Source organism: Scomber japonicus, chromosome 10 (genome assembly GCF_027409825.1).
Source record: "Scomber japonicus isolate fScoJap1 chromosome 10, fScoJap1.pri, whole genome shotgun sequence".
Taxonomy (NCBI): domain Eukaryota; kingdom Metazoa; phylum Chordata; class Actinopteri; order Scombriformes; family Scombridae; genus Scomber; species Scomber japonicus.
This window is the reverse complement of record NC_070587.1, coordinates 21,083,998-21,213,473: the sequence shown is the minus strand read 5'-3', so window position 1 is coordinate 21,213,473 and position 129,476 is coordinate 21,083,998. Positions and strand designations below refer to the sequence as shown.

The following is a 129,476-nucleotide window of genomic DNA, read 5'->3' as shown; positions in this document are numbered from 1 at the left end:
GTTGGCAGTGGCTGGGCATCAGGAATGCTGGGAGAGCTTAGGAAGCACCATCAGCCCACCCAATGAAACCAGTCTGTTGGTGTAAGGGAAGGGGAAAGAGGGGATCACAACACTGGAACGCTTCACCTGATGATAATGTGAAAGAGAAAATTAAGGTTTTTATGATCAACAGCAAGAAATTGGCGAGGACTAAACTTCCCCACAGGTGATTTGTCAATAAAAACAGGGGGTTTAGTTTCTGATGTGTTTTACTGGAACATTTTTATTGAAAATCAGTTGAGACCTGGTAGCTTTTATTGATCACGCTCAGTTCTCTTCTGCGCGTTCCGGTTGAAGTGTTGCCAACGGTGCTGAAAATGTAAAATCCTTCACTTCCTGTACACAAGGGAGGACTACCAGACAACTAGTGTTTAGAACAGCAAATGTATATTAAAGGCTTAACGAACCAGGTACAAGCCCCATTTTGCGAAATACAGCACCACCTTTAAACAGGAAAATCAAAAGAAAAATCTCCCCCTCCCCCCCACAGGAGATCAGCCACCACAGGCCTCTGTATGATCATTTCCCCCACACTGCACTGCATTGTAATGTCACCTGCCACCTCTAATATGAAGCTTGCACCCTCAGCTTTCCAGCTACTAAAAGTATTATTTTCGGTCATGATGTTAATGTTTTAGGAGTTACTTCCGTTCTACAGCCTGCACTTATGTTTGATATCAAAGGGCAGCAGTTGTGTAGTTTCAGTGTTAAACAAGCAGATTACATGTGATGCAGGAATTTGTTTTTGCAAAGGCCTGAAGCCATAAAAACTGCACAGTCACTGCCAGAAGAACAGTTCATTTCAACTGAGAATTAGCATTTCTTTCAACATTCATCTGTTAATTTGAGGAGTCTGAGCACAAACAGGCTGTATCCATAACTACCACACTTGGAATATTTTAGCCATAGCTCAGCTGAGTAGTTTAAATATCACTCACTGTTGAATGATTTGATTCCTGTATGAAACAAATGCTTCTAAAATGTAGAAGAAAGGATCCTTTTACATTCTGACTATAGATTAGAGAAGTCGGATTAGGCCTGCTGATTAAAATGACAGGGAAGGATAAAATTGTTGATATTTCCTTTTTTTTTTAGCAAGAAATACTGAAAACTGAAGAGGAGGAGGTGATGGAGAGAAATGGAAAAAGAGAGCAGAGTGAGAGGAAAGAGACAAAGGATGACAAACTCACAAAGGGGTGATATCAGGAAATAGGGGAAAGAAAACTGTCATATTTTATGTCATATAAATTTAAGTAGATAACAAATTCCATTGCAAAAACCTGCCGCCCCACATTTCCTAGTGCACCCATTCCATTTGAAATTGAAAGTTGCTGCACAGCCACAGCAGTGATAAGGATTAATTTGCATATTGAGTAATGATGAAAGCTGGCTCAGTGGCCAACAGTCAAGGCCGTGATCTGAAACACTGACAAAAGATCACTATCAAGCTGACCTGCTGGCTCTGATGAAGGCTCTAATGAAAGAGAACATAAAACATGCCCTCTCTGCTCCCCTGTCTACCACCTTGTCATACCAACTCTCAAAAGAATTGAAAAAAATTAACAGAATGATTGCTGATTATGAAATAAATATGCTAATTAGTTAGGCTACGTGCAGTTTTCATTTGATTTAATTTGCATTATTCCTCCCAATCAACTTTTCATGACCCTGTTGAACCAGATGTTTCATAGCTGTAACCTCCTGCTGTGGTATCTTAATAACAGACACTGATCTGACTCTCTCTCTCTCTCTCTCTCTCTCTCTCTCTCTCTCTCTCTCTCTCTCTCTCTCTCTCTCTCTCTCTCTCTCTCTCTCTCTCTCTCTCTCTCTCTCTCTCTCACACACACACACACACACACACACACACACACACACACACATATAGTGGAACTTAATGCAGTCTTCATCATACACAGCCGTCTTTTTTTTTTCCTCCTTCTCGTCTGTGTCTGTGTCTCTTGTTTATCCCTGTGGGGCTTTTCTGGTCAGGAAGAGGAAGAGGCAGCAGACAAAGACAAATACAATTACTGAGAATCGAATCACCCACAAACACATGGTTTTCTCTCTTACCTCCATTTACCCTGCTACACACTGACAGCAACACCTGGTCACACTTCCTGGGCTGTAGCTGATGGTAAAGGACTCAAAAAAGGTGGTCATTAAATGTAATTACAGCCAGACTCTATGGAGAAACCATACCTTCTGACTGCATTGGCTCCCGCCTGCATAAACTATAGAGAGGAGAGTTCATGTGGAGGTTTCAGAAATATTGCTGATATGAAGGGTTAGCTGGTCTTTAGGCTGGGAGCTGCTGAGGGGTGTTAAAATCAAACTCTATCACTTCTTTGATGTTGCTGTTGTCAGAAAGGAAGCTCCGTCATCACTGGACAACATGATTGGCTGTTGTCCAATATTGAATTACTGTAAAAATCAGTTTGCCTTGATATTTGAACTGCATCCTGGGATTAGGAGTTTTTCAGGATTATTCATGGGATAAAAAGCTTAAAAGAAAAATAATGTAATAATGTAAAACCAAAAGGTAGCTAATAATATGTATAATTACATTAATCTGAAGTGAAAGGCTAGTGTTGCAGCCACACATCCTCTAGTACCTGTGCCTAAAAAAACAGGATTAGGGTAAATATAGATTGGACTTCCTGGCCATTGATTGGCACTTGTCAAAAAGCTGTTGACCAATGGGGATGTAACCCTGTAACACCTGCTCACATAAGAGCCTCGTGTCAGAACTGAAACTAGAAACTGGAGCAACAGAAGTAACAGAAAAGGCCCAATCAGTGAAATGGAAGTGGAAAATACTGTGATTTATTTGGAGTTTGAAATCAATCTTTTTGTTTAAATAATTTTCTTTCACTCTCAATTTCTTTTTTCTTGAAAGATTTTTATTGAAACAAATGTAATCTTGTACTTCAGCTGGTTGATATCGGTGTCATAAAGTTGACAAATGAGAGTATGAACAGCTGGAAAAAAGGAATAAAAATGTAATACTTTACTCAGTGGTGAGTGGAAAAACTCCAGTTGTTGAGGAATATGAATATGAGACCATGATGACTCAGACTGCAGGCTGAGAATAGAGCCAATGGGTGAAAAGCCCCATAGGTCAAAGGTCAAGGCTACATAAGCGCTTGAGGGGAAACAGCTCCTCACGTGTATGAAGGTGTACTCACCTGCCATGAGCTCTAGGGTATTTTGACATTTCAGTCTCTTAAATGACCAGTATCAAGGATCAATAAACTCTATCTACAATGATTTCTGTATGATTTATTTGTGTAGTGGGTTCACTGACTCAGAGACCAACCTTTCCCATAGTTAACTATTCCACAATTCCCTGAGGTTTTCAAAAAAGAACTGGCACCCTCCCTGTTTGTTCGCTGGCAGAGGAAAATGTGAACAAGAACCACATTTCCTCCCTTTAGGTACTTTTATTAAGCCATAACTGTTGTTGTTTGGACCCGGAACAAAACACAGACAAAAAAGGCATCGGGCCTGCTGAGCACCTACAGTACCAGTGGAGGAAATGGGTGGATGTTTTGGAAGAGTTCCTGAGGGACGCTGAACTTCCAAATCTGCTGCCACACATACATGACTGCCCTCAGTCCTTTGCTTTCTCTCACTCTCTTCTGAGTCCATACATGACCTTCCCCCAGTCCCCCAAATCAATGGGCCCTTTCACTGATCACTCTTCATAATGACCCACTGTTTGAGTGCATAGATATTTGGGGAGGTGGAAAAAGAGCAAGCTTTAAGCTGCTGCCTTTCTGTCTTGCATTATTAGAGAAAGCTGAGTTGACATGTGTATGCTGCAAGAAGGAGCTTGATCATAATAGGCCAAGTTGAGTTTAGGAAACCCTCAACATATCCTGAGGAAGGTACTGCTGAGCCTTTGTGCTAACAGACTACATACTGGAAGAATGTGTGTGATGGTGTTTCCCCAGTTTTTTTATGGGAACTGGTGACTACATGTGTTGGTTGGTCCTCATAATCAGATTTTTATTTTACTTATCTATTTCATAATTTTCTCATTTCTATACATTAAAAAAGTAGAGGAATTGAAAACTGAAAAAATCACATTGCAAATTTCAGCACGGTATGTTTCAAATTTGACAATTATAAATTCACTTCATGCCAGAAATCAATATGTATATCCTCAGTGTTGGGCTGCCTCTTTTTATTGGTCAAAATCGTTTTTACCAAAAAGGTGAATTATCTTTATGAGTTTTCTCTTATTGGTGCAATATTAGTCTGCAATATTGTTTAAACTCCAATTGCCACATAGGTAGTTAGCTACCTTGGGGCTAATGTTTTTAGCTGTTGTTAAATCACATCTGTGATTTTAGCACTTTCTACATTTCTCTATGACTCAGTTTGTTACTTTCTCTGTATTGGGGTTTGAATTACTGGGTAACATAGTGACATAATGAGGTTACAAGACTACTGGACCCAATAAAGAAATGCTAGCTACAAACCCCAACCACACTTTGTAATACAATATGTACCAACACAGCACTGAGCTGTGCAGGAGCTGCTGATGACTCATAAAATTAAGGAAAAGTAACATTAAGTGGGTGTGAGTGCTAATGCAGGCAAGCTAGGTTTCCACTTTTCGAGTGGAAAATTAGTTAGCGTAGCTTGATAGCATCCATTTTATGAGCAGAATACAAACTTGACTGATCCAAAATATTGAATGCTGTGAAGGGAAAAGGCCAAATGCAAACAAAACATCAAACCTTTGCTACTCAGATATGTCCAGAAACTGTTTTATCCTCCACAGGAAAATAGGGAAATATAAAGTCTCATTTTAGCTTATATCCAGCAGGAGCATTAACATTTCTTATGACTTTAAGATACAGTAAAAAAACAAGTAACTGCACAACACAGTTAAAGCTAAACAATAGGTCTACCTTTTCTGGCACAGAGAATGGGTCTATGTGTGTGTTTGTGTGCGTTTCTTGGTTGCATGAACCTGTGGGTGTGTTTTGGCCGCTTTTAATAATGACTGTACCCACAAAAGAAGGTGTGCCACTGCACTGAGTGTGACTGCAGAGTGAAATATCAGCGCACTAGGCAGGTCAAGGTTTGCCAAACAAAAGTGAACGAGCCATTGAACATCACAGAGGATAGATTGGGCCAAAGAGACAGCAGAGCTTCTCCAGTCAAACTAAATGGCATTTGGCAGAATGAGCCAAAGAGGCGTCATCATTGCACTTCAACAAAACCCCCTTTCTTCTCCAGGAAAGAGGACAGAGATTAGTGTGTTAACCTAGTCACACAGTGTGTTTATGTAACCTTTTTGACCTCGCAGAATATGTGAGTCCCTCTGTCTTTCAACCTGCAAACACAGACTCTTTTCTGCTTTCCTCACTTCATTCTTATTGTATGCTACCACTCCAAACATGAGGGCATTTGTTTGCATACTTATGCTATGTGTGTGTGGTGCCTCACACGTGAAATTCATGTTATTACATGTCCCAAATTTTATCAAATGAAATGTTAAAAACCATATACATGAATCAATTGTATGTCAAATATTCAAAAACTACATGTGACATTGTCTTTCTTAAATGTTAAATTATGTATATATCTGAGGGGTTGTTTTTCAGTGTATATTGCATATGTGGGTAAACTATGGTTCTGCTTTGCTTATATCTGCTCTCCATGTGCAACATCTGAGCTCAACAAATACCTTGATCCATCTCCGCCTCCTCCCTCTCACATGTCTCCATTTCTGGCAGCACGTTGTGAAATGAAAACACCTCCTCTGTCCAAATCCTCACTATAAACAGGAGGTCTGTCAGAGATAAATGTCACATCTCTCCTTGTTTGTTTCAGCGTGTCTAAACAGTTTCATCTCAGTCCACTGATCCGTCCTCCTCGGCTCAATAGCAGGCATAAATTGTTGGTTCCATTTTCCGCTGTGCTGCCAAATGAGGCTCGCTGATGGTGCATCTACTGTATAATCTGCAAAATATATGTTTGGTGTAGAATGTTGAAGTTATTGCGAGTGAAGGAACTGATTTCATGTCCGCCAACATCTTGTGCAAACTTTTGTTAAAAACATGTCTTTGTTTGTGTGTGCACACATTATTATTATCATGATAAGAGACAGAGCTAGTCCGTGTGATGTTTGTTTTGCTTCCTCTTTTTCAAGCACACATTTATCAGCTGTGTTAAATGTTTTGACTAAAGTTGGATGGATGAGGAAAAGGTCTTTAACCAGAAATTAAATTAGAGCGGCTACAAACATGAGTCTTCACCTTGGTACTTAGAGGAGCATTCGGAAATGGTGGAGCATTGCCATGTATGTACAGTAGCAGTATAAGAAGATCTCTGTACTGCATGTTACAGAGAGGTTAATACAAGAGCACTGAGTTTGACACTTATTTTTAGTTTAGTTCCTTTTCAAAAACAGCTCTTCTCCCGAACGGCATTTCCTTCATGTGTTTTTGGCTCTCGAACCAACCATTACCCTGCTGGAGCACAAATTACAAGATCATCAATCATGGCTGGAAACCTCAAATGTCCAAATACTATCCTTAGTCATTAAAAAATCTAACAGGCACTCTGTTTCTTACCTGCAAGATAGGAGTTTTTTTCCTCCTGAAGAGGGGATTAACAGCATCTGTAGTGGATGTTTCAGGTGCCGGCAGGCGTGTGATGTGGAATGATATTTTTTCATGTTTTTATTGCAGGAAGGGATTATGGGCAGCCATGTGTAAACATAAGGCCACACACAGCGAGACTCATGGATGATGATAATGGTGTACATGCTGATCTGTTTCCAAAGACAGGCTCAGTCTAGCGTGCTAATCTGCATATCAAAGTGCTGCTTATTACATTTGTCAAGGAGGTTTTATTTTCATTCTAATTAGCTTGTAGCTTTGGCAGCCTGTTATGACTGGGCTCTGTGGCCCGGCAAAACAGGAGATACACCATGTAGTTTTAACAGAAGATATATGTATTGACACAGGTTAACCAAATTAAAAGGCTAACTGAATATTTCAAATATGGAGTGTGGAGTCAGTGGTGTGTGATGTGCATGAGTGGATGGTGTGTGTGCAAGTGTTGTAGGCTGCAGAGGTGGATACAGTTGTAAATAAATTATCCGGGTGACAACATACTGCACACGCTCTATGAGCCCAATGTGTCCATTGAGCATGCTCACTGGAGACTTCCACAGGCCAAGATGGCTAACTTCCAACTCAGCCCTCCAGCTAACTTGAATGTGGAGTGGATAAAACGATTCAATCATGTGTATCTCCTAGATTTTATAGAAGTGATCAGATCAAATGGATAAAATCACTTCTGATAGTGAAATTAGTCATTTCATGGGGATTGTTACACTAAATGTATCCACTGATTCACATCTTTTTCACAATGCAAGTCTATGGGGAGAAGTCTTTTTGTACTCTGTAGCATCATGTGACGGACTCGGACACTGTAATTAGACAATTTGGCTTCTATGTCAAATTGGCCTCAAAGCACTGTACTGTTCCTGCGGGCTTGATCAACACCTCGCTCGACCACTAACCAGTCAGATCACTAGAAAAAAACAATACTCATTCCTTCCTACAGGATTGCAACATGGACAAAAGTCCAAAGATTACATTAAAATGACAAGTAGAAAGGAGCAATATGTATTTCTATAAGTCAGTAGAAAATATTGTTCCCATTCTGGTCTTAAAACACAGCTTTTAACAAATGGAAAGCATGTTTACGATGCTAAACACATCAAGATGATTTTAGCTGCATTTTAATTGTGCAAAGTTCATTTTATCCATGGAGTGACAGCTGGATGACTTACACTGTGTCTCAATCACTGCCAGAATAATATGAGATAACTGTGATGATAACTGAAAAAAAAAACTTGAAAAAGCAAAAGATTGTATTTTAGTAGAAAAATAACACAAAGTTAATTGGCTCTCATCGTGATAAATGCAACATCTCAAATGTTCTCAGACAAGCCTCACCAATCATTAACTACTTTTCCACTCTGTGCTTCAGTAGCAGAAATAGTCTGGCATTACATTTAAGTTTTTTAATGTGACTAATTCAGAATGTTTGAAAATTACTAGTGTTTCTACATCTTCTTCTGTTGTATAATTACAGGCTGTCATTTACATTTCACATTGTTGAAAGTTTTCATCTCCTATCATATGAATTACATCATTCATGGTTTTGATGATGCCACTTGTAATTAACAACCCCACCTCTTTCACACAAACGCTTTCACTGCTGCATAGAAAAATCCAGAGTTGACTGAGCTGCTTGATAGACAACTTCATAGTACTGGTTATCTGGATGGCCAATGTTAGGCTCAGCTAAGCCAGCTAAGAAGAAGATATTCTGTATATCCTACTTAAAATATTGGTAAAGTAATAAGGAAGAAAAACAAAGATCAACACATAACCATCATCCTGCCCTTTTGCTGCCACTTACCCGAACCTATCCGAAGCAACCGTGGTACCCGAGAAGCAAATCAGAGAGCAGGTGAAGGAAGAGCGAACCTGAACAGGATGAAATGGCAGACTAGATCAAAGCCCAAACAAAGTAAAAAACAAAATGAAAACAAAACAATACCTCAATAAATCCACAGGGGCCAACTACTCGACCCCAGCTGGAACAGAGAGTTTGACCAACACCTGGTGGACCTGAGGCTTTAACAGCTGGGGACAGGCACAGATCCAAGCCAGCAGCATTACTTCAAGAACCTCAAGATCTCTAAACAAAGAATCAATCACAAGTACAGCAAACATATTTTTCACAGCAGTCTGTGTAACTTCCAAATCTTTTCATGCCACTTCACGCTCCATGATCAAATACCCAAACAGTTGGTTCCCCAGCGACCTGGCATGTATGGCATGTTCTGACAAATGTGGATACATCACACTTTAATTGAGGCCAAAAGAAACAGTGCAAGATGCAGTGGTAAGTGTTCTTTATCCCCAACTAACCACAACCACCATGCACCATTTGCAACACCACATCACGTAAGTTCTTCAGCACAACAATCTGAGAAGTTGCTTTACCGCCAAAGTCACCAACACATGGTGCACACTCCGTCACCAGTGTTGACAAAATAACCAAGAGCAACGTCTCTTATTTCTCCAACCAGCAAAGCTTCATCCCACAAACCAGACAGACATGAATAAGCCTTCTGACTCATCAGCCAAACCAGACAGAAAGACCAGGTAGTGAAACCACATGTTCACCATACCTTTACTACACCCTGAAACAGGCAGGTCTGGATCAGACTCATCACAGCTTTTTGTGCAGATCAAAGTGCAAGCTAATCACTCGGACCACGTTCACCCAGCTCTCCAGATGTTAGTGGGGAAATAACTACAGGAGACTGCAGTACATTGGCCCACACAGCACTACCAGCCAAGTTGTTGCCAAATCAACAAGTGGCAACGAAGGGCGTATCCCAATAGGAACAATGCCCTGTCCCAGCTCATAGTCCAGCACAGTATAAAAGTGTGGCACAGCCCAGCTCCATACCTTTCATCACTACAAAATCCCCCATTTCTGTCTCAGGTAAAAAGGGCAGCACCAACTAAACCACACATTAGTGTTTAGCACAGTGAATGACATGAAGGCAAAGGTATATGACGTGGAAGTGATGTTGGCTTACCTCTCGAATTCAACAGCGGACACTTGTCCTTCTATTAACCATCCTCATTGCAGTAATTACACACTCTGGCACCCTCAGGTCATCCCATACATGTGGGTTTACTTAAAATGTTGCACTTCCAGTGGAGTTACCACAACTGTCATCTTCACTTTGTCCAAACATCCCAGGAAGAGTCTGAAAAACTACCCATACTTACTTGGGCTAGCTTTCACTATTAGTTACCATTAAACATTTAATTTACTGAAATATTGGAATTCAGTGTGAGTCATGGGGCAGGCAAGAAAATAATTTCCAAAATGACCAAGGGGGCCCAAATTCAGCGATTGAGACCAGAATGTGTTGTTCAAAAACTTAGTATTTCTAAAGAAGTGACAGGAATGCTGTGTTTGGCATGTCTTTGCGGATACCTCTTCTTTCAAGAGACATTCACCTCCACTGTATGGTTTCAAATTTATATGCATGCATAAACTTGACAGTTTGTTTTTCAGTTCCTGAAAAGCTCAGTTTCTTGAGGTTGAGTTTTATGAGGGTGGAAATCCTCTGACTGGCCCTCACAAGTCCATCTTTGCAAGACTGTGTGTGTCTGTTCATTTGCACATGAGATTCAAAGGAGCACGTATGACTTCAGTCAGCCTTTCATCAGGTACAGTCTCTTCTCTGAAAGCTGGCATGCTAACCATTTAGCTAAATATTTACAATTAAAAAAGGTTATAAACTGTATGTGGTTCTAAGCAAGACCTTCAACTAACTGTCCCATTACTGCTTATATATATATGTACTTTTATTTACTATATGTGTGTGAGAGGGAAGTAGTGCAGTACAGACTCCTATGTGGTCTGTTGGAGCAGAGCTAAAAGACCATTCAGTTGTCAAAATAAAGCCTGTGGAAGTGAGCTGTGGGTCACTGCAGCCCTCTGAGTTGGTTTATTAGTGTGGTCTGTGCAGAGGAGTAGGCAGTCTTTAATGTGTACTGCTATACAGCAGAGAGGGCACTGAGGCCCTCTGAGATAGAGTTTCAACAGGGAAAGATTTTCATCCTCTCTCTCTCTGAAATGTGTGGTTAAAAAAAAAAAAATCAGGGAGGTCATGGTAACCTAGTGTCTTCAAGACAATACATCATTAAACTGAATCCAGAATACCTCACCAGTAACCTTTTCAGTGAGTCAGAGCAGATGGGTGCTCAAGGATGAAAGTTAACCTCAAAGTCTGTCCCAAAAAACTTGGTGTATTCCTTTCAGAGCCGCACCCATTTGCTGGTTTACTGCTGTGAAGGTGGGCATGGTCTCATCCACTACACCCAAACACAAGTAATGAAATTCCTGAAACCTAGCTCTAACCAATAAGCATCCTCCATCTACCACACCAGAGCGCAAAGGGAGCACTTCCTGTGAGGGTGTGACGCCCAGCACAAAAGCCCCTCTATCCAATACTGCGTAGCCCCGACCCCAACCAGAAATATCATTCACTGCTTTTCTATTAGGAAGCCACAGGGCCGGGAGCATAGACAACTCTCTCTCTCTTTCAGTTGTTTCACTCGCCTACTGTGACCTTTGATCTTGAACTTAACTGAAAACAGGAACATATACCGAGCCCTTTTGTCTGCATCTGTGAGCATTGTGATAACAGCAGCCAGGCTCTGATTCTGAGGGGAGGGCAACAAGTTACAGAGTACACATTTATAATAATAATACATGTTTTCTGCTAGTTAGATCATAAGTACATGAACAACAAAATCCTGCATTTGTATATGGTATCATTTGTGTTTGGTATTCAGGTTCCTAAACCAACAAAAAGTACAAAACTAGACTTCACACTGATCTAGGAAAACATATTTAGTCACAATTATTATAGCATATGCCAATCTCATACACAACATTGAATGCAGTTAGCTCTAAGCTTTTAAAAGTTCTCACCCTCTTTCATTCAATGCTGGTGGCCTGCTAAGCATCAACCACCATGGCGGACTGTTAAACCAAATGTCTGGAGCTGCACTTCCTCCACTGACAAATAGATGCCGGCTCCAAGAAATGTCACGTGCGGTGGCCGCCGCTCCGCCAAAGCGCACTGCCTAAATAATTTAGATATTGTGACTCCAGCCATTCAACAAAGCTAGTAGTGAGTGGTAAACCCAATTTGTGCTTCAAGGAGTCTCTTCAGAAAACTATGGGTAATGTCATACACACGCAATGTTTTTCCACAATCTGTGTGGCCCTCTGTATAACTTAATATGGTACATAAGTATGACGATGCAAAAGTCTTAAGTCTCAAGTCCCATGCGTGTGTCTACAGCCCATGCTGTTTGTTTTCAATGACCGATGGGTCAGTCTCCTGAAATATATCCATGTTTATAGCCTGAAGGAGGAATCAGTGTCTGGCCACACCCAGAGAGACGGAGGGAGACACAATATGTCCTTTTATGCTGATCCATTGTGCTTAGAAACTATGAGGTTCATGTGCAAGGTACACACAGATCTGTGTGTGATCACCATCCACCATGGATCCATCATGATCCTTAACATGCTGGTCAGGTGTGCGTGGCCACCCAAGTCTTCTGTCTGTCTGTCTCTCTCTCTCTTTCTAAAACACACTCACAGTTTCATGAACAGGTGGAATTTTCTAACCAGTTTGTTGATATCAGTGTAACCGGTGTGAAGCCTGCTGTAGATCAAAGTGACTGACAGAAGTGATTACGTAAAGATCAGTGTCCAAATGACATCCTGTACGTCTCATTCTCTCGAGCCAGATGTGTATCATCACCCTCCCCCTCCTGTCTTTCTCTCCCTCATTACACACATATTTTCCACGTCGTTTCTTGGCTCATTGAGATTTCGGCTCGTCACCGAGGCATTCCTCCTCTGTCAGCTTGACCTTCATAACGCAAAGACAACACACAAAAATGACCTGAGCAAATTTTTGTGTTTTGTCTCACACCTTAATGAAGCTGCAGTGTGACCAAGTGCTTAGACATGGTACTTCAGCCAATGGACTGCTGCATATAAGTGAACCTCAACTTTGATGTGCCTGTTGAGGTGAGCATCAAAAACAAAGACATTCACAAAATACTTTTGTATTTTATATAAGTGATATTTTACACGCATGGGCTTTTTACTCAAGATATCTTCTTCCAACACTGACTAACGAGAATCTGCATAACAGTTTCTTCAATAAACTACAAGACATGTTGATGATATATTAATTAATCCCACTCAAATGTTCTTATTCATCCCTATCAAAACTGTTAAAATTGACAATGTGGGAAAATGAAGTCAGTCTTTGGTTAAATTGCATGTGTTTAATATGCAACCTGTGAGGAGGGGGTAGTAGGAGGAGATGGCTTTATTTAAAAGGGCCAAAAGCTAAATGGTTTGGAGCCACCGCCCTTTACTGTATATTGACTATTTTTATGTCTATTGTAAAGGCTCATTACATTTAATGTCCGGCAATCCAGTCTGGATTTTGGGTAGGTTTCTACTCTGCTCTGAACCCCTCCTGCTTGCACTTCATTGCACTTGTAGAATAAAGGTACTGCAGATGTTGAGGCACAGAGTGGAAACGCCTTAGAAACTATTGTAGAGACCAGTGGAACTAATTCCTTCACAGTCCGCTGAGAGTCTCATTGACGGAGGCGCACTTGATGTGTTTTTTTTTCTGCTCCTGGTTGACTGGTCTGCAGCAGGGTGTAGCTATACACCAGCACACCTCCCGACTGGGCTGCTGCTGAATAGACCACTGACTTTACCCAATTCAGCCTTTAGTTAGATCGCTCGGTCTGGTCCCACCCATATATGAACAGCTTTTGTCACAAGTGAAAAAAAAGTCCTTTTCAGATTTTTTTTTCCTTCCCTCCCTCCTCCTCAGCATCAAGTGCAGCCTGAGCGGAGCGTCCCGGCTGAGACTTTCTCCCCAGCCTCTTTGAAGAAGCAATGAGGAGAAGGGAGCCGTCTCCCTGCTGATACTAGGACGTCTGGGATGCACTAACAAACGTTTGTTTTCTAGTGGGATCATATTTGTATATTTCTAGGAAAAACAAACAATACACTGCGGATTTGGCATATCCATCAATCGGATGCAAGCAGGTAGGAAGCCTCTCTCATTTTTGCGCAGTTATTAGGATCTTTTGATGGAGGCACCGGAGAAATATGCTTCATTTTGTATTATTTATTCATTATTATTGATTTTATCAGTTTCTTGTCATTTGGATCGTTGTGTTGAGGATTTAATCAGATTTTATTGCCTAAAAGGTGATTCATATTCCCTATACTTTTCATGCATTATGTGTATTATTATTATTGTTATTATTATATGACGCTATTTTATGAATGCAAAAAGCCTGTTTGCACAGTTTGCTTTAGAATGAATTGATATTTTGTCCCTATTCTTTCATGCAGCTGTTAAACTGAAGCAGATGTGAAATTACTGATGTTGCGTTTTTTTCTCATTTCATTGGCTATCTCATTTTATGGGGTATTTATTTGCTTTACAGTGCCAATAGTTGTATTTGTTAGTTTTTACAATGAAAAAAGAAACCACTTTTACTAAGATAGTTTAAATTTAATCAAAATCTGATTTTCTTGTCGTAAAACACTGACAGTGTCTGTCTCATGAGTCCCTACATGGAAACCCTGTGCCTGTGGAGCAGAAGTTTATTTAAACTTATGAAAATAGGTCAAAGCAGATGAAATCACCCTTTATAATAAAGTGGTGATGAACGAGACAATAGACAGCGATCCCTGAGGTGGAGAGGAGACAATTGCGCCATAGCGCCACCCTTTGGTTAATAGGTCTCCAGGTTGACTCTATCAGCCCTTCTGAAACTAGTGAGGGATGGAGAGGGCACTGTGCTGTTCAGCTGACTTCAGTGGAAAATAGTAAAGTTCAATGAGCGCCTTCTGTGACCAACACTCATCATAGCAGCATATCATTTTCCACTCTATGCTGAATAATTGCAGGTTTTCTTCTGGATATGTTATGTCTGAGTTTGGCGGTTGGAGTGTGAAGTTGAACAGAAACTAAGTACTCCTGTTTATTGAGGCTGTTTTATAGCTCTACCGTCTGTTTTGGGCTGGTTAGATGTTGGTCACTGGGTATGTTTTATTGGACACTGTGTGGTACACTCAAGCCAAGTAGTCTCCGTTTGATGGACACCTCTGTCCCTGGCTCAGTGACAAAGACAAAGCAGGAATTAAAAAGGCATGTTCTTTAGTTTCAACTAAGTGAGGATATGGAGAGTAATTGAGTTCATAATATCTCTGCAGTGGAAGATGAGGCACTGATATGGTTCACAGGTGATGCTGTGCTTGCAGTGAAGGAATCCTCCCTCTCAGCTGAGTCCCTTGGGAGTTTTGCCAAGCCTGGCTGCGTCTCATTTTCACGCTGCACTAACATATAATTGAAAAGGAATGTGTCTGTGGACCCCCTGGCCAATTTAGGCTGTCCCTGAAAGGTTTTTCCTCCAGCTGGATACCCCAGATGTCAGGCTGTCTGTCACACACTATTTGAACCCCCGAAACAGCCAGGATGAATGCAATCTCTGTAGTGTGTCGTTGTGGACTTCTGTTTGAAATTAAATGTTGGTTCACACTCCAGCTGCAGTGATATCTAAATGATTTTCTTTCCTTGTGTTTGGAATCGACTGTGTGACTTCATCACTACAGCCGAATTGAAGCTCTACTCTGTAGTTAAGTGATGGTCTGCTGAATCTATTAAAACATACCCAAATTGTAATTTTCTTTATGGGGTTATCAGGATTATTGGCAACATCACACTCACAGAAGCATGAAGCAGCACAGTGTCTGCAGCCTGCATAGTCTCTATGTTTGATGTCATTTGTGCGCATGGACGAGGAGCAGAGTGGAGCTCAGGAAACCAGATATGGTCATTACTGAAAGAGAAGGTTAACCATTGTGGCAAACCTCCAAGCCACTGTCTCAGCCCATTCTGAGGATCAGGGTTCATCCTCGCCTCCTTGCTGCCCGCAGCCTCCAGCAAGACTCAAGGGATATAAATCTTCTCTTAACCACACAGCTAATGTATATAATACATAACACTAGAGACATGTTTTGAGATCTCAGAAGCATCTTAAACAGAGTGCTTTTCCATATGAATAATAGCAGCAATCATTTTCTGCAGACTTGAGCATTTTCAAAACTTGTGTTTATAAAAAACCCAAAACTGTTCTCTCCTGATTGCGTTGTGCCGTCACAGACCACTGAGCTGCCCTCATGATGGTCAGGAGAGCAAGACCTTATGGATGTCTAATATTCTGGGCTACACTGCCTCCCAGTGGCTGTAAATGGAGCAGTGTTTATTTTTTCTTAATCAGGAGGCCTCAACTTTGGATAAAGGACCCTCTTAGTTCAGGGAGATTTGGTTTTTCCAACTTGGAGTGCCTAAAAGGGATTTAAGGCTGTTTGTTGTGCAGTCTGGTTTCAAACAAGATTATGTCATCTCCTTCAGTGAGTAGAGATGTTTAACTAATAAACAAGATTATCTTTGACACTGCATCCTTAATCTGAGCCGAGTTCTGAATTATCAGTGTCAGTTTGAGTCTTTGGCTTATGTTATTTCCTGATTTAGAGCTCACTGAATCCCTATGGAAACCACAGTAATAATCAAGAAGCAATAACTCTGTTGCTGATTGGAGGTTGCTGATCTAATAACCTTGCACTTATACAAGTCTTGCACATGTCAAACATGCTTCTGTTTGACAGATGTAATCTTAGTTTAGCATGTTAGCATGCATACATGTCATTAGTTTTGCAAGTATTTGGTAATTTACCCAAGCTGCAAGATGCATAATATCCATCCTCTGGATATCTGTTTCAAATTGTTAGCAAGCCGTCCAATATTTGTCAAGACATCTCACTCAAAAGTATGAATGTCAAAATCATGGTGGTGCTAGTAGAAAAAAATGGGATCACCAAAGTCAGTAGAATTGCTCATCAAAAATTTTACAGTAATCTATCCAATAGTTGTTGAGTGATTTCAGTCTGAACCAAAGTGGTGGACCACCACCCAACTGACGGACTGACAATGTCATCTCTGCAGCCATATGTGGTTAAAAAAGTTATTCTTAGAAAGATCCTATTCTTTAGTGTTTCTAAAAAGACCAAAAATGATTTAAATCAATTAACTGAATTATGATTTCAACCTCTAAATCTTCCTTTCTATTCTTAACATTTCAGAGCCAGGCCCAACTTAACAATGGGCCCTATACCCCTGTGTGTCCTGTTCCCGGTGACGGTGCTGGCTGTGGTGGTGGTTGTAGCTGCTGAGGTGAACACAGTTGACGATGAGTATACCTGGCCGCAGTGGAAGGTTCCTCTGGTAAGGAAAAGACGCACTTTGCCTCTCAGCAGCCCCAACTTCTCAGCCCAACCTCAATCAGAGCTGAGTGGGACTTGTGGGATTGAGTGTCAGCGTCGCCTCCCTTCACCCTCTCTGGATGACCTAGAGGAGTTCCTGTCCTATGAGACGGTTTACGAGAATGGTACGCGTACATATACCTCAGTGTCTGTGCAGGGCCTCAACGAGGTGACAGCCTGGTCCAGAAATATCTCGTCAAGCTCTCGACACAAGCGAGAGGTGTACGGCACAGACACCCGCTTCACCATCTCTGATAAGCAGTTCTCCACCAAGTATCCCTTCTCCACTACTGTGAAGATCTCCACAGGATGTTCTGGGGTTCTGGTGTCACCTAAACATGTGTTGACCGCTGCCCACTGCATCCATGATGGAAAGGATTATCTAGATGGTGCTCAGAAGCTACGTGTTGGTATACTGAAGGAGAAATCCAGACGAGGGAAAGGAGGCAAAGGGAGAGGAGGGCGAGGAAAAGGCAAAAGGAGAAAGGGAGAGAAAGCAAAAGAGGAAGACGAAGAAAAGGACGAAGAGGAGGGGAAAGGGGACCGTAAAGGAAAAGGGAGAGGTAGAAAGAGTCGGAATCGCCGCAGTGCAGAATCGGAGAAACCTTCATTTCGGTGGACCAGGGTCAAGAAGACCCAGGTGCCTAAGGGCTGGTTCAAAGGTGTGGGTGATGGACTGGCTGCAGATTATGATTACGCTGTTCTGGAGTTGAAGAAAGCCCCAAAAGTCAAGCACATGGATTTGGGTGTTATCCCTTCAGTCAAGAAGCTCCCTGCTGGGAGGATCCACTTCTCAGGCTTTGATGATGACAGGCCTGGAAACCTGGTGTACCGGTTCTGCTCTGTCTCGGAGGAGTCCAAGGATCTGCTGTACCAATACTGCGATGCCAAACCTGGATCCAGCGGCTCTGGGGTCTACATTCGCCTCAAAGAGCCCGGCAAGAAGAAGTGGAAGAGGAAGATCATTGGGGTATTCTCTGGTCACCAGTGGGTGGATGTAAATGGGAATGGAATGCAGGAGGATTACAACGTTGCGGTGAGGATAACACCCCTCAAATATGCCCAAATTTGCTACTGGGTCCATGGAGACTCAAGTGAATGCCAGGTAGCCTAAGATAACACAGGATCCCAATCAACCCCGACCAACCCTGTCCTTCAGATCCACCTCCAGAATCTACTCTAACCTTCACCTGCCACCACCAACCAGGGGCCTATCGCATCCCTCTCCTTTTCCTGCCTGTATCTCCCGTGTTTCCCAGTGACTCCTGCTACACTGATCATACACAAACCACACACAGCCATACAGACTCAGTGTTGTAAAACAACAGGAACTCGGCAACACATAAAGAGAACTGTGGCTCTTCAGCTTTTCTAATTTATTTGCTAAAAAAAACAACTGAGAAAAAAACTATGTATGTGTTTACAGATCAGTCAGATCTGCAGTTTTGCTTTCTATTTTGACTCTTTTTAAAAAAGATTTCACCTTTTTGGATACAATGATAAATAAATAAGCAAAGCCCTGGTGCATTCGCCTTACATTTTAACCAGGCTTTGAATGGAGAGACTTGCATTCTCAAGTGTTCTCCACCACTGTAAAAGAGCAATGTGTGCATTGGCTTTGACAAAAGACCCAGGAAAAAAATAAATGTAACTTTTGTTTTACAAATGAACTATATAAAGATACTAAGATAACTGTTTTTATAAACATTTTAATTGAATGAGCTGGTGTTTTGCATTGTGTATATGTAGAAGTTTGTTTTTTTACAATTACCTTTTGAAATAAGATTATTTTTCTGTCTTAATAGAGAAAGAGTCCTAATGGACCTTGAATAGAAGATTTTTCTGATTTGTGAGTCTTACCATCTTTTCTCTGTTCTTGCAACACAGTGAAATGTGGTTTCATTGTTGTGCACATAATTATAGCGGTGCTTACCCAGATGATGTGGTGCTAATTTATGGAATTGTAAACATTTTTCGGGGGAGGGGAGACTGCTCAGAATATATTTTGATAGCCTAGTACTGTAACTATGTATTTAATGTGAGGCTACATATTTTGGTTATGTTAAGATGGGACTGAACCATTCAACAATTTACTTGAGCTGTTTAGACTTCTGTAATTCTAAGGGTTAAATGAGATTACAAAAGCCACAATAATGTTTCATAATAACAAATTTAAATCTGGAATGTGATATTTTTTACTTTTTGTGTTGCTTATGTTCCAAAGATTCATACAAGTGTCTTTTTTGAATACCAAATACCTGAAATTTAATGATGCAGATTGAAGACTACCAACCATTAAACCAAGATTACTACTTGTGTCTGTGTTCATAATTGCGCAATCACCTCATTGTTTTGATTTTATGGCCCCCAACTTTAATTCATCAAAGGCATTTGGGAATATTTCCACTTGGAAATCTGTCCTTGGTGAACAGCCATGAAGATACTGTTGATGTAGTGTGACATAAAATATTCCACGTCTGACTGACCTCTATAATGTTGGTGATGTGGAAGACAAGAAAAACCTTCGTGATCACTTCAATCCGTCATTGAATTTATTGCATCTCAAAGGGCTTACATGCACTGGGGAGAGCCATCGTAAGTAAAATAAATTTACAACTAAACAAAAATACAATTTTAATAATTCCGTCATGAAAAATGTGAATAACCTCCCATTATTTTCTCGGAATCACATCTGAATTTCACAACCAATCGCTTGGTCTTGCAAACAGACCACTGGGATGACAACACAGAATGAGCTTTGAAACTGTCTGTAGTTTACAGCACCGGACTGAGGCCACTGGCTTTACACAGCAGTCCAAAAGCCCTATGAACATATTGATTCTATTATAAGACAGCAGGAATAGAGGTGCTTTGTGTAAAAATGTGTTTTAGGGATCAATAGTGACCTCCCGTGGGTTTCAGCATTGTACGCATCGCTCCCATGTGGCCACATACAGTATTACAGTTCCATTGACAGCAGGTCAAAGGTCAGCAACAACTCCAACAAACAATATGTTCAAACAGCAAACAAATCTTAATAGTTTGTCATATCTCATAGTTGTTTCTGGCATTTTCAGTTGACCAAGCAGATCAGTGTGTTCAACATTTATAATTTGCTTTAATAACATTGTCAAAGCAGGTTGAAACACTGTCCATTTTTTTTACAACAGCACTGCATGCAACAGGCTGGTAACATGGAAGTTAAAGGTACCCCTTGGAGTTTTTTGACAACTAGTAGTAGTAGTGCAGTGTTTTGAACGGGTCCCCGTTTTGGTCATATTGCGTGCATGGCAAATGGGTGCACTTGTGCACTCCAGCAGAAGGCAGAGAAGACTGCAAGCTAGCAAACATTTATGTAAACAATGCAGGTTTTAATTCGGTCCAAAAAATTGGTGTTTGCAAATGTTTAGAGGAAGGAAATGCATTCAACACATTTGTTAGGCCTCAAAGATACAAACAGACTGTAAACATATCTGTCATTGTTTACAAAAAACCCTCACAGGGTACCTTTAATCTGTTCCTGACTGTCTTTTTGTAATGAGATTTTGTAATGCGCACAATGAAGTGACAAAGCCACAAAACTCCTTCTTGCAGGAACACCATGTTGTTTATTATCTGCTCTTATTGTTGGAAAATGTAACAGCAAATCTATGAAAAAAAACCCTATTGGATAAAATGAAACACTTACTTCAAAACTGAAAGACTATGTTGTATTGAAGTGTTTTGATCTCCATTCAAACCACATTTAAACGTGATCTGTCTGAACATAAAGTTTGGTATGGCAAATAAATATCTTCTTAGATATAAAAGAACATACTGACCTGGTTGTAGTTATAATGAAAGCACAGGCAACAATGAAAATCAGAGAAACGCTGATCCACACAGGAAGTGGATCAAACAACTATACAGTTATATTGAGGAACAGTTAGAATCAACCTCTGTGACCAATAACTAAAGCATTTTCTCTGAAGTTAAGTTGCAAGATATGTTTTTTTAATAGCAATACCAGCAAATATTGACAACCGTCTGTCCGGTGGGATATTCTTAAAGAAACAGAACATATAAAACAACATAGGACAAAAAGACAAACATAGAAAAATAAGCCACAAGTTAAAAAAATAAACAAACAAAAAGGATCACTTGTTGTTCTGGTAAGATTCAGAAGCCCATAGAAGTTGTTTTGCAATATACAGTATATTAATCATATATCAGTATTCATATTTGATTCCAAATACTTTCAAATGATGACGGGAAATAGAAGGATATTCACACGACTTCTTACGATTTCATGTCAGATTCACATTTATATTTCTCTTCAACAGACACACAGAATAGAGACGTAATCCTTGAATTCGCCAGAGAAATCTATGTACATCAAAAGAGGACCTTTCTGTAAACAACACATGACATGGTTCTCCAAAATCTACTGGGGCTTCGTTAACCACTCTCATCCAATCAGAGTGGGACAAAGAAGAGCTCATTCTCCTTTACGAGGAGGCGGGGACAGATATGGGGTTGTGGGTGGAGTTTAGGACACCAATGCACATCCATCATTCAACTCAACACAATAATAAATCTAAACACATACGCCTTCGCTTTCTCTCACTTACTTTTGTGGACTTTTTTTTCAGGGTTTTGTGTGGTTTTGTTTAGACAAAAGATTAGTACATCTACATGAGCACACGCTTGTATTTTTTTCTCATATATATATTTATATATATATATATATATATAATCCGCTATGGTTCACTTTCACAGTTTGTGCTACGACATCACACGGGAGAGAGGGGTGGGAAGTGGATGGGCAGGGTGGAGAAAAGAGGCTCTTCTAAGGTTGAGTAGCTGAACAGAGGGAGAGGGGGACAACGCTGGCATCCTGAGATGTTGACAGACACCAGGCAAATGGTGAGAGGGCCCTGCTCCAGAGAGGAAAACGGCTGGAAGACAAGAAAGAGAGGATATTTCACCATCCAAGTCATAGTATGATGTGATTCTTGTAAGATTTTAATGAAGTGCGAGAACTATGTTAAAAGCTGAATAATGGTGCTGTGGTCATATGGCAGGATGGCAATTGCCAATGGTGGTTTTGATCCATTCAGTTCAAGCACTCCATGTGCGTTCCAGATAGTCCCATGAATAGCACTACTGAGTACATAACAAGGTGCACTTTGCAAAAATCACAAAGATGAATATGTGTGTGATGAAAAGAGAAGCCAGCTGAAGTCCAACTCAAGTCTCATTTAGTCATTTAGCAGTTCAGCTAGCTGGAGGGGGTTTCGGTGTCTGATCATGAATGAGAGGGGAACGACAGACAAATTAAATGTCATGGGAAAACAGCATTTTGCTAGCAGTGGTACTATAGAGTGAGGCCTGAACCAAAAATCTACTGAGAGCAGAAAACATTTGAAACATAGGTCATCAACTCCACCTTCAGCTGAGAGGGAGTGACAAAGTGTGAGCATCCTCTGCCAACACTAAACGCTTTGCAAAGAAATTAGATAGTAAGATTAGATCTTAATGAAAATTTGGCCAATTTATCCTTCTGTCCATTAAGTATGATTGAAAGACCATTCATTCATGTACCACCACAGTATGAATGCAGAATTAAAGAAAGTAGTTTTAACATACTGCATGTGTTCTTAGCTCCCACCTGGGGCGTTATAAGAAGTCCTTGAGGTCGAGTTCTGCCAGAGGATCCTTGGGCTTTTTGGGACTCTGGTTTGTAGGTCCTGGAGAAAGCTATGAAAAAACCCAGAAGGAACATAGCTTCACAAGATGGCATTACATGTAGTGACAGGTAGAAATATCAACACAAACATTTTACTGCATCATTTTAGATTGACATCTTTTTACATGAATTATATATTGATATATAAGAGTTTAATTGGCTTACAGCAATGTACAGTATAGGTTAATGTGCAGATGAATGGAATTATTGATAACTAAAGGTTTGTTACCGGTGCTCCTGGTGCAGCGGCCCCAGTGAAGGGAGGTCTCATCATTGGCTGCCCCATTAGAGGCTGCCCCATCATGGGCTGCATCATGGGAGCTCCAGGGCCTCCTGCAGCAGCCTGATGAGTCAGGTAGAACACAGTAGAGGGGGTTTCACAACACTGATTAATCATCTTCTGCCTTCAAGATCATTTGCATGTATATGAAATATTCATTTGTATACAAGAGACAGTATGAATGAAAAGCACTGAAAAGCTCACCATGCCGAAGCCAGGCTGTGCACTCATTGGTGGCACCATGCCTCCAACGGATGGAGCTGCTCCTGGTGCCCCAGGAGCTCCAGGGGCAGCACCAGCCTATAGAGACAGAAAGCAGAGGTTAGACCATCACAAGCTGCTGCATGTTCTTACAACTTTTGTCACAAAATACAAATTCAGTTTATGTCTTGTTAGGAAAAATGTAAATGTTTGCTTTAAACTACAATTTATGAGTTTGAGGCAGAATGTACAGCTCTAAACTTTGCAAAAATAAAACAGTTTTTTTGGGTGAGGTTTGATCTCATGGTGGAGGGTTGTGGAGTCAATGCAGTTCTTACCATGGGGGCTCCTGTTGTACCCCAACTTGTGGGGGCTACATGGGGTGTCCAGTTGGCTCCTCCTGTCAGTTTTTTCTCACTCATAGGGTCCCTAAAAATTAAACACAGAACATTGAGACTGATGCAAGACTCCACTGTGCCAATATTTGTCATTATCCTGCTCATGGATAGATTAGTGACTGTAAAGAACTAACAAAGACTGACAAAGATGATGCAACATACAGTATAGTGGTGTAAAGGTTAAGAGCTCCGACACTTATCATTTATCATTTAAATTCTATTTTCCAAAATAAGACTACAATTTCGCTCCTAAGAAATCTTAATGAAAGCAAACAGCTGCTGTGTCAACATTCATAACAGAGTATTTATAAAACGTGTTGATCCTAGTATGGGAAAACATCCAAATGGATGAGGAAAACCTATAATTTGGTGGCTATGATTTAATAACACCAAGCCAAAAAAAACAAACTAAAGTAAACAGTGATGATTTAATGATGATTTAATGTGGTGCAAGACTTTCTCAATTAATGATCAAAATTGAAGGCATGATGTTTAAACCCATTGACCCTCATCAGCTTTGAGTCCTCTTGGCCACGTTACATCATATAATTAAAGACTTTCCTCATTCATTCTTTCATAGATCCACAAACACTCCACTTTTATAAACCATGCAGATATGTTGGAGCCTACACAACCATGACACACATGCATTCACTGAATCCACATCTGCATACACACACTTACTTTTTCTTTACTCCAAGGTCTGAACACAGGAGAGAAAGAAGAACAAGTTAACTTTCTATTTTAAACTTTCTTACAAACTCTTTGAAAGCCAGGCAAAAGAAGCTACAGTCTACCTCCGATCAAGTTGGCCAGTGATGAATCCAGATCTCCTCCGATGGTTTTGGTAGCAGGTGGGGTAGCGGGTGGAGCAGCTGCAATGCCTCCTCCAATGCTTCCTGCTGTGCTCCCAGTAGTGCTTCCCCCGGTGCTCTGAGGCGTTATGGCAGGCATCAGCAAGTCACCTAATCCACCAAACACTTGAGGAGAGGGTGGTAGTGGCAGGACATCAGAGAAACAACATGGATTACAAACCTGTGAATTCCTAATCTGGCTATAACACAGGAAGAGGACAGACGGTACAGTGAGGGAAACAATCCAGCTGGTACAGCATCAGCTGTCAGGTGTGCATCGCATGCACAAAGTAGGACTTTAAATATTTTTGTGCATTCAAAGGGATATAACTGCACTAACTAGTTTACATAGTAACACTTCATGAACTCAAACATTGTCTCACGTTGGAATAAAGCACTTGTTTTAAACCACGTGTCACAAGGCCTGAGAGTCTGCAGCTTTTCATTCCAACCAACCAGTACAGCAGTCTAGTTTTGGTTGAAGGCGTATTAAACTTTGCTGACGCTGTATTAACTGTACATTATTCCATCCTGTTACACAGTTACATTCTAACTGTTCATTTTTTGACACAAATTAAGCTAGAGTTAAGTGAGAAGCCTCAAAAACAATAAGGATAAACCCAAACTATGCTAGCAGCTCTGTAAGTCTTCAAGCTAAATGCTAATGTCAGAATGCTAATGTGCTCACAATGACAATGCTATTACACTTATTTTAAGCAGGTGCAGTGTTTACCATGGAAGTTTAGCATGTTAGCTTGTAACATTTGCTAATTAACTCTAAAAGTACAGCTGTAGCAGATGGAAATGTCTCTACACTAAAAAGTTAGCAACGTTGTATTGTGGCCATTCTAAGTTTATGCTCTATGAAAATATTTATATAAAATCTTCATCTTTCAGCAACCAAAGAGGTCTAATTAATTATCAACAACATTATATTTTTTGACTGCAGTCTGAGACATTAAATGCATGACATGACATAGTCTCTTCTGTTCTGTTTTGTGACCCAATATTAATATTCATTCAGCACTCAGCAGTACATTTAAGTGGATCATTGAAATGTGTGTTATTGCAGTGTTGAAATGAAAACCTGTCCACTGCAGACTTTAGCCTTAGTGGCACGTGAATAAAACTATCACAAGTGTAAAAGACTGAGGTCGAATTACATAAAAAATAAACAACAGTAAGTTTTGCCTCATGCAGGAGACAACCAGGGGTTAAGTTGTGACATGCAAAGTAGGAACATCCTTAAAAGACGCAGAAGGGGAGATTTGTCCAAACTGCACATGCTGCAATGCAAAGCGGGTTGAACTCACCCATTACATATTAGAAGAAGCAAGCAATGAGCCAGCAGAGTGGAAGGGGTGAGGATGTGAGAGGGAGGTTCAAATGGAGCGAAAAGGAAGAGGTGTGTAGCAGAAAAAAAGGGGAAAAGGAAAAAGAAAGATGTGTCAATTGTGTGTGTGTGTGTGTGTGTGTGTGTGTGTGTGTGTGTGTGTGTGTGTGTGTGTGTGTGTGTGTGTGTGTGTGTGTGTGCATGTGCGTGTTGGGGGGTGGGTTTTAGGGGTGAGCAGAAGGTGGAGAAAGCACAGCATTTATGAATGTGCAAGAGTCCAGCAAAAGAAGTAGAATAGAAGTGAGTGCTAGAAAAAAGTCATTGCAAGAGAGAAGTCAGCAGGAACAACAGTTTTATGTAATAAGGAGGACAGCGACGGTAGTAGCTCTATGGTTAGGAAAGCTCAGTTTTTAATGAACCAGACCAAATTAATACACATCAAGCAGAAGACTTATGCGAATTAAAACGGGGAAAAAAAGGCAAATTCTCATTTCTCATTTCACATTTCCCAAAGCATGAAAATGAAAGTGAATTGAAATGAAACAATAAGAACAAATGTGAAAGGAAATCTTTTACAACATACTTTATTCTACACTTACTTGAAGCATCAAAGCCACCAGAGGGCGCTGGTGTGGTGGTTGCAGGTTCTGCTGCTGCTGGTACTATTGGTACTATTGGTACTATTGACACTGCGGCAGGTACTGGAGGTGTTGGAGAGGGAAGCGAGCCCAGAGCATCAAAGCCTGACTCCAGGAGATCATTCTGCACCAGAGATGGAGCCAAGGCTGGAGCCAGAGCAGGGGCAGAGGTGGGAGCCAGGGTGGGCGACATCAAACCTGATGGATATAACAGAATGAACTGCAACTGTAATATCATGTGTGTTTCTTGACAGAATAATAATAATTTCATGAGAAACACACATTAAATATTTATTACTGGCACAACAGATGGTACACGAAACATCTTTGAACCAAAATTCAAATTTGGGTTATTTTTGTGTGGTAAAGTTGATCACTACAGCATCCAATAGCAGCAGAACACAACAATATAACACAGCAAATTTCTCAACCAGAGACAACAATAGATCTTACTGAAAATTATTTGAAACATATAATATGAATTACACTATCCAAACAAGGCATATAACAATAAGACACAAGTCTGATGATGTAAACCTTTATGTCCAGTTAACAATTTATACATGGCATAACTTATGGATAATATGTCAACATTTTCACAGTGATCTACAGTCTCAAGGTGATAATGAAGCGACATACTGTGTAAGTACTGCACAAATGACCCATCATGACTGACAGATTGAATGAAAATGATTCAAATGTTGTATAGTATATTCAAAATTAGTTACCATGTGAGAAAGATGTCTGTAGTATGCATGAGCACATTGTATATGTTGAAAATATTACATTATTTAATTGTTTCATGCTGTACAAAGATAAATACATTTGTGCACTTTTTTGTGAAGTCATGGGCGAGACCATAAAATGACTGGGAGGTTGTGATGAACAGATTTTTTACATTTCCAAATGAGTACAAAGCCACTTTGGAGCTGCTGAGTAATGAAATTCAGCCCGCTTTGCCAAGTCTGCGCCATTATTAATTTTATAAATGTATCTCCATCATTACTTACGGCATAATTTCTTAATCAGCACAGAACCATTTCCATCAAACATTTGCTGGCATCAAATTTTTTCACAGTCTTGCAGTATTGCGTTTTATCCAAATTTAATATTCCTTTCAGCTTTTCCAATATCATTCACTATCATTTCATTTAAATATTAACCAAATAGTTACAGACAGAGGAGTCTCACCTCCCAGCAGATCGTCTCCAGGCCCTCCAGGTGCAGAGGTCTGTGTCTCCTCCACAGGACCACTGAAGGAGTCTGCAGGGCCGTCCAGTTATCCACAACGCAGCATGGGGGGCAGAAAGGGGTGAGAGGTCAGCCCCGGACCACACACTGAGACATGGTGGGGGGGGGGGGGGGGGAGTAGGAGACAGTGAGACGGATCAAATCGACTGTCACGGTCACAGTATTTTGCTATAGTTTCTGTCTGTGCTTATTTGTTAGCCTAAATGAACTGAAACCAATGCTGAGCTCAATGCACAGATGGTGACACAGGAAGAGGATCAGAGGGGGGGGATCCCAACTACACAAAAAATGGGGCATCAGTGGGGAACGGCAAAACTACTGTATAACTGAAATTAGAATAAAAAGAAAGAGGCGGCTTTGAGTATAATATTCACCTCAACAGGTCCTCAGTTTTTTTGTGGTAACATAGTATAATGGCAGCAAAAATACATGCTGCTTCATTTATTTTACATGTCTTGGAGTAAGATTTGGTGCAAAATGTGCAGGCACACACAGCAACAAGACTAAGAGTCTGCAACCCTGCTTGCAGCTCAGTGAGCCTGTATGACAGCACAGTGATGCTTCCAGTAAAAAGCTAACATCAGCATGCTAACATGCTCACAATGACAATGCAAATATGCTGATCAGTATGCTAATATTTGTTCATCAGCATTGTAGAAATGTGTCTTTGTGTGTGTGAGTCAAGGATCACCCTTTGAATAAACTGCAGGATTTATTACAAGTTGAAAATATAACTGAGTGAACAGCACCTGCATGGCTGAACTAGTCAGAGTATGGTATACTGTATGTTGATTGCTTGGTTGTAAACGCAAACTACAAGTACGGTGGATCATACAGGACAAACAGAACCATTCAACCAAATGATCTACAAGCCCTACACAAAGGACAGCTGAATTACTTTACATTTTACTCACTTAGTTATTACTCATTCTGAAGGTGACATGAACATCTGTGCCAAAATGCAGAGCAATCCATCCATCACAAGTAAATTATATTTCAGTCTGGGCCAAAGTGATGGATCAACTGACTGACGGACAGACCTACGCTGCCATACATAACGCCTCAAGAGGCTTCATGTTATGAATTATATAAAAAATCACACCTACACAGAAACACACACAGTCTAATCATTATTTTAGGAATGTAACTGTAGGCTACTGCCAACTATTGTCTACGTCTCTAATGTGTCTGCAGTCTAACAGCTGAAAATAGTTTTTGCACTAACACCTACAGTGTATCAGCACATCTAGACACTATCAGCTGGTTCAAACATTCACCTGAGAAGTTGAACAACTGAGAAGTGATTAAAAAAAACATCCATCAGAAAGACAAAAGAAAGTAAAATTATATGATGCACTTTTATACAGAATATGTTGTGTCAAAGAGGTGTGTTTGTGTGTGTATTAGTGCAGTGTGAGGTACTGTACCCAGCAGGTCAATAACTGGTGTGGGTTCTGCCTTGGGAGGAGAGGAGGCCTCTGGGACTGGAGCTGCAGCAGGAGCAATAGCAGGAGCAGCAGCAGCAGGAGCAGCAGGAGCTGGAGCTGGAGCTGGAGATGCAAACGAGTCTAAACAGGAAAACAAGCATAGACAGAAGCAAGGAAAGATTAAATTACTCCAAGATCTAAATGACCAGATTTATTGGTGACAGCTCCCCCAAGTGGAGAAAGCTCTGCTCATGCACTGTTATTATGCCTGGACTAAAAGGCTAGCAGGCATGCAGACAAGAAGGAAGAGAGGGAAGAAAGCTTCCCTGCATCTTAACTGTGTATCCACATACTTGAAGTGTTCACCATCTGGAAGTACACGACTGGTGTGCATGTGCATGCAGACACCAGCACAATGCAAAAACCTCATGATAAGTGGAGGCTGGCTGCACCCTTCATGAGAAGAGGCAGGGAAACTAAAGGTTAAGCAGCTGAACTCACCGGTCACAATGTCTCCAACCGGAGTCGGCTCGGGCAAAGGAGAGGGCCCGCGTGAAACAGCAGGAAGGTCTAATTTACCAACGCAAGCAAGAGGCAAAATACGAGAAAGAAGAAAACCGTGGAGGTCGGGGAGCAAAGAAAAGCATTAGCGTGGCAGGTAGAAAAAAACAGCGTAGATAGAAAGCAGCCACAAAGACAATCCATCACTACACAAGTGGGTTGCATGCACAGATCTCATACCACTATGGGGGACAAACCAAGACGTATAGGGTAAATAAAACAGTTGACAGAGGAGTGGACGTATGGAAACCAGAAGAGATGAACAGGTTCCACACACAGAGAAATGGATATCAACTCCTGTACCTGCACCAAAAAGGTCTACGCTAGGAGTGGTAGCAGCTTTGGATTCAGTGGTAGGGCTTTGCTCAGGCATAGAATCAAACATATCTAAGAACAAGGACACACAATCATATGTACATTCAGATTTCAAGTCCAGTGCAAACATAAGGATGAGTTAAGAAGAGAGATGAGGGAAAGCAGAGAGAGCAGATATTTTTGATTAATAAACGGGTAAGCTGCTGTGTATCTGTTCAGTGAAATGCAAAATGAAACAGTGAACAAGTTGAAAGGGAATATTGCCCAACTTCAGCATGAATACAAAACTTTCATACTTGTGTTAATGAACTTTGATTATATTGCCAGAAGTAATTGTAGAGTTTGTCCGGTTTCAGAGGGAGCGCTTCTTTTTGAAATTTCTATGGTATGGTATGGTGTGGTCCATACAAGTTGACACAACACAATACAATACATAAGAAGAATAAGTTAAGAGCCTGTAACAAAATATTCTACATCAATTAAGAGCTGTTAAGGTTAAGAGCTGTCTGGAACACAGCCTAACATATTTAACATACTTATGTTTAATGCAATCATGTTTGTAGTTCAACATATTAGAATGCTAACATGTGCTAACTAAGTTTGTACAGCATATCCCAGTTCACACTTAGGACTGTTACAGACTGCCCCCCTTGCATTATTATGATATTATATTATCATTGTATCAGTGGTTCAAAATGACAATAATATCGTTTATCGCGGTTATTTCTGAGACAGTACATCGTCCAACAAAAGTAGCTACAGTATAATGACAGGCCTTCACACTGTGGCACCAGTCTATCACAGGGTTTATAGACAGACAATGATTCACAGTCACATATAAAGGAAATTTGGAGTTGCCCATTTGCCTAAAATATTAAGTTTGGACTATGGAAGATAACCAGAGCATCTGGTGGAAACCCATACGTGAATTTTGAAGTTGAGAAATATTCCCCTTCAACTAAAGGTGCATCAGCTACAATAAAGCATTCACAGCTGTCATCTATCTAACATATCTGTCACAAGCAGTAGAAGAAAACATTTTTCTTCCCTCGAACATTTGGCAGTCTCCTTGTTAGTATTAGGTTAATAATCAAAGCAAGTTGAACCACCTCTGTTAATAAAAAAGTTACTAACGTCCAATATCGGATTTTTTAATCGCCAAATATAAATAATTGATGGATTCATTTTTAAAGTAGCAGACACAATGAGTTAGTTCAGCTTTGCAGAGGAGGTCAAGATGCTTGATTCATTTAATGGTCAAATAGATCAATGATCTGGATCTGGGTCAGGAGGGGCATCATGGAAAATAAAAAAAATAAATCTAAGATGTAGGGACTGGGCTTGCCACTATCATCATCATCATCAGTAGCAAGAGCAACACAATGATCATCATCATCGTCATCATCAAAACCTTCATCATCATTGTCATAATGCAGGGCAATGCAGTGAGAGGCATAATGAGAGCAAGAGGACTTTACCACCAAAGATATCTAGAGTCGGTGCGGCTGTAGACTCTGTGGTGGTGGTGTCGGTGGTGGTTGTGGTGGTAGTGGTGGTGGTGGAAGAAGGGGTGGGGGCAGCGATGGGGGCAGCGATGGTCGGCGCCTCACTAGAGGTGGAAGGGATGACGACGGCGGGCTCCGTGTCAGCAGGCCTCATAGCAAACAGGTCCAGCTCTGGAGCAATGTCAGCACTCCCCTCCGTCGTAGCGAAGGGGTCTTCGGGAAGAGCGGCGGGAGGGAGGTGGTGTTGAGGAGGAGGTTAGGGGGGTTATGATGAGAGAAGAAGGGGAAAGGGGGTGGTGGGGTAGAGGGGAAGGGGGATTAAGGGTTTGTTAAATCAACAAACACTGTAAAAAGCGTATTTGTGAGGCCTCCAAAGCTCCAAATGAGGATTAGTCACAGAGAAAGTAAACCAGTCAAACACTTGGTCACTCATTAACTTCAGTACTGCATCCACAAGCAACGGCAGACATTGGGGAGCTATTCTTCTGACTGTACAGTAGGTGATGTAGAACAAATTTTGGTTGACTGGCCAATCAGCAGCTGATGAGAGCAAACACCAAAATCATCTATGCATCCCTGGTATATCATGAGAAACGTGACCTACATGTTAGTGTACAACAGGCTGCGATAATGGGCCAATATAGTTACAGTGACGCTTCATTGTACCTGCATAGGACCAATAAATTATTGCATTATATAACTGCTATGGCATGCTGTGAAGAGCAAAGACCATATAAAAGTAATTTTAAACAGTCTTCTTCCATTTACATTTGGCTCAACTTTATATAGACTGAGATCTAGAATGATTTATTATTCTCTCTGAGCGTTAGTCCAGAAACTGGAGCAATTAAGACACTGCTTCAATATTACAGCTGCTTAACTCATGCTATTTTCCAGTATTTCCTCAAATTCAAAATTGTTAGCCATATATTATACTCACCAGATGGTATAAGACAGGTGTTAAAATTCACTCTAACCAAGTAATAACTGTTTGATCAGGTGGTAGACACTGTGTAACTTGGTCAGTAGTCACATTAATTTAATGGTTTAGGCACGCTTCAAAGGAAGAAATAAAAGTCAAAATTCAATAAAAAAATTCAATAAAACTGTTTCTCAGTAATTTCTCCTCTCCTCCCCTACTGTTTGTATCAGCTCATAGTAGAGTTAATATTTGAACTGTTCGATCAAAAACATGAATAATATTTTTTAAAAAGCATGTTTATGTCTTGTTACTTTGTGGTGTACAAGTGGTCGAACATGACAAACTCTGGTGATGTACGAGTGATACATGGACCATCTGTTTTCTCATCATTAAACAAAACAAGCTGACCAATCAGCAGGTTTTCTAAAAAGCTGGTGTGTCCCTTTTTCATGGATTAATATAAGACCTCAAATGTGGGGGCATAATAAAGTTAATACCACAGCATGTTAGATAAACTTAAAACTGCAAACAGCTCTGTTACTGCTGTGGTTAGTAACGTATGCTCAAACCATAGCTCCAATAGTGTAGAGAAAAGAATCATTTTGAATAATAAAGAAAGCAAATCTGAACCAATACATTTCATGGACATTGCACTGATTGCTCCAGTCCTCATCCCGCTTTACATAATAGACCAAAGAGAGAAACTGCATGCAATTAAATAAAAGAAAAAGAAAAAAAAGGCTCCAAGATGATTAATGTAATCATCAGAATTAGTTAGCATCAGTGTTAGTGGGATCAAAGGGTATTGATTACTGGACTACATTGTAGTCAATAGCTGCAATGTGCTTTTTACTGCAGTATTCACTGGGTGAATATTACGTGAAGAAGAGTAGTTGAGATGAGGGAGGAGGGTCCATGACTGGGGCATTAGAGCAGGATTTGGGGTGAGACAGTAGGCCCTGAGGGCAAATGGCTGATCTACTGTCTCCTAGAGAAGCAGAAGCAGCTTTAATACAGTAAAAGCAACAGCTTTCACATTCAAACACACACCCATACACCCATACACACACACTTTCACAAAAAGCTGTTTTGTCACCCACCAGATTGACCAAATGCATCAGCAGCAGGGCCCAGGGCCACGGCAGCAGGACCGTCTCCTGGGGAAGGTGCAAACGCATCTAGGGTATTGCAGACGAAAACAGCCGGAACGCAAACGCAAAACATAACACCCGGGCCAACACACCGACAGACACACGGATGTGTAGAACAAAGGATGAGTAAACAGATGAAATGGACAGGGAACAAAAATGAGAGGTCAGCATCAGGAAAAAGCAGAGAATACAAGAAATATGCAGCCCAGTTACTGCAGCAATTTATCTGACTGCACCATAAGTCACATGAGACGTTTTGGAGGGCTGCATAATGCTGCATTCAATGAGTGCACAACTTGTGCAGGCTTGTGAAATGAGGCAATTTGTCACAAGTTACTTGTACTCTGTGACAAGAGGGAAAATGTCAAGTTCAGGGATGGACAAGGCAAAGTCTCTCTTTGACACAAATACTCAATTTGCTGTTTGTTAGTAGTGAAAAAGTCACTCTTACTCATGAAAAAGTTAGTGTTAATATTAATATAAAAAAACAAAAACAAAATATCATTAAATAGAAGTCAGCTACTCATCATTTTGACATATGTATGAAACTGTTAGTAAACCATTAGGAGTAAAATCATTACGAATGATAAACAGAAAAAATACAAAGCAACATATCCCAAAAGTAAGAGTCATGATAGCAGATTAATTACACTGCAGTTGGTTAACTTGAGGTGTGACACAGCGGTTATGAAACACTGCACGCTCAAAGCACGTTGATGTCAAAACACATTAATGTTTTGTGACAGTTGTGTGGCCTTCAATAATCCCACTGACGAGCAAATAATCCACTAAACTGGCTCATAGTTTTGGGATGTGCCACAAAAGATAAAAGGTTTTAGTCTCTGTGAAAAACAGGGTGTGTGGAAGCCTGACATCATGTCAGCACATTATTGTGCACAGTGGCAACAAATCCGGGGATGTAAAAAGATTAGATAAAAGGTGAGGATATTGTTACAGTACCAGAGGATTTCCTAGTGTTTCCTGTGTTCCCAGTGCTACCCTGGCTATCTCTCTATGTTTATGTTTTGTTTGTGTGTGTTTGCGTGGGTGTGTAACCCTTCCCCTTCCTCCTGGCTCCTGCTCTGCTCATCCTGCACACCTGTCTGCAATCTACTCATCACCTCTCCCCTTCTGCTCACCTGCCTCTCAACAGTTCATTAGCTTGCAGTTTATCTACTCTGGTTCTCCACCCACTCTTCACCAGAATGTTTAAACCACAGTGAAACTACAATTCAAGGCCAACTTATATTATATTCCAGGTGATTCAGTTTCTGTGTGTCTCAAATATTAACTTATTCCTCTTGTGTCCCAGAATCACTAATTAACTGCCTGTTGTCCTGCTTGTCCGTCAACAACTATCAAGCCTCCAAGATATTCCCAACTACAATGCTGCCTCCTATTCCCTCCTGCTCAAGCTGCCACACTCCTTCATTACTTTCATTTAACCCTGTTGTTGCTGGATCCTCATTCCCTGCAATCAGCCTCACACCCAGATCCTCTCCTACTATAAAAACTATTTTCTTACTGTAACACACATCCCTCTCTATGTCCTCTTTTTAGATCCCTCCTGTGTGTTCATAACAGCCATAAAATGATCTGCCTAATTTCAACCGTACTGGTTGCTTAATAAACTGTCAGACTGTATCAGGTTTTGCCTTGTTTTCATGTTGCATTAATTCTCACATTGAGATCATAAATTTGGATTTTTTGGAAAAAGCTTTTACAATTTAAATGATTTACAGGAGCACTCCTCATGAAAATTGTTGTAATGTAAAGGGAGTGACACTCAGATCCCAATCCTTTCCAATACTACCAAGAAATTACTAAATTATGATGGAGTTTGTTGCAGGCAAGCTGCCATGCTGTGTATCTTGATCTACATCCTGCCCTATGACCTCTATGACCTCACTGACCTCCGAAAAGGTCGATGTCTGTGGCTGAGGTGGTGGTGAGGGCTGCGATGGGCAGCGAGGCGGGGGCTGGTGTGGCCGCAGCGGCAGTAGTAGCAGTAGCAGGAGCGACTGTGGGAGCAGCAGCAGCTGCAGGGGCAGCAGCAGTTTCATCTGCATCAGCCGCATCAGATTCTCCTTCTGGCAGGAGAGCCTCAGAAGCGCTGTCAGCGGCAGCCGGAGTTGCTACATAGATAAACCCGACAATCCATACGCCACAACCCAGTCACATCCCCCAGAAGAGAGGAAACAGAGGCGAAAAAAAGGAGAAAAGAGGAAGACGGCAGCGTCAAAGAGACTGAATTTTTTTTTTCTTTAAGGTCAGGCTTAGTGTTAAGTGAGAGATCAGCAGGAAAGAATATAACTAGCTAAAGATGACAATGTGTTTGCAATATCAGCTTAACAAAAAGACAATAGAGAACTGTAGGTAGAAAGCCTAGTTGGAGAGTGAAAAATCAAACGCCTGCACGCATTTTCATAATCAGCCTGTAGCAGAGTCACATCAGAATACTCACCGTCAGCCAATAGATCTGCACAACAGAAGAAAGACAGACAGAGAGACACAGGTGAAAGGGAATGAATGACAGTGCAGTGTGCAAGGAAAGAAGTTGCTCTGAAACAATTTAGACATCTTTAGAATTCTCGCCTTGGGGTTGTATGCCTCCATCAAGCAGTCAAGTTGCAGTTTACATCCATGTCTGTCTAGACTCATATTTATAGTGAGGAAATTGAGGGACTTTAATAAAACATATGTAACAAATGTATTCCCTTGTATGTGTTCACATGTTTGGCCAACAACTGATTGTGATAGAACACAAAGTTGTATTTATGACATTAGACGATGCTTCAGATATGGATGTTGCTGCAAAGATGCTACAAATTCTAAAACATGGATGCTTCACACACATCTTCAACCCAGCAGCACAGAAGATCTTTAAAATCACCACAGTTTCAACGTGGGCACCAAGATTAGTGTCACCAATTCAGTGTCTGACCAAATTTGAAATATGGTAAAAAATCTCCCCTTCTGTTCCTGAGTTATGGCTCATTCATTGAATTATGGCAGGAAAGTGATGTCGCAGCGGTTGATCTTCGACATTTTAGATATAAAATGTCATCACTTCATCATTTTATCCTTTTAGTCATCTTAGGGAAACTTTGTCATAAATAGTGCATGGCTTCTTGAGTTATGGCCAAAAATGTGTTATGTGAGGTCACAGCGACCTTTATCAACCAAAATCTAGTCACTTCATCCTTGAGTCCAAGATGTTTTGTGACAAATGTTAAGGCTTTCCTAAGATATCACATTCACGAGAATGGGACAGACAAATAACTGGAAAACATAATGCCTCTGGCCACGACTGTCACTGGCACGGAGGCATAAAAATCATGTACCAATGGTAAAGCCCAATAGAGCTAAAAGGTCCTTAATGTAATTTAGGCTTTAAAAGGCAACATTTGGAATCTGGCCATTTTGAGTGTATCAGCAGAGATGTAGGGATAAACAGACAGCATGCCAAAGAGAAACAGGAGCTTTCTGATGGAAACACTCCGTAATTTAAACTACTACAGGTTTCACATAGCGCAAAAACATCAAGAGGGTATCTCTCTAATATATATATATATATATAAATAGGTTTGTTTGTTTTAGCTCATTAACTACAAATCAAACACATTTGGTATTACTTCCAACCATTTCCTGAAACACGTTTTTAAATTAATTGTCTCCTTCCTGCCTCTTCTAGACAGGGATTGGATTTCATTCATTTTACAGCAGTATTAAAATCTATTTGCAGTGACCTTAACTGATGATGCTTTTGAAAATGGTTGGCAGTAATGGAATAGTGTTTTCAGTTAATGGGATGACACATGCAAAACACTTGCTGGTGAATTTCATTGAATTTAAGTGTGCTCCATCATTTACTGACATGTTTATTCAGTAAGTGAATACAACTTTAGCTCAGTCCATAACTGTTTTCGTCATTAGCGCAAAACGGCCGTTAGCTAAAAGCATCCCTTCAACAATCCTTGTCCACTCATAGCTTAGCAACCGTAATTAGGCTCTGGAAACCTGTCAAGCTTTGGATTTCTCCGTGCCGTAAAGTGGCATGTACATTGTAGGGCTGTAGTATGATATTCAAAAACACAAGAGCATGTGCTGTATGGATTAAGCTATGCTGCTGTAATGTAAACTGCAGCAGTTAGCATACGTAGGAAGCTAGCTTACTACTTGCAGTAGTAATAAAGTGTCATATATATATATATATATATATATACAAGACGGTAGGGCTGACAGTACTGGATGCTAATAGCCTACCCTTTTCTCTTGTAATGTTTGAGGTGATAACCTACAGTAGCCTACATACTGTTTGAAAATATGGACATGCAAGTTAAGCAGCCAAATAGGGTTAAGTTAAAAATAACAGTTGGATCTTTTCATTATCATACTAATAATACAACTCTACACTGTAATAGAAGAAAAATGCTCATTTTCATATGTTCTATCTACATGAATCATGGGGAGGACAATGAAATTTTGCAGATGACATACTGCTTTACCCTCAGTCTAGTGCAATATCATGTAGGCTATGAAACCATCAAGTGCATATTCAAGACCCTTTTACAGGGAAATATCAAAAAGTCAGCTGGAGACAGTATTTTCAATCAATTAAAGTTAATGTTATCTTTATTAGCTAGCTAGCATTACAGCTCGAGTCAATTCAGCCAAGAGATGAAAGGCCTGCTGTTGTCTGCCTTTTTGTTAAAAAAATCTTCCGCTGTAAACTTAATTTATGACGTTTGAGAACAGAAAGCTTGATAGGCAAGTGCATCAATAACTAAGGGGGACAAGACATAGCAAATAGAAGAAAACTCTCACCTCCCCATCCAGTTATGGAGGAAGCCGCTGCGGCGCCTCCTGCTGATGAGGAGGACATGGGATCTAGATCCAACAGGAACCCATCATCAAGGGCACTACACCATGAGAACAAGAGAAAAAAGGGTGTGTTGACAGAAAGATTTAATTTCTAATGTAATATTGATGTTCGGCTATTGATTCAGCCAGGTTCAAGCACTTTGTAATATTGCTGAGTGACTCTTACTTGTTGGTAGAGATGGCGGGGGCTACTGCTGTGGGGGTGACAGAGGGCGGCCCGGGGCGAGCAGGGGGCCCGGGGCGTGCAGGGGGGCCGCCAGATGCAGCAGGAGGCGCGGGCTTAGCTGGTGGTGCAGCAGCAGCAGCAGCAGCAGCTGGCGAGCTGTTGTTGGCTGTCGCATCCTGCTGAAGAGAAAGACCCCCGTTAACATGGTGACCAACACAGTTATGTAAGATGATGTGATTCAACTATTTTTTAACACATGAATTCACAATGAATCCTGTATGTAGTACAAACTGTTAAGGGAGGCATTTTTGACTTCATATACTGCTCTGTAGATATTTAACTTGATATTGAAAGTAGATACATAAATAAAGACTATCATTATTATTACTACATAATGATTATCATGAAACACAGCTTACCTTGGTGGGTGACCTGCAAAAATAATGACAGCATATGAGTTAAAAAGCATAACGATGTACATGCTGAAACATAATGGCTGTTATGCTTAAGTATCACTTTGGTGTTATCAAGCAGGCAGCATTTCATAGCAATTCCATTTATCATCTGCAATTAATGGATCCACTCTACATTGCTGAGTAATAGTGTCTTAGCCCTGACTCTACTTCATATAGCTTTACTTTCCAGCATTACAAGCACAAAAGAAAGAGGTGAATGGTTTGAATGACATGCTTCTTAAGCTTGTTGGTTGTAAAAGTAGAGGGCTGATTGTAAAGGACACCTATATTAGTAATGACACCTACTACAAGACAATGACAATAATGATGCTAATGATTTTAGGTCATAAAATATAGAAGTGCATCTTGAACAAGTGTTTAATACACAACAGTATTGATGTCAGTGGCTTGTTCAGATGTCATTTCTATAGAATCACTGCAAACTAAACTGAAAAAACAAAACAATTATACAAAAAAGTTGTCACTAAAATGATGAATTAGTATTTACTCCTGTAGACAGAGAATACTTACTTATCCTCTCTGAGTTAGTTAAAGATAAGAGGAAACAACATATTAGAGAAGTGACCGGCGATAATGGAGACGTATAGTAGTTACTGATGATCACAGATCAAACTGGCCATATAGAAAGAACTAAAGCACCAAACATACACAGGTACATGTTGATCTGCCAAACTATGTTATAACTATAAGTATTAAAGACGCTCTGTTACTGCTGGTAAGTGATGAAGAAGTAACACCTGTTAGGGATGAACTACTTACGGCTTCTTCCCCTCCAGAGTGTTGAGGTGGGTCTCCAGGGACTCCAGAAGACTTTCTGGGGCCTGCAGAGTGATAAAGAGAGGCTACTACAACAAGGGCTACCAGCACAGGTCAAACACACACAGCATGTTGGGTATGACTGATTACACTCCAGAGAACCACACTGGGAGACTGTGGACAACACAATCAAATAAAAACCATGGTCGTGGATTCAGTAGTTTATGTCCTGCAGTGACACAGTACCATGAGACACCTGTTAACCGGATGTTACAAGGCAATACAATTTAATGTGTTAGTGAGCAGATGGAGTCACTAGCAAATAACAGTAGCACAAACAAAGAGTTCTTGTAAATCTATTGTAAAAGAATAAGTTAACAGCTTAAAGGAATTATTTACTCCAAAGTGAAAAAACTAATTAATTGCATATTTTATTTCACATTTTGAGGTGAACTAGGCCTTGTAAAAAAAACCTCAAACACTGGTTTCAGAAAACACACTTCCACACAGATAGCACATGGATCAATATGCTGTAACATTTACACATTTGTAGGTCAATTCTACCAATTACTCAGCATAATTGAATCAACATTGACTCAACAGCATTGACTCTTAGTACTGGTTCTTCTTTATTCATCTCTGAATGCACTGCTCCAAAGTTTTATGTTAGACTCACTGCTATTGTTTATTTCTTTATTTGCTTTATATATGTATATATACAAATATCCTTATTATTTTACTAACTGCCAAACTGATTATGTACTCCAATTATAGAGCAATACCAATCACTGGCAAACTGCAAAAAATGATTCATTACACTAAAAAAAGATGTGCTGTCCAAAATACTGGCAAAATATAAACATATGTTTGTCCAAAAGTTGAAAATCTTGGCATGACTCATCCAACTGGATCTGACCCATTCAACAATCACACCACAAATACAGAATTTTTCTGTCCTCACTGTATTGTAAATGTGTATCCTTTTATTATGTTACCTGTCCTAGAATTCATGTTTTTTAAGTTTTAAGTGTTCTACAGCCCTAGATATGTTTTCTCATTGCAAATTCTTATATAAATGATATGATAACTACATAAATACACCAGATATACCTTGGCATACCCAATTAACATCTGTCAACTACTTTAATCAGGTATTATATTCTCAAATTTGTATATACTTCGATCGTTGCACAATTCCAAATCTTAATAAAAGCAGGATATAAAAACAACAAATAATACAAATTAGTAACAGGAGAAAAAAAAGTTTAATCTTCATGCTAACAGAGAGAACTGTTTCACTCAGCCACGATGCAAAGCTGCATGCTTAACCAGGCTAATGGAACATTACCACCCCCCGACATGCAGTAAAAAGGCCAATATCCACAAGCTTATTAAGATAGGTCATCGCTAATACAGGCAAGGAAATAAGTCACTAATTCACTTTCCTGAATTCCCTGCTCTATGTCCTTGATCTATCAATTGTATCAAAAGGCTGTCTGGTCTATTACCTCTAAAAACTCTGAGGGACCAACAAGGCAGAGACACTGATAAATCTTTTGTCTTGGCACTCAGAAGGACGACTAAACGATTCATCATCCAGAGAATTTCACGGCCATCACCACCAAGTACAAACCATGCTATTCTGCTTCATCTAAAGGACACACAACAACATAACTACTCTATTACTGCAATGTTTAGACATATACAGTAGTCATTTCCATAAAAGGAGGCCGTTGTAAAAGCTGCAGAACTGTCTCCCTGTGGAGGTGATGGCAAGAGGCCTCCAGGCGTATGTTTATCTGCATATATTATCTGATATGACTGACACTGCAGATTATTTTCTGCATCTACTCACAAAAACAACACCATGCAAAATGTACCTGAGTGATGACATAACAACACAGCTACACAGACAGGGTGCTAAAGTAGAGAAGAGGTGTCTTATTTGTGCTGATGTAATGCTCCCTGGAAGGAATCAGAGCAGAAATTGGAGTCTGAGTCTGAGATTAATCAGCTGGCATCAGGAACGGTGGAGGTTATAATTTGCCCTCCTAGACACATTATTAGCATTTTATCTTCTATCAGTAAAGACAGGAGGTTCTAAACTCTGTAGGGGGGACTGTGAAGATTAATTATCTTATTCTAATTTATGGCAAAGTGTCATTGATGTGCATTGGCTAATAAGAAAAGTGGTACCTTTTTTTGCCAAATAGGATCACAAATTATTCATTTATTATGTATGACTTATTTTATCAGCACACAGAGTTCAAAAGTCTTTCCTTAAAGCAACCAGAAATAGCTGTCATAGACATCAAATACAGAGTTCAGCTTCATGCTAAAATCCAATCAGCATGTTAACAGTGTCAGAAACAGCTACAGGACTGTGATAAAATGTCAGAGATAACAAATTGTCTCCATAGGTAGTACACCCGAATGTAATGTTGCAAGGCTTATTATATTTTGAGACGCTTCATCAGGAAAAAGATCTTGCTTCTCTCCTGCAATCACTCTGTTCACCTAAGTAACAGGTTAATACAATAAGTATAAACACAACTTGTGGAGGTGGTTTGTTGTTGTTAAGATTCCTAGAACATTCATGTAAAATGGATTGAAGGAAAGTAAAACACACTCAAATAACTAATTGAAGCAATTTGGGAAATCAAATTGCAGAGAGAGTTAGATAAGTAATTAAATGGCATTTGCTTTTGTTGTTCATCAGTTATCAGTCATTGCATGTTGAGCCTATCCTTCTGAGCTCAGTGCTCGATTAATCTCAATCTCACCACTTGGAGGGGAGAAGGGTATGATTTTTGGAATAAAACTTTTCTTCAGGGGAGATGATCCAAGAAGTAGCTCAAATTATCACAAGATGCCCAAAATATGTATTAAAAAGTTCTGGCAACACTACCTGCTAACAAGCAGCGTAACTAATGGCCTGCTGGCCGTATAGATTTATATTTAGCATACAGATACGAGAGTGGTATCGATCATGTAATCTGACTCTCTTAGAACTCTGTTAGTAAATCAGAGTATTTCAATATCTCTTTCTATTCTTTTAAGGAGACTAAGCATGTTTAATTCCATTTACTCTTCTGTTGTCCAAAATTTGACCCGTTTTCAAATGTTTTTTTAAATAAAAAATATGGGTTTCTTTCATCTGTTTGACATAAAATAACAAGGATTGTTCCATACCACACCTTTCATAACTAAATTGTGGGTGTTTTATTCAAATTTATAGCATGTATTGTCTTAGAAGGTAAAATATGGCCTGGCCACCACTTGATGGTGAGATGGGGCAATTGTGCTTTCCAGCAGATATTTTGAAAATAACTGTTGACTGTTCTTTGTAAATAAAATAGTTTTGCTCATTTACTCAGAATATCTTGGCTAATATTAAACATATACCAGTGTATGATAGACCAAATTAATTTATAATTTCTGCTTGTTTTACTCAAAAAATAAGGTAGAACTTCATTTCAATGAAAAATGGTCTATTGAACATACATTCAAAAAAAGTAGTGTAAATAGTAATACTTTATCAATCGTCAAACTAGACCAGGTCAATTGTGACATGGAGTGACAAAAATTGCGAGGTCTACGCAAAGACACTTTTTACTAATATACAATACTAATAACAGTTAGCCTTGACTCAAGCTGCAACTGTCCTACAGTAGCAGGTTTGCAAGCCTACAAAGCCAACAAATCCTTTGACGTCTCAACAATTAGAGTGTCATACATTACACTATGTTGGAGTTGGTATGGTGTAGATAAGTATAAATAAGATCTTATATTGGTAATGCTCCAGTAACTTATCAAGCTAATCAGACAGCATAACAACATGCTCTTCATGCAGGTCATCCATACTGCCATGTCTGAAAGGATAACCTTGGCTGTAGAGTTTCCACAACATGACTAAGAACTGGACAGGAGGAATCTGAACAGGAGAAATCTGTTTTCTCATCCTGGGAATCATTAATATTGTTCTGTTCAAAACTCAGCAATCCGAAAACTCTAAAATAATCTTTACAATGACTTTATTGCTGTCATGGAAACTGCTGTACAGTTCAAGGATAACAATCCGCTTTTATACATTTGTTGAACTAAAACTATGTTTAGCTCAGAGTCTTAGCAGCGGAAGACTGCATTGCTCGGCATTTCACAGCTTATCCGATCGTCTAGTCCAGTCACATCATCCCATATCATCAGAGCACCTGATGTCTGTCTGCTGGGTATGCACTCGCTGTACAATGTGCTTCAATTCAGTGCACTCAAAGAAAGTTCAAATGTTGACCGTCCCTATGCTGTTTGCTTCCAAATGCTAGCTCTGTGCACTACTCACTACTCACACTCTCAGCCTGAATGATCAATCTGCATCTCTGGAAGTAAAAAGACAAGGGGTCATTGGCTGCATGGAAAATGGAGGTGGTAAGTTACAGCGGGATATGCCTCTTGTTTACAGCGAAGGAGCTGTTTACTGTAGCTGTTGTTGATGGTAATCAAAGGGGAGCAATCATAGTTAACACAGCAGAAGAAAAATAGAAGGTGGCTTTATACATTCACACTACATGCAACAAGGTTAGAAAAAAAAATCACTGACATGCTCTGGTAGTATATAGCTTTAAAATACTTCACAAATCAAACTTAAACAATAAATAAAGGTAAGGCAAAACCTTGTCAAGCACTCTTACCTGAGTGAGTTCAGGTATGTCGTTTTTGTCTATTCCCACTTGCTGTAAAAAAAAGAAAAGAAAAAAAAAGACAGTGACATTTCTATCCAGCAGTTAACGAGCAAGAGTCAGGCCAGCTGTTAAGTAGCTACACAGGATGTACACAGCAGGTTACCTCAGCAATTTTGAAGAATTCGGAAACCCGAGTCATCCGTGTCAGGAATCTCTTGTATATCTCCAGCCCATCTTTACACTGGCTTCTCTTCATCTGGAAAAACTTCTCTGAAACATAGGTAATGAAATGTATGTCAGTCTTTAACCACACATGTTAAAGGACTTAAAAACTATCAGTGAACTGATCGTACTAACAAGTAGGCTACTGATAAAGCTATAATCATCTGTGCCATAGAGCTCAATTGCTGTCCAAACATCAAAAACATTATACAGGGTGACATGTTCCTTCATTACAATAAGCATTAGAGCTGTGGTTAATTTTAGCTGATCCCACATACACCACTCTGCAGCTGTAACTACTCACTAGCACATCACATCTGTAGCTGAAAATAGTCCCCAAGGAATGCACTTTTGTTCCTGCTTGAGTAGCTTTTGCTAAGAACTATAGCGCTCAGCTTTTTCAAAGAATAACAGAGGCTTTAAAAAAAAAAAGGAAGAACTATTTTTTCCAAGATGATGCTTTTAGTGGATATATGACAGTGTAGAGACAGACGGGAAACAAGGGGAAAGAGAGAGGGGCGTGACTGGAATCGAACAGGCACACTGTGACTAAATGGAGACATTTGTGACCCATTTTTAAAGGTTTCTGCTTTCAGTTGGAACAAATGGGATTGAGATGAGTGCCAAAGACATGGTAGGGAGGCTGGAAAGTATTAAGAGACGGACTAACACATGGTTGGTTTTGAGATTTACTAACAATAAGAAAAAATAATAGAATGATGCCAACTTATCTTTTAGGAATTCTTAACTTGTATATATTTATTGTATCACTGATGCTATGATAAAGTGTTTTTTTTTTTTGTACCTAGCAGGTTGATGATGCCATCATTGTAGCAGGCATATAACTTAATCAGATCTTTGAAGAGTAGGAGAAAGCAGGCATTTATCACTCCATTGTTCAGGTCCTGTGCATGTACCTGTTGACACAAATACAATAGACGGGTCAAAGTCTGGTTTGGTTTTTGAAGAACAGAAATTGACATAAAGTGTAAAATTGCCCCAAGAAAAAGATGTGACTGGTGGATTCTGATAAGTAAGAATATATTCAGACAATTATATCCCTGGCAGGATATACATACAGTATACTACACAGTAAGAATTTTGAAATCAACACTATTGGTATCCATGTTTTGTTTCTCTTATATAAGACCACACATCAGTAAATTCAACCCTCTAATAACTGTTCTTCATGTGACGATGGCTGTGATTGACATTTCTTTGAATATGTTCCCACAACACTAAGCTTTGTTACACCCAGATGGCAGCTTTTTGTTCTCGACTGTGTTTATCCCTCAGCAAATTCAGTAACCTTGCAAAGTCACATTGCTCCCTATTACTGAGTGTCACTCACTTCAAAATCCAGCAGTGCGTCAATCTGGCTCTGCAGGGTGGGCATTCCTTTCAGCAGCTTCTCTACTGACATAGTCCTCATCGCTCCTTCAGCTCTGAGACGGAGAGGGGAAAAAAAGAAAGAGACATAGGAATGGGAGAATTAAGCAGCAGCATTCTGAAGCCAGGCATACTGTAAAACCCTTTTCAATAATTGGGGATAGCCATGGTCTAGCAACCAATGTTATTGATCCAGCAGCTTGGACTAGAAGAGTCCCATATTCTATCTGTCTGTCTTTCTACAAGAATACCAGTATGCACCTGTCACAAACATAGTATCCACCAACATGTCTGATCTCTATTCTGTAGTCTGAGTTTATTTTTCAGTGCCAGCCAATATAGCCAGGAGACCTTATGTGTGCCAGCAAAACAGAGCTGTCCACTTTCTGTGCATGAGTAATACCCTGCTCTATATTCATCTCTGCTCTCAGGCCACCTGTAACTATATGCACTTGGCCCACTGCCAGGCTGGAGGTAGCTGAGTTCATCCCACGCACCACCGGGGCCCCTGAGCGATGTGTCTTATTCCGAGGGCAAGTGCTGTAAGACGGGAACATTTCTGATCCCGACTAAGCTAACAAAGCATTGTTAATTTAGCAGTGTCATGTGAAATGAGAAATTGTACCCTTTCTTGACTCGGCCGAAGTCGAAAGACATTTGTCTGTAGGCGAAGGCCTTCTCATTGAGATAGCGACTGTAGCGTCTGATAAATGTGGACATGTCGTAGCCTGAGGAAGACACACAAACATGTTAATTAAACACACATTCTCCAATGTGAACTCAGTGTCTTATGAGATTTACAAACAAACACACATACAAACACACACCAAAAAAGTTACACCTGTGATATTATGTTAATACAATATTAGTTTTACATTTTGGGAAATTAAGTTAATAACTGTCTTGTCAAACATGAGTTGAGGAGATCATACCAGTCGTGTATCTGTACACTAAGTAGAAAGCTGCTAGAGCCAGGAGGCGATTAGCTTACAGTAGTTTAGCATGAAGACTAGAGCCGAGGGAAACAACTAGCCTGGCTTTGTACAAAATAATCTGCCTACAAGCACCTCTAAAACACACTATTTAATATGTTTTATTGTTTTATTGTTTGTTGAAGCCAAAATGTTTAAACAACTTAAGTGGGGATTTTACAGAGCCAAGCTAAACTAAACTAACACCTGGGTGTTGCTTCATATTTAATTGATAGAAATGTGAATGGCATCAATATTCATTTAACTACCTTGTCTGAATGATAAATATGAAGCTATACTGCCACAGCACAAACTAGCTTAGCTTAGTTTAATGAGAAACAGCTAGCATGGCTATGACCAAAGTCAAAATATCTGAAAATCTGAAATTATAGAGCTGCTGATAGTAAGATATAGTGAATTAGCACATTTCCCAAAATGCCAAACTATTCCTTTAATAATATGGAGGATCTTAACATGGGGTTGTGGTTCCTTCATTGTGGAATGACAAGTTTCAGAGCACTGTGAGCACATGCTTAGAGTACTACCGATATGTTTGATGTAATCCTGATTGTAATCTAGTGTGGATTTGAAAATGTCTTAAAAATGTAGAATTTGGCTCTCTCAACTCAGTTCTAATTGCCCTAGTGGGCAAAATGCCCCTGACAACAAGCTATGAACCTAGTCTTTATCACCATGAGAGACCACATTAATATCCATGGAGATGGGTTTAATTGAGGGGAGCAGGGATTAGTGAAGATGCAACTGAAGGGTGAAAAAGAGGAATGGTCAGGTCTGGTTGTAACATTCACGCTTTTTGCTGTTACTGTACAAACTGTAACTGCTTAATAAACCTGTTAATTTACTGAACAGAATTAAATTAAATGGACTAAATTAAAAATAAATAAGCACATAAATGAAGGGGTACACAATTAAGGAAATTACAGATGAGAAGATAGAAAGAAACTCATGTCAGGAACCAGGGTTGAAAGTAATGCAGTGCTCATTTGGCCAAAAGCAGATAGAAAAGAAACACCACCCACCGTGAGAGCCTGTTTTGTCCAGGAAGTTGCTGAGGTTGAACAAGGTGTTTCTTGAGGCCAAGAACTGCAGGAATCTCTGCAAGACAGGATAAACACGGAGTCATTTATCTCATTCGACCAGGCACTCTGAAAAATGTGGATACATTTATATGTAATTATATCCTTTGTTGTGATATTTGAGTTGGCATTCGTAATTAAAACGTTGGCTGGCAAAAAGCTTTAGAGCAGAGAAGAGGTTGTAAATGAAGGCAAGCTATGGAAAAAAAATATTCACATTTAAAACATGATGGTGCATGTTAGTGGACTATCAAACATCTTTAGTGTACTGATATTGAGCAGATAGCACACAGTTTAGCAAAACTGTGAAAATATTAGTTGCTATTAACTGAGAAATTACCAAACATTACAAATAGAAAGCTTCTCAATAAACGCAATTTATCTCTTTTTATCTATGACAGCATATTATGTTTTCATGATATTTGTTTCTGCTGACAGTAACACAGCAAAGACACTGTGACTGTTCACCCATGACTGCACATCCAAAGACAAACAAAATCATTTTTAAATTTGCAGATGACACTAAAGTCCTTGGTCAGATTGACAACAGCGACAAAACTTTACTTGGAAGTTGGTTGGTCATTTGATTAACTATGGAGATCCCCCAGCATTGAGTTTCTATACATCAAAAGTATGGGCCATCCTCCACACTCCCTTCACCTGCCAGGACAGTAAATACAACATGACATATCACAGATTAGGAAGTCTCAACACACCAGCATGTTCAGCAGAGGCTTTTTCCTGTCTGCAATAGCGCTATTTACCATAGACATTCAGGATGAAGTAAGATACTCCAAGCACCCAACCCATCTGAACTCATAATACTTCCCCCGACCCCTTATACAAACTGCACACTGAAGAATGACCCACAAGCTAAGGTAAAAATACCTTCTTTTTATTTCTATTTTTGTATTTTCTATTTATTTTAACACTGCTTTACTCAAGTGTGACCTAGATGTGGGTCTCTTTTTTCTTTTTACCTATTAGTTTCAGGGGGAAAAACAGATATATAAGGAAAGGAAAGCTTGTTTGATGTTCACAGCCATCTCTAAGGAGCCGTTCAACGCTTCCAGTAGTCTACAAGAAATCTGTAAAACTGCCTGCAGCAGAGAACCAAATTAATATAAAAGGTGTGATGATTTCCTGCTCTGTTTTTTCAGTGATTAGAAAAACCAGCATTAAAGGAGCAATACTTCAGCCTCCATGAGTGGGAGGGTGTGAATACAAATTAGACACATGGAGAATACCAGGAAATGGAGCACAATAGATAAATAGGCTCCTTCAAATAGGACTTGAGAGATAAAGCTGACTCCAGTGACACATGTATATGTGTATGTACATACTCTCCTTCCTTTCTTCTCTCTCTGTGCTAAACCAAGATTGTACTCTCTATCATCATCAGGGACACTACAACAGCAAAGCTCTGGCTCGAACATACATTGATGTCGCTGTTCCCTCAAGCGTTTGTGCTCATATTATATTGATAATAGAACAAACATGGAAAAGATATTACCCACACACAAACTGAGCTTATCAGTGAAATATGTACATGTGTGAAGGGTTACAGTTTTAGGTTGTGGCCCATGGCAACACTATTATTATTAGTTTAGTACAGTATTCTCATTCTCCATCTATCAAGTACTTCTGCACACTTTTCCTTGTCTTTCTTGCTTTTCTGCCTCCGTTCTTTTGTGTCATCTGTATTTCTATGGCAAGCCTGGTCAACTTGAATGTCAGCATCTGTTTATCTCCCTAAGTTATCCCTTGTTCCCTATTCAGAGCTTTGGCCTTTCTTCAGCTGTCAGGACATAAATTGGGTCAGGAGGTCAGGTGACAGACTGCAAGTACAATAGCTAACTCCATAACTGGTGCTGAGCTCAAGCTAAAGGGGAATTTTAAAGTTCGCCGTTCAGTGCATGACATCCATAGCCAATAAGTCCAAATCCAGTTTTCCCTTTTATCTTCCCTTAAAGTAGTTTTATATCTGCATTAGTTGGTTTTATGGCCACTTAAGGCCTGTGCAGCAAAAAGCATTACTTTTTAAAGTCGGTCAGATGAATCATAGACGGTATATAAAGACGGATGTTATGTCTCCACTTCCTGCTGCTATGCATTTGTAAAGCCAAAATATCTTGATTGTAGGAGCTGCCATCTTACTTGTGTGTCACTTTCAACCAGAGTGTGTGCAGTCTGCCAAGGTGTGATTTTATGGGGATTTTCTCCCTTCTGGACCATATATCCCTGCCTCTGCTGAGTCATTCTTATCCCTGGTAGAGACAAAATGTATCTCCCCTAACAGTAACATAATAATAAGTAAATAAGTAAATGGAGAGAAAGTACTGAACTTACATTAATCAGCTGCTTTCATGTCTGCTGGATGTATACAGAATATTGGCAACTACGTGCTAACATATCTTCCACACAGGCAATGTTCACACTGCAAGCTTTTGTACTGATAAGTGCAGTTTTAATGTTTAATGTTATTTTTTCATAGATTGAGGTATTCAACCCAAAGATGTGTTTTGTGCACGCAACATTCGATCAAATAGCAATACTCTATATGTCTTGTGCATCATTTCATACACTTTTACCAAAAAATCAACCTGATATAAATATAATATAAAGATCTGTGGGTTTCAACAATGTTTGGCTTGAGTTTGTAACAATGAAACTGACCCATTGATGGGTGGGCTTGAAGAGGTTCACATATGAATTCACAGGATTCAAGTCATCAGGAAATACTTTTGTACATTTTGTATGACAGAAGCATGTTCAAAATGTAACTGCAGTGTGATTATGCTGATTTAGTTATTTCCACCCTTTTAGATGAAAGACATGGTTGAATGAACAGAGATCCAAACAGCAGTGTGTGCTCATATCCATGACAGGTAATCTGTGCACCCAATATGGTGTGTTTTTGAGTAGATATTTGTGTGTCTACCTTTTGTCTTGTGCTTTTAAAAGTTGACCAAGCACTAATGCCCTTGTCCAGCACTGACCTACTTTAAATGTGACAACTTTCCAGGACAACCAGCTGTCTTTACTGGGGGCCACAACTGCAGTATAGTAGTCAGTAGAGGAACTTGGATAGAGGTGGAAAAAATGATGTGTACAATAGTTATAACCTCACCTCGTTGCCATGCACCATGAGGTGGTGTGTGGTGATCAGGGCTTTGAAGACCACCACCCAGCTGGCATTGCCAGCCCTCTCCATCAGTGTGTCAGCCATCTGTGGAATGTTCACATTGGAATCCTGGGTGGCCTGGATCAGGTCTGGGAAGCAAGAGAAGAAGAGGCACAGGAGGTCAAATGACATGGCAGGGGAGACATTAAGAGTAGGTACAGCTTGTGCTGAAAACTTTTTGTCCAAGTAATGATGGCATGAACAACTGCAGGGATTGTGAGAGAGAACAGATGGGTTAGAAAACAACCACGAGGGTGCTAGAATAAATACGATGCAGTGGCACTGAGTCCAGATTTTGCTGCATTTCACAGCCACACTCTCTTGCATTCTAATGTTCACTTTAATTCACCATATTCTTCCCCTCAGCAGTGTTTTCTCAACATAACCAAAGCATCTGCAGATGGAATGAGATATTTTCACCGCTTTCCCAGCAAAATATTCCCTCTCATTTCATTATTTTGTTACCTGGATAAAGAAAGGCACCAGCTACGGTTACGGAACCAGTGCAGCAATTTAGCGACCATTGACACTGAATGGGTTTCTGTGCCAGTGACAGGCTGTTAGTCTGGACTGGTTGATGTGCTGATAGTAGTTTGTTCTATTGGTACAGAATGGGTTCCTGGAGTTTATTGGCACACCTCTTGTAGACCACTAACCCAACATTTTTGGCATACCATTCTAGACTACTAACACAGCATTTTTGGCGGACCTTTGTAGACCACTAACCAGATATTATTTACCATCATGTCGGGCACTTTTACTGTTTTAACCCAAACCGTGATCTTTCCCTAATACAGTAATTGAGGGATTGGCATATGACATGCAGGCAAAAACATTTTGAAACTATTTGAATTTGATCATGTGATCTTGTGCAATCAATGACAGTGCGCATTCTTAATAATTCTGTACCAACAATTGTCATTATATTGACACAGAGGAATCCATACCACAAGCTACTTCCATTAAGAAAATGATGTCAGGATCAAACCATATTATAATTACCACTTCACTGAAAGGTTATGTTTTAGTCCAGTTTCAGGTTCCAGTATCTGTCTAAAAGTGTTCAAGTGTACTTTGTCAAACAAATGCCAATTTATGAAGTAGCAGACTTATCTGTGTAAGCATGAGATGGTTGTACAGTTTTATCAACTGAATTGCTTCAGGAAGCTGCCATTTTACATCTTCATGAAATGTATTTAGATAAGTGCTTCACATTATGCCACCACTGCCGAGTGTGAGTCACACTGGCTGCTGCTTTGTTCGATTTTGCAACCAGCGATTAATACCAGCAGAGGCAGAAACAGAGTGGAATATTCCACAGCAGAGACAGAAAGAGAGAAACTGACAAAGAAGACGGGATTGTAATGAGAATCAGACATTCAGTCGTATAGATGAGTGGTGATCAAATACACCAGAGACCATTGTGTTGGTCAATTTACCCATTCAGCAATGAGAGCCCAGGTAATACCAAAATAATCTGTTTTCCATTTGTACATTAGCGATTCCAGTAATCCACTTTGATGATTAAACCTTTTCAACGGTGATGAACATGATGGATCACATTCCTTTCAAAATATCACTTATGAAAGAATCTGCACAGCTAAAGCCATGTTTTCTGTGTTGTAATACTATGCATGTATTGTTGTGTAATGAATGTATAATGTTGAATAATGAATACAGCATTGTGGAGCAGTGGTTAGCGCTGTCGCCTCACAGCAAGAGAGTTATGGGTTTGAACCCACCGGCTGGCTGGGGCCTTTCTGTGTTTCTGAATTTGCATGGGTACTCTGGCTTCCTCCCACAGATGCAGGTAACTGACGATTCTGGATTGCCCATAGGTGTGAATGTTAGTGTGAATGGTTGTCTGTCTCTGTATACTGTATATTAGCCATGTGATTGATTGGTGACCTGTCTAGGATGTTCCCTGCCTCTTGCCCAACGTCAGCAGATGTTGGCTCAAACTCCCCCATGCACTTATAATTCACTCCATGGAAAAAAGTTTCCAAATATCAGTAACAGTACTTTAGTAATTTAAAGCTGCACTAATCAATATACTTTTATTAACAATGGATCAAATGATTATGTGCAATGTAATGGTTGCTCATAGTGATGAAACCACAAAGAGTTATCACACAACTCTGACAAAGCTAGAGGCCAGCTGGTGAACAACTTCAAGGAGAGTGAATATCGGACTTATTAATTAGTCAAGCACAAAAGGATTTATCAAGCACAGAAAGACAACTCTAAATAAGTGCTTATATTTCTGAAAATATAAATAAGCAATAGTATGCTAACATATTGGCCAAAACAACTTTATAGTTGGTCAAATGTCAATGATTCATGTTGCAAGGTATTAAAGCTGGCAATGCTGCTTTAATTTTAAAATGAACATACACATACAACATACAAGCTATATTGTGAAAACCACTAAGACACCAAAACAACCTTGAAACTTGAATAATGGTAAGTACTACAATTTATAGTTTATGCTTAAATGTTACCAATCTTAGTGTGTCGATGCAATGTGTATTTATTTAAAGCACTTGATGACCAAGAGAACAATCTACCAAAACCTTAAGACATCTTACAAACACTCAGAAAATTAAAGCAATCTCAAACTATGCTTCCTCCCTCCTGTTTTCCAGCATCTATCAGATAACAGTAACAGGAAATCCATTCACTGGATTCAGCTGTCTTTTATGGCAAACCTCCGGGCACATATTCAGAGACAATGTGAGGAATGAGATAAGTGGGTGTGCGCACACGGTGATGGACAGAGAGGAAGAGAAAACATGACCGCCGTCATTTTTAAAAGGTTTGATTCAGCAGAACAGGGCGTGTGCAGAGCAACTACTGCTGAGACCTGTGATTCATTAATATTGTCATATCGTGTTCATTCACTGCCAGTAGACAGGGAGGCAGCTGAGCGATGTCTATTGAATTTTCCTTCATGGTGTGCAATATAGACTAAATGCCACCTCCAAATCTCAACTCCTCCAGGCCACATGTTGAAGTGTCCAAATTGCTCCTGATGGCTGTGCCGCTGGTGCATGAGTACGTGTGTAAGAGAGCATCTGAGACGTTGTACTGTAAATGTACGGTGTTGGATTTGGATTTTTAAAAAGAGCTGCATTGTTCCTGAGTAGGTGGGCAGCTTGCATGGCAGCCTTTGCGATGTGTGCGTGAATGGGTGAATGTTGGCATGTGCTTTAGAGCGCTTTAAGTGGCTTTCAGACTAGAAAAGCTATATAGAAGTGCAGTCCATTTACCATATTCTATTGCTATGAATAAATCAAGTCAAATATACCATAGTAGGAGTGGCTGGAAAAGCAAAGGGATGAATAATGATAGTAAAATGCATTCAAGGTCACTTTGCTTTTGAGAGTCGTGCTACAAGTCAGTTAGCTCTTCTGCTTCTGCTATCACGCTTTCATCATGCAGCAATGATTGCTGTACACGTCCTCTAGAGTAGTAAAGCAGAAAATGCACACACACACATGCACACACACACAGAAGGATAATCCCTACAGGGCTGATGAGTCAGCAGCCTACATCATCCTTTGCTTTTCATCGTTCTGTCTCTATCTCAATCTGCTGGATGGTCTGTTTCACTCACTGTCTGTCTTTCTTTCATTGAGATTAGTGCTCCCACCAAACTGGGAGGCAAAATGCACATACTATCATCTAATATCTATATTAACAGGTGCTGCAAACCTACAGTGAATACAGTACTTGTCAATCAAACAGTGGTTCCATACTAAAACGTCTCTTTTCTTTGTTTGTTCAGCTATAGTGGGAATCGCAGCTCACACAAAATACATATAAACTTTATTTATAATAAATGTCTTGCATAATGTCTTGGGAATTTTTTTTTCCGCATGCAGTTGAATAATATCCTAATCCTGTAGAAACAGAGAGATAGAGACATGAGCAGTACAGCCTCCATTCTGATTGAGATGCTGTACAACAATTCAGCAGGAGCTCCTGACTCACTGTGTCCCCCCCCCCACCATCCTTTTCAATTATTCATGTGTGTGTGTGTGTGTGTGTGTGTGTGTGTGTGTGTGTGTGTGTGTGTGTATGTGTGTGTGCGTGTGTTGTGTGTGTGTGTGTGTGTGTGTGTAAAGAAAAGATACAGAGAGAGAGAGGATAAGGCAGCTCGATATGTGGCCTTAGTGGAGTGCTAGCACACACAGATACAGCAGTCACGACTGACTAACAATTGCTTGCATGCCTGGATTCAAATTCCATGTAATGCTTGATGCAATATACAGCTTATTAAATTGTTAATAATTTAATGCATCTGCTTGACTAAAACACACAAAGACATGCACACATTTCAAACTGAAAGCACACTACTACTAATAATATCAATTTTAAAACTAATCCAGAAATATAGCATTGCACTTTCATACGTTATGAGACAGATTTAAAAAATAAGGCACAAGCTGAGATATCCTGACTATCATGACATCATCATCCATAATGCATCTCAAAGTTTTCATGTTATACCCTCTCTGCCTTATGTTATTCAAATGTAATTCTTATATCTCCAAACACTGCTGCTACAGTAGTAATGAATGACAAAGATAGTTCATTTACTTATTCCTTCACTAATTAATGTTTTTTGTAAGTCACAAGTGGCCAAATGAGTGTGTGTCATCTTAAAGGCGTCACTTGTAGTCACACACACATAGAATTATCACCCAACTCTGTGGTTCCCCTCATCTCTACAGAGCCTTTTAGCATCACTAACAAGCCAACAATGGCTGACAACCAAATGTATGCGTGAAGTCTTTGGAAAACAAAACCTTTAATATTATATTTTTATTATCCTACTTCCTACTTACTTACTCTTAAGTGTTTTCACAAAGCATAAAATCAAATCAAACTGAAATCTAAAACTGAGGTTGGAGCGAGCAGAACAGCCATTCAAAATATTTCCAATTGAGCTGCTGGGTAAAGTGCAGGTAAGAGCAGAAGCCACATGAGGCCTAGCTCTAATAAAAGCCTGACGCCTATGTAGAACCAGGAAGGGCTGACAAGGAGTAGTGGCGGTACTGAACCACTGAGAGTAATTACGGAGTGAGTCCATCCAGCTGTTAAGAGCAGTCAGCTGGTAATAACTGCAATAGTCACATCTACGTTTAAATCTACAGAACCACACACAATTTGCACTGGTCTAGTTACTGCTGGCGGCTCCACACATGATACACACACACACACACACACACACACACACACACACACATTGATGTAGCTTAATTGCTGGCTTGTGGGGTTGCATATTCCTGTTCCTCAGTTTTAGTGGTTATTAAAAAAACAACAAAAAAAAACCAAAAAGCAGATAGAGGCTTTTTTGTCATTTCTAAAAAGGTTATGACTACTGTGAACCAAAAGAACATCTCAAGAAGTCTAGCTGCTTCCACTGCCTCTTTCTACACATTTCTCATGTCTGCTGCTTTGTGGCAAAGGAGAGGTAATAATGACACAAAACAGGGGGAAAAAAGCCTGTTGCTAAAGCTTTTTGAGTTTCCATTAATGATGGAGAATGAGGCTGATGGGAACAGATGGGTCTGATGTGTTCACATGCGAAAAGAATACAGGGCTTCTGGGAAAGGGAACAAAGGTGTGTCCTAGGAGATTTGAACATGGTGTAAGTTGACACAATTCAACTTGTTGAGATAAAGGTGCAATATAATGATCTATTCTAGTATAATAACTGTTATAGCAGCCAACAGTCTCTTGTGCAGAAGCTTGAACAATATGAACAATGCATACAGTCCATACACAGAAAATGCCCTTTACTCAAAGCCTGGGGTATTTTAGCTGTTATCCAAGGTTAATCATGACAGGATTACAAAGGCCTCTACACTATTAGACAGACACACTCTGTCAAACATACACACATGCACTAATATGCAGCCACATCTCATGAGCCGTCATTGTGCAGCTTTGCAAGCAAAGAGAGATACATCATGGGTCTGACATGTTCCCACCCACTACAGTTTGTGTATGTGATTACAATAATATGAGGGGGGGGGGGGGTAAGACAAAAGGAAAAAGCACCCACATTTAAACACGCTGCATGCTGCTACACAAACAGACAGTAACACCTTATGCTTCTGTCTCACATATAAGTTTATGCAGACTCATCTGTTATGCATGAAAAGTCTTTAAACATTTTCACAAGCTGACATTGTGCCATGCTTCAAGCTGACACCAGGGAGAATCACTGCCTCACAAACAGCAATGAATTAATGCTTAAACTATTTTCTGTGTAGCCACTGCTTGTGAGAGCATGTTCTTCCATAACTAAACACTATTGTGGTCTAAATCCTATTAAAAATACATAAAATAGCTACATTCAGGAGAGCTCTGTGTTGGCAGATGTCATACATGCTCGGGGACATGATTACTTGTTACACTAGTTTTCTTGTTTGTTGAAGTGCAAAAAAAAAAAAAAAAAAAAAAAAAAAAAATATATATATATATATATATATATACTTACTATGTCTATTGTAATGTAGTTACATGGTTATCTTGTGTATTTTTAATCGCATTTGAATATAGAGGTGCAAAGAAACAGTATGAACTCTATTAGGCTGTGGCTACACTGATACCACTTATTGAATTTTATTGAATCATTTTCTTATTGTCACTAGTTCCCATGAAAGGACCACCAACACCAACAATTAATTCATCAACAAGTATTATATGTGCAGCCACAGCCTTTATAGCGTATTCCTCTCCCTCTCAAAACTATTAAAAACACATTAATTAGTCACATCATGGCACTAGATGATGTGTTCCTTCATTACGATGAAATCAGCACTGTATTTGTTTTAGGTCAATCCAGCATCAATCCCCCTGGTGCCATTAATACTCACAAGCACACCAGCTCAAAATAATCCCTCCAAAATACACTGTTTACTCTTGTTTGGGTCATGTTTGCTGAAATAGAAAACTATAAACTGTAACTGGACTAAAACACATAAACCACATATTTGTGACCCACTTTTAAACATTTATGTCTTCAGTTGGCAGCAGACAAACTTGTTGTTGGTTTTGGTCGTTTTATGAGATGCTAGACTTTTCCTTCAAAGGCATTCCTTTAGGAGGTGATCTCTAGTTGGCCTGTATTGATCCAGATCTTCAACCCTCACACTTTGGACTGGTGTGTACCCTATTGACCAACATGGTGTCAAATAACTGTCACTCAATAGCATATGAGGATGCCCTGCAGCATCTGCCACACTCAACACGACTGATGGGACTCTTATTTCAAATGGCACCCTTTAACACATCAATAAATGTAACTGATATGAAAACCACTGTGGGAGTATAACTAAAAGAAACCAGAAGAAGCCAAGCATTCATGCACCACAGGGCACACATACATACATGTCAGGTTCAAATTTTTTAAGACATGGATTTTTATAAATGTACCAATAAGCACCAATGGGGACATGCCAAGGTGGTTTCCTTGGCAACAAGTGCTCATATTTGCTCGATGCAGTAAAATTCCTTTGAAATCATCTTCACAGGTGCAAACTCCCATAGCAGCAAACTGATGGTGGTCATCGAGCCGAAGTAGCCGTATATGAGTCATGCCTGCCTTAACACTGCTGAGCTTCAGACAAATTCTTAATACCATTCACCTCTATGATGAGCACAGCACTGAAATACCTGTGTTCTTATATTACATTTAGATATATATCCACAGAAAACACTGGTTCATGCTGAAACTACTATATCTATGTGAGTGCAGAGTGCGATACAAACCATGCTGCATGAGTGATGCCTTGTTGAGTTACACATGAATGGACCATGAAAGCCCGTTGTTTATTTATAGCTCCTCTCACCCTCAAGCAACATACATAGGGAGAAAAAAATACCCAGAATGCACTGTGTCCTAGTGTAAGCATAGCACCAATGTGGTGTGGCAGCCAAACAAAGAGGAAGCCATTGGGATGCAGACACTGTGAAGGCTGGAAGTGACATCTGCGGAAAATGCTGGCTTCCCACACCATGCTGCTGCTACCGCTGGTGGATGCAGATAACAGGACTGTCTTCATATTAGATGCCTTTGCTTTAAATGACATTTCACTTAGTGGTTGGTGGAGTTGTACTTTCTTTGCTGTGATGAAGCCCATGTGAAAAAACTAATTGTATTGTAAATAATTGATATCAAAGCAACAGGGATTATAACTGAAAGCAAATCACCAAACATGTATGCGCTACACACAAAGATAGATTTACAAATGTACCAATAAGCACCAAAGGAGACATGTCATGGCGTTTATACAGCTCAGGTCAAAATTCACACTAGTGTTTGCAATATTTAACTGTTTAACTACAAATAATGTATATTTTACATTTGTGCTGGCCATTTTTGAGTGCTTTACATTTGAATGGGTACTATCTGAGAGCCACTGTTTTTCATTTATTTCATTACAGTATGAAGTTCAAGGAGTACATCATTAACTTGCTTGACTGGCTGAAACAACAGTACATTTAACTTTCCACACAGTGGCACAGTCTGCAAAATGACTAGCTTAAAGTTAGCTAAAGTAAGCATTCTGTTAAGCTATATATTGGAGCTAGCTCTAGGGCTACATGGTTTGGTGGGTATTATTAATACTTTCAGCTAAGCTCACTATGGTGTGTTAGCTGTAGGCTGACAGCCAACATGATGTCTCAAAGTCCACTCTATGACAAAGAGTAGGTAAAGTGTTTGACAAACACTGTCTGTGTTAGCATCCAGTGACAAAGGTTATTCTGCTGGCAAACGCTAGGAATTGGATTGTTAAGCTACATGCTAACAGTGAGGAGAGACTCTGAGAGTGTTCTGAGACATTGAAAACAAATAGATGAAAGAGAACCTCTGCTATAATTCTATGGTGGTTTGCACTGCACTATAGTTCAAGTCAAACAGTGTGTCCAATATTGTTGAAGTAGCTGTTTTAGTAACACCTTTTTTGTTTAGTCATGGTGGCTATCATTGCTCAGGAAACACTGTAACGTCATCTACAACTAGAAACATAAAATGCTCCGTAAGTGGTCCTTAAAAAGGGGATCTATGTATAAAACAGAAAATAAATACTTTTATGAGCCTGCTATAAGTCCATTTACTGTGACTATGTAGCAAATACATTTGTTCATGTGAAAATACTGCAGACACTTTCAATCTGCAGGTGAACCTAATGCATTTTCCTCTCTCATCTTTCAACAAAGCACCCAAACAATATAAATCATTTCTCCTGCTGAACAACGTTGCCAAAACCAGCCAATCAACCAGTCATCTCACTCTACTTTAATCGTCCTTCCATTTGCCCACAGCTCTAATGCTACTAATGATCCCACAAAAAGATAAATAAAATGCCCAAATTGAAGCCTATCTTTTTCCATCAGTCTACATCTCTTCCAGTGTGCATTCATTTTGTTCTTTGCTGCTTCTTTTGTCTCTTTATAGTCTGTTTTCACCCAACACTGATCCCATTAGATGTTGTCTCTTCTCTGTTTGAACAGAAAATCTACAGCTTGTGGCTTGTGTATTTCTGTTGGGTGTAGGCTTTTCTAAGAAAGACATTGATCCAGCCTGTATATACAGCCATATTATGGAGCAAAAATAGAGTTTTGTTCTAGATTGTTAAGGTTCTTTTTCTGACATAGACATATTAGTATCTGCACAGGTGTTATTGTAGGTAATTTATGTTCAGGTCAGAAGAAGAAGAAGGAAATGGGGAGTCTCGTACTACTAAAATGCCCTACTGATTAATGGTTTTAGCACATTTTACACACAGAGAATTTTAGTAGCATATAGATAAAGGTAATTGCCTCCTCTAACTCAACCTGTTAAAAGGCACATTAGAGCTGGCTCTTGAAATACTTTATTTAACACCCAGGCCTGATTTAGGCCAACGCTAATAAACGTTGAGCCTAAACATCAAAACTAAGCTGTCAGCATGATGATGTGAATATGATGATGAAAGGAATAAATGACTGAGTCTACAGAAAAAGTTAGAATTCCAAGAGCAATTACTTGAGATGTATATATTAAGAAAGCTTGAGCTGAAATACTCCCAGCAGTATCTACTCCTTGCATGAGTGAGAAACCAAATTACATCTATCAACACTGTAGGTCAATATCTGGGGGTATGCAATCATTTATTTCCCTAATAACAAGCTGTATTCATGATACAACTTTCACACAAACACTGAGGCAAATGGAAGGTAGAGGTAGAGTAGTGAGTAAGTAAGTTTGTCAAAGGCCACCTGCATTAATCTTTGGAATTTATGGATACGGGACAATTTGGCAAAACCAACACATGGACTCTGCAAATGTTTGCAATAAATCTAATGAGTCAACAGCAGAGTTGGCAGTTGCATCAAGAAAGGGAATAACGTCATCTGGATCAGTATCAGCGCTGTTATTGACCTTGGTAAGCAGATTGGGTATCTTCAATGACATGACTGATCTACATTAAAGTGATTATGTCATAAAATTCAATGGTTCTGCTATCAGTTACATCCATCTACTCATGGTGGGTTACAGTTGTTAGTGCCACAGCAATTCATGATTTAATGATACTTAAAAATGGCCATAAAGAGTTCAACACAGTGAAGAGAATGGGTGTACAAATCTAGACAAAAAAGTGCACTGGTATCAGATCTTGCCACATACCCTGAGTTGCAGTGTCATGAAAGAACCATGTACTGTACTTGTGAATCTCACAAATAGATCAGCGTCACAGTAAATGAAAGACTTACACAGAAGTCAGGATGAGGGAACATCAGGAACAAGTCGTTCAGAATTCCCCAACTGTCAAATATACTGCATGATCTTGAAAGATAAATTATTGATCTTACTCTGTTACTTTATCTTTCCAGAGGCGCCAGTGTTTCAAAACTATTCCAAACTTTTAAAATATACCTAAATGTTCCCACAGAGTCCTTTGCATCTGGTGATTCAGTCAGTGGGAGAGCACTTTTTTGTGACACTTCAGTTTTTTTATTGCAAAGTCTGGTCCTGAGGCAGAGCTTGGCAGTCAAACAGAGCAATAAAACAGTAGGAAACCCAAGCCTTGCTGAATTATTGATGTGCAGGCTGGGTATAGACTTGAACTTTTAATGTTGTGTGCTGTTGGAAAGGCTGATGCTTACCTGCATACCACAACAAGGACTGTTTACCTACATCCTGTTCTGGGTAAAGCAATGTACATTCTAGCTATTTGTTTGTCATAAATCCCCCTTGAAGACACTTCTACACTTCTCTACTGTAATGCTAATGTTCTCGCAGTCTCAAGGGCACTGTGTTTTTCAAAGAACATCAGAAAGAGGATCAAGACACATGGGAAGAGGCGGAATGTTGCAAGAATGAAGAGAAGCGACTCAATTCAAATCGGTTGCTCAGATTTAGAGTAGATAATGGTCTGATAACAGCTGTGTGGGTGATCTTGGCCGCAGCTCATTAATCTGGACACATACTGTTGGTAGGCCAGTGCACCTCCCACACAGTGTTTAACATTAGAGAGAATTATGGGGATTTCAAGAATACCCGCTTGTGATCACAACTGCAGTACTGTACAGTACATGCTGATCCCTCTTACCAGCCTCACTTTACTGGAACTCACCATTAAGCAGCAATAGCGATGGACTGGGGGAGTTAAATAAAAAGGCAAATATGGGGTTGAAGATGCTTTTAAAACATCTGTGTCTTCTTTTTTTCACTCACTACTTGACCATGCTACATGCATTGTGTTACACCATCACACAGTGCACTGAGTTCTGATCAATGCTGTAATTTAGTATAGCGAAACTAAGAGTCTACAGCCATGCTACCACCTCTGTGAGGCTGTACTTCAGCAAAACACCACTTTGAACTACCTGCTAAAATCACAACGACTATGCTAATGATAAAAGGCATAATGTTTAGGCCTACCATGTTCACTAAAAAGCAAAACAAAGTACAGCTGAGGCAGATGGGAAAGTCATTACTTTTGCAGGTAGTTGGTCATAAAACAAAGTATTGGACAAATTTTAAATTTTGATAGGATGATGGGTCTAGAGGAGAGATTGCCAAAGTTATTACAATTCAGCCCAAGGGGGACATAAATGTGTGTGCCAAAGGCAATCCATCCACCCAAATCTCAACCTCATGATGGCACTAAAAGTAAAGTCAGGGATCATCAATGTCACTTGGTGATGCTGCTACTGTGAAAACTATACTTTAACTTCTATACTTTCATGCTGGGAATGAACACAGGTTGTCTTTTAAAGCTTATTACTGCTTTTCCAGGCTGTCAATGAAAAATTATGGATTCAACAAAATGTGTTACTGTTGCTGGCAGACATGAAACCTTCTATACACATCTGGCTGGTTATATTATCTGCAGCAAATATTATCTTGATGTTCATATTTCTAATGGCAAAAGCTACTGTTACTATGATCCAGATGTTTCCAGATTAAACTGCTCAGCTGTTTTCTTATTTCTATAATTATAGAAATAGTTCAGACATTTTAGGAGATACACATATTCCTTTTCTTGCCAAGAGTTATACAAGAATATTAATAGCACTGTAGTGTCTGTCCATTAAATGTGAAGCTACAACTAGTGACAGTTAGCCAGGAGACATGGAAACAGCTAGCTTGGTTCTGTAAAACTAAAAACAGTCATTTAAAACTTTTTTGTAATTCTTTTGTAAAATGTGTATAATTAGTGTGCTTTGGTGGTGAGGGTAGGACACCCCCTGCCTTCAGTTTTTATGCTAAGCTAAACTAAGCTAACCGGCTGCTTCATATTAACGTACAGAAATGAGAGTGGTATCTATCTTCTCATCTAACTCGCTAATTGGGTGTTAGTGTCACAGTCTGCTCCTGAGTCCCTCTCTGGAGCCACACTCTTTCATCCCTGGCATTGTTCTCTGTCTCTGTTTCCAGCCCCTGCTCATTTCTCCTGGGCCATTTACTTTCCTGCCATCCTCAAGCTGTCCACCAAATAACCTCAAACTTTCTCTCCTTTCCCAATTTCATTTACACACCTGTTCCCACTTCTCATCAGACCACTGCTCACCTGCAGCTCATTCCCTCATTAGACATAGCCTATTAATTATATCGCTCCACATGCTTTGTTGTCTGCCAGTTTGTCATATTTGGACTCTCACATTCTGGCCAAACTGACCTTTCTCCTGTCTGTTCCTATTCCTTACCTGTCATTGCAGTTTTGACATTTGGACTAATTTTGACCTGCCTGTCTGCTTTGTTTGACTTATTCAGACTGATTCTCATTCTGGCCTGTAAGCCTGTTTGATTTGTGAGCACTAAAGCCCCCTCTGTCTTGTCTGCATTTGGATCCTCCACCTGTCTGTCCTGTTCCCATTTGTCACAGTTAGACATATCTCTTAAAATGCTGAAATATTCCCAACACTATAAAACATATAAAAATGTTAAAGGAGGTATGTAATGCATGTGATATCATTAATGCAGAGGTATTACAGTAAGTCTTGAGCATATATTGCCTTAACTGGATTTAATTTACTAGCTTCAATGTATGTGAAAGTCTGAACTGTACAGCTCTGGGTTGTTTCAATATAAAAATATCAGCCTTTTGTAGCAAAAATATAAATCAATATAAATGGACTTGGATGAGAGGCACAAAGCTTTAACACTTAACATGTACGCTAATGTACATGAGACTTAAAGAGCATAAGAAATCTCTGCCCCTCACCCCCATCCTCTTCCTTCAAGAGGCAGGCTGCCTCTCAAATGTGGCAACATAGTGATGGTGACTCATGTTGTGGTAACAGCACCATAGCAGCCAAAGGGGACGCAGCGTGCCGTTTGTTTCTCACCGCTTAGCCTCCTGCCTCCACCCCCCTCACTAATATACACACACACACACACACACACACACACACACACACACACACACACACACACACACAGAGAACAGCAGGTCTTATATCCTGCATTAACTATGAGCAGAGCATAAGCTAATCGTATCTCAGTGTTAAAAAACCTGTTAATTGGAGTAACTCGATTTAGAGCGGCGGCAGATTTGGTGATAATTATGGCAGCAAACACAGACAGAATCTCAGCCATCATAATCGGAAACAAAGTCCTTTTGATTAAAAAAAAAAGTCTGGATTTAAATAGGAAACCTAATGAGAGAAGGGAAAGTATATATTTTGAAAAAGCCACAGATCTGTCGTAGCGTTCACAACAGCAGGAGGATTAAGAGGTTAGGGCATCATGAGTAGCAGCAGATAAAGATGGAGGCTATTAAGGAGCAGAAGGAGTGGTGGAGCCTGTCTTTAGAAACAGAGCCATCTTCATTTGGCAGATATTCAAACCCTGTTACACTAGTTCTCTTTCCCTTTGGGCCACAGATACCCTGCCTGTCCTCTCATCCATGCTGTGTGCCTGATCAAACCAGCAAAATGCTGCCTGCAAGTGTTCCTAATAGGCTCCCATTTCTGAGTCAGGAAAGTAGAAGCAGTGCTTGTCTCTCATCCAGGTTGGAAATAAAAACAAAATGAGCCCTCTGATGACAGTAATCTTTTGGCGGCTGCTGTTTCAGTTTAGATAGAAAGCGGCACAGAGTCTTGCAGCAGAATGAAGTAGGGGGGAAAAAATTGTGCACCAGGCGCGCAACTGAGTTTAATTGATGCATTATCCAGTTGTTGTGTAATCCACCCAGACCAATCAATCTAGATAAACAGAATCACTGCAGTGTACTGAACACACCCTGATGATGAGTGCTTGGCAGGTAAGTGGACTAAGTGGGCTAGCACTGAATATGGTAAAAAGAAGTGTAGCATCCAAGCGCTGTCCTCAAAAAGTTATGTTCTGGCAAATTGGTATTTAGCTTTGTTTGCTTGTTCAGTGATCACCTTATAATTCTAACATTTCTAACAGCAGTGTCTGGTTCACCTCCCTAAACAATTTACTATACAATAAATAAGTTGTATGTGAGTGTGAGTGAACATTGTGGTCCTTGCTTCATCTTGAGCCCTGAATTGGTGTTCCTGCCAGCAAAGAGATGCATTAATATAATTCAAAAGTTATCTCTGGAGTTATAAAAGAGAATAACTGAATTTAAAGACATAGAAAAATACTTTTTTGGGGTCCAAATTCTAATCCTGTGTCCCTGTGTTAATTATATATGCTTCCAGTGTTCCCCCTATATGCTTTTTTTTTTTAAATTATAATCGGGACAACGCAGGCCACATGTACTTTTTCCACTTTGAGCAGCTGACTGGAGCTAGGGGTGAGCAGATGAGGTAATGAACACAGGTAATATGTAGCAAGCAATGTACATAAACAATGACTTATAAATGTTATCTGCTTACAATTGCATTATAGAGTGTTATAAACCACTTATTAAATGTTTATAATGCTAAATAGGGGGAGGTTATTCTAAAGTGTGTCTAAAATGTTACATTACAGAAGCTAAAGACCCTCTAACTGCTGTTTCATTGTGTCTTTAATGATGTTATTTGATAGCATAACTGCCAAAACTAAGATTATGGTATAGTAAGAAAAAAGCTTGAGACTAACTGTTTTGCACCAGCAGTATTGTCAGTGTACAGTAAGTACTGCTGAAATTTAGATACTTTCCCCTAAGTTCCAATTCGCCCATAAATGTCGCCAACATCTTTGTTACTATCTGAAGATGGGCTGCCCTCAAGACCGCTGCTCAGAGGATTGGTGAACTTATCATTTGTAGAAAGGATTTACAAGAGGCTGTTGCTTTATGGCACAAAACAGGAAGACTGTAATGTCACTGTGCACATAAATCTTTAAGATTATGCTTGAATGACAAAAAATCTTCTTAGCAGTTTTCTTCTTTTTAATCGTCTTTGTTCACAGTAATTATTCTAATGCTTTGAAAATGTCGGACCAGCCAGGCAGTTGCCTCACAGCTGCACCTCCTTCTCTGCACCACCCTGCTCCTATTCACAAAAAGACACTCAATTGGATCACTGAAGTCCTTTTTACTGGGTCGTTGCCAAAGGCGTGTAGCATATGAACCTTTGTGTCTATTTCAAGTCGTGCATGCGTGCACACACACACACAGCCTGTGCAACTCTTAGATATCGAGAGCTTTTCTGTAAGACACACTCAGGCTGTGTGTGGTGTCGGGCAATCTGTGCTGCTGCTGCTGAGCCCTAATCTTTTGAGAGTTTAGAAGATGTCCGATCGGTATCACAATCATCTGTCAGGCTCTTAAAATAAATGGCAAACGCGTCCCCCAAATTCTTGGTGAGCCTCTGGAGACATATATCTACTGATGTGATACGACTTGGATTACATTCTTTCTTTTAGCCTTTACTGTATTATCCCATTTAGTAGTGTGTGTACTATAGACAAAAATATCTCGATCACAGACCACTATCTTGAATCAGCCCCTATCTGCTTTACAATATAGATCACTTTTAAGGTATACAATTACACACAGGCCACACAGATGTTTGTATAATGTGGTTGCCTGCAAAACTGCAAAGAACAAATAAGCTGTGCCACATTTACAACAATTAGTATCCATTATCTATTAATGAAGCATTTGATCCTCAAATATACTGTAGAACATGATCCAGTCCAAAAGCTCTCTGATTTTCTCTCTCTCTCTCTCTGTCTGGGGCTTTGGGGTCACAGCATGAGGAGCTTACTATCCTGCTGCTCTCTGCGTGTCCCTTGAACTACATCAGCTGAGAAACAGACCAGTGATTTGACTGTCAGTGGGACAGTCCATGACATTATTTTTAGACCATGGACACATACAGTGTCTGTGAAGACACAGGAGTAAAGAAAAGTTAGAGCATGTTTTATGCACGATACCGCTTTGACGTTGTCGCTCACATTGACAAACTACATTATTCAATGGATGTCTCAACTCTGAATCCCCCTCCCCGCCTGACACTATCACAGCTTGGACTAAAGCACAACAAATAAAAATATCCAATTTCCAACATTTGAAATATCTAAAGTTCTTGTAAAAAAAATGTTGATTGTAAAATCATTTGTTAATAGAGCTGTGATGTGGCTGTGTGGTAGATATACTACAGTATGTGCAAACAGTAGTAATTAGCCATGTCTATGAGAGACTATATTAACATGATGGGAGGATCTTTGAAGTGGAATGGGGGCTAATTATGAAGATAAGTGATTATGTCAGTGAACTGCTTCAGGAAAATATCTGGATTTGTACGGCAAGTTTATCCGGAAACCACATCCTTAATAATTCATAGTTGTATCCGTGTTGGATTCATATGGATTCTCTGGAAAAAACACACCTTTATGGTTCGTGTAAGGGTGTTTTTTTGTTGCAATGGTAATGGTGGATGTAAAATAGGAGAGTACAGCTGCTATTCTGACAGTGTCTTATGGCAACAGGTTACCTTGGTGGTGTGTATGTATGGATGTTTCTGCAAATAGTCAGAGTAGGAGTGACATCAAATGCACATTTTGAGTAGCCCTGAGCTGCACACTGGGTAAATGTCAGGTGTGGATGAAATTAGAAATGATTTCAGACAATATCCCTGCGGCACTATGTCTAATATGAAGATAATTCACCTTTCACATATTTCAACATGCCCTTCACTTAATATGTAAGCAAACAAACTCCGCTCTGCTCAAACTAGAGGATTTTCCATGTAGATTAATCCAAGATGTGCATGTTTGGACTGACTATCCTGAGCTATAAATTAAAAAGTGATGTGTCATTTTCTGTAGCACACATTTGTCATTAGTCTGTTTAAAATCATGAAGTTTAAAGGTGGTGAAGATAAGATATATATATGAGAGAAATGATGAGACTGTTAAAGCTATAACAAACCATTACAACATAACAAGCTAGGCACAGGTTATATATGACATCCTATAAAATATCTGACGTGTGAATACTTTTAATTTGATAGTATACTAAAGGAAGACACATTGTTGAACAAAAACCATTCTTCACAATTACATTAAATGGCAGTTCAATCAGAAGGGCGGTGCTTCCTCTGCACTGGCAGCACTGCACTGGCCCATGATGACAAAACGCTGACACAAAACTTTGGCAAGTGGATGAGATTTCAACTTTGCTGTAGCGATGACTTAACACAGTTCATCATTCAGTTTTATTATTTAGGCTGAACACGAACTGACGCGTGGATCGATTTCTCCTGCTGGGTTTGAGTTTTCCAGCTTGAACCCGCTGCCATTTCCTAAACTTTCACACTGAATCAACATATGATGCTGATGGTTCTCATTACATGCTGAAACAGTCCACTTCTAGTCTAAACATGCTTATTTCATTAACATCCTTTGGCCTGATTGTCACAAATTGATTACCAAAGGTCCTCAGAGGGACTTTATCATACAAATCAATGGCAAATGGATTAAGTGATTAGGGTTGTGTGGAATTATTGAGCCTAGGTGTCTATGAAAAGCTTTGCACATGACTAAAATACACAGGTACATGTAAGCATAGGCAAATCAGCTATTAGAAGTTCTACATCCCAGGGAACATTTCATGAGATATTAAATTCACATGTGTATGTAGAAGAAACTTCCAACTCTAGCATCCAGACATGCTTCCAACCATCTCTCTCCTTCCTTCCTTTCCTCTTTCCTTCTGTCTGCTGTTGTCTGATTTGTGGGTTTGTGCATCACTCTTTTTTACATTTTCTGTATATGGATGTTTACTGGGGGGTGAGTAAATATATGCTGCACATCTACTGTCCAAATACTTTATAGTCCTAATCACCATTTTTGTTCAGGAGCGTAAACTGAACTGGCAACCCATCCATTTCTTCACTCACTTATTTGCACAAAGCAATGAACCAACAAATTGTGCAAATAAAATAAACCAGTGCTAAAGCTTAGCAGTGCCATACATGCAGGGGACAGGACCCCAGGTTTAAAAAAAAGGTGTGTGTGTTTAGTAGTAACAACACCACTTTTAACCTTTTTAACTATGCATTCACCTGCACTGGAGCAGCATGGGAGAGACAGCCTCCAGTCAATAGGATGTGGTCCCCCCCCCCCCCCCCCCCCACAACAGGGGGAAGGTGCCCTGCTGTAATTGGGTAATAAGTTTTGGTTTGTTCAATTAAAGTCTAAATTAAAGAAGAGATTGCTTCCAGCATTATGTGTGATTGTGTGCAAATAGTGTACACGTGAGTACATCCTGTGGCTGAATGACACATGCACACACACACACACAAACACACACACACACACACACACTGGAGAAAAGGATGGGGGAGGCAACCATCATGGCTTTGCTGCATGGCCTAGTTGTACATGAGGAGGATGGATGGAGGGTCAAAAGGACACAGTTAATAGATATATAGAAAGAGAGATATAGATGGAAAGATAGATAGATGGATAGATAGATAGATAGGTGTTTCCTCTACTCACATTCCAAGTGCTTTTTCTTTGGGGCCGTCTGTTCATGTGTGGTGGATTTACACACAGCTCGGCACACCTCGGATCCAGTCAGGGTGTACTGCGCCGCGGCGATGCGGTCCGTCAGCGTCTGACCCGACATCTTCTCTCCGTGGAGTCCAACCTCGACAGTCAAGCGTCCAATATGGTCCTACCCCCCCTCCCCACACCAAAATGAACGACCAGCCTCAGTAATCCCTGCTGCTGCTGCTGCTGCTGCTGCCCTCGACACCACTATATAGACCTAGAGATGGAGCTCGTAAAGAATCACTCAAGCCTGCGTTTAATGTGGTGTGGCCCACTTTCTGCAGAATTGCAATTGATTAGAGTTGCATAAGAGTATTGACAGGCAGGATTCCCATTCACTTCTATTGGATCATGCGTTTCATGAGCTGACTTACTTCCAAGAGGGCCAATATCCTCTGATTATTACACCATGCGGGCTAATTGACTGCAAATGTGCATCCCAGCTTCTAATTCTTTACACTTCCTTTCCTTTTTAATATCAATTTTTTTTTTTTACTTTTCAGCGTTATCCTTCAGGCTCCCTGACAAAGCGGATGATGCTCGTTGATGCCTCCCTGTTTTCCTTCCTCCAGCCTCCTGGATAATCCTCACCGCCCCTCCGACAGTCCCTGTGTTTTCAGCAGGGTGTGCAGGGGAACATCATCCCCCACCAGCTGCTTTTTTTTCTCTCTCTCCTCCTCCTCCTCCTCTCCCCCAGGATGCTTCCCCCTCTGCAGCGGCCCACTGTCAGCTGCAAGCCCCGGAGATGCTCGCTTCAACCCCGGGTCGTTGGATGCTCGGTGTTTTCAGTGGATTGACATCCTCTTGTTTATTTAATTATTAAAGCATTTATATTTCTCACCTCGCCCCGCCCCCTCCTTTTGAGTCAGGTGACGTGATAGTGTAGCCTACCAACTATGGATGCGTTATACCACCCAACCTCCGCCGATGCCTCTTTCATCGCGAGAGCCAGACAGAAGACGAGAAGTAGGGTGGAGGTTGTATATGTGTGAGGACGTGAAGGGTTAACAGAGCTACATCACAGCCAAGCGTGATGCTCTGGCATGCTGCTGCCACACCGTGAAGGTCATATGAAGCGTGGCACTATTTTCTCTGATCTTGTTGCTCACTAATTGATGCAAACACGACCTAAAGTCAGGATGCGCACCAGCCAGTTAGCCTTTGTCTCTCTCCATGGTGCTGATCTTCAGCTGCTGCACCTCTGACGTCACTGTGCTTTAAAGTCACTGGCTATATCCAAATAAATATTTCAATTTTTATGTTGTTGTTTGTTTTTATATACATTTTATCCTAATATTCCTGAATATCACCCCATGCTTAAAAATCTGTATAAAAAAACAAAAACAATCTTGGGAGGGTTACTTTGGAAATATAATAAGTTACAGATTACTAGTTACCCTATTTAAAATGTGATAAGTAATGTAGCTTTTTTTTTAAAGTAATGTAGCTAAATGTAGATTTTGCAATATAAAATTAAGATATTTTATGAAAAGTCAAAAGGCTGGCATTGGGCTTAATTGGTACTGTGACACCATTTAAACCCATGTGTGTTCAAAATAGACCCACATCATGATTTATGTATGAAATATAAAAAATATTGATTTCAAGGAATTAAAAACATCAATATATGTATTCAGTAACAGTACTCAGTACTCCCAAGCAACATCTGAAAGGTCTGACATCAGATGTAATCCCCTGTTGTTTTTATAAGTAACTCTAATTTAATTACACCTTTTTCCTCAGTAACTACAGATTACAGTTTAATGTATTTTGTAATTAAATTACATAATGCAGTTAAATGTAACTAATTAATCCACAACAATGTACATGATATATATATATATATATATATATATATATATATATATATATATATATATATATATATATATATATATAACCTGAGCTAAAGTCTATCCATCAATACCACCCCTAGCAGTGGAAGTAGGCTACTCAATACAAAAATGTCTACATAAGCTGCTAAAACTCCTGCATTCAAAATCCTACTAAAGTAAAAGTACTGAAATATTACCTGCATTTTACACTTGGCCTGTTGGCCAATTCTTTGGCCTGTAAATGGTAAATGGACTGTACTTACATAGCACTTTTCTAGTCTTCCAACCACTCAAAGCGCTTTCACACTTTAAGTCACATTCACCCATTTACTCACACATTCATACACTGATGACAGGGTGCCATGCAGGCTGCCAGCCTGCTCACCAGGGGGAAAGTAACATTCACACACACATTCATACATGGCTAGCACAGCCATCAGGAGCAATTTGGGGTTAAGTATCTTTCCCAAGGACACATCGACATGTGGACTGAAGGAGCCAGGAATTGAACTGCAGATCTTCCGATTAGTGGGCTTGCTCTACCTCCTGAGCCACAGCTGCCTCTTGTGAGCTCTTTGTTTGTTCTGTGCGTGTGTGTGTGTGTGTGTGTGTGTGTGTGTGTGTGTGTGCGTGTGTCTGGGGGGGGATGTGCCTTTTTACACATCCAACAGACATGTTCCAACATTAGCATTTATTTTAGCTGTGTTTGGCCAGCAGGAGAATAAAAATCCAATACTCACTCTTCTTTTATTTTTTGGGCTCCACCTCTTTTCACTCCTGAGAGAGATATACAGTATGGCTCCATAGCTGTTCAATCTTAGTACATTGTTGCAATACTGGCTGACTCAGCTTTATCAGAGCGTTTAAACTTCAAACTGCTACCTGCTGTGACCTAAAACAATACTACAAATACAATGAATGACTTCATGTAAACCCAGTTTGAAGCCCACTATGAATGTGACATAGCCTGAGCAACCCTCTCATTAGAAATCTTTATTAAGTCACATCGATATGGAATGGCACAGCATCTTCACTTTGTCCCACAGGACTCACATGAAATGTTAAAAGTCAGTCATCAAAGCTGCTCCATATATACAAATAATTAAAATTAAATACAATAGCTTTTGAAAAGTAAAATAATAATTATAAATACAAAAAATGTACAAACTATTTTTCCCCCATTTGTATTCCCTTGTTTTTTTCATATACAAGTTGAGGTGTTTCACTAGTGTTGATCAGTTATCTGTTAATCCAGTGTTGTGTTTTCACGTCTTGATAAGTCCCTCTAGAAAGTCTTTTTCCACCATCTCCTCGATGTTCTGTCGAGCTCGGCTCCAGAACACTTTCTGGCTCTCCAGCTTGTGGCCCTCCTTGTGGCCGGGGAAGGAGGCGTCTGCGGGGTTGTTGGTGTAGGCGGGACCTGTGCGGCTGCTGGCCTTGCTGTTGAAGACCTGGCTGAGCAGGTTGAAGAAGGGTAGCAGCTGCTCCATGCTGCGGATCACATAGAGGGTCAGCATTAGGTGACCTGGCTCCCACGACAGGGTTCTGGTGGAGCAGTCCTCCTCTGGATTTTTCTGTGGGTGGAGGCAAACAGACAACAGATTACTATAAAATGATGCTGTGGTGCAGGTGGTGAAAACTGCAGTATGAATGAAATAAATGGACTGTTTCCCTGAATGTACTCTGTGTAAGAGGCGGTCATTTGTCTCTATCATTTAATAACCTTGTGTTGACTAAGGGAAGATGAGATACCTTGGCTCGTTTCCTCAGCAGCTTGGCCAGTCGGACCACGTAGGGTTTAAACTCTCTCTGATGGGTTCCCTGACGTCTCACTTCCAGTCCTGAATCATCTGAAGCCTCTGGGATGAAGGCCCAGCGATACCTGAAATAAAGAAGGACACACTCACAAATAAATTCCATTTAACAAGTCAACAAAGCATAAAATGAGTGCTTTAAAACACCTTATTATTATGTTTATTTGTACATTGTAAATGTCCATTTAGAGTTTCCACTTCTAATCAGTTACTATATGTCAGTCACCAAGTCAAGATATTTTTGACTCTTCACACAACTCAAACCAATGCAAACCCTATTACAAGACCCAGGCTAGTAAAGTACTGACATCTGGAACTGAGGGAGGCTCTCAGGAGGCAGCGCCAAGGCCAGGTCCAGGAGCTTGCAGGCAGACAAATAAAGGTTGAGCCAGCGTTGGCTGTTGTAGGAGGTTGAAAAGCCGTTCCCTCCAGAATATGTGGTCTCCAACCCGGCCACAGATGGCCCTGATGTCCTAGAGCGGGGTGGAAAGTGTAAGTCATAAAAGGAAACGCATCAAGATGGGTGTTTGATGTTGTTTTGCTGCTGCAGGGCAGTTTGTAGTATTAAAGGATAATGATACCTTGATATGTCCTCATCTGCTGTTAGCTCCTGCTCCATCAGTAGAAACACCTGGACCTGCAGGGAAACAGATGTGGCACATATGACTGATGAGTGTTTGTGAGTGGGTTTATGTGTGAAAAGATCAATTTGTGTAAAAGACAGTAAAAGAACCCAAAAACATGACGGTACAGTGAAAGAAAGACACTGCAGTTTACACTGCCTCCAGTGCTCACCAGTTCGGTGATCATGGTGGGCCACAGTGAGGTGAGGTGTTGAGGTGACATGCGCAGCAGCAGCACTCTGAAGAACAGGAACACTTGAGCATGAAGTATGGGCACCTGAGGCAGACGCAGGCTCTCTACCAGACGCTCTGAACGTAGACACACAAATGAACACAGAGGTTACAACACACCATTTGTTATTTGTTAGTGTGGTTGTGTAATACAGGTTGTCAGGTTAAAGATAAAGATAATTAACATGATTAGCTGTTGCCTTATTGGACATCTTTGTCAATAATTGAGTCTGAGTATTGAGTCGAAAGTTAAATTAAAACCCATTAGCCTTCATTATTATGCTGTTTGTTGTAGAAGACGGTTTGTCAAAGCCAGGATGTCCATCTGTATAAAATGATGGTACATATGATATGTATGTGTGTTGTGTTTACCTTGTATGTCTGGTAGGTATTTCTGATATTGATCCACTTCACTGCTGTAGATGGTGAAGGCCAGGCGTTTGAGCAACATGGCTCTCTGCTCCAGCTCAGCGTCTCTGTTGGTGAACAGACTCAGAGAGCTGCTCTGAGCTACAGCCACCCGAGCTGCAGGAGGAAACACACAGAGGGTCATTAGTACTCTATATGCCCCAGTCTTTTACCCTTTTAAAAGCTGTAACTATGTCACAATGCAACAGACATAATTGAAATGTAAATATTAGTCCTTGTTTTGATTGAAACACACTACAGGCAGCAGGTTTAATTCATCCTGAGAATATGCATGAAGAGGGCAAAACACTGATTGTGCTTTAAGTATAAGTTCCAGATAAATTATGTGGTAAATGGTCTAAAACTGTGCCTGGTGGTAATATCTATAATTTTATGTTTAACTGTACAGAAGAAATGTGACGCTTACTCATGAGGTCTCTGAATGTGGTCTTGTCATGAGTCATCAAGTGGTCAATGATGGCTCTCCAGCTGCAAAATGAGGAAAATCATGTTTATGTTAGACTAATATTATAGAAGTGTTTAAAATTGCATCAACAGACATGACCCTCTTTAATTCTGCGTTAATATGTGTAATATGTACACATCCCATTCTGCAGACTTAAGAAAACATCTATGTTTGGTATATATCCCCACAAAAGAAAATAAAAATCACACTCTGATATGATTTTAAATAAAGAAGAGAACAAAGTAAAAATGATCATTCCCTCTAATATTGGAAATCATATCGTAGTTACTATATAGATCAAAATATGTGCTTACTTATTCAGCCCTAATATGTTCTACTGCCTGGCTACATTCATAGAATATTTAGGCAAACTGTATTTAAACACTAACTTTAAAACTAGTACCTGAAAACTAACAGGCGACACTTTGTCTTGCTTGTTCTTCTCTGACAGTTCTGTAAGGTAATGTCACTTTTTCACTATCCAAGCTTGCTTTATTACACTTTCTGGTTGGATTTGTGTGAAAAGGTATTTCCAGTTGCTTCTTTTTTCAGATAACCAAATAAAATTATAGTAGATATATAAATAATGGGAAAATTTAAAACAAGCTGCAACAGCAACAGTTTGAAGACTTCATATTTAGTTTTGAGGTTGTAAAAATATGCTCCGTTAACTTCAGTTGTTTGGTAGTCTATAAAACTTATGCATGAATAATAACTCAGTGTTCATTTTGATGTAAACCACCTTAAGCACATCTTGTACTTCTTAAGCTGATGGGGATTTTTTTCTCTCTCCCTCTCTCTCTCTCCCTCTCTCTCTCTCTCATTGTAATCACTGCGGCTATAAGTCAACACCAGCTGTAAAAGTAGTCACCCACACACTGTCAAGGTCCCTCTCCTACTCACTGGCTGACGCAGGAGGAGTCCATCTGGAAAAAGGTGTGGTCCATGAAGAGGTCGAAGGCCTCCTTCTTCCAGGCACGGCGGGTATACTGGTACCCGCTTAAGCTGCTCAGTAGCTGGATGCAGGCCCGGTAGCTGGGGGCGTTGTGAGCACTGCCAAGAAAATTAGGAATTTCATTTAAATCCTGCATATGATCAACCACAACTCAAGTTCACTGCACCACATCTTCCTCCCTTACATGAATAGATCTTTTTTTCCCCTTTATCTAGACGTCTCACCTTTATACTGAGGTGAAAGGATAGATACTGCAGCATGATTATTCAAGTTGAAGCCGTTCCACAGTTAAGATATGAATTCAAGATGTTAACTTTTAAACACATATAACCATAAAGTCAAAGGATATTTTGATAAAATACAAAGAGGCTTGTCCCCACCTGTGGTTGCGGAGGTAGGGCACTACATAGTGCATAATATTAACCAGCAGTGGTATGACCCTCTCCTTCTCGTCACTGTAGAACACCATGTCCAACAGATGAGCCAGCACCTGTCAGTCACACCAGATTTCATTACGTATTTAAAGTAGACAATAGAAAGTAGATCTCCTTAACATGATATTTATATATGGGCACGACATTACTGCACCGACTTACAGTGTGACAAACTGCACTGCAACATTATATTGATATATTGTCTTGAATAAAGCCATTACTCTATAAGCTGTAAACAGCAGCGGAGCGCAGGCAAAATCTACATAATTAGCTGCACAATGAGCTAACATAGCATAGCTGGAAGGAGGTGGCCAGTAATTTCAATAGTCCAGCTCTCTCACAGCACCACAGGAAGTCCTGCAGATGGATTTATTGGTTTGTTAATAATGACTGAAGTAGAGGTGGAGAGGTGGTCGTAAATCAGCTACAAAAGGAGATCAGTGGGACTGTGTTAGCCGTGCCTGAGAGCAACGAGCCTAAACATTGCTGGTAGATGTGAGTGAGAGCAGCTTGAGATATAATCAGGATGAAGTATGGAAATAACTGGCCGAGCCACTGACTGATGGCCTGAGAAACAACGGTTGTGTAGGAAGGGTTGAGCTGAATCACAGAGACATGGGTGTTTTACCTCGGCCAACAGTGTGAGGGCGTGAACGCTGTACACTGATGGAGTGAAGCTGGAGGCCTCCATTACTGTGAGCATTAAATCTACAAAACACACATATCAAACATTAGCAGCGGGCAGCTACACAGCAGAAAAAGACCAACACCGCCATGCTGAAACATGCAGGACATCTGCAAAATGTTTCACTTTTCACATGCTTTTTATAGTACAAGTAGTGCTTTAATCTTTACACCTAGTTTCAGTGCCTCATATTCTGGTTCATTTTTACACTTGATTTAGCTGCATTTATATGAATTTCCTATCAGGAAAAAATAATCACTGGTATTAACACAAAAATGGTCTTTTCCTTGCCCACATTGTACACAAATGTCATAAAAAGAGTGACTTTCTCCAGCAGCAAACCTTCTACATCAGTTTCCAGGTTGGTTCCATCCACAACTATCTGAGGAGATGCCTTCACCTCCAGGTTCCTCCTCAGCCACGTGGTTTGTTCCAGAGAGGAGCCTGCTATTGTTCCAATAGCTTCCACCACCTTATGAGTCACATCCTGCACACAGAAATCATATTCAGTTACTTCAAAAAGAAAAGAAAAAAATCAAGGTCATGTAATTTCACTGTGGTTCACTGTGTAATCCTGTATGACTACAGAGCATGAAACAAAGGCGAAACTGTTAGGATGGAGTATAAAGCCACTAAGAATTTACACAAAAGGGATATTATATTAATTAAAATGAAGAAATATTCTATAATTTAATTATAAGACACAATGGAAACAATGGGGAGTGGAATTAAAGGGCAGGCTGCTTTGGTAATTACCTGCAGCTCTCGCTGGTCCTTCTTACTCTCCAGATTGGGGTTCTTCAAAATGAACTCATTCAGAACTCTAGAGAAAAGAAAAGTAAAAGGGTAGCCATGTTAAATATGCTGAATTATATTAAGTGGAAGAAGGTGTCATCTCTAGAGACTGATTTATTCAGATCCACGCTGTAACTGGTGAACTGTAAGCAATCTGCTGACATTCACACACCCACAAATATAATCATACAAGTGGATTCTCAGATGTTGTCAGGATATAGAGACGCCTGTTTTACAATAAAAAAGGAGAGAAGAAAAGAGAAGAGAAACCAACCCCAGTATAAGAAACTGTCCAGGGGCAGGGAGGCCTAACTGTACCGAGTCCTTCAGCAGTGCCAGCAGAGATGGCCAGCTGTCAACTAAACTGGAAACAGGGATCCTAAGACAAAAAGAGGGAACAAAGTTTATTAGAGATTAGAAGGTTCTGTACAAATGAGAGCTTCATGAAGGTTAGGTGGATTGAAAGCATTTTACATTAAATAGTAACAGGAAGCAATGGACTCACCTCTGGACATATGCATAGAAGAACTGGAGCATACAGACCTCCAAAGACAGGTGTTTCTGTGGGGAACAGTGAAGAATAATATTAATGTAACAAATAACCACAGACAAGTGCAACTAAAAGACATGAGAGACAAACACCAACAAACATAAATCTGAAGGCCGCACCCAAAAATGAAACATAATGAATTTACTGCACAAAAGCATCACAGTAAACATGCTGTATACTTCAGGCTACAGGGCTTATTGCTTCTGAAATACATGCATATATGATTAATTAGAACATAGTTTTCTCTGCTCTTGCACTTGTACAGCTCTGCAGAGTCTAATAGCATTTCCCTGAGGAGGAGGAAGACAGGGATAAAACAAGTTAAGCTAATGGACTTCATTACCAAGTGTACAGTTAAAAATCAGCAACAAAGACTCAAACACCAACCTTGTCCTTTGCGATGGCAGGAGGCTGCTTCAGAACCTCTTTGACTGTCTGCATGACCGTCTCGGTGCGCATGGCACTCACCGAACGAACCAGCTCAACCAGCAGCAGCTGCTCTTCACTGGCTAACGGGATCACCTGAGAGACAAACAGAGTGACAACAAAGTTCAGAAGTAAATACACACAGAGTTGTGATAAAAGTCTGCAGGCTTTTAATTCAAGTAACACACTAACAGAAATTAAGAATTAACTCTGATTTAAATGGGTTTCAGTGTAGTGAGCTAACACCTACCTTGTTTCTGACTGGAGTCTTCACCTGCTTCCTCTCATTCCAAACGTAGGCAATTGCTGCCATGAAGTGAGCACCATGATTCATGGAGATTGGACCGAGCAGCTCCAGGATTTGCTGACGGAGGTTCTGCAGAACAAAAGTGAGCCAAGAAGTTTGTCTGTTCATTATGGAAACAATTTAATCAGCCCACTATTAACGTTCTATAAACATATTTCAGCGCATCATCAAGTGTATATTGTTAAATAAATCAAACATTATATTATTTCCTTCTGGGGAGACATTGTATTTTCAGATATGTCTCTTGTGCTACCTTCCACATCTATCATGTTCACTAATGCAAATAAATTGTCAAGCAACATTATTAGCATTAACTTGATGCTGCTATAAGTACTGTGTACATTGCCATACCTGAAATACTAAAAAGTTAGTTACTAAACTAAGTTATGTAGGTTATTAGGACTTTAATTAACCCTCCTGCAGGGACACAGGACCTATAATGATTACAAATGATGCTCTGGGCAGGATAAAAATCACTGTATTATCTCAGTGAAAATTACATTATCCACCACCTCCGGAGGAACTTATACCATCTGGACATGGCTAATAACTATTTGCAGAAAAATAGAGTTATAATTGCTGGAAAGAAGTCTTTCAGTGCTAGTGATGAGATTTGGCTCTTACTCTTGAGACCAATAATGCAAATATTATGCATGAAGTTCTGATTCTTTCTCTGTAGAACATCATAAGTCAGGCTGCCTACACACTAAGGTTAGCTGTGGGACTGTTTTTCAGTTTGCTGTGAACACCACACTAATGTTTCCCAGTGTATACATGGCTGCTGTTATGTGCTGCATAAAACATTTTGGATGTTTTGGACATTTGGATTAGTTTGCAAATTAGACTTGAATATGAAAAAACAAATGCTTGAAACTACATAAAAAAGAGTATTCAATAATGAAAAGGCAAAGACTTGTTTTAATATGTTGTTGCACTAGCTCAGATGTGTTAGAAGATATCACTGAGAGTTTGATGGAATGACTCTGTCTGCTGCCGGGTATACCTTAGTAGAGCCCAGATTGATGTTGGAAGTGGAAGCAGCAGAGGCAGCCGCCGGTTTGTCAGAGTTGTCGGCCTGGTGCAGAACACTCCACAACAGTGTGACAGAGGACATGATGGTGTGGAGGATGGACAGGATGCCCGAACGAGCCTCAGCCAGGTGCTTCTGGTCAACACTCACTTGTAACTGAGAGATATACATCAAGACAGTCAGTGCCTGTGGTACTTTATAGTTGTATGTTATATAATAGATACAGAGGTATGAAAGAGCAGCTTGCTACACCCAGTTACTGTACAACAGCTCCCTCACCTGGTGATACTGGGAAGTGGGGTCCAGCAGGCAGTAATGGATGATGGCGGTCACCCCCTCCAGCACTGTCAGAATTAGGTCAGGAGGGATACAGAGAGCCATCCACTGGGGTCTACAAGATAGAGGTAAAAAGGAAGTAAATCAAAACATACTTTTGAATTAACATTTTTCAGCATGTCAACACATACATTGTGAATGTTAAGCATCAAGTACAATTAATCAGAGAGATAGATGATGCATAAGTGAGTCATTGCATTTTATGGTCAAGGGTGCCATCTGGTGACCAAAACCATGCAATTACATTGTATTAAACTGAATGACATGTGACTGTAAATGTAAACGATGATAAGGCCCATCACTGGCATCCATGCAGATGTTAATACCTGGTCTCAGTTATCCCGATCTCATAGAGGTACTGATGAAGAAGATTGTCCAGGTTCCTACACAGCTGCAGAGTGACTGAGGCCACCACCCTCCTCAGCACTCTGCCCATGTAGGGCAGCGTGGACGTGATGAGTCCGATCCACTGTGGGTGCATTTTACACGCGTGGTGTTGATGAAGCGCCCTGATCACTGCACACAGGAACATACCCTGCGCTGTGATAGGCTGTCCGTGGAGGTACTGCAGCGATGTCATTGGCTGCTGAGGGTTGACGTGCTCCACTTCTCCACCCAGGATCTCGAACCCTGCGCCTGTGACGCCTCCTGTCCCTCCACCTCCTGCTGCTGCCCCCACAGGTACTCCTTCTCCACCTTCTTCAGCAGGAACCAGGACTTTGTGCTCCAGTACGACTAAGCTCTGAAGAAGTCTTAGCAACTGGGACTGGACCGCGCTACAGCTGTCAATCTGGTCCTCTGACAGGTTGATAACACTGTCCTCTGATAGACCCTCCTCCACCGTGGCCATGTTGACCCCTGCCACCCGCTGCTCGTGCCATTTCTGGGCACTGAATATAGAAGAGAGCAGGCAGTGGAGAACAACCTTCTGAACTTTGCACTTTGACAGGACGTCACTGATAAAACTAGCAAAGCCCTTTGCTGAGCCGCCAGTGACTTTGCCGAGCTCGCTGAAGAGGAGAGTTAAGACCTCCACACTGGTCAGCTGCATGGCCCGGTTCCCTGCCAAGTCCTGAGGGCCCGCTGCCACGTGGGCAGAGTAATAGCTTCTTAGGAAGTAGAGACAGAGTGAGATGATGATCTCCAGGTACATGGCGCTGCGGAATGTGTGGGAGTGGGAGTCCTGGGGGATGGGGCAGTAGAAATCTTTACCCATGACTGAGATCCTGTGACGGGCTAGGAGGTTTTGGAGCAATGAGAGCTGTGGAGTGTAGGTGTTGTTGATGCTGGTTGTGGAAATGGCACTTACAAACCCTGAGGGAGTGGATCGGAGCATGGCTGCGATGGCTGACAGGGCGTGCAGGGCCCGGGAGGAGTCATACAGTTGGAGGTAGAGCAGGACATGTTGATAAAGAGGATGGATGTTAAATCGAGGAGGGGCAGAGGAGGATCTGCGTCCTGTGACGTTGACACCCCCGATGTTTCCACTAGCAGCCCCGCTGGGTGAACCAGTGTCACTTTCAATCTCAGATACCTCACCTTCCCCACAGCTGTACCAGTTTTCTAGATCCAGACTGTCCCCAAAGAAAATACTGGGTGGCTGCAGTTTTTCGGACTGGTTTGCCTTTCTCTGCCTCTCCTCCTCTTTCCTCTTTGACTTCTTGGTCTTGGGCTTGGCCCCTGGAGATTTGTCGGCCAACTTCTCCATGATCTTGCCTTTAAGGCTGAGCTGGGTGCTGCTATGGCTACGTTTGCGGGCCTGAGGGTCATCCACCTGCAGGCTGTGGTCTGGGGTGGCTGGGTCCGAGCTGTCTGGCAACGTGACAATGGAGGGTGATGAACTATGACGGGTGATACCCTCTCTGTGCTGATCCTCTGCTGCTAAATCAGCTGGCATGACATTAAGGAACTCCAGCGTGCCTTCAGCTAACATCTCCGGCAGAGTCTGGTGATTGGATCCGTGAGGTGGGCCGTTGTCAAGACGGACACCGTTGGAGGTATCTGAGGATGTACTGTCTGTGTCTGTCTGAGGCCAGATTTCAAGTGGAAATGGGGCTTCTAGAGACCCCTCATCTACTAAACGTTCAACCCTCTCTATCAGCTCTTTCATAACAGAGGACACAGCCTCCTCTATAGAGTCATCAGAATGGTCAACTGAGGAACTATTCTGCTGGTCTGAGCCATTGACTACACCGTTGACACCTTCTTGCTCCTCAAAGCTGCCGTTTTCTACTGTCGATGAATGAGAACCACTAGATTCAGAGCTCTGGGGCTCCCCCTGTTGGTCAGCAGGCTGATATTCACCAGCTAGTTGTAAGTTCTCACTGCTCAGGCTCAGTAAGGACAGGCTGTCACTCAGTGGGTTGACAGTAAGACAGAACGGCTCCATATCTCCCACTGCGAGACCACGGAGCTCCTCTGGTGCCACCCTGTGTGCTTGGATGTGACTGAAGTCTAATGAAAAGAACAAAAAAGAGGAAATAATGACAAAGATAGGAAATATATTTTTACATGAAAACAGAAATACTTAAAAATGTTACCAAAAAGAACAAAAACCAAAAACTGAGTCAACAGTCATTACTTACTGTCTGAGAAGCCAGAGTCCCTAGTGTACATGGGTTCTGATGGTTCCAGGTCAGGTGGGTCAGGAAAGACCTGGGCCCAGTGACGCTGGGCCTGTACTCTCTGAATGGAAACTCTGTGGGTCTTTGGGTGTAGCAGAAGGAGGAGGAGAGGCTCTAGGACCCGTGCAATGTCATGTCTCTGAAGGACCTGATTTAGCCAAGCCCGACCAACAGCGCTGTTACATGGATCCCAATAACTCAGACTGTCTAACATGATGAAGAGCGATCTGGAGGACAAAGTAAAAAATGGGGAGGGGAGAGTGGCGTGGATAACAGAAAGATAAAAGATGGACAGAATTACAAGACAGCCACTTGTAACACCTTTCTACAAGTGGCACATCCCTAGAAATAACTGATCACCATTTACATGACACATCAAGACATACCTATCAAAGGTGCGATTAAAAGGAGAAGACTTGGTGATGTTCAAATCTCGTGTCAAATGCCACAGCACGGAGAACTTCACGTGGGCTTCCAGCCGAATTCTCTGAAAGACAAGGGGGCTTCAGCATGGACTTCATGGAAACATGTCTCAAACAGAGTGACACAGTGCATGCGTGTGTGTGCTACACTCACCTTGTCCCTGTGCATTAATTGCTGGCTGATGACATCCTCGCAGATGCTGGAGGAAGGCACCAGGTTGTGGAGCTGGTAGAAGAGCTCCACGCTGCGCTGATGGTGCTGGGGTGTTCCTTCACTCAGCTGGTCCCACAAGATCAGAGCCACACTCTGGGTACCAGATTGCAGATTAAACAGGGTCAAGATCATTCAAAAAAAGTACGTAGTTACGTAATTTAATCTGCCAAAGGATCTCTACCTTGAAGAAGTCTGTCTTGTCAGCGATGTGCTTTAAGATTCCCTGAGTGAGCGGGGGCCTGATGACAACAGACACTCGACCTTGGCTGGGGCTCATGGTCTGGGCAGACTCGGAGCTGCCAGCGGATGCCACGCTCTCAGCGGTCACCATAGCAACGGACTGGGTAAGTCCCACTAGGTCCATAAGTAGGGAAATGGCCACACCCTGCAGACAAAAGTCACTGGCCAGGCAGCAGGCATCCATCAGTGTCTGCAGCCATACTGGCAGACGGACCTGCTCGCTGTCTGTATGGATGAAGGAGGAATATGTTTAAATATATAGGAACTTTATCTCCATTCACTATCACAGGGACTCTTTCTCGTACTTACCAAACTGTTCTTCTTGTGGGGGTGAGGCCTTCAGGTTACCCTCTGCGATGTAGACTGGAAAACTAGAGCATTCTAGGAAAAGCTGGCAGGCTGCAGTGAAGGCAGCAATACGCTCTCTCTGGACCAGCCCAGATCCTGAACATGACTCTGTCTGCTCCATATGTTCACTATGTTGTGAGGCCTCTGAAACCAGAGTCCCCGACTGCACCACCTCCCCTCTTAACGCCTCAACTTTGTTCTCCTGCCCGGGGATAATATACAAGGTGATGAGGCGGGAGAGAAACTGCTGGAAGTGCTCCAGGCAGCACTGCATGACCGGTTTGTCCAGAGGTTTTGTCTGAGACGGGCCCGAGGAGCGGCGGCCTGTTTTGAGAGCTGGGTGCGGATGAGGTGTTCGCTCCGTCTCTTCGGGGCCATCGCCCTGGTACTGGACGAAGTCTGTGAAGCCGCTTTCAGAGGAGCGACTGCTGGGAGGATTTTCCCCATCCTCGAACACCTCCCCGCTGCCGGGCACCTCCAGAGTAGCAGGGAGAGGCTGCAGGAAGACAGAGGAAGATAAGGTGTTCAGGAGAAGTTCCGGAAGAAGTGGAGAAGAAAAGGTGTAGCAAGCCATGAACAAGGAAAACTCCAAGTGCAGATTATTTACATTACCAGAGAGCATTTGTGACCATGATACTGTACTACATGGATTGTTCTATTGCCAATCATACACTGAATGTGACATTAGCTGTCTTCATATTTGCAAAGTAAAATCAGAATAGAATAACAAAAAAAAAAAGTTAAATGTTAAAATATATGACAAAAAAATAATTGTTTTCTGTTTTTACCGATATTTAAGAAGCAGAGAAGAGGTTTCTGGCACAACTCCACCTACTTCCAGGGTGCACAGAAGAGGGAACAATAACTTTATTGTTAGACCAACGTGTTTCGACTTGCAGTGACCCTGATGAAGGCCGCAAGCTGAAAGGCGTTGGTCTAACCATAAAATTGTACTGTATACTACAAGTGTTGCTGGAAGTTTTAACTTTTTTTTTAGTGATATTTAACAAAGCACATAATGAAGAACAAATCAGTGTAAATCCTTGTTTGGACAATGATTGCTGCAATTTGCACTAAAATGAGGTACAGCTGAGAAAATACTTGGTGTCATCTAAAGGGAAGAGAAAACCACAGAAATCAACGGTTAAACTACAAGTCTAACTATTAGTTTTATAAGTCTCTCTGTTGACACATTAACCTCATCACTTCACTGTACAAGTCTGTATATATCGAGGCTGTACACAGCTGTTGGGTCTGACCTGAGGGACTTGTATAGACTAAACTGTACACCAGACTTGCATCCTGCTACAGACAGACTGACAGAGCTACAAGTTTTTACAATTCTTTGTCACAGTCAGCCTTTGGGAGCTTGAGGGCTTTTTGATTGAGGCATCATGCACGTTCTAGAGCCTGGACTCAGATGGCGCGTTAGACAGCACGTTCTCTATATGCCCCTCAGGGTGGTGGTGGGGGAGTGGAGGGGTGGGGACGTTATAGCATTCAGCGGATGTATGTGGGATGTTTTCCACTCCGATGGAGACGGCTCACCCAGGAGGCGCCACAGGCTAGTCTGTTCCTCTTCTTCCTCAGAGAGAGAGAAAAAAAAAGGCGAGCCGGGCTCAGCTGTTGGTTAACCGTCTTCTGTCTTTCTATTTATTCCGGCCCCTCGTGGGCCTAGCTCAATCCATCTAGCGCCCCTATCCATCTCTGGGCATGGGACAGACCGACTGAGCTTAACTATGCCTCACTGAGCTCTCAAACACTTAAACGACCAGGTTGCTGGACAGAAACCAGGAGGACCAGGACAGCCAACGAAGCATTTGTTCTGAACAAGTCTTCAAATGGCTTGTGTCGAGGGAGCGTGGGATGGCAGGGCCGGTTGTGGGACCACGCAGCCAACTGCAGCTTGGGGCAGGAGGCTGGCAGGAGGTAAAAAGAGCCGGAGGGCGTCCTGTTCAGGGACCACCAGAGCTTGAACTGATGGGTTTTTGGGCAGTAACTTGTAGGGGAAGTAGGTCAAGTGGGTCAAACTGGGATTTGCTCTGACAGAGTGAACAACAGGGCCTATGCTTTTATCAAAAGACTTTTAAGGATCAGAGTCAAAAACAGAATTGTCAGCTGGCAATGTTGGGTTTTTTTTTTTTTAAGCCAGAGTGCCAGTTTTGGTGCAATTTTCATCTTCGACTGACCACAAAAAGGGAACAAATACTCTTCTCAGCTCTGAGTCTTTGTATCCTTTGTATCCAAACATCCAAAAGGAGATAAAGGGAACTGTGCAGTAAAGCCGCCCAGTGATGATTTAGTGAAAAGCTCCCAGTGTGCATGCGTGGAAATGTAAAAGTTAATACATTCTGAATCAGGTTTAACATGTTGGACAATTATAGCGTGGTCTGACTGTCAAAACATACTATTGAATAACTATCTATTTCATTTGTTTTAATTCTTATGGAACATTCATAATCATTGTACTCACCCGTTTGTCCTCCTTGTCTCTTGTCTTCTCCCTTGCTGAGTTGGACAGGCTCTGAGTCTGGGGGCCTGAGGGCAGGGCCAGAGGTGACACCAGCGGGGGCTGCACTTTGCTGAGGATCTTGGAGCAGAGACGGAGGCAATGCGTGAGCTCCCCGAGACCCAGGGCCTGCAGGTGACCCGTCAGAGCCGCCACCATGCGCAGCAACAGCTGAGGAAGATGCTCCGTCTGGATCTCGATGTACGTCTCCTGGAAAAAGTCAGAAAAACAAAAAAGTGAGGTGAGGAATTTAAAGTTCAGTTATTTGACTATGTGGAAAAGGTGAACCTGATATAAAGTCATTAAGGCTGTTAAGTTAATTAAGCTACTGCTGGACTTTTAGTGCAGTCTGCAAAATTCATGTAATACAGTTTGCGTGATTTAATGTTATTAAAAAAGAATTATATTAATTTCTTTTCTCCCTCTGGTTGTCAAAGTCAAAACCTTCACCCTATCAACTAAAGCTTGGATATAATAATTATTTGTTAATTATTTTACTCAATATTCCTTAATCAACTTTTTCTTTCTAATTTAAACTAAGAATCTTCATGTCTATATTTCAGTGCAGTTGCAGATGGTTTTCAACTATAGAAGTGACCTAGAAGTGGTCAAATTTAAATATGTTGTATTATCAGGGCAAAATATAACCTTCAATCCAAAAACATGAACAATACCTTAAAAAGCATAACAAAGATACATTACACACTTTTAAATATACTATAAAAAAGGCATGACTACCATCTTTCTTTTTTTTCATGTTGGATCTTTACTTAATTTAAACTCTTTTTTGCCTTGAAGAAAAAAGGCTGTGCACACTAGAATCCAAAGCAAGTATTTATTGATTCCTTCATCATTAAATACATTGGACCTCAGGACCTCACAGTGCATTGCCTTCTTTTCTCCATATTTTAGTATTTTAACTCAATAAGCAAAACACACTTTAATGAAAAAAAAATGAGCAAGGTAAAAAAAACCCACAATAACCGAATGATAAAATAAGCATTAAACCATGGAGTGAATAAATACATATTTCTTATGAATATGTGAGCACTGCAATAGCATATAACTGCATGCATGCTTTACAGAATGCGCATACACACTGGGCGGAGATTTCATTTTCACAAGATCCACACCAAACAGCCGGAGTGATGTTTTCATCACGTGTTATGATCCCGCCTCTTTCTTGGGGATCATTGTTTTTGGGTGTTAAAACAGTGACAGTCAATCATTCAGAAATGATCAGTCAAAGCAGGACAGGGAACAAAAGGTGGATGTTGGCAGGACGTTGCAGAAATGTTATCGTAGCCTCAGTGAAGCAGGGTGAGGTGAAAAAGCAGGAAAGAGCAGTACTTTACCTGGCAGATTACCCTCATGCTTCTAGTAGGCTTCAAGGAGAAAGAGCAGATAGTTTGAACAGACAGGAGCAAGCAGAGCACAGGCCACACTACACTTTGTTTGCAGACACACACACACACACACACACTCACACACACACACACACTTTCACTCTCTCGCTGACAAGCTCACAGATCACAAGGTTCTCTCTCTCTCTCGCTCTCTCTCTCTTGCTTTCAACACACACAAACAAGCATTTAAACAAGGTAATAAAAGACTGAGGGATTTCCAAACTGTTCAGATTGGAAATACAGTTCAGACAAGCATATTTCTAAAAGGGGATGCAAAGAAATATTCGGCAGGGGAAACTTGAACACAGGTGTTTTTTTTTCAACCTGTGTGAGGACTGCATAGATGAACATACACACACGTGGAGAGAGGCGGCACACACACACACCCTAATAGTGGCGGTAACATCCTACGACTGGAATAAGAAATGGAGTTGGATGACATTAAGATCGAATTGCAAAATGACGGACACTTGGAAGGTGTTTGTAGACAACAAATTAGATCAATAAAGGAGGTGTGTGAGCCAAGAAGGACAAAGAGAAAGAGAATGAGAATGAGATGGCGAGTGCACGGTGAGGAGGAGGAGGAAGAGCAGAGAAGAGACAGAGTGTGACAGTGACAAAAACAAAAAGAGGGAAAGTTTTAATGAACAGAAATATATCCATGAAGGGGAATGGAAACAACATAGAGACAAAATGACATAAATGAAAAATTGAGCTACAAAGTCAAAGAAAGACAAAGAAATACAGAAAAGATTAAAAATGAGTGAAAAGTATAGTGAGGAATTACATAATTGTAAATCAAAGTCACAGCGGAGTGAAATCAAAGACAGAGGAAAAAAGAGAAAAGGGAGACATATAGAGAAAAGAACGCAAGTAGGCAAACGAAAAAAGCAAGAGAGAAAGAAAGGAAGAAAAACAGACAGACATAAAGAGAAAGACAAATAAATGAAGAAAGAATGGAAAAGACAGAAAAAAAAGAGTCTCACCAAGGAAACAATATCCAGCAGGAAATCAACTAGCTGACAGAATTCCACCAGTGACAGGTCAGCAGGATATGAGCTCCCAGAATGCCGTGGGGCACGTGTGCTGACGTTCACAGCCCTCCTGCAACACAAGCAATTTTTTAAAAAAATCATCATTTTTAAAATCACTTTTTCATTTCTTGTTATTTACTGAATTATTTTTAGGCATGTTAACGGCAACATCTCTCTGATGGTCCAACACTTAAACTGCCATCATCATCTTTCATCATCATCTTTATGATCAAATACCTGCAAAACTAATTAGATTTCCATTAGCTTTACTTTGCATTCAAGTACTAATAAGCAATTATAATTATTTGGATTATTTTGTGTCAGGTATGGTGCTTGATGTGATCCACCTTGTTTGATGTCAGCAGCAGAGTAGTGGTGTGGGTGTAATGGTGTGAGGAGGAAAGGCATCCTGGCACACATTAGGCCGCCAAAACCATGACAGCAGCTTTAGTTTCCCCCAGATTTAACTGGTATATATTCCATCAGTCATACACGGGGTAATGTTCCTGTTCCTCCAGATCGCTGTGCTTCGTGGCCAATCGCATGTATTTATTTTAAAATACTCACCTGCAGCACTCCTCAAACCAGCGAGCGATGTAGTCCCACATGTAGTACGGCTCAAAGGAGTTGAACAGGAGATTGGCGGTTTTGATCAGTTCTGCTGTTTTCTTGTTCTCTCGTAGTTTACTAAGGATGATTCAGAAGAGAACAATTAACATCGTGATATCCATGACGGCAGGCCATGTCAGACCATACTGGTGTGTAACTGTCCATAAGAAATGTCTAAAGTGGACTGAACTGACCTGCTGAGGTGTGTGTGGTCCTTGCTGAATGGACTCTGGTTTTGGAGGTCCAACTCTGTTCGGCACTGTGTGTGTAGAGTCCGAAACACCTCGATCAGTACATCCTCTAGGATTGCTGGACCTGGAGAGACACACACATGCAGACACTGTGGATGATGTACACACTGGATCATTTCAGGCTGCTTGTGTGATGTGGATCATTCTTTCCTAACCCCTAACCCAACACTAATTAGATAATCGGTGTCTACATATTGATGAACCGGTTACCAAGCTCTGGTTTGTCCAGCAGACTGATGAGGATGCGAAACGGCTTGAGGTCATGCATGAGGATGCTCTCCTCTTCCCCGCCTCGTGCTTTGCCCTGCAAGATCCCCACCATTGCCTGAAAACACACAGACACAAAAACACACACATATATAAATACACAGAGACACACACACACACACCTATTTTTGAACTCCAGAGCAACTTTTGACACGGCTGAGCTCACATGTATTTGCTTTTGATTTTTTTTTTTTTTTTAAATCATGCCTCCTATAATATTTGGCAGAAGCAATCTCATATTTGCATTGAGTCCCCCCCACACCCCTCCTCTTCATCATTCTCTCTTTTCTGTGTGTTTCACGCTTCGTCTGCCACATTATGAGCTGGGGCTCTGGAACAGACGGTCCCTGTAGTACCATCTTTCTCCCAATGGAGGGAGCTCCGATAACTATTTTAGAGCAGATGGCAGAAGAGCAAACAAAAACAAAAAATACTTCAAAAAAATTAAACTTCCCCTCCTGGTTGGCCTCTGTGCCCCCCACTCTGTTACAAACCCCGGAGTACCAGAGTGTATCACATGCCAGGAAGGTCAGGGCTGTTTTGAGTGTGACAGGACAGATTATTACACTATGTGTGTGTGTGTAAAAGTCTTTGAGAGGACAGGGAGCTGTTTTCAAAGCAAACACCCTGCTGGGAATATGAACAGGAGGGAGCAGGACATACATGAAATCTCAAGAGGAGGAGGGCGAGGTGTGAAAGAGAGGGATTAAAGGGGATGAATGAATTTTGTGGCAAACAAAAGAGGGTCAGATCTGCCAAATTTAGGCCGATCCCCCCCACAAACCCCCTCCCACTCATACTGTATACATGCCTAATCTCAAGAGACGTCTGATTTTGGGGATTTTTCTGGAAGCTATAATAGCCATAATAAACCATCTTTTCATTGATAAACTGCATTTATAATTAGGTTTAAATGCACAAAGCTCACCTGGACCAGCATGTCTTTAGAGAAGGTGTTGAAGTAGTGGCTGGCGTACTCCTCTGGATTGCTCTGCCGTGTGCTGCGGGGGCCTATCATTACCCCGTTGTTGTCGAAGCCTTCAAAAAACAAAAGAGGCGCGGTTATATTTGAGCGAATACCCACATACACCATCTAGAACATTCATGCACGAGACGAGAAGCAAAGCACTTATCCAGAGTGGGGGAAAATGGAGTTTTAATATTTACTGACATCATTTATCAGTATGATTGAGCATTGCTGGTAAACATCCCGTCTTGTTGAATTGATTCTGAGTTTGTGCCCAGTTTATAACTCTGTAATGAGTGCTGCCAGAAATCCATTAGATGTAAGCCTTAGGACAGAAAGAGCTTTTGGCCCGACTAGAGTCAACCTTATAAAATCTGTTATGATTGATGAATAAATACACTGAGTCAAACAGCTAGAGTTGGCTGTCCTTACCCTGTTGATACTATTAGATACTGTAATGTTTGTCTTTCAGCCATTGGTGGAGAAATCCCCCTTTTTCCAACCCTGACTGGCCAAGAATGTGTCAGTACAAAAATTTTGACCATCACTCTTATCCTTTCAGGTGATCCGAGAAGTTTTAGACATTCAAACGTGGCGAACAATGCGAGCTGCTTTATAGATGAGAGTGTGATCTTGGTACATCCTTGGTCGTGCAGACACTTACCAGCATTTTCATCCGCAGTGAGTTGTAAGCAAGAGAAAATAAAGTGAGACAATGACCACAACAGATCACAACATTGGACTCTACTGTGTGTTCCACAAGAGACAGAAAAACAATGGGAATAATGCGGCGCTAAAAGCAACAAAGCACATACAGACCTGATGTGTACGAATGTTTGTATATCAGGGTTCCCCATAATGCTCCAAGTAACATGTATATAACTCTGGTATACATAAGTCAGAGTGGACAGTTACATTTCTACTACAAGATAATAAATGTGTGAATCTACCGCAGTGGGAAAACACTCAAGTAACCGATTTCTAAAAGCTGCTTGATATTCTTTAAATTCCCAATATACAATTTTCCGTACATTCCTCTGAGTATCTCTATAAATTCTACAATATTCCAGGAATCACGTGATGGGCGGGAACCCTGATATCTGAGTACGTATGTTTCTGTGTGGATTTCGCACCCAGCAGCCAGGCGTAGAGTCTGCGGTTGAGGGACATGTCTCGTCTCAAAACCACGTGCAGAGCCGCTGACAGGATCCGGATCATGTCGGGGCGAGTCGCCTGAACACGAGAGAACAGATCAGAACACGTGTGACCGTCTTCCTATCCCTCTCGTACACACACACACACACACACACACACATATAATGGGGGGAGGACTGCAGATGTCAGACAAAGGCTGTATCCCAGTCCTGACAGGTCCAGAAATGTTTTGAGGAGAAGGATTTAACAAGCAGCCAGCATGAGTCACTAACATGGCCGGCATGTGCAAACACACAGGAAGGAAAAGACACAAGTATGTCTGAAATTTAAAAAAACACAACAATGGCAATAATAATACCAACTGATATATCAGCATCTGATGGTTAAATATTTTAAGATGCTCTATAAGACAGGAATACATGTCATTAATTCCTTGACAGTCAGCTTTCCTTACCTGGCTCATGTGGAAGGGGAAGCAGAAAAGGATCAGGTCCAGCGTGCTCCTCTGGACCAACACACTTGAGTCCTGGACTGAGGTACTGACCGCCTCCACCTTGTGAGAATAGAAACACACAATAATTCAACCTGCCCCTGCCTACTCAAAAAACAAGGGATAGAACTTAATGGAACATTACACTGATGCTGTTTAATAGATCTAAATCACAGACTACTAAAGTCTTCTCGTAGTGACTGTTTGTCCTGTACCATGAGCTCGATGTCGCTGCCCATGACGTAGAGCTGGTCCTCCATAGAGAGCTTGCGGTTGAGGTGAAGCAGGACGAAGGAAACCCCAGGGAGACGCACAGCAGGGCTGGTCAGGATGCTGCCCCACAAGGCACTGTAGAACGCTGACTGCTCCACCGCTGCAGCCACCTTCTCCAACAGGGTGTTTGTTCTGTGGATTAAAAAACAAACAAAAAACAGACAGGAAAGAGTGAATATGTTTATTAGGCACGCACCAGCATTTACCACCTAGCACGCTCACAATGCAGAGTGATGCAGTCCACAAAGCAACGCTGGCATACAGAAGGGAAAATAATTGTATAAAGCTGTGATAGGCTTCTTTGCATATTGTTGGCAGGCTGGTTGCTCTGCTGGAGGCAGTCAGTACACTGGACCGACAATGCTGCAGAATTTTCATGTAAGTTGTGTTGGCGTATTGCAGGTTTGAAAGTACAATTTTCTGATCACAGTGTCTGTTGAATTGTAGTTGCAGTTGCACTACTGAGAGAGATTTGCCACTTGTAGTAATTGAGAAGCGATTCTTTTATTTAACTTTCTTAAAAGTTAAAACACATCATCTGTCACATTCAACATGCATATAAGAAAAATAAAGATTTCATGCCAGTATCGATACAATTCCACATTTAATCTGGGCAAATAAGGTGCATCTGTGGAATCTCAGTTAGAACAGATAAGCCACTGTGTTTCCATTAGGCTGATAAAATGGGTGATGAGATTTAATAAAACTTAAATGTCCTTTGTGGGGAAATGTAATCATTGTAACAGCTAACAGTGGCAGGAATAATGCAACTTGCTATGCAATTTGTCATAAGTAAAATAAAACTCAATAGGAAGAATGTGAAGTAGTGCATATCTAATATAGAAGTACTAAAATTATCATATCTGCTGTTTGAACAACAACACAACAGTATACATATTGATCTCCACATGCCTGATGTATGGAGGCCTGTGCTTTTCCTGCTAAAACAGGACCCACCATGACAAAAGCCCAATGATGCAGGTCTTCTCTGGACCATCTGTGCCAGTATGGTCTAACCTGTGACTGCGGCGCCCTCTAGAGCATTTCAGTGTAAGTGTATCAACATTGATGAGCTGCATGAACAAATAATCATGTGAATAAATAAATGCTCCCAGTTTCCAGAACAGTGTGCTTAGTTATTCTTGGATACTAGACCAAAGATGTTTTAGGCTGCAGTGAAACTATCGATCTTCCAATGAGTCATATCTCATATATCATTCATTCAATCATTTCCTTTCCACATTAAGCAATAAAAAGCCTTGTTCTAATGGCCTGACCCAAAGCTCATATGTACACATTACCATTTTTTAAAAATGTTTTTCTTCTCCATCTCTGCTCTTCTTACCTGTCATAATACTCGGAGCCCTCCTCTAGTCCAGGCAGAACCCCAGTGAGGAGCCCCTGCAGACCTGGTTTCAGTGTCTTCCCCAGGGGCAGGTAGTACATCTCATAGAGCCCCAGCAGAACAGGCTTAACAGACATGGCGGCATTGGAGAGTAAAGGGAAGAGTCCAGAGCTGCAGTGAGGAAGAATATGGCTCAGTATGATAAGATCTGACACAAGCAGAAAATGAGTCTTGACTGGGAACTGTAAGCAGTAGCACAGTGTTACCTATAAAGAAAGAGGTCTTTGGCCAGCCGCTTGGATCCAATTATCTTGAAGATGATCTCATAGGTTTCCAAAGCCTTACGGTGGACTCCGCTGGGCAGGGCAGGGTGGAGGCATTGGGCCAGCCGTTTGCCTATCGTCAGCTTCTTAGGAACCACCTGATATTTTGCGTTGTTCTGCAAAACCTGAGATGGGGTGTGAAAAAACAAAGAGGCATGCAATGAAAGCAAGATTAGATGTAATGTGTTTTAAGATATGAAACAGATGTATGCATTATTAAAAATGCTTGTGTTTTTATGATTTGCATATGAATAGCAGTGTGATGTTTTTACACTATTTTATTAAACATAGACTTTATTTTAATGCTGGTTAACATGCCCAGTGTTGTGGTTTTTTATGCTCCTAAAGTGTTGTCGCCTTTATGGGAGTAAATATGGTTTCATGTAAAGATATGACACCTTTATATAAAAGGAAATGTTCAGGGTTATAACTAAAAGTACAGAGATTGTCTTACAGTATTTCACAAACTGAACTTGTTGCAGAGCCGTGAGCCTTACTTTCTCTTCTCATTATGAAGATACGCTTTGCTCTGTTTACTTTTGTTTATTTTGTTTGTTATATATGCATAATTTACTTAAAAACAAGTGTGATTTCAATGTATTGACATATTTACCTTTTACAGCTGCAACTTGATTCATTTTCATGGATAAGCGTGCTGATTGTGTGTTACTGTATGTGTGTGAGTTGTGTGTAGAGCAGAGCTGTGTGTACTGTTTAGACCATACAACAAACATCCTGTGCATGTTTGTTTACAACTACAGGTATGTGGGTTTATGCATGACTAGTTTAGTCTAGTTAATTTTTATAAAGAGAAAGTATTTCAACCGTTTTACTTATTCATTAGATTCCTATTTAATGTATTCTTTTGTAATGCTAGTGTGAATTATTTGCTCTGTTTTCATGGACTTTCTCCTGGGAAGAGCGTTTATGTAAGAGTAACCCTGGGAATGTTTTGTTTCTTCATAACTACAGTTGCTGTTGCTAATGTTTAGCTATATAATGCTCAAAGACAGTTCAAAGAAATCTAGTCCACAGAACAACACAGTCAGACCCACATATGCACTCATGAAACTCATGCAATTTGGGTCACCAGCTACACTGCTTCATTTGAAACCAGTGACACTTGAATATTTACTTATTTATGAACATGTGTGTCTCTGTGATGTATGCCTACTCTACACCTTGTAATCTGGTGCAGTGTAACCCAAGCCATCTGATTATTACCTTGTTGAGTTTGCCCAGGGCAGAGATGAGGTCAGCCCATTCACTGGAGTACTCAAAGTTCTTGAGGGCTTTGTCCACTGCTGCAACATAGTTCCTGTACTTGGAGTCGCTGAGCAGCTCCACTTCCTCTGCATTCATTCTCCTGGGTGGTTCTTACGCTAATGTCAAACACCAGGCATGCATACGGACATCACACCTGCAATAAAGAGGAAGGGGGGAAAAAAACAATAAGAGGAGGATAAAAGATAAGACATAAGAAATGAAGGTGTTTTCCACTGTGAAGCAAAAAGCCTGAACCTATGAATCAGTGAGTAGCATTGTGGTCCAATAGGGAGTAACTGGAGCCATTTTATTAGAGTGAGTCATATAAATCAGGAGGAGCAAAGTCTGACACAAGAAGTCACTACTATGTTTGGTTTATGTGGTTGGGAGTGAAGCAAGATGACTGAGGCTGCTGAATCATACAATGATCAACAGAATAAGAAAAATCTGAGTTTGGAAAGAAGAGCAAAAGTCACAAACTTCCCCTCAATGCTGCTACTGCTGTCACTCCTACAATCTTTCAGGAAAACATTTATTTTGAAGGATTAACTTTCCAGGCTCCACAGTATCATCCAACTACCACAGAAACACGAACACTGATTAAATATGCCTCTTCTTTAAGTTTGAAATGAAGTCTGGCTTACTGACACATGTACAGTATACACCCCTAATAATACCCCCTTATCACCTTAAATGAGTCAGAACAGTGCTGAGTAAAGATAACACTATTCATAATTTACCACTGCACAGTGACAGTAATTATAGGTGTAATGTGGGACTTTTTAATATGACAGATTGTAACATACAGTTCATATAACTACTGAAGAACTCCAGCTTAAAGTTTCAGTTTCAGTGTGACTTAGCATTAACACACAACACACAGTGAAGAATATCAACCAGAAAACTTATCATGTGATCCTCTATATCTAGACAGATCTATATGGGCCTGGCTGATTTATCGGTCTAGCTCTAATACCAATATGTGAAGACCATACTCTGGTTGACAAGTCATTTATTTTCCTCACACTGCCAGAACAACTTATTAAGAAATCATTTCAACACAAATCTTAGTTGTATGACTGCTTGCTGAAGCTCACAATATTTCAGTGGAAGTAGATGACATGAGGCCAACCACAGAAATCATACTGATATCTGATATAAAAGAGGGGCTCAATCACATTTAGAAAAGGTCATTTACATTTTAGCTTTGCCTACTATGCAGTGTAATAAAACCTTTTCATGGACTTGTCAAAGCAGAAGTCTCAATAACATTAATCATGACTCGGGTCCAATTCAAGTGTCAGGACACCATCAATGTGAGCCATTGTGCACACTGCAGCCATTACTAATTCATGTTATTAATCTCACCTGTGCTTCTATTGTTGTGACATATCACAAATGACTGCTGTGAAAAAGTTCCACAGCAGATAAACAGATAACTGAACTGACATGTTTTACAACATTACACATTAGAGAAGAAGACTTTATGCTTATTCAGCACATTCAGAATGACTGTGGTTGAAATTTCAGGGAAAACTGATGTTATACGTCAATGCTTGAGTTGAAGTTGAGTTAAAGGACAAGTTTACTGTTTTTCCAAGTCTGTCTTAAAAGGTCAGGTCTCTACTTGAACAGTGAAAGAGGTTTCAGTTGCTGTAATCAGTCCTCCTGTGTTAGTCTTCCATTATAAATACATAATGAATGAATCTGCATGATTACAACAAGAACAAACATGTTTCAATGTTAATTTAGGCTCCTGACTGTTGTTTTAAGACATATGTGAAAGAATGTGAACCTGTCCTTTAAAGATGTAAAGCGTCAACAATAACAAGATCTGAGGTAACAGTCTAGCACGTACACATACCAGCTGCTGTTTACGTACAGTAACGCTCTGCTGTGTAAAACACATACATACAAATATAAGTAAAACATCGCGCATTATTACCTACGGAATATTTAAGACATATTAGTATTGGAAAACGCATAGATAGTGTGGGAGAGCTAGCAGCTACCTTGTCACCAGCTAGGTGAGGTAACATTACATACAGCTAACATACACAAGCGCTTTAATAACATCAATAATTCAAGCTGATATTAAAAGCTTACCGTTATAGGTTAAAGGCCAACAACTGTCATTCAATCATGAGGCCCGGTCCGACTACTAGAAACGGCTGACAACGTCAATAATATGACTAACTTAGCTCAGGCTAGCTCAGGTTGGCAGCAGGTTGTTTAAATGATGGAGATGCAGGCCCGGTGTCTGCCGATAACACAAGACACGTCTCTTCACAGGCTTTGGTAACAGACAATAGGAGGTTATATTCTACATATTCTTGTTTGTCTTCCTATATCCCCCGCTGCCTGTAAATAAACAGCTCCTCGGTAGCTTCCAGGGGCAGAAATACAAAGCGAGAAAGACGATTGACAGCTCCCAGACTGCACTGCAGATTTGCTATACGTCCAACTGCTCTTCCGCCTCTCGTCTCCGTGACGTCATCCACAGATACCGGAAACCGTGTGTCCATCTTTTCAGCATAAAACTTTTTTCCCACATTTAAAAAAATCTGAATCTGCCTTTAGCATTTAAACTCTCCCTTTATTTAAGTAAAATGACAATGAAAAGGTTGTTTTTTCATAAACGTTATTGATTAATGTACTTTAGCAGTTACAAAAGCTGCCACCTAGATCCGAAGACTTGTAAAGACATTAGGTGCACATTCAAATAGATTTTGTCAAATATAATAATAACAAATAGTGTGTATCAGACTTTTTTTTCTCCTTCAAATGTGTTTTATTACATACAATTGCATACAATCAACATGAAATGATCAGTATGGTGCACCTACCCACACAACATCCAAACCCATCTTATCAGAACAAGATGCAAAAAAGGTGAGATTCAGCTTTTGCAATTACATAATTTATAATTTATAGTGGAAGTCTATTAAATACAACGACTAACAGATGTGGAAAAATCCTTTACATAATTTAATCAAAAACCTTTATGGACAATAGAGTAAGAGTCAAGTTAAAATTGTTATAAAAACAGTCACCTAAATGATCATCACTAATATTATCTCTCATATCATTTTCATCATGTGTACATGTCATTTTTGCATTTTACATATTATGCTGCCTGTTGGCTGTGCTACTGTATGTGCATCTGCAAGTTGCCCCTCGGAGAAAAATAGTGTTTTGAACTGAATTGAATCGAATTGAATTGAAACTATGAATGCACCTTTCATACAATATTCCAGTTTTATGACAAATTTTACTTCATAATCACTCTTCACACCTGATACCTGCCACTGCCAGCACTAGAAGACAGCATAGCAGTCAAGTTTGAATATCCAAAACAAACATTGGTTGATATTTACCCTCTCAAACGAAGTATATGAAAATGTACTTCACTTCACTGTGGAAGTCAAATACACATGGACTGGTACATAAAACATTTTGAGGTCACTGGTCAATGTCAAAAAAAAAGAAGTATTTGTTTTATTTTGAAATATGTGAGCGGAAGCTCTTCTCTCATTGACCTGTACTTGACACTGGCGGGATGATCACGCTGCTGCAGAGTATCATCCTCAAGACTGCACTCATATAGCTAGCCTGTGCCTGTAATGTTAAGTGTCTGTATGTACGCCTTTGACTAGTGTGTGATTTTTTAATCGTTCTTCTTGAATTTCTCGCTGACTTAATGGCAGAGATGCCAGCCAACACACATGGAGTCGGAGTGTTCCTCGAACTAAGAAAGAGGCTTCAGAGTGGACTCCTCATTGTCGGGTAAATACTTAAATACACAGCTAGTTAAATGCACCAGTTTGCCATCACGCTTCTATTTATCTGCAAGCTAAGCTAACTCAGAGCTAACTGTAATAATGTTAGCTAACTTAGCCCGACACATGTGAACTGATGCCACAGTTTTACAGCATCGTGGTGGTGACATATGTAATATAATAATATGTCTCTGTTGTTTCAGTGACATGTTCAAATCCCTAACGTCACATATAATGCGAATCGCACGTCTTTGTGATACTGACGGTTTTGTCGACTACCCTTTAATCATATATCAGTAAAATTACAAAAAATCCACAGTTATATGAAAGATCGTCTATATGAGAAGATGAGGTACCCGGCAGTGTAAACAAACTGGCTGCCAGTGTGCAGAATATGATAAACATTCACAGCAGGTCATAACTCTCTTCTCATAATTTAAGTTTTGAAGATATATGCTCAAATACTTTTCTACCCTGCTGCTATAAAAATATATCTGATGTACAGAGTAATTTAATTTGATCTAATTTAAATTGTGTCTATTCCTCTACATCAAGCAAAGGGGCAAATTCAATTCTGCCATCTTTGATTGGGTCAGGAAATGTGTCATGTATATTATGACATGTAGCCTAATATAAAAATAAATAAATGCCTTTAATGCTGATCATTGTTGTGTCAAGAAAAGTAGACACAATATCCATAATATAGACTACACAAAATGTATGAGGTTTCAATGAATGGGAATGTTGTGTAAAATAAAGAGTACTTCCTTCCTAGAAGCAACTAATGCAAACAAAAAAGACAGTATTTTGCTGAATTTTAAGTTAAGGTTTTTATAAGTTATTATTCAAGCAGATTGATTGGTCTTTTAAACATAGAAAATTGCTCACAGGCACCTCTGCTCGCTGTAAGTGGATGCAGTACACCAAAATCGTCACTAGATGGGGTTGATGAGGTTTTATACAGTCTATGGGTTTGACGGGCTGTAAAGGAAGCCCTGCTCCTTGGTCTCTTCCAAAGCACTGGGTTTAGAGAGGAGAAGTGGCTCTGCACAGTGGAACAACTATTATTATTCTTATAAAACATTACTACATCTCTATAAACATGATTTTAAAAGTTAGTTTAAGACTAGAAGACCTGCAGTCAGAAATTTCAGGCAATGGGGGATTAAATAAAGCCACCCACCACTCAGACCACTCACTCCACTGTTACTGTTTCCATTGCTGTAAGAAAACAAAAAGAAAAATGGAAAAATGAATAAAATCTGTTCTTATGGCCTGAGGAGCTGCTCAGACTGCATCCATTTAGTTTTCAGTTAAAACAGCGCCTCTCTCAGCTAGAGGTCGTCAAGAACTCAGTCATTATTCAGTGCTTCCTTTAGCTGAGACAGCAACATCCAGCAGGAGGTAGAGGTGGTATTTATGATCCAGTAGTATTATTTATAATACTTCCTTATTTTTAGTCAGCACAGTTCTGCAGGGATTGCTGGGACAGCTTTGAACCCTCACTTTTATATTATATCCTCTCAACTCAAAGTACATGACGGAGAAAAACAATAGATTTTATTCTGCATACAAGGCTGAGTCATTAATCACTGTGTAGTATGAGACATTGACTGACTACATATTCTCTTGAATATGTAAGACTCGGAAAAGGGACAAGTGCATTTGTATGATTTGGTGTTGCCAGGTTTTTAGGAAATCTGCTTGTTGGTTGAATTAATTTGCATGAAGTAATGAGACCCCAAAATCATACCTCCTCCTCTGTAGGAGAGTCATAACACATGCAATGTGATGTATACAAATAGCAGAACATATATTTTTTTTATATAGCCTGTCGAATAATTTAATGTCGATATAGCATTTACTGAAAGGCTAATGTGGAGCACCGAAGTGATGGATGATGGCGTCCCATAGAATAGACCCTAAATCTTGTTTATATTCCTGTCAAACATGTATAAAGCGTTTCCTCCTGTCTGTCCTCCAGGAAAGACATCGCTGGAAGTCCTGCTGACGTTGGCGTGACCAGTGGAGATTCCTCTCTCTGCATCCGGACTCCCGGGGGCGAGCTGAGCCCTATTTTACCACCAGGAGTTAGCTTCGAGGAGGGATCTTGCATTCTGACCCCCGCAGGAGAATCCTGTGGAGAGGAGCTGCATTTCAGACTGCGTATTAATGTCGTGCAGAGCAGAAATGGTAATGTTCAAGAGTAGCATTGAAAACACACCCAGACACGTGCAAGGTCCCTCAACATTGCTAGAGTCCTCTGTGCCAAGGCAAGGACAAAGTCTTTTGGTGGCTATTTAGAGATTGCTGTCTATTTTGAATTAATTGGATTGAGTCACTTGGTCATCAGAGACAGTGGAGGTGGAAATTCTGATCTCGGGATCCTCAATGGTCTATAAGCAACATATCATCAGAGTCATGAGAATAGTCCCTTTAAGTTTAGTTTGATCGTTGGAGGGCATATTATCAAAAGTGCACTGCTGAGCCATTGCATAATATCCCAAAAGTGTCTTTTGGCATTTCCTGAGAATTTTTTGTGTTACACACAGCCGTAAGAGGAACCTGTGGCTAAGGACAGCCACTGACAAATCCAATCAAAGACAGATTGATCACCCGGTGCTAAGCCAAGCCATCTTCACCACCCAGTATTTTATCGATTTTCTGCTCTGTAGTACAAGGTTACCACCCTTTCACCAAATCTGGCTCATTTATTTGTTTGCCTTTGGCCCTCCACAGAGGCCTGTGACGGCGTGATGGAGACACTCCGGGCAAAAGAGACTTATTGCTTCTACTGCCAAGGCTGCATGACAAGGCTGCTCGAGGACAGGTGAGGAGCAGATGGACGAGGAAGAATTCCACGACTGGAAAATGGGTTTTTATATACAGCCTTCCTCCGCAGGAAGAGGAGTCAGTGTTTATTGATGGTATGACCCAGCGGTAGAAGTGATAGCTCGGGGAAAAAAAAGTTGATGGATGTAGCCAGAGCCGGAGTCCACAGTTGTCAGGCTGACTGGGTTAGAGTTATAGTGCTAGTGCGACATAAAGATCTCCGCTGCCTATTAAAAAAACAATTGTGTTTCTTACCCTGTAGGTTCAGCTGGACAGTGGTATTGTTCTTATTGCCTTCAGCGAGTAGCTTTCTGTGGTCAGCAATGTGACATGCTGAAAATTGCAATAGCTGCATTACCAAGACCCTTGCCCTGTGGCTATATTTCTCAGCAATAACCCACTAAAAGTTGGCAAATACTTATATTTTTTGCTTTCAACAAGGGACAGAGAAAATAGGAATGACTGGAGAAGTGCGTGGAGGGAGGTAAATGTTATAATTTGTACAATATTATGCCTCATTATGCTCTGCAACAAACATATGTACCATTTTGTGGCTGCACAGAGATATTAAGGCTACGATTGACTGAAACCATCACAAAGTACCACCCAAAAGTTTTCTCTATATAGACTAAAATTGTGCATACTACAGCATGCAGGAATGTATTAACCAATTGAATTAAAGCTGCACAAATCAATATTTTATATTAACAGTGGGTCAAGGGACGGTGTGTAATGTGAAAGGCATCACTCGCACTGATGAACCCAAACAGAATTATTACCCAACTCTGCAGTTTCCCGCAGCTCTACAAATATTTTAATCATCTTTCAGCTTTTTTATTTATTTTAGGGCTCAAATGGTTAGTGTTTTGTTCATTCTCACCACTCAACCATGTTTCCATCAGCAGTAAAAAAGCTTTGAGAAACGAACTGTTCGCTACCTGCCCAGCACTAAACAGTAGGCAGCTGGTGAGCATAGTGAAGCATTAAGCAGATTAGTTGGTGGAGAAAAAAACAATGCAGAATGTGTATGTAATGTGTAAATAGGCAGATGTTTAGTAATAAGTTCACCACATCAACTTTAAGTACAGTAAAATGCCACTGTTGTTTTTTTTACAGCTCGTTTCTGCTGCCCCAAGTGGTCACAAATAGTTATTGCAGCTTCTATTCTATTCTACAAGCTTCAGATCCTGAGGCAGGAGCTCTGACTTCAAAAGCCTGTTCACCTTTCAATGTCAGTGTAATCAGTGCAAATCTTAAATTCAATCAGTGAAGAGAGGCCAGAACAAAGCTGATGTGATCCTGTCTCTTTGAATATGTTAAACTCTTGTAGTTGAATTTTGTTCCAACTAAAGGCATGAAATTATTTTTTTGCTTAACCTTGAATACTTTAAATTGCAAGAATCAGGAAGTTGTGATATAAAAGCAGGTTTGACCTTCCTGGATATTGTTTCACCTACTTTATTACTGTGGACATTTTATACAAACATTCCAATTATGTGTTGTTGATAGAAAGGCATTTGAATACTTTTTGCCTAATTTTTCTATTTGGTATTTTGATCTCCTCTGGCCCTCGGGGGAAATCTGTGCTTATTGAGCAATAACAACACTCGCTTTTGTAAGCACCACTTAATACAATTTCCAAATATCAGAGGACATGATGGAAATTAAAAACTGTAATTGCGTTGTTATTTTTCCTCTTTATCAGATTGTTTAAGCGGGTTCTTCCTCTCCCTAATGGCAACTGGAATGCCATTGTTGATGACTGGTGTTGCCACCCAGATCCGTTCGCCAACAACAACAAGCTGTTGCCCCGAGCAGAAGATTGTTTGCTGGGTGACACTTTTGTCCTTTTAGCCAGAGATGACAGTTGTGAAGAGACTCTCACTCAGGAGGTGAGCCCTGTTGGTTCAGAAGACAATCAAGATCCAAAGGTGAGTGACGTACAAAAAGAAAAAAAACTGGCTTGCTGATTTATTCTTAGCAAAAGTATAAAACCTCCAAAACCTGCATGTTACAGTTGCTCTGTATATGAACCTATGACAAAATTAAGGATTTTTGAGAGGTGTTTGATCCCAAAAACAAAACGGTTCAAATGAAAGAATGACTGCCATGGTTGGTCATCAGATTATATGACTTCTAGCAGTAAAGGTCATACCTGCTATCTGCAGTGAGAAAGGAAAAGCACAACGAGTGTCACTGTGTGTTTAATACAGAAGCATCTCTATTAATGTGCATATTTGGATCATACTGAAAATGGGCACAGCCTTTTCTGGATTTAATTAGAAATCATCTTAATTGCTTAATTTTCTGTTTAATTGTTTTCTATTTTAAGTTACTGGGCACTATTCATGCATATATATGTATTAAAATATAATTTTAACCATGTACCTAAATTAATCAAATAATAAAGCGTGGTATTTTTGAAGCCCACTTTCAAAAAAGAAAAATTAATCCTAAACAGAGTTTAAATAAAAGCTGTGTAACTGTTAAGGGGCTGAAAATGAATAGTGGAAGTATAACAGGGTATTATACAAACAATTGCATTGCACTGGATTTCTTAATTAAAACAGGAGCATGTGGGTATAATGGGAGGATGCAGAGCTGAATGTGAGAAGTAAAAAATAAATAATAGGAAAATTGTTGACAAAAAACAGCCATAATAGCTCATTAGCTCATATTGCAGGATTTTAAAAGCAGGAGGTTGTGCACTCTTCCATGTAATGGGAGAAGGTCAAGTGGAGATAAAGTCATTTTGAAGTAAAAAAAAAAAAGCTACTGACAAAACAATACTCTGCTTGGAACTATATCTATCTGATATGATTTTTCCACAAACAAGTACCAGTTTAAAACACTTAAAATGGCATCTCCTCCTTCCCCATTAGAAATTCATTCAGTTTAACTTCAGGACAAAAGATGACTCCTACATCACTGTACAGTCTATTCTCAGTGTTTGTGCACTGGAGGCTTCAAGTTTCCACATCACACTTGTAGAAGTTGAATATTGGGTCATGATTGACTTTCAAATTAGTTGATGTCACAAATCCTGCCCGTAGGCCCACCCCTAAAAAATCAGATTTTTAAAAAGCTCAGAGAAACTTTCCACTTTCAGCTGATGAATGTGAAAACAGCCTTCGAGTGTCAAACTCTGCACACACAATAACCTTGCTGAATGTTTAAAAATCAAACTATTTCCACTTCAATGTTTTAAGCACTACACTGCCAGTAAGAGATCATTTAATAATGTCAAAAACAAGGGGGCCAAAACAATTGCCACAATGGCCTTCTTACTCTTATCATACAGCATACTCACCCACACAGGCACAGGCTCCTCAGACAGCTGCAACAGTCATGTTAAACTCCGGCAGTCTGCAGACGAGGATTGATCTCCTCCACTCTTCCATTACTCATTCTCTGCACGAGTAGCACTCTTTGCATGACTGAAACCAAGAGAAATAGAAAGAGAGGCAAATATAAAGAGCAAGGAGAACAAATGACAATCTGCCTGCTGTATATCTCTCTCTCTCTCTCTCTCTCTGTCTGTCTCTGCTTTCCATCCTGGTTATAGCGCCTATTGATTGTGGTTTTAAAACTGCCACACTAAAGATGGGTGTGTGTGTTGAGGTTTTTTTTTTTTGTGTGTGTGTGTGTGCAGAAAGCGTGCCGCAGACTGACACTCATCTCCTGCAAGAGCTGTTCCTCAGTGCTGGGAGAGGCTATCGCACCAGGTATACATCACTCTAATAGACTTTCATTAAGAAATATCATTTTGAATTGTGTATATCAGTGTTTCTCTGTTGTGTTTTCCAGATACTCTGAAACTGTACATCACACAGGTGGTGGTGGAGCCCAGTGTGGGAGACAGAAAACCAGAAGCATCATTGAACAGGCAGGTTTTCATCCCAGCTTTCTAAGTGGTAACACTTAGAAAACTGGAGCTATTAACCCTTATATACTGTTCATATTCTACACCCACGCAGTATGATCCAGGTCAATTTTGACCCAGTTTGAAAAACCCCCTTATAAAAAGTGTCTATACTAAATTGTGAACCACAGATCTGTTTAGAAAGCATCAGTACCTGATCTGACTGCTCAAAACGTGATTAAACCTTGATTAATGTTTCAGAGAGCAGAGAGAGGGTATTTTTTAGGTTTTACACCACTCATTTTGAAGAAAAAACACCTATCACACAATATCATGTCCTGTTTTACCTAAGACATGAAAAATATAACAGCAACAACTGTTCAAATGTATTTTATTGAAACTGAAAAATACAAGAACTTTATGGAAGTGTGGGGTTTATTGTATAACCATCAGAGCCATCAGTCTTCACTGCTACATCATAAAAAGAAATCCTCATAACTACTATCTTATTAAAACTATTAACTATTCATTTAATAAAAAGCCATGTCAGTATATACGGGTCAAATATGACCCAGAACAGCCTCAATGGATACAAATTTGTAGCACCTATATGAAAGTATAACATTTTTTAATAATTTCATATTTGTGCATTTTGGGCCACTTTAGGAAAAGTCATCAAATTTCAGGGTAAAAAAAAACACATTTGGGGTGTTTTTACAGCTGTGAAATGTCATAACTGTTCAAATTTGACCCGAACAATAGGAAAAGGTTAAAGTGAAGTCTAAAAATAAAACACACTCTTCTATACAGGGGAATGTAGGAGGGAAAATGAATCCACACACAGCCTTGCAGTCTCACAGTGTCTAGGTAAAGCATTGTTACTGCTGTTGTATATTTTTGTCCCTCACGATCAAACCAGTGCAGGGACTATAAATCAGTTCTACTTCATTTGTATGTCAGTCTCACCCGATATCTGACACACCTCCGATTGGATTTTGTTGAAACTTTGGGGAATGACGCATATCAGCAGCACTGTGTTCAGGCTTTTAAAAAACAAAAATTATAATGTTAGAATTGTTGGTTTGAATTTATTATTTTAATCATCACATCTCCAACTGTGCATGTTTGAACAATTTAAAAATAGTTGCAGATCTGTTCAGATAGCTTTTTTCCCCCTCTAACCATCTGTTCAATAACACGTTCCCCCTTTTAAAGCTGTATGCACTTATGCTTATGCTTTTAAAGCTGTTATAAAAAGACATTATCAGATTTTTTTTATCATTATATATGTCATAAACATCAGTTTCCGTCATGTTCTTTTTAAAGCCGTTGATTGCTTCACTGACTGTAAAGTTAAAACGGTGCCCCCGAGAAACTAAAAATGGAAATGAACATTACCCCTCTTGGACAGATCTCTCTTCCTGGAGAGGACTGTAGCAGCCAGACTGTTGGAGCTGTCCAACTCTTTGTGCACCTTCCACTTCTGCGTCCAGCCTCCTGATGGAAAAGCCTTCTTATTGGTAAGAGCGAGCCGGCATAATCAGAGAAACATTATGACATTAACATAAAAATAGACCACTTAGTTAATGCAGAAACAGGAAAGAGTGACATGGCAGGTTATTCAAGCAACATGAAAAGCTGATTGACTGTAATTTTAGAGTTGTTGAGCATACTGTCATGCTCTTAGCTTCTTTAAAAAATCAGCTGCAAGTGGATTATCATAAGTGACTCTTTATTCAACAACAGTGACAAACCGCTGCAATAAAAAGAGAGAGAGGTTGCATTTAATAATACATCCAGTATTTGGGACAGCAAAGAAAAGACCAGAATTATTCATTATTATTCATCTCATAATATAATATTACGTAGCACAGTGGGCACTTTAGTGATTGACTGATTCGTCTTTATATTGTAATACTGATATAATTTTAACTCAAGCTGGCAGATGATATTTGTGTGTTTCAGTGTGTTCATTTGCATAACAAAAACATCCCAGATTGCAAGTATTCCAGTTTTCCACAGATTATATTCTTGGCAGATTCAACAATAGAACTAATTATATGTTAAAATAGACCAAATGTACCAGATTGATATATTTAAGACACTGCATCATATCTGAAGTGGATGATGCTCTATTTAATCCTTGTGTTTTGTTGTCATTCGCCTCATTTCCTCGTTATGTGCTCCATAGTTAATTATTAGATTTTATATTATTTTATTTTATTTTTTCACAATCAACACATTTTTTTCTTATCTTTTGGCCTTATTAAAACCCAATATAAATAAAAGTATTTACCACAAACTGAGATTGCACATTTTATGAAGGTTACTTCATTTAGAAGTGAATATGAAGCATTGTTATTATAACCAGTGAGGAGTTATTTCATGTTTCCTATGTGAACTCATCTATGGTTTAACAAATATATGATCCTGTTTTGCAAAACAGATATCCTCATACAAAGAAATGTATAGTATGTTATCCTATAGTAATGTTACTTATCTCTTATGATCAAACTGTTACCAATAACCTCCAATAACAGAAATCAGTCAACACCAATAACAGATGGAGAGTATTTGAAAACCTGCTGTATAATCCTGTTTTACAGCTGTGAAGTAATGCTTCATTTACATGTTATTAGTCCTAAATCATGTTTGAAAGCAATTTTCATAAAAACATAATTAATCACGACTATCAAAAATAACACAATCTTTTTATTGAGATTTTGAATATCAATAAAAGTATTATCAAGAAATGATTCACAGACTTTATATGATTCCTCTCCTTTATGACTTCCAGCATGTGTATCTGTGGTGTTAAGTGACCTGTCTGCTCCTCCTGCAGTTCTGGCTGTTGAACAGTGACTCCATCATAGCGTCAGCTTCAGAGATGTGTGCAGGGGGTGAGAGGTCTATCAACTCCCCCGCTCTTCACAGTCCATCACCCAGAGCTGCCAGAGCCCTGAAACTCCTCTACATCGCCTGCTCTGACACAGGCATCCAGCAGAGAGAGTAAGCGAGGACACTCACCACATCCTGCATCCTCTCTCCTCCCCTCCTTCCCTCCTTCCCTCAACCCTCCACTGCCCCCCTTCAATCTTTGTTTTCCTCTGCTTAATCTTATCCTTTCATCTTGGCTACGCATCCTCTCAATCACCACCTGTCTCGGCTCGCGGCGAGGGATGAAAGACTACTTTGTTGGTGAACAGATTTTAGGTCTTAATAGAACACTGCGCGCTAAGGTTCCCTGCCCAGGCATAATTGTCTATTATTTTGCGAATGAGATTGCCATCAAAGGCGTTTATCGTCTCATAGTTGTCAGTTGCATAAGCCGTGCTCATGTTTGCACATACAGGGGGTGTTGTTTTGACTGGAGCGACTTTCCGCGTACCTTGCTGCGATGCATTAGAAAGGTGTAGGTGGATGTGCTGCATGTGGTTCTCCATGTTCAGTACAGCGGCACCCCACTGGAAGAGCTTTCCACCCTCATTATTTTCAACTGAATCAGCACTCAGCGTCTTTCCCCTCCTCCTCCTCCTCCTCCTCCTTCTCTTCCTCCTCCTCATCCTCCTCCTCCCCGCAGCCAGGTAGAGTGAAGGCAGTACGAAGCAGGTTTTGTTGTCTCTACCATTTTTGACAAGCCCACTGGCTGACTGACGGAGAAAGGGTAATTAGAGACAAAACTCACATGAAAGGAGAGAGCCTGTCTTCTCTGTAAAAGCAGTAACAGTGTATCTAAATGACATGACAATCTGTGTGAGAATAGGTGCATTCTGGATACCAAGAGAGGCATATTTCTAATAAAACAAGCCATGACAGCAACTTTTAACTAGAGCACTGTTATTTTTGACAAGCCTGAATTGTTGTAAACACAACTGAGATTCAGCTATTTAATACTGTAAAAGGTAACAGTGACTATTGCCTGTACTGAAATAACAAAACTAATAGTCTATATCCTTGCCGTTCCACCATCATGCTAATTCAGTTTGCTAGTTCATAATGGATAAATGCAAACATGCTAACATCTGCATATCAACACCAAACATAAAGTACAAGTTTTTTGTTGGTTTTTTTTTTGCAAGTATTTGGTCATAAATCAAAGTATTGGGCAGATTTATAACCTAATGATGGTGCTAAGTGAAAAGTAAAGGAATTACTGAAGTTACTGCAATTCATCCTGAGGACGACATGAATGATCACATCACATTTCATGGCAGTACATCCAGTATTTGTTGAAATATATCATTCAGAGCCACAAATGTTAATCTTATGGTGGCTGCTAGAGGTAACATGAACATCAGGTTGATCAATAAAGTCTGTATATTTCTTTCGTGGACCACAAATGTACAGAAGTTCATGGCAATCCATCCACTATTTACTACTTCAGTCTGGACCAAAGCAAGAGGCTGACCAAATGACCAGCCAACAATTGCCACTGCCAAAACATTTTCTCTTTCACAGCCTTTAGTATCAAGCCTCAGAGCTGTTTATTTTCGGTTGTTCAATCTTCAAACCTAAATTGATCCCTGAATCCTTGTCGGTTATAAAACAGACTGCCCATACAGTTTTTTCTCTCAGGTTCTTCACAGCTTTTTTTTTTTTTTTTTTATGAATTTCATTTTTCTCTGACATTTCTTAAAAGTCTTGTGAAGCTAAATTCAGGTGTTACTCACGCTTCCATTGCCCCCTAAATAATTTACCACTCATCCTTCATCACTCATCTCTGACATTTTTAAATTAAATGTTATGCCTGGGGAGCTGAATTCCCTGGATGATAGCCCTCTTATTCGGGATACAGTCGGTCACAGTTGACTGCAGCTAGGGGGTTGCACTATGTGTTGTTAAAACTGCAAATAATTGGCTGGAGAATCAGTGAGCCAATGCCTAAGTGGATTACGCTTGTCACTAATGGCAGTGACTTGATTATGAGTTGAGTGAAATTCGCAGGCACCATTACAGTCCAGTAGAGCAGGAAACGGTATGTCTCATAGTTACAGTATGTTAATTGAGTATAATGGAAATTGTACGTGCAACTCTTTTTCTATGGTATACACTCTGATATGTGAACAATCCAATCGTGGAATCATGTTGTTTTGGGTCAATGTATAGATATCATAATTTTATCAGATTTGCTATCTAAACAACCTGTGTAACCTGATTAAGACTCTAATCTTGAATTATGTTGTCATAATACCAATAATATGACTACGATATGATATGATACGATATGATACATGGCTAAAATACCTCGATACTGAAACGATATCACAGCAAAAACCTAAAATATCAGGAAAAGTCATTTTTAGCAGCTTGCAAGTCATGATAAAATGATACCAACGTGAATAATGTTAATATAAATACTATAGATATAATTATATGCTATATGTTTGTTATATAGAGATATTGCCACAGTGGTAAGTTACTAAACCAACTAAAAAGCTAATGCCAAATTAAACAGTTATCATTGCCTCTTAATTGTCTCGCCAACCTCAATGGTGACAAAAGTAAGTCATTATGTTATTCGCTCACCTGACGCTCTGTGAATTGCTTAAGTCTGTTAGAGGTGTTTGCTCTCTATCGGTCTGCATAAGTTTAGAACATCTTGACAGACGGACTTGGGCCCCGACTGTCGGCTATGTAAGCGAAATAAAGCCATACAGTATTTCGCTCCGTGCATCTGCTTTGTCACCGAGCCATGGAAGGTCAGCAAGTGCACTTGTACTAGCAGCCTTTATGTGCTACTCATTCTGTCATTTGAAAGCTGCAGCGTGCTTGTAAGAGGGAAAAAAAAAAAAACAGATTGGCACGCCCAGTATGCCTACAGAGAGTGGAAGCAGAGCACTGCACACACAAACACTGTCATTCTTAAAGCACTTGATGCTAATAAAATGTGCTATAGTGCCTTTTTTTTTACCTTTCTAGCATCGGTGCACTGTGTAAAACTAATCTCGAGTGTCTAGTTATGATGCATGCATGTAAACATAGCCATACCTATAGCATTAGTGCCTCAGCTGTATGGTGTCTTAAGTAGGAGAGTCAAAACTTTGAGACTTTTTCCCGTGACTAACCGCACAGATGACTAAATGCCACCCAAACAAACTGAATCAGCACCACACTCTGCCTTAACATCAATCTCCCCTGTCTCAATCACTCTTCTTCTTCTTCTCCTTTCAGTCCACACTTCTTCTCTCCTCACAAACACACACACACACACACACTCACGCGCACAGACATATATTGATGCAACACACACACTTTACCATCAATCCACTTTTATGTAGCCCTCGTTATCCAGTTCAGTTTACAGTTAAAAACCTCTTAATTAAAACAGCAATGCTTCAACGTGGGATTTACGGCAGCTATTCTGGGCATCATCCTGCTTGTATAATGCTGTGGCAGTTACCATAAATCTCTCTTCTGCTCTGTGTGTGTGTGTGTGTGTCTGTGTGTGTGTGTGTGTGTGTGTGTGTGTTTTCAGCCTGGTAACTAGCTGGGAGGTCAATGCCATAGGACATCCTGTGGTACTGCTGCCCGAGGTCTGTGATGAACTGCTGCAAGTGATAGATGACAGCAACTCTGCACTTCCTGCGTCAATGCGTTGCATGAGGTCCTACAAGGTGAGACAGTTACTGTAAAGGGCAACAGATTATGGCGAATACATGTCAATCTCACGCAGAGTTGTATATGTTTTGATATTTATAAAAGTGTCTATAGTACAGAGATGCTGAAAGTCTTTAGATCTGTCTTGATCTTTTGTAAAAAGCTGTGTTGGCAGCACAGCAAAAAGACTCTTTTAGCTGACAGCAATCACTTATTTCACTTATTCTTCACTTACAACCTTGTTTTTTTTCCACTATTCAGTAGTGCTTGACAGTAGTGCTTTTATCCCGCCTTAATTAATTTCATGAGTCAGAGGTTTCAGCCAACAGCCTCGCTTTAGGGATTATGCGGGTCAAATGCAAAGTTTTACTTTTCTCATCCTTTTTTTCAGCTTCTATTCACCTGTAATTGTGCAAAAATGTGTATATTTAGCCCGAGTCGCCATGGAAAATCCTTTGACTAGAAAATAGGAGGTGTTAACTTTGCTGACAGCTCTATTCTCCTAGCCGTTTTAAACCTAGTGACAGGGGTAATTAGCACCATTATCTTCCGCTTCCTGCTCAGAAAGTTTGGAAAAGTGACTCCGACCACTTAAACAAGTTTTACATCTGCTAAATAATGCCAGAGCTGATATAATGAGCAAACCTGGGGTTGGATGTCAGGTGGAGAATGCTTTTGTTGTCAGCCTTATGACGGGGGAGTTACCTTGAGGGCTTGGAGTTTTTCTTAATCTGAAGGTAGAAATCTATTCATAATCAAAACAGACTGCCATGGAAACTTGGTGCAATCATCCTTTGTGCAAGAGGAAGCAAAAGAATTTAAAGTAAATGTGCTATTGCAGTCGGGTCTATTAAGAAGGTATGTGAAAAGTATGGAGGGTGAGGTCTCATTTTTTTTGTAGCCTTTCCAATAAGCAAAAACTGTCAAAACTGTAAAGAATGAATTAAATAGTGTGTTTATCTCTAGCACATCTGGCTAAGTAGTTTGCTACGTACTGCACAGTTAATGCCCAGCGTTTTTTCTTAACTAACAATAGCTTGTGGAGCTAAAAGTACAGGTTAGGTTAACATAAAGCATTGATCACAACTAACACATCCACTGTATAGTATTAATCTCCTGTGTGGAAGCTGATTGTGCATGCTATCAGAGTTTGATAATAATTTCAACAGCTCTTTATTGGATTTGGGGAAGTTTACACTCAACAAAACTCGACAACACTCATCGGTCAGTCTTCAGGTCCCAACTATATAGGTGCCAGTTTTCATCAATATCTGCTTTGAGCTAAGAACAAAAGATTGTGGGCTGAGCTTGTACTTTAATGTTTGTTGGAGTAACATAAAAAAGAAAAAATTCGAAGAAGTTGGAGTAGGGGGTTTCTACTTACACCGCATAGCTATTCTGATAGTTCCACCCACAGTAAGCTATTTTGTTGTGAAGGAATTGTACCTTAAACTTGAAAATGTGGTTTTTCACACTATGAGTCCTTTTTTTTCCAGAGCAGGTATTTCTCACTCGATGTGGCACATTGCACAATCACATAATGCTGACAGTGCTGTTGTTTTCTACATAACAGTGGTGTGTGGAGGGGGAAGAAATTAGGCTCCGCTGAAATGGAGAAGGCCACAGTCAGAGCGACCCAGACACAGGACATAGTATCTCTCTGATAGTGGAAGGGCTTACAGGGGCTAAAAGAGTGAGATAAGTTGACACACTCCAACACTTCCTGATTGTAGAAGCCTATAGTGCTATAGGCAGCAGAGGACGGGGAGGTAATGTGATCATAGAACCATCTAGAGTTACCAGAGATGCTCTGAAAGCGTTTGAGAGTCTCTGTTGAAAACACTGTTTAAATAACACAGTGGAGCTCCGAGTTTCAGCACGCAGCAGGATGGCAGGCTTCAAATGATCTGAAGAGCTGCATCTGCTAGAGAGGAGGAGATGAAGATGTGACAGAGAAAGTGAAGCAGAGAGGCAGGGCACTGTGACCTATAGTTGACCCACTATTGGCTTTTATAGGCTCAAGCATCTGCGGTGACTGATCAGATGTGTGCTCAGGTTCAAGTGAAGCTATACTGTATGTCATAGCAGTACAAGCACAGGCGTAATTAAAACAATCACTAACGACTGTGATGTCAGTCAAGCACAGTCTGGCCTAATTAGACAGGAGTGAAAACACCTGTGTGAGGCCTTTACCATTATTGTACAGCTGTTTAATGTTTGTTTGATTTATTTATAGTAACTGATCCAACTGTGACTTATGTACACATGCAGTCTAAAAATGAAATGAAAAACTATAATGATTTCGAGTAGATCTACCTTTTGCGGTGACTTCCTTTATATGTGGCCTAAATAATTGTGTTGAACTAAAGATCTGTTGTCTGAAAAGTAACACATTTTTTTAAGGCATACATTTTGACTGATAATAGCAAAAGCACAGGTGTATCGAGTAACATTTACAATGACTCAGTTGTTTATTCAAGTGTGCTAGGAAGCCATTTGGGTGAGCCGGCACGCACAATAGGCCATTTCCACAGAGTACATTTGGACTTGTCAGAGCAGGAAAAGCACAGGTAGAAGTGATGTAATGAATAATGACTGTGTGTGTTCCAAGTTGGCGCTTCAGTTTGTGGGTCCTGCCATTGTGCTCGCTGGCTCTCTGTCACACTCTCATGGCTTACTGAGACACTTGAATAGAACAGAGGCGATGTTAATGTTAGCTGTACAATGACATGTAAAAATGTTTGCTGTTAAAAAACTAACAAAAAGGCAACACAAACAATCTTATTGCAACAAAGGCTGTTAATGGGCACATGTGGACAATCTGATGTCATCAGAAGGAGGAAGTGGAGGTACTATTAGAAACGGAGCGTTCAGAGCAAGCCTGGCTTTTGACTTATATTTGATTTTTATATATGTTCACCATCACCAAGTTTTGGACCTTTTGACCATGTTTAACACAGACATCTAACTAGGCTTTACACCATCAGGATTTTTGGGGCCGATCACCGATCAGTGAGTTTAAATAAACCGATCATCAATCTGATCACGTCTTCTTTGTCCACGCTCCGTTTCTTAAACTCAGCATGCTCCTCCTTGTGTTCCCTATCCAGGTACATTTGTGCTGTTGAAACATTTTGTAGATGCTTCCCTACGAGGTTCTTTAGTGTTGCACAGATTGCAAATAGCTTGTGTTTTATCTGTCTGCCCACAACACCCACATGTTTGTTTGAATCCGACAGCTCATGATTCAAGATTCAAAAAACTTTATTGTCCGTCACATCGTCATTGGTGATAGGGCTCAAAACTAACTGTCAGAGTCAAACAAACATGTCGGTGGTGTGGAACTTCTTCAGACTAAATGAGACAGATAAAACACAAGCCATCTGCAATCTATGCAACGGTAGCATCTGCAAAAAGTTTCAACATGACGACATCGATCTCACAAATTGCACAAGATGCTTAATATCGGCCGATCCGATATAGTCAATCAGACCGGTGTAAAGCCTACATCCAACATCATAACAGCATAAAAATAACAAAACCACACAAAGCATAATATGCCCCCTTTTAATTATTAATTATACCTGTGCTTCTCCGGGCTATGACACCAGAATGTCTGCTGCTAAACAGGTTTTATTTACCCAGTAAGCAAAAATGCCATAACACATTACTGTGATTGATAAAGTTACAAAATGAAGACCTAGGTTATTCAAAAAGATGGTTACAGCTTTTAACAGCTCTAAACCTACAAGTGGAGAAAAGACAACTTTCCATTTGGGGATAAATAACATATAACTAAAAGGAAATTGAAAATGACACTCATGCATATTCCATTACTTTAAACAATTAACCAATCTGCGTCAAATCCAGCATACATTCATACAACTTTTGCTAACTGACTGCCCATTGCAATATATGTATTTATTTATTTATTCATTTCAGATTTATTTGGCAGGGACACATAGTGTAGTACGTGTCAATCAACATTTTAGTTCACACAGTAAAGTAAATGTGTCAGTTAACAAAGAGGCTAGTTTTCACCTTAGCCAAGCAAAAGAGTAAACAGAGAAAGAAATAATATTGAAATAAACATGACATTATGAACTACAGATAACACACCATTAATACAAACAGTGAGTAAAGGCACAAATAGAATGTGATGGTGATAAACACAGGAGCTGTAGTTTAGTTATGTGTGCAGCTCTGGTGTTGTTTGAACCAGCGTTTTAAGGGTTTTTTGAACAGAGAAAGGGTTGAATGGGTCCTTATATGTATGGGGAGAGTGTTCCAATCATGTGTTGTTCAGACAGAGAAGGCCAAGCATCCAAACACACTCCTTCAACAAGGAACAATGCAGTCCCTTTTTAAATATAGACCTTGTTGTTCTGGTATTGTCCTTTCTAGCCACAAACTGACTCAGTGGTGGAGGAGCAGGACCATGTAAGACTTTAAAAAACAAGGCAGGCTTTATTGTATAGCCTGAGATTGTCCAGGGTGAGAAGATTATATTTATGCCTAATCTAACAGTGGTGGTATCTGTGGGGCTTCTACTGTATTGGGGTTAGGGTCAACCAAACTGTCACAGCATAAAGCCAGTGTTCACAGGAAAGTGGTGTGTACTGGCCGTGTGTGATATGTGTGTGTTTTTATTTAATTTCAGTCACCGCCAGTAGATCAAAGCTTGCACCGTAACCCAGCCTGTTATTATGCTGCATGTGGAATGTCTGCTGTTGTCTGGGCCGCTGTGTTCCCCGCCCTCCATCCCTGGGCCTACTGGTGTAATGGGGTGTAAAGTAGTTCTAGCTCAGTGTCACTCTCCAGCCCGGGAACAGACAACACCTCCCTCCTCCCTCCTCCCTCCTCTCTCTCTCTCTCTCTCTTCTCTCTTCTCTCCCTCCACCACCTCATTAATCTCCTCCTCACTTGCCACAGACACGGCATGTAGGTTAGACAGAAACCGATCCAAAAAGTGATCCGACGTTTTACAACGAAGGAACCGAGGGAACGTATCAATCATACATCGCCCCAGTCTTCTCCCGCAGCCCCACAAAGCGTCACACCAGGAGCGGCCGCACTTTGTCGAAATAAATTACTTCCCCTAAGATGCACACGTCTCGATTCATTGGACGTGGACCAGTGGATGAGAAGAGGAATTTATCAACTGAGCAGGGGGTCTGCACTGCTGTTCTGCATCAGCGTGTACGTCAGGAACAGACCAATATCTCAACTTGAAGATATAGAAGAGGTGGATTTTCATCTGTTAAACACAAAAAAAAAAATATAACGGCATGTCAGGATTGTTCACCTGTAGCGTGATGAAAATGATGGAGCTTTTTTTTTTTAATTAGATATGCTCATTAATCATAAGTGCACTCATTGTGGGTCAGACGGATGGTTTCATTTGTCATTTCCTATTCTTCTACACCTCTTTTCTGTCTCTGACTCTTCACACATAACCAAATATTCTCCATCTTTCTTGCCAAGTTTCAAGTGTTACAATAACACCTGACTACCTGGCATCAAAGAGCGGAGTGTTTGCTCAAAAGACTCGCTCATACCAGCTCTTTGTCATTGTCTCAGTACCTTTTAATACCCAGACATTAACCTCTCTTCTGTTCTTCCCCTTCTTCAGGTAAAGAGAAAATATAAAAACTGTTCCGCCAATGCTAATCTCTAACTACAGCCAGGCGTATTGCTCTTCATGGCTTTGCAGTGATGTTATTTTTTTATTTTTTATTTTTTTAAGCGCCGAAGCTCAAAAGAATTCCAATGAGATCAAAGAAGTGTTACACCCCTAAGCGTGTTATCATCAAGTGTTCTGGGCAGACTTGCTGCCAGCATCGCTACCAGTTTAAAGGCCTCGTGTAATTTTTAAAACTGAGAAGCTTTTCTCATGCGGCTTCACATAATGTACACAGTTTATTTCCACCCAAAAAAAATTAAATGTACAGTACTCACCATGAGTATGAGAGTAATGGGTCTTTTGACACCTTTTGCAGGTTTGTTATTTTCAGCCTTTCAGCCAGGTGCTCCACCAGCTGGTTTGGAGCATGGAGTTCACATTTCATGCTGTAGATACTTTGGGAATAGAGTTGTGAAGGAACCGAGCCATAAGCTACTATTGAGAAAAGCCACGTGATTCATTGTGACTGAATTTGACAGAAGTTGCTTCTTTTCTTTAGACTGAACATCCAAACAGTGTCCAGCAAGGTCCTAATGACACTGATGCTGATCACACTGGGAGAATAATACCACTCTGAGAATACTATGGATTTTATTTCAGTTTTTTCAGTTGCAATGATTATTTTTTATTACCCATTAGTCTAGATGGTAAATGAAGTCCATTTGTATAGTGTTCTTCTTGTCTTACGCCCACTCAAAGCACTTTTAGACCATATGCCACATTCATCCCCATCCACATACACATTCATATATAGATGGCAGGGGCTACCATGTTCATGATCTAACCATTCAGAGATGAGATACCATTTTCAGTATTTATATACATTTTAAACCATGTCTGGAGAGGATTGTTGTCTATGTATTCATGAATATGTAATGTTATAGAGATATAAATATTTGAAATTTGAAATCAGGTTGAGGTGATTCAATTAATCTACGAGCATTTATCTGCTCAAGTTTCATACAATCCCATGCATTCATACTTTGTGGCTGCCCAGTACAGTTATGATTGTTATCACTGTAGATTTTGTGCCTTGCTCATGGGTAGCTTGTAAAGGAGAACATTTCTCCCCCGGCTTCAACCTAGCAACTGCTTCTCTGCTCTGTCTAGTCTGCTGTTGTTTCGGTTTCTCAGTTTCTTGTCACATTTTTGTCTTCTCTTTCTGGGACTCTGAGTTGCGTTAGCAGCAGCTCACCTCTATTTGCCGTTTGTTATCATTTGTATGAATTACCATTGATCCGCTTCAGTGGTGAGCAGACATTGGCACGGGGACGGAGAAGACAGGGCCTTGAGTGAGGCAAATGCCCTCATCCATCATCCCAATATAGAGCCCTCAGTGGAGCGCAACCATTGTCTGCACCAGGCAAATGCCCAGGAGTAGCAGATGGAGGAGGAGAGAGAGAGAGACGGCCAGGCCGAGCTGATTTGTTTTCCGAGCGCTGTTTATCTGAATGTGTGGTTTTGAAGTTGATTGAATCTCTACCACCTGTGGTTTTTTTGTTGTTTGAAGAGTGTAATAGCAGATAATGTGTTGCTGTGCTGACCAGCATGTGTACTTTTTAGAAAAAAAAACAAGTCCTGTCCTGTCCTGTCCTGTCCTGTACAAAAGGGCGTTTTCTAAATGCTAAAGTGTGTGTTCACAAGTTTCCTAACTTCCTGTTATCCTCAGGTGGCGTACCTAAGACTGTGAGGTCAAAAGTCCAGAGCCAGGAGGTCAAGGCTTCACTCACCACTCATGATAGAGAATCGGAAAAGACCTGGGAGAACTGAGAAAAGAACTAATGTGAACATGTACATGGATGTTTTTTATGTGAAGGAGGCGTCATTCACAGAGTGAGAATTTTAATTGGTGCCAAAGAACATTCAGCAAGTGTGAATTGGCTTGTTCAGCATGTCAAGTTGTGGTTACTGGTGTAATCTGTATCTTCACCTGCAAACACACTCATGTTGAAACAGGTTGGTGCCAGGCTGCTAAATGTTAGCTTGTATCCAGTAAATTCAAACATAGGAGAGACTGAAACTACATAAAACATTTTGTTCATAGGTTCTGTTTATGGTTGTTTCATTATTAATTATAATTTACAGCAATATTCATAATGATCAAAAGTGATTTTGTCCATTCCCATACTGAGTTTTGTATTTTTCTTACCATTCTTGACAAAAACAGATTAAACTGTTGTATTTTTTACAGTATCGTCTCTTCCTTTCTTTTTTCACATGCCGATGAGCACTGCTAGTTAATATGTGGGACATCGTTCTTGAGTTCCTTGATGAAAGCTTATTATAGAGGCTCTCTGGCCCCGGGGTACAGCAGAGCATCCCCCACTTGAGTGTAATTACAGCTTTTGGAGCTAGGTGATTTTTTTTTTGTGTGTGAGTGCATGTCAATGATTGATGGTATTTATGTAACACTCTTGGTGGTGTTAATCACTGAAAAATGATTAACAGTACCAACCACTTACAACCAAGTTTGTCTGGACTGAAATACCTGAACAACTACTGGATGGTTGTACCATGAATTTTATAACAGAGATTCATGGTCACCAGGGGATAATGCGTTTTGCTAATCCCTGACAAGTGTCAGATTTCCTCTCTGAAAACACATGGTGATGATTTATTACTACACAGCATCAGTCTATACAGGTTATCGCTGACTAACAATGCAACATATCTGCCTGCCTATTTTTACAAGCTCTTAGTACAGACTGGAGGACTGTTTTTTTTTCTGGTCCAGACTGCATGCCTGGATCTGCTGAATGCTGATGCTGTAAGTGACAATTACTTTTAAAAATACAAAGAAGTATTGTGCCCACTGAAGCGGCAAAGCAGAGAGTGAATTGGCTAATTAAATACATCCAACGCTGAACCGTCAAGGGCTTCTCATTTCCTTTCTGCCCTTTCTCCACAAGTGCAAATGAAGTAGGCTCTAAATAACCCATTTGTTTCAAGCCCGCTGAGCAGGAGCTACTCCACATTACTGGCTGCTGCTGTTTTGAACACACCGACAGACACAGTCACCCAGAAGCCTTGAGGAGTTGCAGGCACACTTTGTCTTTCTACCCTTGATGACAGACAATGGAAGTGTCAAATTAAAAGTTTTTTGGCCATTACACCACTGTCTGTTGACACTTTATTGCTCATTAGCCTTTTCAGATTGTTATCTCATGAAAAAATATCACTCTGAACAAAGGTCTACTCCATATTCAGCCTAAGTAATTGTCTGTGGTTGGAGAACATTTTTTTTTTTGCATTTTTTCCCTTTTGCATGTGGTGCTGGTTTACAGTACTACAAGTTTCAACTGCAGCCACCATGAATGGCAACGGACCTAGACTGTTTTGCATGTTTTAGAATTCATATAAAAGAAACATCATCCTATAGGATTGTACATCATTCTATGGACAGATATCACTGTTGACATCAGCAGAGTTATAACCCTGATCCTAGTGATTTTCATACTCTTTAAATAAATACAGGGTTGGCCATTTTTTGATGAATGAAGGACCACAGTGACCACCCTAATATGACTACAATTCATCCTGTAAAGAACAGTAACGTCTGTACTAAATTAATGGTAATCAATTATATAGCCATTTTATCAAAAAAATAAAAATGTTAACAGTCAGGGATCACCAAAGCCTGACTTCATCCTCTGGAAACCACAAAGCTGTACAAAATGTCATGGCAATATATCCAATAGTGATTTAGATATTTCAGTCTGAACTAAAGTGGTGAACCAACCGTCATTGAAATCGCCAAGGCCTCTTAGCATGGTTGAATATCTCATGGAGCTGTCAAGAATAAATATATATTTTTACATTCCAAAACGGTTGTCATTTTGGAGATCTGAGGTTTTCACCTGACAGCAAATCTATTCTACTGTCTTATATTTTACATGGTATGGTAACTGTAAAATGTCAGACACAACCTTTCTATCTTCCAGTACTTAAACTGGTACTAAATAGTGCAAATCCATGCATCCCTTTGCCCAGAACCCCCTGTTTTCTCTGTGACTTCTCTCCCATTGGAGATAAATGTCCATTCAAACCACATGTGACATCACACATATGGAGTGATCAGGTCTACAAGAGTCTCAGTATGAATTTCAAATTGGATTTTCCAGGCCTTTGCCTTTGCTAATGTCTTTGATATTATTTTCGGATTAAGCGACACAGCGATGTGTGAGATAACAACACGACTACTGAAGAAAGAGAGAGATCCTTTTGGAAGAGGTCAAGCCATAAAGCTTGTCTCATCTCTGAGAGGAAATGAGGCATTAGATTGAGTTCCCGTTTTAGTCACCCAATCCTAATGGGTCATCTATCCTGAGAATCTTGAGAGTCATTCTGTGAAAGAGGGATCACAGAATCTTTGCCATTTTCCTCTTTTCCTGAGTCACTGAAGGTGAAAAATAAAGACAACAACTTTATGATAAAGTTGGCTCTGTTGTATCCTGAGTTTTCACAGGATTGCAAAGGTGTTGAGGCCTGTTACTGGGTCTGATAACACTGAACTCTATCCTGCCTAGTGTACAATCCAATTTATCCATTTTACTGTATTCATTTTGTTTTTGCTCTTTTGCACTTGGAAAGCCAAACAACCTCAGTAAACTCTTGAACATTGTAAGACTTTATTCACAAACAGTTGTCGTGAGATTGAAACTGTCATACAAAGAAACTGCAGTTGGACCCTCAAAATCTGCCACCCAAACCCTAACCCTTATTGGTTGGCAATGTCAGTATGTTGGTTGGTCATCTGCTTAAATATCTCTAAATATCTCAACAACTGTTCAATGGATTGCTATGAAACTGTATACAGACACTCATGGTCCCCAGATGATGATGCCTACAGTACCTACTTTAGTGATCCCCTGACATTTCTTACCAGCTATCAGATGGATTGTCATGAAATGTGAAAGACCGTCATGTGTCTCTCAGGAGGATTTCTAATGACTTTTGCTAGGCCAATATTTTGGTTTATAACCCAATTCAAAATTAATTCCCACTAAGATAGTGACCATGGTTTACCTTACTTATATAGGTACAGTATATCATACCTGGTAAACATGTTAGCACTGTTTATGTGAGCAAAAGCATGCTGATTGTAGCATGTAGCTCAAATCACTGGTATGCTTAAGTCGACTCAGCATTACTAACATGGTGGTAGACTCTAAGTCTTGTTTCACTGGTATCTTAATTGAAAAGTCATACTGTCTTCCTCTCTAGCTTCTTCTTATAGCCCCGCAACTTTAACAATCACCTCAGCCCTTACACCCATATCTTAGCTTTTCTTTCCCTCTTCAACCCTCTCCATCTTGGCTTTCTAATAAGGCCATGGGGCATGTCAGTGGTGCCTGCAGGGGCTCATTAGATTGTCCATTGGTTTCAACAAGCCTCAGTGGCAAACTTGGAGCAAACCCATGCCAAGCCTTCAAGCAGGCAAAGGCTGAAGAGTCAACTTGGGGGAAAATGACACATGCCTCAGTAAGTATGGGGCAAAAAGTAACTCGAAACAGATGTCTAGAAAACATTTTTTGGAACTTGTATTGCTTGTGAAAGAAAAAGTGATGAGACACAAGTGGCCGGTCCAGTGTGAGAATACAATATGTGAGAATGACACTAGGCAAATGCATCAGCAATATTTCTGTTGTTAAAGTTGCAGAATACACAGTTTTTGATTTTTACTCATGATGTAAGATCTCATTTCTAACTTTGGAAAAAGCGTGATGGTAGTTGTGCAGACAGACAGACTGGGTTGAAAGCTCTGGTCTGACAGGCAGGAGACATTTTGAGCTGACAGCTGACAGAGGAGATGGAAACCCTGCTGGAAGTGGGGTGTTAGGATGCTGTTTCTGCCACTGCTGCAGCTTGATATCTCCTCCAGCCTGAGGGAAGATGAATCGGCTGCTGCTTCTGAGTCTGGAGACGGAGAAGCTTTTGCCACGCTGTTGGGGGGCAAAATGCTTATCAGCAGTTAGGCTCGGCATGTGTTATAGAAAAATAAGCATTTAAGTTTCCTGTAGCTGCTAATCCATGTTACTGGGGGAAATACATAGTGCGTGGACTTCCATTCTTGGAAACCTGTTAAATGTAGGTAGAATTTGGGCATAATATCGCATAAAACTATTCAAATAGATGAAAAGGTGGAATATGACTTTTTAAGTGGTAGCCAGTGGCAGACATGTGGCAGATCTCAGACTTTTGTTTAAGAAGTAACTAAAATTGGGATATCCTAACTATTTAGCAAAGATCAATCAGTCAGCTGTGTCACATGAATGAAATGACAACTTTATGGACTGCTGTACTGCTGCTTCAGGGAGGATCTAAATGAGGGATGGATAGAATTGGGAACAGGAAGAGATGGAGAGGGGGATGTTAACGACAGGGCAATCTGTCAGCACTCAAGGCTAAGACAAATGGTCCAATCTACACAGGCTCATGTCTCCTCTCCATCCCTCATGGGTGTATTCACTGCAGCTGCGGTGTGGGTATTGGTGTTTTGGACCCTTGAATGAAGATCCTAGCACATAAACAGGAATTGATCTTGCCTTGTGACATTATCAGACTTTGAATAAGCTACCTCTATTGTAGGGGTAGACATTACGTGGATCTTTACAAATGGACAATGTCACACATTTCTGGCTAGTAGTTGAGAATTACAGCCTCTCTGTTCCAGATGCCCAGGGCACAATAAGACAAAGGGCCGGGCCATGCTAGAAAAGAACTGGTTTGTGCCACGTGTTGTCCAACAGTGTTGGAAATCAGAGGTGGTTGTAGCGTTTCCGAATGACCACATTCGAAGCCATGAAAGACCAATCACCATAACAAATTTAAATATAGGGATAATGCTGCTTGTTTTGAGTGTCTATCCTGTAAGGCATTCATACTACTGCTCTCCTCTGTGTACAGAAAAAGTGACAGAAATATTGTGTTAAGAATTTAAAAAAGGGATAGAAATTTAAACCTTGCTTACTTTCTCACCTCCATGACTGCATGAAGCAGATTTGAATGTTGGATTGTTGTTGTATTTCAACGGCCAACATCAGCATGGTAGCATGCCAACAATCATAACACTATCATGCTAATGTTTAGCAGGTGTTATGTTTTTATGTTCAGCATCCTAGTCAATTGGCATGAAACACAAAGTAGACGTGAAATATCTGCTTTGCAGGTATTTGGTCATTTAGAGTAATAAATGATGGAGGTAGATACTAAAACATCAACCATTGAAGCCATTTTGACTATCGCCATCTTGGATTTTTGGAGCCCAAAGTGAGCATATTTGGATGAGAGGATGGAGCTGTCCCTAATGCTAAATGCTAACTTGGTTAGCAAACTGAAATAACACACTGAAATAGTGACACCTACACCCGTACTCAGTGAATCTGGGGTTACACTATGGTTATGTTACCTAACGAATATTGTTCCCTTGGTATCAACTTGTCAGTGACAACATAGCCATACCCTAAAGCATATCCTGCTTTTATTACAGCAGTAATTAGTGTATTTTACTCTAAATGGGACCATAATTTACAAAATAAACATCATGCTGTGTTGAGGAAGGGTTGTTATAGAGATCATAAACTCATTAGGGAAGTTTAATGAAGTAATAAATCAAATGAGAAGAAGGGTCATTATTTCATAGATATCCTTAATTTCTTTTTGGAGCCAGTGGAGTCGCCACCTGCTGGCCATTAGAGAGAATGCAGGTTAAAGTCACTTCCACATTGGCTTCATTTTTCACCCTTATGAAAAAAGCATGTGAAATGTGTGAAATATTTCACATCTGAAATATCTGAAAACCACGTGCCCCTGAATGTGCCCCCTACATGTTTAACCACATATAACTTATCACATGTGAAACAGCACTTCACATGTGATAAGCTGCATGTGTTTTTTTTCATAAGGGCAGACACATAGCACTTTGTCATGAACCAAAGAATTGGACAAATTAAAGTTGACCTGATGATGTCTCTAAATTAAAAGTTTAGAACACCAAATGGTTGTAATTAATTCTGTGGAGGGGATGAATGTACAATATTTAATGGCAATCCATCAAATAATTGTCTGTTTCAAAATGGTGGAGTGACCGACTGACATTAATATCTATAAAGCCCCAGGACACTAGTGTAGCTAAAAAGACAGTGACAAATATGTACAATTTTTTCTCTTAAATGTGAAATAAAGCATAGATAAAATTGGAGTGTTCATCTTTCTAGTGTTTCTAGAACACAAGAACAACTGTAGCCAAGAAAAGATGAAAAAATAGGGCACAAAATTGCTTTGCACATTTCTCTCCTGTCCTCCCCCTCTCCCTTCAGGAGTTTCAACTGATTGTAGCCCCCAGATAAAGAGGCCTTCTGTTTGTGTACCTGACCTCTAGGACCCTACAGCAGCACATCCTTCTCATGATAAACTCAACGAAAGTGGAAACCAAGAACCAAAGCGAATAAAGAAAGGTGGAAACCAAGAACCAAAACGAATAATAGGCAGAGACATATTCCCACTGGCCAACCAGGATGGTTTCCACGGTTTCTGTGTGTGCATGCATGCCAGTTTGTGTGTTACCCTTTGGCTCTTGCCAAAAACTGAGCCTTTTGTCCATTCCAGTATATTTCATGAACCTATCTTTAGATGGGATTCATTGTAATAAGAACGAGTCCAGTTTCTTGAATGGTTCCAGGACTGTGCACATTATGAGTCTCTCAGGTATTATTAATGTTTTGAGGTGTGAGGGTCCCATTTCCTAGAGCTGCTTCCAAATTATAGTTCCCTACACACACAGGTCTCATAGGCAGCTCATTCTATTAGACAGAAGCCTTTATTCAGTGGAGGGTTTATCACTGAGACAGAACAAAGACCCTCACTATCCCACAGTGGTGACAGGTGGAGGGGAGGACGTTTTGACATGTTGAAAATATCTCATCTGTTTTCTTGTGCAATATCTTCCTTCAACATAACAGAAAAAATAAATAAAAAATTCCCTGTCTACATTCAATTTCACTCACTTTAATTGTGCTCAGGTGGTGGGAGAAGTCTCAATGACGGATATTTCAAACCCTCAGGAAATCAAACCAAAACTAAATGAAGCTATAAACCATTAACCAAGGGTTAATCAGGGAAATCATTGTTTTGTGATTTGGATGAACTGACCCTTTTTTGTAGCATGTTATCTATGTACTA

The 129,476-nt window shown here is 40.4% G+C and overlaps 4 protein-coding genes across 5 annotated transcripts; 2 read left to right on the top strand and 2 right to left on the bottom strand.

Moving 5' to 3' along the window:
* The first annotated feature begins 13,432 nt into the window (after positions 1-13,432).
* Positions 13,433-19,340, top strand: prss35 (serine protease 35). The gene is made up of 2 exons (XM_053326739.1): positions 13,433-13,764; positions 16,873-19,340. The coding sequence occupies exon 2, from the start codon at positions 16,892-16,894 to the stop codon at positions 18,164-18,166; it is 1,275 nt and encodes a 424-aa protein (XP_053182714.1). The 5' UTR covers positions 13,433-13,764; positions 16,873-16,891; the 3' UTR covers positions 18,167-19,340.
* Positions 19,341-22,710: 3,370 nt separating this feature from the next.
* Positions 22,711-70,981, bottom strand: snap91a (synaptosome associated protein 91a). The gene is made up of 28 exons (XM_053326787.1): positions 70,852-70,981; positions 51,387-51,529; positions 48,200-48,275; positions 46,814-46,916; positions 46,151-46,244; positions 45,605-45,716; positions 44,741-44,847; positions 44,587-44,628; positions 39,902-39,963; positions 39,653-39,661; positions 39,086-39,098; positions 38,667-38,842; positions 38,444-38,538; positions 36,081-36,095; positions 35,530-35,751; positions 33,566-33,643; positions 31,517-31,756; positions 30,027-30,110; positions 29,664-29,732; positions 29,163-29,303; positions 27,676-27,747; positions 26,446-26,682; positions 24,457-24,639; positions 24,344-24,362; positions 23,600-23,690; positions 23,265-23,360; positions 23,010-23,123; positions 22,711-22,791 (listed from the first exon to the last, which is right to left on the bottom strand). Exons 1-28 carry the CDS (start codon positions 70,979-70,981, stop codon positions 22,711-22,713), a joined length of 2,904 nt encoding a protein of 967 aa, XP_053182762.1.
* A 2,585-nt stretch (positions 70,982-73,566) lies between these two features.
* dop1a (DOP1 leucine zipper like protein A) lies at positions 73,567-99,961 on the bottom strand. Of its 2 annotated transcripts, XM_053326810.1 has the most exons (38): positions 99,650-99,961; positions 97,502-97,697; positions 96,221-96,402; positions 95,955-96,125; positions 94,552-94,741; positions 94,301-94,399; positions 93,825-93,924; positions 92,653-92,762; positions 91,668-91,782; positions 91,401-91,521; positions 91,165-91,284; positions 90,550-90,667; positions 89,513-89,542; positions 88,122-88,367; positions 85,610-86,144; positions 85,242-85,525; positions 85,001-85,153; positions 84,811-84,911; positions 84,386-84,651; positions 82,127-84,254; positions 81,744-81,855; positions 81,438-81,620; positions 80,378-80,503; positions 80,089-80,223; positions 79,657-79,712; positions 79,426-79,530; positions 79,113-79,179; positions 78,699-78,843; positions 78,300-78,379; positions 77,618-77,727; positions 77,186-77,335; positions 76,244-76,305; positions 75,781-75,933; positions 75,350-75,486; positions 75,136-75,191; positions 74,863-75,027; positions 74,493-74,622; positions 73,567-74,314 (listed from the first exon to the last, which is right to left on the bottom strand). In XM_053326810.1, exons 2-38 carry the CDS (start codon positions 97,637-97,639, stop codon positions 74,006-74,008), a joined length of 7,488 nt encoding a protein of 2,495 aa, XP_053182785.1. In that variant the 5' UTR covers positions 97,640-97,697; positions 99,650-99,961; the 3' UTR covers positions 73,567-74,005. The 2 variants fall into 2 exon arrangements, with proteins under 2 accessions (XP_053182785.1, XP_053182783.1); XM_053326808.1 differs by lacking the exon at positions 89,513-89,542.
* A 1,195-nt stretch (positions 99,962-101,156) lies between these two features.
* ube3d (ubiquitin protein ligase E3D) lies at positions 101,157-122,141 on the top strand. The gene is made up of 10 exons (XM_053327903.1): positions 101,157-101,329; positions 103,307-103,520; positions 104,064-104,152; positions 105,860-106,085; positions 107,807-107,879; positions 107,962-108,040; positions 109,428-109,536; positions 110,859-111,025; positions 114,492-114,630; positions 121,966-122,141. The coding sequence occupies exons 1-10, from the start codon at positions 101,244-101,246 to the stop codon at positions 121,984-121,986; spliced, it is 1,203 nt and encodes a 400-aa protein (XP_053183878.1). The 5' UTR covers positions 101,157-101,243; the 3' UTR covers positions 121,987-122,141.
* The last annotated feature ends 7,335 nt before the right edge of the window (positions 122,142-129,476 follow it).

Bases quoted from the DNA above. Each gene is read 5' to 3' on its own strand.
- prss35 (XM_053326739.1), top strand. From the start codon at position 16,892: ATGGGCCCTATACCCCTGTGTGTCCTGTTCCCGGTGACGGTGCTGGCT.
- snap91a (XM_053326787.1), bottom strand. From the start codon at position 70,981: ATGTCGGGTCAGACGCTGACGGACCGCATCGCCGCGGCGCAGTACACC. The intron at 33,644-35,529 runs GTCAGTGAGGTC...GCAATACCCTAG, and splicing joins AGACATCGACCTTTTCGGAG to ATGCGTTTGCACCTTCCCCA. The intron at 22,792-23,009 runs GTAACAAACCTT...GTTTTTTCATAG, and splicing joins CCGCTGCACCAGGAGCACCG to CTTTCTCCAGGACCTACAAA.
- dop1a (XM_053326810.1), bottom strand. From the start codon at position 97,639: ATGAATGCAGAGGAAGTGGAGCTGCTCAGCGACTCCAAGTACAGGAAC. The intron at 91,783-92,652 runs GTGAGCTTTGTG...GTGTGTTTTCAG, and splicing joins CTAAAGACATGCTGGTCCAG to GCAATGGTGGGGATCTTGCA. The intron at 74,623-74,862 runs GTCAGTACTTTA...TCTTTATTTCAG, and splicing joins AGCCTCCCTCAGTTCCAGAT to GTATCGCTGGGCCTTCATCC.
- ube3d (XM_053327903.1), top strand. From the start codon at position 101,244: ATGGCAGAGATGCCAGCCAACACACATGGAGTCGGAGTGTTCCTCGAA. The intron at 101,330-103,306 runs GTAAATACTTAA...TCTGTCCTCCAG, and splicing joins AGTGGACTCCTCATTGTCGG to GAAAGACATCGCTGGAAGTC. The intron at 103,521-104,063 runs GTTCAAGAGTAG...CCCTCCACAGAG, and splicing joins TGCAGAGCAGAAATGGTAAT to GCCTGTGACGGCGTGATGGA.